Source organism: Plectropomus leopardus, chromosome 8, assembly GCF_008729295.1.
Source record: "Plectropomus leopardus isolate mb chromosome 8, YSFRI_Pleo_2.0, whole genome shotgun sequence".
In the NCBI taxonomy this organism is placed as follows: domain Eukaryota; kingdom Metazoa; phylum Chordata; class Actinopteri; order Perciformes; family Serranidae; genus Plectropomus; species Plectropomus leopardus.
Genome location: NC_056470.1, coordinates 7,782,914 through 7,906,194, shown reverse-complemented (window position 1 = coordinate 7,906,194; position 123,281 = coordinate 7,782,914). Strand labels below are relative to the sequence as shown.

General features: G+C 38.2%; 1 protein-coding gene across 1 annotated transcript; it reads left to right on the top strand.

Annotated features, from left to right (window-relative positions):
* Positions 1-17,193: 17,193 nt before the first annotated feature.
* On the top strand, positions 17,194-110,619 carry LOC121946809 (copine-9-like). The gene is made up of 21 exons (XM_042491570.1): positions 17,194-17,296; positions 18,892-18,932; positions 42,642-42,688; positions 47,150-47,253; positions 48,600-48,639; positions 48,887-48,889; positions 53,498-53,574; positions 78,040-78,103; positions 79,978-80,081; positions 81,348-81,452; positions 84,395-84,436; positions 84,693-84,768; positions 87,552-87,605; positions 87,870-87,931; positions 88,425-88,471; positions 91,270-91,451; positions 93,655-93,782; positions 96,657-96,759; positions 97,644-97,701; positions 101,128-101,201; positions 109,540-110,619. The coding sequence occupies exons 1-21, from the start codon at positions 17,217-17,219 to the stop codon at positions 109,720-109,722; spliced, it is 1,674 nt and encodes a 557-aa protein (XP_042347504.1). The 5' UTR covers positions 17,194-17,216; the 3' UTR covers positions 109,723-110,619.
* The last annotated feature ends 12,662 nt before the right edge of the window (positions 110,620-123,281 follow it).

Sequence of the window (123,281 nt, the reverse complement as noted above, 5' to 3'; positions counted from 1 at the left end):
AATATATTAGTGTATTAATTAAGTGATGCATTCATGTGTACGCAGCATTTTCACCTTATAGCTGGTGAGGGGAAGCTGTGGTTTTATCTATAGCAATGCAATGTCAAATGGTCAGTACAAAATACATCTGTAGAGTATCCACACTTGTCATATTAATGTTCCTAAAGTGACATAGTACAGGCAGTATATGAAATGACATCATTGGGTGGTAGATGACGTGACAACAAGGCAAGACGCCTGCCAAGCTGCAGACCATTGTCCAGAACCAACAAAGCATTCTATTGCTGTTTGCAGCAGCATTTTTAAAATAAATTCTCGAGCCTTTGTCTGCCAACAAACACACTGCAATTACAACTTATTGCCATGAATGCAACCAAAGAGACAAAAGTGGAGATCTTCAAGGTTGTAACTTTAAATAATCTTTGTTAGATATTGACAGCTTTTTAGCCACCAGACATGTTTTTGTTGGTTGGGATTTTTTTTTTCTTTTTAGCCGTCACTATTTCCACCAGGGATAGTGCAACCAAAGATTTTTTTACCAAGATGTTGTATTTTCAGTCAAGGTTGTGCCACCAAAACTGGGTATAACAAAGCATTATCTTTCCCTAACTATGTCCAATTGGTTTTTGTGCCTAAACTCATCAAGTTAACCAAATCTTCAACTTATCTCCAAGCCCAATTCCAGAAAAGTTAGGATGCTGTGTAAAATGTATATTTTAAATAGAATGCAATGATTTTCAAATCCTTTTTGACCTACAGTATATTAAATTGATTACAGTGCAAATACATTAATTAATGCAAATGTTGTTTGATTTGTAAACTTTATGTATTTATTTTGTAAATATACACTTATTCATCTCAATTTGATGCCTACAAGGCATCCCAAACCAGTAGGCACAGGGACACGTTAACCACTATGTTATATCTTGCTTGTTTGAACAACATTCAGTAAGTATTTGCAAAATAAGTGCTAAAGTTTCAAAGTGAAATTCTTTCTGATTCTTGCTTGATATATGACTGAAGTTGCTCAACAGTTCAAGGTCTTCCTTTTGCACTTTATAATGTGTGACATATTTTCAGTGGGAGACAGGTCCTGACCTCAGATAGGCAAGTTTAGTACCTGCACTCTTTTATTACGAAGCCACACTGTTGGAACAAGTGCAAAATGTGTCTCATTGTTTTGGTGGAATAAGCAGCGTCGTCCTTGAAAAAGACTTCGTCTGGATGGCATCAGATGTTGCAGAACATATGTATCTTGTATGTACCTTTCAGCCTTCATGGCGCCTGCACAGATGTGAAGTTACCCATGATGCCATGGATACTAACACACCCTCATACAATCACAGATGCTGTCTTTGAGTTTTGTGCTGGTAACAGTCTGGATGGTCCTTTTTCGCTTTATCCTGGAGGACATGATGTCCAGGATTTCCAAAAACAATTTGAAATGTGGACTCATCAGACCACAGCACACTTATAGACCAGAGCACACTTATAGACCAGAGCACACTTTTCCACTTTGGGTCTAGAGAAGTCAGTGGCATTTCCGGATGTTGTTGATATATGGCTTTCTCCTTTCATGATATTAAGAGAGATTTCAGCGACACTTTGTACCTTTGATATTATAGATTTTATATTCAGCTCACTTCAGCAATTAATCACTAAAACCATCCTGTTGCCATAGTATTTAGCATTTTGGTGCTTCCCTTATTGCCCTTCTACCTCACCACATTGTGATGTGAGAAAAGTTTTTCAATTCACATGTGCTTTCTTTGGGACCAGTGGGCCTAGTTTTTCAATATATTTTCCCACATAATGGCCAAAGAAGATTTACAATCAAGGCTAAACAAGCATGTGGTCCAAAGTGCATGGTGAAAGTGTTCAACTTAGAACACAATGGGGTCCCTAAGTAATCATAGATGTGTTTTTGGCAAAACATTTTGGTCGTGTCATCTCCTATTCTCTTTAAAAGACAGGCTCACCTGCACCTGGTGCACATGGTGGATTTGTCAAATTGGAGAAGTGAGCATTGTTCGACTGATTGTAATGCAACAAGAGCATGCTAACATGGTCATAATGTCAACACTAACCGGATCATGTTTAGCAGGTATAATGTTTATAAATAATATAATGTTTATAAAGCTCACAATAAAGTGAGCATGTCAACATTTGCTAAGTAGCATTAAATAAATAGTACAGCTGGGACTGATGAGATGTCATAAGATTTACAGATATTTAGTGGTAGACCAAAGTTGTGGACAGTATTTTCACCTGATGATGCTAAAGAAAAAGTTAGGGATTCATTTAAAATGCTACCTGTAAATACATAATATAATGAGCTGGGAGATCCCTGTAGGGCAGGAGGGGTGCTTGATGGGTTCAACAGAGCCTGTCCTTTCACCCGGGAGCCCTATGTTCACTTCCCATATGAATGTAGAGCCAAACTATGATGTTTTTTTTTTTCTAAACCTAACCATGTCCTTTTGTCGAGCATTGTTTGCGATGTCCCAGAATACCCAGAGCGTGATATGTTGAAGTTGAACATCCACTGAAGCGGTGATATGTGAGCATGTGTTGGTTTGTTAGCAGTCTGCCTATATTGTGATATGTAGTCCCATTTAGAGCACTGGTTATCCGGATTTAGAAATCTTGATAAGTTTATATCTGGATCATGGTAATCCAATCCAGTGTTGTATTGAAAAAAAAAAGAAAAAAAACCTGCACGAACGTAAAATGGATTAGCTGATCCTGAATAGCAAAACATGAGATTTCCAAATCCGGATCATTCTTATCCAGATTAAACTTTTTGAACAACTGGCATTTGGTGAACACAACAGATCATATCCTCGTGAATAGTGTAAAATGACTGCGCTGTAGCCAAGTGCATTACAGCGCTCACTTCTGATGTGTTCTGTGTTCTGTATTCAGCAGCTCTTTTCCTCTTCAGGGCCAGATGTTGCCTTAACTATTGAAGCCTTCATTCTCTGTCCATTAAGAGCTCTGTTACTCACTCTGGGGAGAAACGCATCTGCCCTCCAGCTAGCACATTCATGGAAAAGTAGGCCAAGACAGTGGCATGTGAGAGAGTGCACGCTTTAGAGGTGGAGCGTACAAACACTGTTGCATCTGATGATCACTATAGGGCCCAAATTTGATCTTCAAGCAAGCTGTATTTGACAAAATATACAGGCAGCAGAGATCTTAGAGGATCCAAAGCTCATCCTTTCATACATGTTTGACAGTTCATACAGAAATCTGATTAATAATGCACAGAGGAAATTCTTTCTGTTGTACCTTCTGGCCGCGCTGCTTGCTCAGAACACACGTAGCACATCTGGATGCTGTCTAAACAAACATGTATGTTTGCCCTCTACTTTCACAGCACTCAGACTATCTTTCTTCATCCCGAGGCCTCCTGTCATCTGCTAGCAGCAGCAGGGGAGTTGACAAGCTCTGTATGTGTGTGTGTATGTGTGTGTGTGTGTGTGTGTGTGTGTGTGTGTGTGTGTATTTTCACATGTGCATGTAGTGTGTGTGTAGGGATTTACGTGTGCCAGTGTTGTGTGGTAGCGTGTGTGTGTGCTAAAATTGGCAGAGTGAGAGCAAAAAGGTACAGCATGGCTGCTGAAGTGAGGACATGTCAGTGGAAGAAAATAGACTTGTACACAGCTAGGGGAGGCCTCCTGAGGAATGTGAGGTGTTTTCAGCGAGCGAGAGGGAGAAAGGAAAACAGGATGTGTGAGTTTTGTGTGCGAATGTCTGCATGGCTGCATTCAAAGACAGGCGTTGCCAGCTGATTTGAGGACATGTCAGCCCCATGCAGCTGTAAAACACCTCATGAGAGTAAGAGGTGCCTATGTGAGATTTTTTTTTTCCATTGTTACCATATTATATCAATCATATATTTTACATTTTTGCATACTGTGTGTTTAGCAATCAGTATTTCCAAGCCAGTTCCCATCACACGACTTGATGGTTGTTTACTTGATCTAGTCTTAGGTTGCCATCTGTTGGAATATTAGTGAATTACAAGTGTCTAATGGGAAAAGTCCCTGTTTCCCAGTTAGTTAGATAAAGGTCATGCATTAGTGGCAAAAGTATTCAGATCTTTTACTTGAGTAAAAATAGCAATACTGCATTTTAGAAACATTCTAATAATCTAATTTTACATACTGCAGGGTAGCTTAACACATAATATTAAATAAACAATATCATAAAACTTCAAAAGTCAGTTATATTTTGTATTTATAATCTAAATCTTCAAAGTAACCAGTAGATAAAGCTATCAAATAAATGTAGTGTAGCAGAATTATAAAGTAGCATAAAATGGAAGTAATCATGTTCATGGCAAGTATCTCAAATTTGTAAGTAAGAACAGAACTTGAACTTTTGCAAAAGCTCTCAGTAATTTCGTTAAACAGCTGTTCTCTGTAGTTTTTAGTAAAGCTCACTCAAATCGATTAAAAAAAAGGTGCTTTTGTTGGGGACCATTTTTAGCAACAGGAAGTGGAGAATTATTTCCAGCCTACTAACATAGACAGATAATAGTTGTTAATAGGGTCCATTTATTGTTGATTTTAGTTTTTAATGGGATTTGTTGAAAATAAGAAAAATATAAAATATTACAGACTTATCCTTTAAGGGCTCCTCAATTTGTGCTGTCTGTGGTGCTGAATTGTTTAACAAATCTGCTTTTCTGTAAATGATTGTGTTACAAATTACTGAGCAAATACGACTACTACTACTACTTCTTCTTTTTATAACAATAATACGTCGAATAATAATAATAATAATTAATAACAACAACGATGTTAACAATAAATAAATAGCGAACCATCATTCAAATGTTTATGTTTAAAGGAGCAGTGTGTGGGATTTAGGGGGATTTATTGGCAGAAATAGAATATAATAATTGTAAATGTTTTCATTAGTGTACATTCTTAAAACTAAGAATCATTGTGTCCGTGTTTGAAGGAGCCATTTGTATCTACTCAGGGAGCAGATATTTCCACAGAGCTCTCTTTGTCGCTACAATAGCCCAAAACAGACAAACTTCAGATGGAGCCATTGACATTTTAGTGTTAGCTTAAGGCCACCGTGATTTTGGTTGAAATCTGCAACCTCACCACTAGATGCCAATGGATCCTACTTGACAACAGTCCTTTAAAAAAATCAATTTGGTGTACTTTGATCGTTCTAGCTGCTCTAAATAGAATATGTTGCCATTAAGAACTAATTTACCTCAAGTTAAATAGTGATTATTTTTATTAAGTTTCTGAATGTGTGCATCATCAACACTTGTGTGTGATGCCATTCAGTCATTTAGAGAGAACTTCAGAGATCATGATCAAAGTAGGATGTGCTTTTTTTTTCTATACAGAGCATTCAAATATAAAACAGAATAAAGTATACAGCTTTACAAAAAAATGAGTAAAGAGAAAATATACAAAAGGTAAAATTAAATGCAAAATGAGTATTATTTTTTTAAATCACCATTAAAAAGTGGAGACCAGATGTGCAAAGATAAAAAAAGATTATTTGAAATTATTTAAAATAAAGTTTAAAACCAAAAACAAGTGTGCAGACATCACAGGGTTGAGTAGACAGTGGAAAAAGGGAGTGTTTTTACTTTTGACTTAAAAGAGGTCAGAGTCAGGGTGTGTAGTTTGTGGTGAATCAAACAGGTAATTCCCTGCTAATAATGATCTGACAGGAATACTCAAACCAAACTGCATACTACATTGTTGAGTTGCAATGTGGTGCTCTGACCACTAGAAGGGAGCATTTCATCAAAACTGGTACACACAGAGTACAGACCACTCTTCATTTCAGTGGGCCTTTTCCCTCATCAACTGTTATGACTTACTTTCTTCATAATTATTTATATTCATCCATAACTCAGCCTTTGAAAGCTAAACGGCTCATTTCATTCACTAAGCATATTTTCCAAAATCCTAAAATAGCTGAGATTTGCTGTGTGCGTGTTTTTCGCTCCAACTTGTTTGTTTTCAATGAAGAACACTGACATGTGGACCAAACTGTGCAGATCATCAAAATTCACATCACACTCTGACCCCTCAACCCTGAAACAATAACTGAGAATAAACCACGAGTTTACTGCCTCCTTTGTGGCTCAGACTGAGATGTTTGTCTCACAGCCTCAATATTTATTTCACGCCCCGTTTCAGATAGTTTATTGCTCTTAAAATGTGGTGAGCTGTTGTTCCACTTGTCTCTTCTGCAGAATTCTGTGTTCTGCTGATCACAGACTGTGTGTTGGCGGTGGCTTTGCTATGTTCGGGTCATTCGGACACAAGCCTTGTGAATCAAATATGCTGTCACATCATCAAAGGCATTTCAAACTGTGACTTGAGCCTGGGATTGGAAATGGTAACATGTTGCAGAGCTAGATGCATTCAGAAACACTGATCGTCTGGCCTTTCACAGAAAACATTTTGAGGAGCACCTTGTGGTTCATTCAGGGGTTACTGCCACAATTCCTGGATATGCTCTCAGGGATTTATTTTGACTTTCATTACTTTTCATATTAAGCAGCTACCTGCACCACTTCCTTAACTCGGCTTCTGCTTGCCTTGCTGTAATCAGCATCTGCTTGTGCGTATTTGTGGGGAGATCTGAGTGTTTGAAGCATGAAGCATCTCATTTAGCACACTCAGACTGGCTTATCATGTCCTAATCAGCGAGAATTGTTAAAGTGGCAGAAACCAGACGTGCTGCATTTTACAGGAGTCCTATGCAGGTCTGTAAAGTCTGCGCAGTGGTGAAATCAATATGAAAACGTTTATTGAAATAGCTCTCTTGAGCTCCATTGTGCAGAATGATGATGTACAAGTATGTATGAGCATGACTGGCAGCATTTTCCCATTGTTTTGACATATTGGCATTTTCTTTCACTGAAGGTTGCTCACTTCCGCCAAAGGTTGTTTGGTTTCTAGAGCTGCAAACCAGCTTTGCTTGAAACAGGCTGCCTGGGCCTCATAAACATAAAAGTTGCATTATGTATGATGTATGATACGTCAATATTTTAGAAATTTTACACACTGAAAAATTCCGTGGCCCCAAAACTTTCTAAATGTGCTTGCAACGAGAGAGCATTTATTACCTTGGAGGAATATGTGTTACAACATTTTGGTCCAGACTGAAATATCCTAACAACTGTTAGATGGATTGCCAGAAAGTTTTTTAAAGACATTCACAGTCCCTGAGGATGAATCCTGAGAACTTGGAGAGCCCCTGATTTTCACATCACCTCAGAAAATATTAAGCTTTCCAAGTCTCACCACTATAATCAACATGAAAATATAGTAGATTAAATAAGAGATAATACTTTATTGTCCGTTTTCATGGAAATTTGTCTTGCATCGTCAAGCTCTCAACAATCATCAAAATAGCATAACAAACAAGTTAAAAAAAACATAAAAAAACATGTAAGGCCACCTCCGGCAGTCATCAGACTTTAAGATAAGCAAGCATATGCTCCTCCGACAAACACTGTTTTGTGAGAAACACATTCACATTGTAGACATCATACAATCAGAGAAACCCCCTATCCAGTCACAGTATACGTCTGGGAAATCATTCCAATCTGTGCTGTGTTGCTGAATGCAAGACCATTTGAGCATTAGCATATTAGCATAGACTTACTATTTTAAGTTAGTTCAGGAGGCTGATTTATTCCTTAACAGAAGATAAATGTTGACTTTTGTCAGTCACAGCCAAGCTGTACAGAGGAGTGGCACTGGGACAGGCATTTAAACTCTTCCACACAACTCTTATATACCCCAAGGGCGAACCCCTCATCAGGCGCTGTGGAGACTTCTCTGCCACTGCTTAAGTAGCCATCAGCACTTGTGCTTGGTTGATTGTCGTCCACTTCACTTTCAACAGAGCTGCTTGAAATATTCTCGTCCTGCTGCACCTCTTAGTCATAGTTCCTGTTTGGAGCTACAGTTTCAGTGATTTAAATCATCCATTTTACCTTTGCCAGCTATCACCATCGCAGATTAGCTCCTAACTAATTATGGACGTATGTGCGCTCTACATTCATGCATGTGACTACACAACAGGCTCATATTAAAACAAGTATTAGTATTAGAGAAAATACATCTCAGAGCGACAGTTAGTGAGCAGAACTCAAGAATTTCTGCATAAACCATCAGAAACCATGTGAGATAAGCTCATCTGCATGCTCATCTTCCTCACCAGGGTCTTTGGCCTGACAACAATTCATCATCATAACTGACTTTTGCTGTTGTAAGGCTGGTTGGATGTAGTGTGAAATTCAGGGAAATGACAGTGAAGACATCTTTTGGCAGTGAAATGAACATTCAGTTGATGCACAACAGCTCTGGTGGATGTTCTTGTGTTCAGTCAATAGCATGTCAGTCAATGGCACACTCGCTAAAAGTCTGTGACACCTGAAACATTATGTTGTGTGATTAAACTGCAAATTTAGAGCAGTCTTTGGTTTACCACACCTGTCAGGTGGATGGATTATCTTGGAAAATGAAAAGTGCTCACTAACTTGGATTTGAACAAGCATGTGATTAAAATTTGAGATAAATGTATCTGTTGAGTGCATAAAAATCCCAAACCTGTGAAAAATGGGAGCAAACACAAAAGTGTTGCAATTCAATTTATGTTCAGTGTATTTTAATGTATGAAAATCTAGCCACTTTTATTATTATTATTCAGATTTTCAAGGGACCAATTTTATGCATTGGATGAGAAAATTAAAACCAAAAACCTTAAATAAGCTTGGGACAAACTGTTCACTAATGTTCTTGCTCTTACTCAACCAATAAATTGGACCAAAACTTTTTCACTACTCGGACTCATTATTTATCACTACTTCTCTCTGAGGAGGTTTCAGAGCACAGTGACCTCAGGTGGGACAGCAGATGTAATGAGGAATGGAAAAGAAAGTAAAAATACCTGAAGAGCATCACCAAATGAGAAAAATATCTATTTTTTTTTTTGTGCTGCAGGCTTTCGCTATTTGTCAGCCGCCTGCTTTGCTTGGCAGTGAAATGGAAACTAAACAGAATTTGTCCTCCTTGAATAATTAGCTGCCACTCCACAAACAGACACACAAACACGCACACACACTCTGAGCTGCTGACCCCTTTATCGTTCGACCGCTTTATTTATAGATCATTCTGAGACGGAAGAGTGGAAAATAATTAAATAACAAGACTTTCTTGACTGTCTTTTTGCTATACTCTCTCATTCTCTCTTTATTCCTCTCTCTTTTGCATTTTCTTCATCCGGCTCCTGTTCTGCATCTATTCTCGCTACATTTCTGCCTCACTCCCCACTTCTCTTGTTGTTGTTCTCTTCAGCCCATGAAAAATTTCAATTTCTGCCTGATCAGCTGCAAAATTGAGCAGATCTGCACATGCACAAACAGACACATAGCTGGGAATAACATCTATTTGTCACTGTTGTTATGTGACAAGGCCAAGGAAGAACTGAGACAGTCCCACTCACCGTCCATCACCCTGAACCAACCCACAAATGAGTCTATTTTAGACGATTAAACCTGTATGTTTTACAGGAGGGTCAAGCTGCATCACCTTTAGTCTTATACTAAATGTTAACATTGTCTTTGAATTCCTTTTTCCTATTGTTCTTGTACGTATTTACGCACTCCTCCCCCCGCTTGTCTGATTCTCCGAGACCTTTGCAGCTTTGTTTTCCAAAAATACAGTATTTCAAAACACAGCTATTTTTTGCAGAAGCTTTGAAATGTAATTCTGGTGATTAGGTCACAGTGGGAGGCTTTAAAGAGTGTGTCATGATGCTTTCAAGAGAACTGATTAATAGGAAATTACAGAGAAGGCCCTTCCAGATTTAGAAGCGCAGACATCTCATCAGAAGATGACAGCTTGTTTCTTCTGTTAAGCTAATTGTCCATGGGCGTGTGAGCCCGACTGTTCGATTACCTGCTCCGCTGATTATATTCAGTGTCATGTATCTGCCTTGTTTTTGCCATTACAAGGTAAGCTTGGGTAGGTGTTGGAAACCAGGGGGGAGGCATGAATTAGGAAGGGCACGTGTTTCCAGTTCAGCATGACCACAGGTGATTTTTTTTTTTCTTATTGAATGTAGGGTTTTAGTGCTTAGTTTTTTGTAATACGTAAATTTTGTTGTGCTCAAGTTACCCATATAATGCCCACTGAAAATGTTGTGTTCAAAGGTCTATTGACACAGCCAGATTAAACTGCTTTGGGGTAAAAAAGAAATAGCAGCTGGGCCCCTTGTGACCCCCCATCCCCACCTGCCACCCTTTATTTATTGCTCTGTCACTTGCTGGTTATTATTGAGTACATACAGTGCACAAAGCAGATTATACTGTACATGGCAGATTCATCATATGTCTAGAGATCCAGAGACCAACCAGCACATTACAGATTTAATAATTGCCCAGTTCCTCTGTGTGTCAGCATGTGATCATTTCATTAAACCAACAGTATGGTCAGAAAAGAGCATTGATTAAGTATTAGGTGGAAAAAAATAGAAGCTGTTGCAAATAAATTATAGTCAGGGAAAGGTCAAAGTTACGCTTAATAAAAGTTAATTGCAGGTCTATGACATGATATGAACTACATGGAACTCGGCAGACTGTTTTCAGTTAATAGGTATACTTATGCAAATTAATGGCGCCAATCCAAATAATCACGTGTCAGTAATTTGTGTATAACCCACATAATCCATGTGAACAGTGCACTTACAGGAGGGAGGAAGGAAAGATTTAAAGACTGAAAGTCTGTGTGAGGAAGCAGGTTTCCCTCATGAGACCAATGTTCGTGTCCCATGTGAAAGCAAGTGAACCCTGAGTTATTTTTAGGTATGTTGTCACAATGGTTCTTTTAACCCTAACCTATTTAACTTACCTTTAGGTATGAAATGTGCTGCACAGATAAATTTGCCTTGCCTTTGCCTAAACCTGACCGATGTAACGTCCTGTTATGTACAGAATTTTACATTTAGTATGTAATGCTATTTGTGCAATGCTGTTTTGTTAAATATCACATGAACCGTGGTATGTGGATCTTTGTAGGATATCATATGAACAATTGTATGAGGATACACTAAACTCACTCAGCTGTCAACTTTTATACCCTTGCTGTCAGATAGGGGCATGACATAGGCGTGGACATTTACAGTCACTTACACATCACCTCTGATAAATTTATGCTGGTATTTCTATTTTGCAAACTTTGAAGGTAGAAGAAGGTAGAAGGTAGCTTTATTAGTCATTTCTTTTAAAAACCAAAATTACATTCGTCCTTGATCCTGCTACATCTCTGGAGCTGAAGGATGAGTTGATTAAAATCAGCAGCTACTATTAAGATTCCACCCGGTTTCTCTGGCATGTTACTGCTGATGGCATCATTCAATTCCTGCAGTGCATTTTTTGAATTTGCATCAGAGTCTCGGGTCCGCTGTTTTCTGAGGTTGCCGTTGGACGATGGTTGAATGTGGCTGCGAGTCGTTTTTCAAAATAAGAAAATCTACTCAGCAGCCAGGTCGAGATTGTCAAATTTAAACATCAGTTAACATTAATGAAAGATGGAAAAGATGGCCGCAGCTGAAACTAGCATTCTGCAAGCCATTATGCAGATGGTGGAAAATAAAGTGGACGACCTCCGTACTGCTTCAGAATAATATCCTTTATTTTACCTAAACTTGGAACTCCTGGAAGGCCCCCTTTAACCATGTGACGCTTTTTCTATTTTGCCAACAGAGCAGTGGACTCAGGGGAGAGAATGAGAGGAGGTGTGTACCTTAGGGTGAATAAGGACTGTGTGAGATGAGGCAATGTGAGGTGCTGTCCTGTTACTGTTTGCCCTCCGCCTCAAAATGAAATAAACACTCTGGATGACAGATTGTGGTCTTGGTCAAATATTGAGAAATGTCAATCTTTCCCTTTTTTTTTAACCAAAGTGCTTTCATTTGCAAAACCTAACATACAGGAATCTGAAAGCGAATGCTGGTCCCTGATGTACTTTTGTGTGTGATTCTATATTGTAGCTCTTTCTTTACTCAAAAACACTGTCCCCGAACACAATCCAAGCAGCAGCTACTGTATCAAAATATATTTGTCAAAACAAAGAGCATATAGACAAAATTTCTGTGGGCTTAAGCTAGACTTACTGTAGTTTATATCATATTTTAGTGTTGCAAATTCCCAAACACATTTGCAATGACAACAACAATTGACTTGCAGTGAAATTTGCAATGTGGGGCTCGCTTTGTCTGGTTGGTTATCGACCCTGGCTCATAGTCAAAGCTATTAATCATCTCTTTTGGCTAGCAGTCATTTGTCTTATACAAAAAAATCTTCTCACCGGATTTCTCAAAACAAATTTGAATTCCAAATTTATATGAGTCATCATAACCGGTTTTGAATGTTCAAGGGCACAGCTGTGTTCTTTTGTTCCAAATGTGACTGCGGTGCGTCAGGGGTAGCATCAACAATGGCAACTCGCTCATTGTTCAACCAAACAGCTCATTTGTTGTAGGTTGACTACTTATGTGTTTGCCAGTTAGTCTTTGCTCTCTTTGACTCTGATGAAGACACAGTGGTGCTAACACATCTATTTGCAATATTAAAGGCTGTAAATTGATCGTCTGGCTCGCTCAGATCCTTTCTTCTCCCTGAAACAGTTTCCCCCCTTTGTCACTGCAATCAAATATAATAGAAAGACTATCTTGAAATGGGATCACTTCAGCCGCAATAAGCGATACAATTTAAAGGGTTTGTGGCCCAGGGGCATGAAAAGGAGGGGGGCATGGCTGCTTTCCTACTTCCTACCCTCCTACTTTCAGCCCCATCACTCAGACCACACTCATCTTTGACCTTAACTGTGATCAAAACAAGCCTCCCAAAGTTTTGTGACTGCGTCTTGCACAGTTGTGATGCTATTGTGTTGACAAAATGTGTTGACAGACAGACAGAAATACAGACTATTTTTTTATTTTTATTGGGGGGGGTTTGTCTTTATCATATAGGATAGCTTGAGCGTGAAAGGAGGGGAGAGAGGGGATGACATGCAGCAAAGGTTAGAGTTGAACGAGGCAAAGGACATTGCCTCTGTACATGGGGCTCTGCCAGGTGAGCACCTGCCTTAGAATATTAACAACTCCTGTGGTGGTTCCCATGACAATAGGTGTCTCCAGAACCACATAATCAAATCAAGCATAATTATGGTAGGGAATTCTATGCTAAAGCACACAAGAAGAAACAGACTTTGTGAACTTTTTTCTTATTTCTTTCATATTGTCCCTTCTGTGATTAATTAAGAACACCTTTGATGGATGAAACGTCTGCTCAACATCCTGAAATGTTTTAGAGTACCGATGATAACAGGTTGAAATGGTTGTTTACTTTTAATGCTTATAAGATGGCCACCTTTGTCGCTAAATCCTGAAAAAACATCAGGATGGTTTGTTTCGTCTGTATATTATTGCCAAGTGTTTACTCTGATTTCTGGTCTCTTTGTATTAATGATGGTCTTTGTCTCTCTTTGTATAATGTGGGCATATTGTTTATTCATGACACAATAATAAAATTAAATCGATCAGTCAATCAAATTAAATTACATTGCCATGATGACACACAATTTTTTATATACAAGCATAAGATGATGGTGATCAGAAAGATGGAATCCAAACATAAGTTATTTTGTATTTTCCAATACTTCCCCACTGTTGTGACATATTGGTATGACTACTCAGTGCCCATCTCGCTCTTTGGCAGAGGTGGACAACCTTACATGAAAGAAAATGTCACTAAAGGACATTTGCTGTCCAAAGTGGTACACCACCTTTTCCTGAAATGGGCTGCAACACCTTTTTAGAGTACCAGCCTGCAGCCTTTCCCCTCTACTTCAATGTTGTCTTTGCCTTTTCCAACCTGTAGAATTTGACAAGCCCACTGTCATGGTTTGCACTTCAGGTCTAGAAAAAAAAATGCTATTTTTGGTTCCAGTTGAGAACTAACTTTTCAGATTCTGAACCAATTTATTTTTGGTTCAAATGCTCTGAACAGTTCAAAATTAGGGTGAGGGAACTGGACTGGAACTGGTTCCATGTTGGTGGAAAAGGAGTTAATAGTTTTAGTGCATGATCCATTCTCAGTGTACAATGGCATTTAGACACTGAAATAAAGGACAATAAACTAGATATGTTTAACCTGCACAAAAACTATCTATCTAATCCATCTATTTCACTCTCTTTATATATAAAATGCTGTGTGTAATATGCTGAGCATAAGTTACCTCTAAATCAAAGACATTTCAGGGTTTGCAGTGAGTGTGCCCCTTACAGCAACCCCAAAGAGGCCCAGTATATATATTCTTTAAATATTTTTTAATAAGCTCGCATGTCCAAAATATATAAATTGTTTGATTCATTGTCCAAAAGTCGGTGAAGCAGTCAGAAATGTACCACCAACCATCACCAGTCAGTCATAAATGTGAGATGATTTTGAATTGAACAGCAGCTTACTAGAAACATCTTTTATGGGAACATTTTGCATTGACATCCCTGTACTATTGAGGTGAAATATTTACCTCATAAGATTAATATATTTCATTTTTCAAAGCAAATTACGGTGCAATGTTCATGAAAAATGTTTTTTACATACAAGGAAAAATGGCCCTTTGATATTTGCTATGATGAATTACAGGTACTCGACCATGAGCTATAGAGATTGCTTGGTTTACTGTCATGGGCTTTATTTGTTATGTGACTTTGGTAAGACTGAGGACAAGGTCCATTTCATGTTTTATTGTTCATTATGTGATGATTTCAGGGATATGTTTTTTTTGGAAAATATCCTTCATCTCTCATGACTTCTTCTGTTTGGATCACTGTGATAAAAACCTGAGCTATTATGGTTATGAATAGAATATTTTCTGTGGCAGATATTGTTTGTTGACCTTGGGATAAGGGACAAAGTTGTTTTTTAACTTAAGTTTCTGTGTAAAAAGTTTTGTCCTTGTCTGACACATTTTTCACCAGCACTAAGTGCAGTCCTCAGTTAGCTTTTCAGAACATTAAGCATTCTTTAACCCAAAGCGAAATGTAGTATCTTGACATATAGATAAAGTATTGGGGAATAGTTTTGTTTTTCTGTAAATATATATTTTAAACATTTTTAAACAACTTATCTTCATCTTACATGTGTAGATTTATGGAAGAGTTAAACTGCCAGGCAACAAACAAACAGTCAGGTAGAAACATGAGAGGTTTCTTGTTTTAACAAGATGTTTTCATATTAGAACAAGAGACTTTCATTTTATAAGAACAAGGTTCTTGTTATAACAGAATATTTTTCATGTTTTTCCCAAGATATTTGCATGTCATACAAGATGTTTTGTGTTTTAACAAGAAACTTTTGTTAAGTCAAAAAAGTTCTTATTTATAACAGGATATTATTCACATTTTTATAGATTCCCCTATGTTATAACAAGATATTTTCATATATAACACATTTTTTCATGTTTTTACAGGGTATGTTTGTGTTATGACAGGATTTTAAAAAAAATTGTAACAAGAAACTTCTGATGATATAACAAAAAGTGCTTATTATAACAAGATACTGTTCATGTTTTTACAAAAAATGTTCATGTTTGAACAAGATATTTTTTATGTTATAACAAGATGTTTTCACATTATAACAACAAACTGTGGCTGTTAAAACAAGGTATTACTAATTTTTACTCATATTTACTAAATATTTTATGTTATAACAAAATATCTTTATATTTTAAGGATATTTTTAAGAAAAGAAACTTTTGTTGACAAGAAAAAAATCTTGTTATAGCAATGTGTTTTTCATGAGGTATTTTTTCATCTCATAACTTGCTATACTGATCAGTTTTTTTCTGGTCTTGCAGTTCTACACTTTCATAGGTTTATGTTTGTGACACTCTAGATGTAAAAAATCAAAAGGTGACCATGCAGTCCAGATCTTTTCACCCCCATAATCACTCTTGTCATGCCTGATCATCTTTTTTCCTGTGAGTTACTGCAGCCTCACGATAAAATACTGATCACATTTTCTGGAGCTATTCTTTGCACTGTCATAAATTAACATCACACTGGCTGACACTGCACAGTTTATTGGCAATGCATCTGTGGCGACACTTTCTAATAAGGATATACATACACTTAAGTGATGCTCAGCTAAAGCATGACTCATTATGATTTAATGCTTGAAATCAACTGCAGGATGTATCATGACTTCCTGCTGCTCACCATCAATGCTCATTGATTTATGATCCCAGTATATTTAATTACCTGTTTATATCATGCACACAACACACACACACACACACACGTATATATATATATATATATATATATATATATATATATATATATAGGCCCTTGTGTTTAGATTAATACCAAAATACAAGTTTTTTTTCAGGGTTAGGAGTTACTTTACTTATTTAGTCAATTTAAGCCTTGGAAAAACCAATTCGATGAGCAATGGTGTTAATAATGAGTAAGAGGTGACTTAATTTAGGTGAATATATGACACAGACACGCACACACAGACACACACAAACACACAAACACACACACACACACACACACACACACACACACCAAACAAGTGTTTAGTGTTTTCTGACATGTTCTTGGTCTTTTTTGTTCATATATCCTTTTTTTATTCAATGCCTTGTGTTGTTGATTTTAATATATCATTACTGAATTTTATTATACCTGATGCTTTGGCAATATTAAGCAATTTTAATTAAAATTGCTTAATAGATAGAGAGAGAGAGAGAGAGAGAGAGAGAGAGAGAGAGAGAGAGAGAGAGCCTTGCTGTTGCCGGTGCCTCCGGTTGGCTGCGCTCTCCTCCTCCTCGGCACCGGACAGATACCGGGAGCGCACCGTGGACGGATGAAGGATGAATGAACTTTAAATCTGCCTCACAACTTTCGCTGCCTCTTCCTTCCTCTTTTTCTCTCTCTCACTCTCCTCACTCTCTCTCTTTCTGAGTCCGTCTCTCTCGCTCTCTATCTCTCCCTCCTCCGCTGCTCCACAAGCGAAACATCACAAGATCTTCGACAATGGATTTACTGCAATCACGATCCGATTGTGAATGATCAGATCTTTTTTTTTTTTTTCTACTTATTCTTTCTTTCTTTGCGGATGCTCATTAGCGACGTGAGTCGAGATGATGGCATCAATAGGGGAATTCGATCCGCTCAACACCAGAGTCCCTGCAACTAAAATAGAAGTTACCGTTTCGTGCCGGTAAGGTCAAACTCGCATATTCTTACATAGAAAAGCATATTTCTGTTGAGACCTTGATTAGAATCATGCGCCAGGTATAGAAGTCTGTGTGATATGGAAGTCAGATTTACAAGCAAGCGACATCAAAGTGATAGAAGTTAATTAGGTGTGTGTGTGTGTGTGTGTGTGTGTGTGGTGAATGTAATTTTTTTCTTCTGATCTAACGCTGATACCTCCTGCAGAGCTTATTCCCTAATGTGCAGCCACATCTCCAACACCTCTGAAAACAAGCCATCTATCTATCTATCTATCTATCTGTCTATCTATCAGTCTATGTATCTATCCATCTTTTTATCTATCTATCTATCTATCTATCTATCTGTCTACCATGACCTTTTACTCCCTGGTGCCCTTTGCTCTAAGGAAAAATGTTGAAAAAAAAAAAACAAAACTGTCTGCAATATGTATCAAAGTGATCTGCAATGTACATCAAAGTGATTTGAAATCCTCTGGATTTCTGCATGGGGTCCTGCCACTGGTCACCCAGACTAACACTGATATGCATGTTTGATTATTGATGTTGCAGACAAATTGTCAAACATCACATAAAAAAAAATACCAGCATGATGCAATGTCATAAATGTTGTGCAAAATGTAGAAATATTGTCAGTAAACACAGTAGTAATAATCCTCATAAAATACTGATTGTGTTATCCCGAAAATAAGCAGCATAGCTGAATTTACCATTGGTGGCAGGCTGCCTCAGGTGAACGGTCGGCTGCTCTGCTTACTGCCTGGTCAGCTGACTAACTGACAGAGCAGTTAAAAGTCAGTCAGTGTTTTGCAGCCTGTCAACCTGCCTGCCTGGCCGTGTGCTGACTGACTCCCCAGTCACTCCTGAATAATGAATGGTTGCTGCTCCTGTATAGTCCCTCCTGAGATCAGCCGGACTTGAAGTGGTCAGACACCTGAGTTAGACAGCCCAACCCTGGGAGAAGGAGGTGGCTCAGACTGGGAAATAGATAATGAAGTTTTTTGTATTTTCTTTCACCCATGGTATTGCACAGCAGTGCATTGTAAATTTATTGTGTTTTTCCATCCCTTAAATTATTTTGTGCATTTTTTATTTCCATAATGACAAATGCTACAGCCAGAAGCTGGTTATCCCAGCTTAATATAGGGGAAACAGCTAGTGTGGCTCCATCTGCAAATAACAAAATCTGCCTTCCAGCACCTTTACAGCTCACTAATTAAGATATACATTAATTTCTTCTTCATCTTCCTCTTCCTGAGGGTCTTCATCCACCTTTGACTGTAGTAACCTAGTGTACATTATTTTACTTTGCTTACTGTGCCTTGCATTTCATGGAAAGGGTTGACAGCCTGGTATTTTTAGATGTTACTTTCATAGAATAACTTGGGGAGCAATTTAAATCTGGCCATGACCTAACTTTTAGGGGCTTAGCTGAGACTCTCAGAAACACCCAAGGGAGCAGGAAACAAAAGAGATAAAAATGGAATTCAGGAAATGTTAATGAATGAATACATTGTCTGGAAACAATTTTAAAAGGGCTGAAAGAATACATTTTTTACCTGCACTTTTGCTGTTTCCACAGGAGTCTGCTGGATGTGGATACATTCTCCAAGTCAGATCCTGGTATGTATGAAGTCTTGATATTGCTGGCATTCATAGAATATAGTTTGCTTTGTTGGCCGTGCCAACTTTGAAAGACTAAGCTATTTTAGTGCCAATTTTGTATTGAACAGAATCATCTCAGAACTGTCGGCTGTAGTTTGCTTTTTTTTTTTTTTGTTTGAGATGCATGTGTTGCATTTTTATGACCTACCTCAGCCAGGTTATGTTTTCTATGTAGTTCACTTGTCCACTCTGGTCTTAATCCCAAGGCGTCAAAAAACAGATAGTGACAGACAATGTGCCCCTTAGCACCTGTATGAGACGCACCAGGCTTTCAATTAATTCCAATGTTCACCAGTCTGCATCATGATAAGATGTTCAGTGCAACTGATGTAGTACAAAGAGCAAGGAAGTCCACTTAGGGCAATTAGGAGAGTAGGTGTATGGGTCCAACAAGTACAGGACCTTACCCAGGAGACCAGTGTTTGCATCCTATGTGAAACTAAGTCAATGTTGAGTTATTCTGTCACATCTTTTGTTAGTTACTTGAGTTGACTGACATGGCTAACGTCTACCAAATGTTTTTTCCTTAATCTGACTAAGTAGTTTTGTTGCTGAAATTTTACAGGCCCATACTCAATCTGAAATTGTAAATTGCAGAGCTTTTGGTGTAACATCCTAAAACCAAAAGCCACCTTTCGCATCCGCATGATAGGCTGCTGGACGGCAGAAGCTGAGAAGGCGACCGGACAGAGCTGTTTGTGGTGTTATTATGTGCGGTCAGAAGTCACCTGTCGTGTCGTGCGTGATAATGTGGACGGTCCATGTCACTTGAGAACATAGTTGGGTGAAACCTATCGGGTCCACATTATACGTTGCTGGACGTTGTCATTTTGAAATGTTGCTGGTGATGATGTAATATGAGGAGCATGAAGGTCCCATGTAGGGCGGGCAGTAGGGTCTGTGGACTGGTCCAGCAAACCTGGACTTTCTTGCAGGAGTCAAGTATTCACCTCCCATCTGCAAGTGGTGTTGTTTTTCTACACCTAATTATGTGACCTTTTGTTATCCGTCAGTGCCAGCATGTGTGTTTGTTGACGTCCCGTCATTGGTTGCCATGTGCTTGTGTTGTTCAAACATCACTATGTTCACCCATCATCATCACCATCATACCAAAATGTTCATTTTTGTTGATATCATGTTAGCGCTATCCCGGAACATCAACAGCCGATGCAGAGATACCTAAAACATAATATGTAGACACAGTAGTCTACTGTAAAGTGGCAATGTGTGAAGACTTGGGATAAGAACATGTTGACCCAACCACTGATCCTCTGTGTCAAGATACAACTCAGTTTAGTCATTATAATGATGCTGGGAGATTTCACGTCAGCATGAAATTATGACGAGTAAGGATGACGTTGGTTTGTCTGTTGGTTTGTCAGCTGTATTAAGGAAAAAAAAACACTGGCTCAATTTCCTGAAACTTGGTGGAAGAGTGTAGCATGCGCCAAGGAAGAACCCATTAAATTTTGGAGCGTATCCGAATCATGGGGCGGATAAACAAATTATTTTTCACTTTCATTAACATTGCAAGATGGAGGTCTCGGAGAGGTCTGCCCTCTCAGAGTGCCCTCCTTGCTTCTGTGTTTTTTGTAGACCAGCATTCTTACCACAGCAAGAAAAGCAGTAAGAAATAATGAATGGTGTACTACTCTCCTCTGGCTCTGGCACTGGTAAATAACCCAGAAGGTCAGAGCTATCGACGGGTGACAACTGGAGAATAAAGAGCAAGGACAAGTATAAATACGGACAGAAAAGTCAAGGTTGAAGAAAGGTCAGAAAATGAGGTTGGCGGAGCTTCAGCATGTTCTGTCACAAAAAATTGACAGGGGAAGGAAATAGGGGAAGGAGGGTGTCAGTGCTAGAAGACAATGCAAGGGTTAACAAACCTGCCTCTGAAACAGTATATGCCCCTTCTATAGCGGCTAATCTGCCCTTGTTTACTGTTGTATTCTTGTGATATATAGTGATGAAGGATATTTCTCTTATGCAGTAATCTGGAGCTGCAGATGTTTACCAGGTATCTAAGCTATGCATGATGTGTATAATAATTTATTTTCTTCAGTTTAAACCCAGTAAGTAAATGAAGAGACCAGAATTATGTCTTCATGAAAATCAGACGGAAATATCAATTTGGAAACTTGAACTAAGACAATAATGTCAGAAAGAAACACCCTGATCTAACAGAAACACATGAAATGACCACAAACTCTTAACACAGTATTACGTGGTGGCATAGAAGGAAACAATTCAAATGGAAAGTTGATGAGGATGATTTGTTGTGGCTGACACACGAAATTCCAGGTTCAACAACATCCCACAATAGGCCATGGTTACTGTTACAACTCCACAGGTGGTATAAAGAGCAAGAATACTGCAAAGGGAGTCAGGTCGCTGTAATGCATTTCTTTGAGATCACAATGGAAAGAAAGGATTTTCATCATCATCCATCACACATTCATAGAATGTAGAAATTGGGAGGGTATCATTCAACAAAATATTTCACCATATGTGGTGAAATTAAAAATACCAATTTGTTTACTTTACAATGTACAACAACAGACAAAAGAGCTGATTTCTCCTACAAGATATTATTAAACCATCCTTCCAGTTTTAAAGCATAAACCACGAGTAGTTTAGCATTCTATTGCTGTCATGTTTTTTTTTTATTATTATGCTTGATTCTGGGTTGTGAATAGTCGACTGATGCTGTTGATGTTTCAAGGCCAGTCATCTCTCTGCAGGAAGTAGTCTAGTTGTCACTCTACCAATAACTCACAAGAAGCATCACGGCATAACTCTTAAATATTCATTTTATTTTCAAAGTACAAAATCTTTCTCAGTCAAAACAAATTGAATAAAACATACAGAGCACAGGAAGGTAGCTCAAAGACAAAAAGAGCTGGACGGCATTGAATAAACATAAAAAGTGTACGCTGCAGGCTATAAATGTGTAGAGGGTGAAAGTGAGACAGAGGATGTTAGTGCAGGGTTTCAGTCATTTTAAAGCATTACTAATCAAACTTAACTGCCAGTTACAAGGCATGAGTTGATGCACTTCTCAAGGATTTTCATAAAGAACTGTCTTCAGCTCCAGCTATGTTTAAATCTATAATAAAATAATCATTTTTAGCTTCACAGACGTCTCTGAACACAATGATCACAGTGAAAAGTGTGGCAGACAAGGCTGTAGAAGAATGCCAAGAAAGTGTTTTAGTTGGAAATGTGATGACAACAAGGCTGAGTGCATTTGTCTGTCCAAAAAGACTACAAACAGCCAAAGAGACCTATAAAGAAAATTACAGAGTGCATCTTCTCTTCACCTGGCAATCCAAACTGCGCTGTTACAAGTTTTAGGTGTTTATCCCTTTTTCCTTACTGATCCTGAAGCTTTTTACCAGTTTAAATTCCAGTAACCTCTGAACGAAAAAGCAGTGTTCTACCTTTGAAGACCTAACTTTTCCTAGACAAATGTTAAAAACGAAAATATATATCAGCACAACAGTTGGGCTTTTCAATGAGCTACACAAATCACAGCTGGAGAGCATAGCTGTCTAACTTCTTACCCAGGCTGGTCTCGAGGCTCGGGTGATGATGCCTGTTGACTGGCTGCAGATGTGAGGGCTGCCTGAGGAGCTACTGGGCTCCAACCAGTACAGACAGGGCAAAGTGGTGCAGCAGTTTTCCTGCAGTCCAGGCAATGTAAGCCAGTGTGGTGAGCAGTGCTCAGAGCTGTCTGTTGCTATGTGACCTACAGCCGGAAGACGTAATAAAAGAGACACTATTATCAATTGCAACCAAAGTAACATAGGCAGTACAGTCAAGAGAAGAGGCAGACATTCATTATGCAGAGCTTTTTTTGTTGCTTATATGCAACTTGAAAAAGTTGGCCTATTTAAGTTCCCTATGAAAAAAAAGGTAATTTAATTATCTTTTGAAAAAATAACTGTAGAATAAGTTTGGCATGAAACATTTGCATACATCTGCAGGTTAGGCCTGCAACATTAATACAATATTTGCACAGTACATTAGGCTGTGCAGTGGGTTGGATGTGCAGTATGAAAAGTGAATTGAATAGTGCACATAGAGTATTAAAAATTATATAAATCATCTTCATAAAAATACATATGCATACTTGATGTATTTTTCCATCCATATGCAAACTAATTAAACTTACAGTAGATAACTTCTTTAGTAACTAGATAAAAAGCTATTGAAAAGCTAATAATTGTCACTTAATCCTGACAGCAGTATATTAAGCAGATTGTCTGTAAAAAAAAAAAAAAGTTATGCTTCTCTGCATCCTCATAGTGCTTCTCATGGCATTTATAAGAATCCCCAAAAGCACCCAGTCAACATTTGTATCTAGGGTCAATGTGGGTAGTAAATGGGCTTAATAATGGGCCCATTATGGAATTTTTCTCATGCCAAATGCCCAAATTAATGAGTTTATCCATGGGCCCCTTTTAAAATGCCTGTTTTTCCCTTGGTACCCTAGCATAACCCACATGGGGCCCACTTGGGTGAACCCATTTTATACCCACATGGGCCCCACATTCAAATGTTGACTGGGAACCAGTGAGAGCTGAAAAGTCACTCATGCAACTGTCAATCATATCAATCACCACTCGTGAACTGCAGTCAGACAGAGCTGATGAAATATGAATTAAGACTCGGTTACTGCATTGGCTATTTCTCACTTAAAAGGTTTTTAACAACATTTTTTAGCAACATTTTTTAGCAACATATTTTAGCGTACTGTTGCTGTAAAATGTGAACGTTTGCTCTGGCTGATGGGCATTGCTTTGTTTTGGCTCGACTGTTTCTAACAGCTTAACAGTACACTAAAATATTTTTCTGAAAACATCTGAGGTGAGAAATAGGCATCACAGAATCTTGATCAGCACTGCCTAGTTTGACAGTTTGACTGCAGTTCAGGAGCAGTGATTGACTGATGATTAATAACTGCTCTCTCTGAAAATGATCTGTGATTGTCTCCCTTTGTAAGCTAGATTTCCCAAAGCCTAAAGACAATGCAAAGTGGAGATACAGAAGTCTTGTGTTCTCTCAGATGCCAGTGATGCCAAAATTAAACTCCCTGCCTCAGTTTAAAGGCAAAATTGAATTATTATTACTATTAGTATTCTAGTGAATGCTTTTACATTGGTGATCTGAGCCAAGATAATTCACAGGCAGACAGTATGGCAACTGCAGCACTGATCTTACCCTCTTCCTTTGACTCACACATTAGCAATGTGTGAGTCAAAGGAAGAGGGGCAAAAATGCACCGTGCCACCTTTAATTTTTTATTTTTTTTATATTTATTTTTTAAGTGAGGCCACTGGGTTGGCATAGCAGAGGCAGCAAAAAGAATGCAAGGTCACTTTGAAGCTGGCAGAAATTCTGCCACAGTATAACTTGAGCTTGGGCACCCACAGGTAATTGTGTGATACCAGCTGGGAAGTCATACAGAGGGGACCATATCAGGAGAACAGGGCATGGCAGAAAATAGGCAGAGTGGAGGTTAAACTGTGAACTTAAGCAAGGTCCATTCCTAAATCAAACTCTCTTGGGGTCCAGATAATCCCCCTTTGAGGTTTTGACCAATCTGAGGTTTCATACAGTGTAATGATATAAAGTGTGACATTTTGCAGCACTCGCTATCTGATCTAATTGGCAATAACAAGTGCACAGTAACGCTCAAACTGAGCCCATCATTGGAAGCTGAAATGACTGACAGGCTTAACAACCTGCTATCTGACAACATGTTCACTAACCTCCTGGAAATTGCAGTAGCTGAGCTGCAACAGACCATCTATCCCTAAGGTCTTTATCCGAATGAACGTTTCTGAACACAGTCATAATCATATCAGAAACTCTGTACTTCATTTATGTCAATCACAGAATGCTGAGAGATGTCATTGCATCCACTTTGTAGGGTGTATGTATCTGAATACACTTGTCCAAAGTGTTTTTTTAGAAGTTTGGCCACAAACCCTTAAACCTTAGTTAACTGACATGTTTACAATCACAGCTGCTCCCTGCTGTTTGTGTTCAGCCTTTACGACTGTCTCAGCTGTTGGATATTTGGCAGCAAAGTTACACGGGAGCAAATGCCACGGCAGTAATGTGACTGCAGTGTATGACAGGAAGGAAGTAATTAACAGCGTGGGTGCCATACAGGAGAGGAAAGATTGACCTAATCAATCAGTCCTTCTTTTTTTTTCCACTTCTCATATAGACCATTTAATCAAATTATATATGTTTAATCAGAGCAACTTGTATGGCAGGAATTGCTGGAGACTGCAAAAATGCTAAATATAGTAACTTTACAGGACAGGGAGCACAAAAAATACACAATATAAAATCAGGCCAAAAAGAGTTCACGGAGCTTGAGGTAAGTTAATCACTCTATTCTGATGTTAATGTTATTCAGAACCAATAGACAGCACTCAGAAAATGGGTCAGCTGTGCAGGAAGACCCCAAGTTGGTCTAGGAGAGAGAGGAGTAAAATAAAACTAGATGATGAATATGAGGGACCAGCCAGAGGTGGAAATAAAAATGCAATATGAAACTTAGAAATCTGCATGTGTAATCGCTATATATAAAAAACTTTTAGAAATATAGTTGAACTTCTGAAGCCTCATCATCTCAGCGGTGCATTTATTATGTACTTCTAAGTTGGTAATATTTCAGACACAACATTAATTTGAATACAAACATTTCATAACTTCAGAATTTATTTGAATAATTAATCTGTGTAAAACTTTGTCATAAAGCGCATTAGTTACAAGTTTTGTGTTTTGTGAGATAACAGTGTTTTTTTTTTTTTACCTTTGACTTTTATCACCAAATTCTAAATACTTCATTCCTCGGTCCAAGTGGACGTTTGTGCCAAAATTTTAGGAAATCCTCTCAAGGACTTCTTTAGATATTGTATTCATGAAAATTAGATGGATGCAAGGTCAGAGTGACCGTGACCTATGGCCATCAAATTCTGATCAGTTCATTTTTGAGGCCAAGTGGATGTTTGTACCAAATTTCCCTCAAGGCTCTCTTGAGATATTATGCTCATTAGAGTGAAACAGGCAAGGTCACACTGACCTCAAACTATTACCACCAAAATCTCATCAATTCATTTTTGAGTTCAAGTGGACCTTTGTGCCAAATTTAAAGACATCTCCTCAAGTTGTTCTTGAGACATCCCGTTCATAAGTATGGGCCAGATGGACGGACAACCCAAAAAACATAATGCCTCAGGCCATGGCTGTCGCTGGCACAGAGGCATTGAAACAGGCAGAAAGGAAATGTGAAAAAGATTCCAGCTCAACCTTATACAGCTGGGAGAGGAGTAGAAGTTCATAGTTAAGACACAAAAACATCATCATAATTAACTAATTAACTGAACTTGAAACTGCATGCATCAACACACACATCACACCCTGTTGTTTTCAGCAATACCAAGGCCCTTTAAGTGCCTAAGCTGCTAAACACGTCAAGTTATGGAGGATGACAAATTAGTTCTTTAACACACCTCGGATGGTGTTTTTTAGAAAGATGTTAATCAGTGAAACGTGATAAATATATCATTTAGTCAGCAGTGTTTTACCTCAGTTCTTTGAGGAAAACGTTTTTTCTTGCATGCCTCTATGATGACCAGAGATCCCAGAGATTCCAAGACATCAGGGTCAGCATTTAACAACAGCAGAACTATATCAACACACAACACATAACACACATTCCAAGTCATATTTAGTTGTTTTTTTTTTTTTTTTTTGTTGTTGTTTTTTTTTTTTATATCATAACAGTTTAGTGAAAATGCATGTATTCAGGAAGCAGTGAGCATATGATTGGATAAATGAGACTTGGATTATACTGCACGAGTTGTGTGCGTTTGTAAACAGATGTTTTAATTTAGTTCATCTGTTGTTAAAAGCTGTCACTGATTACTTCAGTTTATAAGGAATGCTTGCCTTTTGGGGATTTCCTGTGCACAAAGGAGGCATCACAAAATCAAGGTAGCACAGGGTGTGTAAATGACACACAATGGTAATTTTGTGGGTGAAATTTAATGGGTTTTTTTTTTGCTAAGAATGACTCATTCACACACTTACTCATTCATTCATCAAGATAAAACAAATTCAGTCCAAATTGAGTCCATGGAGATGAAGAACAATATTTTTCTTGAGGCCTTGCAAAATGATTTCATTCCCACACCTGTGAAACCATGGACTTAACCAAGACTTAATGATCTTTTTTTCATTATTAATTCACGGCCATGATATATATATTTTACAAATGGCACCAGGCAGTGTCCACAGAAAGCAGAACACAAGATTGTTTAAATTTTTTGCAGCTTTTTGTGGTTCACAAGGTTATGATAAAGTAAAAGTTTTCAGCCCCACTGAAGCATGTGATGTGGGTGCAGATCATCTGCTCAATCGGTGAAAGTGAAAGCAGGTGTTTATCATTATGTCCCCTCAGCAGTGAGTGACCGAGCTTTGTCAAGTTGTTTTAGGAAGAGTGAAACTTGCAATGGCCGAAACAAGTCTGGATTTTGATGAGAAGGGTCCACTGACTAACTTTTTTGTGGAGCTTTCAATCTAAGTCTTAATCTGCGCAAGTCTGTCCCTGAGCTCAAGAAGGAGCTGTCACATTAAAAACCAGAATTTGAGAGAAAACCTGATCTCCTGAGAAGTATACTGCAAGCAAAGAGAGACTAATTCCTGTATGCACAAAAAGACTTAAAAAAAAAACTTTTTAAAGACTAAAGTCTGACACCCTCTTACCTCTGAAGTCAGTGAGGGATTTAGTCACAGACTATAAGATTTTGCAGGGACGATTATCTTGTCTTTGACTTATCAAAAATAAATCGGCATCTTATTTGGAGATTACTAAATCCCCCCTGAGAAGAAATAAGGAGTAAGTATGACTGGTCATTTACATGGCAACTGATCTTGCATGATTTGGCCGTTTGTCCACATCACAACAGCATTTTAGAGGTCAAAATGCAACCCCTTTTTGGTGTTCTTCTGGTGTGTCATTACGAAGTTACATCACCAACTACTGGCCTGACATACATACTACAGCATTTTCAGTTGTGTTTGTGGATCCATCTACAGGAGGATTTCTCTCAGAATATTATATGGATGCAGAATTTTTAAAAACTCAAAGGAAAGACTTTGCCGTTTTTTAGCAGAGCTGTTTTTATCTAAACATAGTCTGAATCAGCTGTTGTGCTCATTGGCTTCTCAGAATTTTCTCAGCTCTGAGAACAGATAAAATACAAAGTTAAGTTGAAATTGATTACTGAGACAAATTTCTGAAATTGAGCAGACTTATCTATAAGCCAGTCAAGTTTTCTTTCAGACTTTACTGTTTTCTAACAATTACTGCAGTAACAGAGGAAACAAGCATTTTAAGATCTTGATTTAGGGGCTGGTTTAGACAAGAGGAGACTTTTTAAGAAATATGAGAAAATGTTCAAAATCTCACATTGATGTTATTTTGAGCTCAGATATGTCCAGGAGAAATTAACTAGACAAAGAAGAGATCTTATTCTGAATATTCTACCCTTCTCGGGTGTCACTATTTACATAACTAAGACTAGATTCCTTTTTGAGATTATTTTCCATCCTGTGTCTAGTGGAAGCTATTATTAGGCCAAATTCCCTTGAAGAAATATGACATATTAACAACTTCTTATGTGTCCACTAAAACACATAGCTCTAGAAACACAAGATAAAAGGTGCCATATGTCAACAATATATGTCAACAATATTTAAATTTGGCATCAGTATAAAACATTAAAAAATACTGTATCTGTGTACAAACTTTGCATTTGGACTTTTGGACCACCATTTTGAAAAACAATTTCCTTTTTTCCACAATACAACAGAACCAGGACTTGTTCACAGTCTCTTGCCCCTCTGGACTCCTTTCCATGCTTACTGTCTAACGAGTTTATTGCCTTGTCTTTGGTCTCTGGGAGGGCTCTCTTATTCTTTTCTATTTGCAGACTGGCTTAAAACTGGATCGGACTGAGTTTAATTTCCACCAACTGACTTGGACTGAGTTTAATTGCCCCCTCAATCCAAATGATCAAGATCACGGGAGCATGCCTTGTGAAGTAAACTGTCATGATTTCATTCCGACATTGGAGATTTGTCTGTGCCAGTGGAATCGCTTGAAAAGTTGTTCAGTGTAAGGCCGACATTAGTCAAAAAGCCTGCGAGAGCATCTGGAGCTGTGATGATGAGAGTGCATGTTATCATGTGAAGTTCTCGGGGATCAAAGTTAGTGATCAGTGACAGATCCACAGTGCAGAGACCACGAGAGAGATAACAACAGCCACATGAAAGATGGAGGCACATGATTGCACATTTGGGACGCCTGCAAAAAACAGAATGACCAAATTAGAGACAGAACCCGAAAGCTTTTACACTTTGATAGTACTTCATATCAGGTGATCCTCACTTAGATATCCTTACTTTTATTTCAGTGCAGTATTGAATGATTTTTGTTTGTTACACCTGAGGTAGCTGTAGCCTTGGCTCTGATTAGATTTTCTTCAAGAATGTGATGGGAAAAAAATGATACACACTTTTTAAAACATTTTTTATTAGGCTGTGTTCCCCTCTTTAGAGTTTCAGTCATCAATCCTTTTGAGCTTAAGGTGTGTGTGTTTGTGTGTCTGCTGTAGCATGCGTTTGTGTGTTGCGGCTCTGTACAAGAATGTGCCAAGACACCAAAGCAAAGACTCTGAAGCACTGCTTCTTATCTAATTTATTGATGACTCAGTGTTTGTCCTTGGGGATGTTGTATCACGTTGCCTGGTCATTGTGTAAATTAAATTTATTTCTTTTACTCCACCATCAAATTACCTGAAGCCTCTGTATCCAGCCCATACGTGTAGGATGTAGAACTTTGCGATCGATGTGTGTCTGAAGTGAAGAACCTGGAAGCTGGCTCACAGTGATTTCTTATTGATGTTTCAGATGGACACAATGAGAGATGACATTCGGTATTTCCAGTTCATTGCTCTTCCACTTTGCCAAAAAGGAAGCTTTTCACTTTTCTTTTTCTTAATACTTTTATTTCTATGCTGGGTAAAAGTACAAGTCCTCTTTTAATACACTTTTGACAATGAAAGTTGTCTTTTTATCCTCAATGTAATATACTCTACATTGACCTTGAACTCCAGGTATGCAGTATTTTTTATTTTTATTTAGCTTTTCTAACTTTGCCAGGAGTTTCCATAGAAACACAAATGTTTTTTAAGATTAATTAATCTGTAATTTTACAAAACAGTGACTCAAATCCGTATAATGTGAGTGAGTTCTCTTGTAGTTAGACGCCTACCTGGATGTATCACCAAGAGTTTGAATATCTTTCAGTTCATTGTTTTAGTTTTACAGCTGCAACTGTGGTTTATGTTGAGTCTCACAACTCGGCCCCTTGACTCTCGAGTACTGGCTTTAGCCTCTTGGGCAACGTAGAAGCATAAAAGCTGCCCCACTGTATTTAAAGGGTTTTAAGGAGCATATGTAACCTAGAGATACTTCTTTTTTTTTTAACAAGTTATAAAGAAAAGTGTATTCTATGATTTTATTGTCAACTTATATTCTCCTACAAACACCAGGACACTATTTAAACGATCTGTAGCACATAGTCTAATGTGCATGCTACAAAAGCTTTCTGGGCATGGCCAATTTCCCAGGCAATGCATAATCTGGATGCAAACTGAAGCACAAATGGCAAAAGTATTGTATTTATATAGTTTCTTAAATAATCATAGGTGTTTTCGGTGTAATATGACTTCAACCAACCAATGTGTCTTCTCCCATTTTCTTTAAAAGCCAGGTGTGCCCACATACTTGCATCCAGCAAATTAGAGTTGTTTTTTTGAAGAGAGTAATGCAGTAAGAGCATTAATGTCATGGGACATATATGCAGCTAAAGCAAAAAATGTAGTTATAACATTGTTGGATTATGGTGATCTTTTATGAACGCACCTGATCATTGCCAAAAGAAATTAGACACTGTTTACCATTGTGCTTTACACTGTATTACTGGCTGTGGGTACCACGTACACCACTGTACATTGTATGCTGCTGCTAATTGGCCTTCTCTGTCTGTCCGCAGGCTCTCACACAGGTTGGTTTTTATATACAAAAGTCCACTTGGGATGGTTCCCTCTTATTTATGTACTTATATGTATACAAACCAGAATCAATATGGCCTGTGCTCTCACAGTACTGATGTCGGTCCCCAAAGTTCACACAGAACTTGCCAAAAAAGCTTTTAAATTTGCTGCCCCCTCCACTTAACTTACAGAAGGACTTAAAGCTGTCTGAACTGATCACTCTGGGGGAATTTAAGTCACTTTTAAAAGGTCGAGAAAATAGCACTATTGGTCAATATGACTGCTACTCCAATGATAACTGAAATTTGATGATTGTACTTTTCGCATTTTAACTCGAGATTGTGCTCGCTCTTTGTACTGTGTGATAGTTGTATTTATTTGATAGTTGTATTTGTCTGACTGTATTTATTGTTGTAACTTTGTTTTAAGCTGCCCTCTTGGCCAGGTCACTCTTGGAAAAGAGATTACAAATCTCAAGGAGTCTTTTACCTGGTTATATAAAAGACGTATATATTGAGGAATTAAAAATTTTATCCTCTAAAATAAAGTTATGCTGCTCCTCATGAGCAACGGACACATTGTCTGTCTTAACAGAGGGTCAGACAGCAGCTCTACAGCTCTGCCCTGATCTCTGCTATGTTAACATTTAAGAGAATGTCATAAATATTTTCTGGATTAATTATGTCTTATTTCACCCACCTGCAGTCCATCCACCTGTTCCTGTGTGTGTAAAAAGCATGTCATGAATCCGCCCATGTAGGCACATCTTACTATGTGAATACTGCACACTTTTAAGAGATAAGGCAGGATAATTCTCAGCATGAACGTACAACATTATCTAGAATCATAAGGTCAATATTAATCCATTCAAACCTGAGTGAATTGGCTTAATTTCTTTCAAAAACATGGAAAGAAGCTGACAAGCAGCTTAACAAGAAATTACCCCCAAATGTCTAATATGTTACAAGAAAATTATCTAAAAATAGCAAAAAACAAAGAAGGAAAGGTAAAAAACAACAACAAAAAAAACAACAGAAAGTCCCTGAAGTAAATTAATTAATTAATCCCTGAAGTAATTAAAAGATTTTTTTTTCAATTCTTTGTTTTCCTTAATGATTCTCTCTCTCTCTCTCTCTCTTTTTATTAAATTTTAAATGACCTAATTATTTTAATAAACTTTCTTCTTTTTTTTTAATTTCATGCTTAGATGGTTATTGCCTTTTTTTCCAATGAACGAATCAAATAAATTTGCTCACGTTTCAAAGGTTTAAATGCCTGAACACAGCCCAATGTTGATCCAGGTTTCAAAGGGTTAAGGGAAGTAAACTTGATTTTAGGTTTTGCTTTTTTTGCCATAGCATGTTATTATTGATTATTCTGTTGTTCAAAAAACTTTACTTTTTTGTTTATTTATTTAATTTTTCTATATTGTGCCCCTCAGTTCTGAAACCAAATCTACACTCTTTCATGCTAACATTTGTTTTCAGTAAAAAAAGCTTTGATAAACCCACTGTAAACCACCTGCCCTGCACCAAACAACACACAGACAAAGTTAACGACTTCGCTGGTGAACACAGCGGAGTATTTAACGACTAAAGAGTGAAATAATTCCTCAGGAGCTGAGACCAAAAAACAGCTTAAAGGAGAGTGAATACTGGACTTAACATATCTCAAACATGAATGTTAATGCTGCTCTGTGACTGCAGGGTGGTTAAATGTTTGTAACTAATTATACAACATAGTTTTGTAACCTGACTAAATAGATCTTGGCAGCAGCCTCAACATCAACACATAGTATAATAATCGAATCAATCAATCATGATGATTTTACACTGATATTTTGTTCACCGAGCATTGGAGTTATGTAAGCCCTTTGGAAAGTACTCATGCATGCTGTGTACCAATTTTGGCTGTCAGTCAGCTTTGTAAAGTAGGTGTCACTTTTTTAAATGATCGATGTTTCATTTTGAAACAAAGTGCTTTTCATACACAAAGCTCTGCCTTGCTGTTAGTCCGCTGGATACTCCTCCTGGTCCTTTGTCTTATTCGGTCCAGTCTTGACTGGGTTTTTAACATATTCTAGGCATGCGTGACCTCGACCACACTGATGTCGCCCTTGGAGAGAAGAAAACGGCTCTCATGCATTTCCCCAAGCGGGTGAAATTCCTCTTTATTTGAGCTGAACTAGCAAAGAAGAATTGAAATCCCCGAAGAGATTATAGGCTGCAAAGGGGAAAAAAATAAGTTCTGTCATTCGGTCCGAGACTCATCTGTACGATACATTCTTTTGGACCAGATTAAAATAATGGAATTCATGAGATATTTTTCATCTCATTTCCAAGAGCTATACCTCTTTGTTTCTCTGTCACAGAAGTGACCCTTTGCACTTCAAAAAGTGCAATTTCCGGCTCCAATTACTATTCAAATTTGATATTACACTGATATCGTTTCAGTTCTAAAGTAATAAGAAAATCAGCGATGACATTGGCTCATTAAAACTGAAAGTTTAAGAGAGAACACTTACAAAAATGGAGGCAGTCTTTTTTAGCTGCTTCATGTTCTCACTGTGCAGCTCCTGAAGCCACACACCACTTACACTTGTATTTCTATCCACCACCATCTAAACTGCTATCAGGCTCCCATATGAAACATCCCACTTCTCTTATGTAACATCATTTGCCAGTGGAGTGCTGACAGTTTCCATCCACATGCATGAGTGTCTCACTCCATTAAAAATCTGTAGGAGAGACGGCCTTCCCCGCTCCCACACGTCCAGGAGTATTTAAAATGAAATACAATCATGTGCATTGAATCAATTATGATTATTATTCTCCCATTAGGAAGTTAGTGAGTCATGTTGATTACATTTCATAATCTATGGGATACTTTCTGTACATTCATTTTGTTGTATTTGCTTATAACAGATTCTGACTCACTGGCAAGTAGGAGTTAATGTTTTGTTATAGCACAGCAGGTGTGGTTTTTGAGTTTTGTTCCTTGTCCTGTTATAAAAATCTGCTTTAGTGCCTGCTGGGGTTTGAAAATGACTCATCTGGAAGACTATACTCTGATGTATGAACTATATGATTTAGGCTGCTTTTATGTGATTCAGAATGAAGTGTTTTTTATTACTTTTCCAGTACTGCTGCAATTTTCTCTCCATGCGGGTTGCCGCTGTAAGTATTTGAGCATAAACTGTGGGAGAATTGGAAGATGCAAAGCAGAATTTCTGCTATGGCACAACAAAAATGACAGACTTTTTTTTTTTTTTTTTAAAGTAAGGCAAGGAATTTTATTTCGTAACGTTTTTCCCATCCATTGTATACACATGATCTTGACAAGTTCCACTTAAAAAAGTGAGTCAATTATAATTCAATAAAGGTTCAGCAGTGGAGGTGAATACAGGCAAGGCTTGAGTCATACCATCTAAATAAAGGTCACTGGTCTCTAATTACCCCTGAGGTCTCCTGATGAGTTCTGAGGAAAGAGTGTGGAGCCCCTGTTGATTCAGACATTAACGGTCATCCATCTCATACTCATGGCTTTTAATTCATTTTAAATCATATTCCTTCTAAGTTAGTTATGTGTTGATATACACATGACGAAGTCACAGTCCATTGTTAGGTGTTTAGCTTTCAGCGTCCATTATGAACAGGGGTGCATATATTTTAAAGAGCAGCTTAACAACCTGTTTCAACCACAATGTCTTACTCCCAGCTTCTCAAATGTTGATGTTAAATCAGTGATCTTTGGTGTCAAATATCAATGCACCAGAGGCACCCTTGAGCAGCAATATTTTTTAAGGCTCAGAGCAACTGCATGAGCGTAGTGAACAAGAAAGTCTTCATAGGGCGGATGGAAGGGGAGGTGGCAGGGTCAAACAAACTCTGGACTTTCACACAGGGGAGCCTGCTGTCTTGTGTGAAACCAAAAGTCAATCAAGTGTGCTGGTATGTGTAGCATGTTACGTTATGTCAAGTTATGTATGTGCATATGTCACTCAACGTTACATTACGCCACTAACAGCCAACAGACTTATTCTAATCCAAACCATGATGTTTCTTTCTAAACAAAACCACATACTTTTGTTGCCTACACCTGAAGAAATAACCGTAAAAACTTTTTTTTTTACCTTCATTTAAAGTTTATTTTGAAAAGAGGATATTTACAAGTAACAGGCATATATTGACACTCCATCCCTGAGTGTCCAAAACTGATGCTACAGGGGTAGGGGGTAGCTAGTTTAATGTTTAGGGCCACTGACCAAGTGTCGGTGTTTGAAGAGTTGGGAATGAGAATATGTTAGGAATAGCTTGAACACAGCCCATTCACAAATAACCAAATGATGATAAACAATTAATGAATTGAATGTATGAAATATAACCGGATGCTGCAGTTTCCCATTTGCTGTTTTGTTTGTTTATTTTCAGTTACCATGTCTGTCTGTTAAATACAAAGATGGCAATGCATGATGGCAATTAGCCAAGTAAAGACTTTAAATAGTTACATTTTTGTTTTGTTTATCTGAAGATTAAAAAAAATATAAAACAAAGTGTTACTTTGATTTTTGACAATTGGAGAGAGCCAGGCTAGCAGTCTTTATGCTAAGCTAGGCTAATTGCCACCAGCTTTATACTTAAAAGGATACTTTGCCAACTTGAATCAGTTTTTTATTGTAACAATGTGGGTAGTATGCGAAAAAGAACTGTGGTAAACCATGTCATTTTAACAGCACCCAGATCTCCTTGCTCATCTCTTAGTTTATGTGTTTCATGTCATCGAGAGGGTCTGGGTTAGGGGTCCCGCTCCTTTCTCTCTCAGTTCAGACTCTAAAACCAGTCAGTGTTGATAAATTTTGAATTATGATCCTGTTACTGAGCTGCCTATGTCTTGCCTAAAACATTTTCAGAAACATATTTAGGCATAACTAGTAACTGTAATTTTTAGATTGTTTACTACCAGCTGGAAGCCATATTTTTTGTTGTTGAAAAACATACAAGCTTGCATTACATCACCCATCAGTGTCAGCATTTATTGGTGCGGTGCAGCAGAAATCATTCTGGTAGTTGTAAGTTTTTTATTATGGTATTCTAGTATTCTAGTATTTTTGTCTTTCTGCATAGACAGCCCAATTTTATGAAAAGACCGTCTTTCCAGGAGTGAAACACTTCTTTAACAGACACCCTTGAGACTGGTATTGCTCTTATTTCTAACTCTTGAAAGTGAAAATATTGCCCTTATTCATGTTTTTAACTTAACAATGGACAGACATAGAAATATGTCTTAACCCTGAAGTTTTTTCCTTGCTTGTCAGTATCTTTAATCTCTTTTTTTGATCTTTTTTTTTTTTGGCCTGCAAAACTTATATTGTCAATTTTATTATTATTTTTGGGAGAAGAGACATCAACACCCAACACAAGAACATGAATTTTGAAAATCAGGATCGGGGTGATATTTGCTATTGCAGCATAGCTTTGGGATGTAGGCTACTATGAAGGTTGGATTTTCACAGGAAGGAAAAAAAAAACGCCTGGTGCAGGCTATCTCCCCATATTGGCTCCCAGTTGGGCAGCTTTGTTATTGCTGCTCCGCTGAGGTTTAAGAATTGGCCTCCAAAGGTTTGGGGCTCTCTCGCCTTATCCCTCTCTTGGCAGCAGATCAATAGATTAGAAGGGATGTGTGCCGACCCTTTTCCACCTAAATTGCTGTGTGAAAGGTGTATCTGTGAGGGATTTCTGACAGCCAGGCCCTTCTTCTCCAGCTGAAATCCGCCACAGCCTGACACTGGACTTCCGCTTGGCTTCTGTTTCCCAAACAGTCGTCTATCCAGCTCATCTCTTTACCTTCATGTCTTCATCTTTCATGCCACCTTTACCTATTTCCCTGCTCTTTCTCCCACCCAACTATCTCATCCTTATTCCACCTTCCCTCCCTGTCCTTCACTTTTATATTACATTTTATTCCTCCTTGTCCAGCTTCACCACCCCACAGTCCTGCCATCCAACCACCCTTTCTGTTTCACCTCACAGCAAGCAGCTTGTGCCCCCAGCCTGTACGTAAGCCCATGGCATCCTGTCTACATCTGCCTACTCTCTGATTATATTCTCCTGCAGTGCAAATCCAAGAGGCGGGCGGCAAGAAATCCCCAGTTGAAAAAACCTTTCACACTAGTGACTGTTGCTGTCAGCTCGCTCGGCATTAGCTGGATGAGTCCGAAAGTACACTATGCCATTTTCAATTATACTCAACACACTGACAGAATGGACATTTTAATACAGAAGGGATGGAAATGTCTCTTACTGTACTTGCACATACAATATGTACATGCTGGAGATTATATGTTCTTTACGTCCAGGAGATATCTGGTAAAAAGATAAATTAGAGGTGCATTGCAATGAAATATTTCCTTTTAAGAATGTCCTCACAAAGTAGTTTAAGTGGTTAGACCACAGTCTCATAATCCTCTTTCGCTGAGGTTTCACTCTGGTCCAAGTTGTAACCTACAGATCTAAAAAATGCAGCAATGGGGAGTGCCAAAAACTGCAGTTCCTTGTTTGGCCACTTGAGGCTGGCTTCAAAAAAAGGTCTTTACAGCAGCTAATGACTTTGTTATTTTTCCAGTGCAGGTTAACAGTTATTTGATAATTACTTCAAATGCAAGTTGACAGTTTTTGCAAATTATGTAATGAGAGAGAGAGCTGTGTGTAGTTCGTATATACTTTGTCTCCATTACAGTATGTTTCTCCAGGCCATTCTCATTCCCAGGTTGTCAGATACTAACCCTTTCTTATGCCCCTCGCAGTGTGATATCGACTCCCTTTAGCATCTTTATGAGATGCACCAGGCTTTCACTTACTCCAACGTAAACCTAAACAATGCTATACTTGATGCTGAGAGCAACTGATACAGTATAAAGAGTGAGTAAATTAGCAAAGGGGGGAAGGGAGCTTAATGGGTCAAAGTAAACCAGACTTTCACCCAGAAGAATGCCATTTTTGTGAAATCAAGTTAATGTTGCTTTAACAGAAAATTATGTAACTTACAGTAGTCATGCATTGATGTCACTCACATAACATATTTACATCTCATTACATTAAGTTAAAAACTTTTTTATTTTAACTTAAAACATGACCTTTCTTCTAAATCTAACCAAGTAGTTTTGTTGCCTAAACCTTAACATGACTGTTTCACAACATAAATCACGGGTTACAATGTGCTTTACGTCACATAAATACATTAAAAAGCTCCCTGTGCATAGCTATCAGTCACTAAGGGGCATGACAAAGTGTCAAAGGCTGTTTTCAAAAACAATTTGCATGTTTTCCTACAAAAATGAAAGCAACTAAATTTGTATCCAAGTACTCCTGCGTTGATCTCTCACAAAATACTGGATTTTCCCATGGAGAGGCATGTTCGTAATTGTGTGAACTTTGTGTCATTTTTGGGTATGTCTTCATCATGTTCCTTTTCCTAAACCTTACCCCAATGACTTTACTTACTTAAGCCTAGAGACACACAACTGTGTTTCTTTTCCACAACCTAACCTTTGTAACTAAACATAAATTGCATGACTGTACATTAGGGTCATGACGTCATTTGTGGGATGTTAATTTGTAGGATATTCTATGAACTGTTGTGCATACATTTTTGTAGGATTGGGACAGTACAGTAGGGGTGCGGATGCAACCCTTGTTTTTTAAATAATTGCCCCCACTGACCCTCAAAATATCTGTGCACACCCCTGTTCGTAAGTGATCGTCTTTTTTCTGTGCCACTGGAGCACTCTCTTTACTATATACTGTGAGGATGTGGATCAATGTAAGAACTTAACATGATTTGTGCTCAGTCCTGATTCATTCGTGTTCAGAGTCACCTGGGTACTCCATCCTGCAGTCAGACTATTGTCAGGAGTTGTAGTTGGAGTAAGGATAGGAGAGACAACGAATTGCCTGATTTGGCCGCTCTGTGGCTGACCAGATGGGCTCTTTCCCTTCTAAGTCACTTTCCATAAAGTATGCAATCAGTCAGGTTCTTAGGACATGACCGACACTGATGTAGCCCCGACGCGGATTAGTCTGAGCCCACTGTTGGGCTATGGCGCTGTCTCTGCAACCTTGGGGAAACATCAAGGTCCTGTGACTTTGATGTTTGATAAAGAGACATACTCTGCATTATTTTAGTTGATGGGCCAGAGAGAGCATTGGGCTACAACTTAAAGACCAGCAGATTTAATCCCTGGAGTGTATTTTGCTTTTTTATTTTCTGCTCTGTAATCTAATTGAAGGCTAACATGTTATTCACAAACTGATTATCTCGTAATACGCTTTTAAGCAGAGCTGTATGTGTACCGTATGGTTAACAATCAGACAAAGAAAAGATTGTTTTCTTCTAAAGACACAATGCCCAAAAGGTTTGCTGCCTGCTGCCCTTTCTCTGTTATCTCCCCTCTGTTAATTGCTCATTAGAAGGGAAAATCTGGTTTTAATTGTCTGACGGTCAAGACACTCTGAAGTTCATTAGTGCTAATGTCCAAACTTCACAGAGGCACACTGTGGATTATGGTGCCCGTCTAGACACAAACAACAGCACTAGGCCAATTATTAATACATCCCATAAGAGCCTTTAGTGAGTGTTTGTTTGCTTTTGCAAGAGCTTCTATGTTTGATCCTAATATGACAACATGATGAATTTGTGGGGTATAATTGCACTGCCTCTGGTTTATTGCATATTTTTGCAACTGTACTCAAAATGTTCGCCTCAGAAAACAAATGTAAGGTTTGCTGAACAAACCACGGTAGGTAAAGCACAAATAATTGCTCGTCAGGGGGCTTATACTTTAACTCATGCCCATTGAGGCTGCTTTTATTTCAATAATACTAAGAGTCTATAGCCATGCTAATGACTTTGTGAGGCTGTAATGTTCAGTGTAAAGAGGGTGATGGCAGAATAATTATTTTTAAAAGTCAGCAAATGCTCGACACAAATAATCTACAAATAATGGCACATTCTTTCTGGCAGTATAGGACTCACTCAAGTCTCATGCATCTTGAATAAGTCTTGTACACAAAGTCCTTGGTTGTATTGTTTGTTGTTAAATGAAAAATGTGTGGGATTTATTTATCTGTTCTTTGTTTATATATTTAATAATCTATTTAACAGTACCTTTAGTTTAGTGTATTAGTGTGTTAATATGCAAAGTAAGTTTTCGTGGTTGCAGCAGGCTAAGCAAAGTGGTCCCTCTCCCAAGAAAAATTTCCAGCTACTCCTGGAGGGGTTCCCAGGCATTCCCTGGCCAAATGAGATATATGATCCCTCCAATGTGTTCTACGTCTAGCCCAGGGTTTCTAAAGGTCATAAACCAAAATGTAAGTTGATAACCAAAGCCATTGGGATTTATCCTCTGGGGTACATGAATATCTCTATCAAAATTTAGTGCCAGTCTATAATGTAGATTTAGATTTATTTCACTGATAAGGTGACATTTTGACCTGCTGACAGCACTGGATGAAAAAAGTCATGGCATCAATATCATCATTAGGTTCATCTTCTGGACACCAGGAATAGCTATAGCTACCAGATTTCCCTATTAATTACATAAATATAGAGTAGCTGTCAAGATGTTTCACTCCGAACCACAAAGGTCAACCTCTTTGTGGAGCTGGAAAAGTCACGGGATGATCACAGTTAGCAAGATTCATCTCCAGGGGACCATGAGTGTCCATTAAATGCAATAAAATGTAGTGAGAATTAAGACATTTCACTCTGAACCAAACAGGTCAGCTTCTTTATGGAGATTTAGGAAAAGTCAGGAGATCACCAACATCAGAGAGATTCATCCCCAGGGGACTATGAAAAATTGTACAGCAATTCACCAAAGTGGTGGTTTGACCATTAGACTGAAATAGCCATTAGTATTAAAAGAAGTCTTCTGAATTAAACATCAAAATGCAGTTTTGTAACTGGCCATAAGAACTGCTGAAAAATGTAAATTTGATCAAGGTCTGGTTATTTTCATTAGGCACAGTGGCTAAGTATAGGAAATGATCATGGTCTCCTCATAGAAAGGGAACGAATCACCCTGTTCTCATGTTCCAAACTCATAAAATAGCACCGCCCTGTCAGTGGTTTTGGTGTTATAGCTTTGACAGATGGCCACATGGCACTTGGTGCATCCTCTCAATATATGTGCATGAGTGGTCCCACTTAAGAATGCAGTTGGATGGAACGGGTCCCATGCCCATTAAATGCAGCAGGACAGCATCATGTTAAAATGCTGCTGGTAACAAAAGTTACATAAGGAGCTCAAAGGAAACTATAGGGTGGGTGGATGGGAGGGGTGGTCCCACAAACAACGGACTCTCATACGGGAGTCTGGTGTTTGCTTCTGGTGTGAATCTAATGTGTTTTCTACACCGTACCATGTGCCTCCTTCCCCTAAATCTAACCACCCATGTCAGCATGTGCATTTGTTGACATTCCAGCGTTGGTTGCCATGTGCTCTCATTGCCTAAACACTACCATGTGCAGTGTCATCCCACTGTGTGCGTTTGTTGACATCAGGGTTCCGGCATCCCAGAATATGAATAGCACACAGAAGGACATCTAGAGCATAATTTGTAGATGCTGAAGTCCACTGACAAAGTAGCAACATGTGACAAGTTGGGGTGAGAACTGTGTTGAAAGAGTTAGAGAAAGATTTAGGACACCCATGTTGACTGTCGTAGGCAACAGGGAGTAAACACTGCTTGCTCATGTTAAAGTTTGGCATTTGGGGAAATAACATTACCTGAAGACCTCGTTCTCTTCCAAGCACAGGAGTCACAATTACTCCAGCTGCTAGGGGGCTTTGTCACCTAAAACTGAAACATGTCATTTTGGGGCACTTTCTGAGACGACCGGTACTGTTGTTACCCTTTAGAGGACAATTAGCAACGAGAACCAGACTGTATATTTCATTTAGTTTGAAAAATAATGCCCTATACACAGTAATTCTGCCCTTTTCTAATATAGATATTGATATCCAGGGAGAGGTCTGGCTGAAGGTGGTGACAGCATATCTCCAAGGCAGGAAATGTAAAGATTGATTATGCCTTTGTTGTTATGCAGGTATACCGAGCAGAAAAGTGAAAAGGAGCCCAAGAAAAATTACATTAAAATGTTTTCATAATAAAAAGTTCAGCTGAACTCCTATTTTGCCATATTAAGGGTGACTTTTTTCATCATAGATGAAAAATCCCTCAAGTGCCTTGATTGTCCAGATTCTTTAATTCTAACAATGAAATGTAATGGTTTTTATTGAGGAATTATTGACTTTGCTTCAAGCTATGCAGGATTTAATGAAAATGGATTTGAGTCGCATAGATTTTCTTACCTGAGTGTTTTAATATCTGTTTGGTGCTGCAGGTGCCAATATGTTAAAAAAAAACTATCGGGCTGATCACTAAAACTGAATAGCTTCTTCTTTTTCTTTCTTTTTGTCATCTTTCTCCATCGGTGTCTTCCCCTCCTCTGTTTCTTCCAGTGGTGGTGTTATATTTGCAGGCCGTGGGAACCAAAGAATGGCGGGAGGTAAGTTAAACAACCTTTTGCTCTCCAATATCAGTATCCAATATTTGTGTCTACCTGTCTGCCAGATACGTGTTTTTTTCTTTTTAGGAATGCTAAATTATTAACTTCAAGAGTTTTCTTTGATGCTGGTGACTTTCAGTTAGAGCAGGGGTTATTAGGAGTCCAGAGGCAACTCACTGCAAACCCCAAAAACATTGTTGTAGAAAATTGAAAGTGTCAACCTCTTCACTTACCCACAGAGGTGTAAAAACTGTCTAAAATGGACTCAAGTAGAAAAAAAAACTTCATACACTTGACCCAAACTGATGGATTAATAGTACAGGTTAAGGAATAAATAAATAAAAACGATCTCATTATATCGGGTTTCTGATGTAAGACAAAGGAATTCATATCACGACTAAGGGCCGGGACACGAAGAAGGGAGATTCCTTTTGGGTCTCATCAAATATGCACAGTCTGCTCCTCACGACTCCGTGCTGTCTTGCCCTCTGTCACTTTTTTTTACAGTGGGGTTATGTGATTTTCCATTCATTACCACTTCTTTGAATTTCTACCCTTTTTCTTTTTTTTCCATCTCTCTGACACACAGACACATTTTCTTGTCATTTCGTAGCCCTATTTTGCCTCGTGTTATTTGCCTATGACATTCTGTCCTTAATCGGTATATTTACCCATTTGCAAATTCAAAGTCAACACTGATGTGTCAGTGAAGGCTTTGCCACTTCTGATCCCTTCACTTCAAGATATCTCACACCTTTTTTACGCCGCGCGGAAGGGCTTAATCAAAAACACGGCATGAATTGCACAGCAATCAGTAGAGTAAACATCCTGCTGCAGCCTTACACACCTTGAGCAGAATATTGTGCTTGAATAGAAAATTGAAAGATCCTTTGTTTTCTTTTGCCATCATGTTTTTCATTATAGCATGATTTGAATTTGTAGATTTTTCCTCTAAAGGAGACATACTGTGCATTTGCATCTCTTTTCAGCAAGCTAAAGAAAAAAAAATCAGTGCAAAAAGCATTTGTTTTATCATATCGCTATATCCTGAAGGTGTTATGTGATGTCCCCAACTAGTCCATCATCCACTCTGGAGGATGGAGTGTTGTTGTTTTTTTTCTTGCTTTAGTGGTTCGTGTAAGGTCAGGATTATTTTGGCTGTTTGCTGTTCCTGCTGCATCAGGCTGTGCACTAAATTGTTTTCTGATCACAAGAGATCCGATTTTTCTCCAGCCAATGCACTTACAGGCTCCCACAAATCATCTACAATGGCCCATGGTTGACTACAGACAACTTTTTCTGTAAATAAAAAAAGTCTTGCATTAATTCATTTTAATAAAATAAGGATAATTAACCCATTTGCTCATGGAGGTAGGTAAACCTATGCAAAATTTACCTTTGGTGAACTTCAACAGATAGATTCAAAACCTTTACCAGTAGCAAACCATCCTAAAAGCGCTGAACCTTTGAGAGAAAGGAAAGCTGTAGAGTCCAAAATTTGGGAAGCATTCACAGCTTATTACAGCCATTGCAACATTAACTTATATAGCCTTTTCTGTCAGAGTATAAAGTGCTCAGTGAAATCAAATAATTTGCAAACAATACTAAGACAGGAGTTGAAGGTACAAATATGTCATTGATTTAACTGTTAAACTTTTTGCTAAATGAAATGCCCACTGTTAGTTGGCAAACTTTATTGAATTAAACAATTTACAATCCTCAGAGCAAAATGCAAGTAGGGAGTAAACAGCACAGTACAGAAGAAAAAGAAAGAAAGGGTCTGATCAGGTGAATGGATCCAACAATTCTGAATATTTTAATTTGTAATTATTGTAGTACATTTAGTTATGATGACTATTCAGTAGTTGCACAAAAAGTTGCATTTAAGTACAGATGACAAATTATCAGAATAATTAGAAAAGCTAATGAATCATACAGCTGAGCCTGATTACATCTTAATCTGGGCTCTTTTCAGAAATTGAGGTCTATGAAGTTTGTGCTGTAGTACACAAAGCGCAAAGTTCAGTGTCAGTTTATTAATTCTGCAGCTCAAGGATAAATAGCTTACTGACCCTAATTACGTTTTGAAATTGGCCCAACCATAAGGCAAAAGAGAAGTGCTATCCAATTACTATACCATACAAAATAATAATGATAGGACGGCTGTACTTCAGCACTTTTACTGTAATACCCAGTAAAGCAGCTCGAGACCGTCAGATTTCCTCTTCAACCAATCTCTGTAAAACCTCTACAATGAACCAGTTCAAAAATGCTTTTTACTAATGCAGCTATTGTGCTGTGGTCTGCATGAGCTCTATTTTAGTTATCTGAACACAATGAATGTAAATCTTTTACAAGTCAACACACAACAACCGTGCACATTCACACAGGGGAAACAACTTTAAGCATAACTTTGCTAATTTAACCTGGACAGCTGTAGGCATACATTATTCCACTTATTAAATGGCTACATATGTAAGAAACCAACAATTTGACAAAAATATTGATTACATTTTTTGTATTGGTTTAACATTGATTTTAATTCTTCCCTTTAGCATCTATTATCCAAACTTGGTTTTGTTTGTTATCCACAGTAACAATCTGCTCTTCAGAAATAACAAATTGTGAAATACTTTTATTGTACTGTATTGTACTTTTACTTTAATAAGAAGCGGGAAGTTCATATTCATATTAAACATGCCTAAGTTTCACATAATGAGGTAAATTTATATAAGGCAAAAACCTTAAGCATTCATTTTAAATACTATGCTACGAAAAAATATTTTTTTGTTGTTTTTTTTCTACTTTTGAGACAAGATGAAGTCAGCTTGTGACAGATTTCAGTATATCTGTGCAAGGCACACTACTGCTGGCAGGTGCATAACGTTGCCTGCACTGCTACATGTAGCTACATGCTTACAGCAGGGAAAAATGTATTCTTGGTTTCTGATGTTATGGATTTCTTACAGATTTCGGATCATATTCCTGCTGGAAATGGTCTGTTGTGTTGAAAATCTTTTTCTTAGAATTTTCACAGTAGACGGTGCCGGCACTCCATCACAGTCATAGCTGCTAGTACATTGCTACATGTAGCTACATGCTAACTTTAGAAAAATGTCTTTATTATTTATGTCTTTATTTATGTCTTTATTGCAGAAGTTGTTAATTTCTCCCCAGTTTAAGATCATAGTGTTGCTGAAACATGTTCAGTTGTGAGAAATTTGGTTTAAAAGAATTTTTGGTGATTTTAATTTTTCTTTATGGGTAGAAAGTGCAGCTATATGGCTGAAATGACAGTGCAAAGATGTGGAGAGTGTAGATATGAAAGCAGACCACTCAGGTCATTATGGGCCATTTTGAAGGGGGGCTTACAGAGACAAAGGCTACAATGGAGCATTTCAGACACAGGATACAGATGTTCCAGCAAAGACAATGTATGGAAAATAAGGTTTTTTGTTTTGTTGTTTAACATTAGTGAAACATGATGTAACATGATGATGAACATGATCTAGCAAAAACCCAAAGTGCAAGCATTAACCTGAAAGGGAGCGTAATAGACCCCCTTTAAGGACAGTGAATCAAATTAATAAGTTATAAATAGTTGCAAGAAATACATGGTTTCTGTAACACATGCATTTGATGGTCTGATGTACAACCTAGCCTTGCCTAGCATATAACCAGCATTGTCTTTCCAAGTGCTCTGCTTTGGATACTCTAGGACTCTAGGACAATGAACATTTTTACCAGTTATAAAGCAATTCCATAACCTTCATGCATGCCCCAACACCTATTAACCAATCATGCCTGAGTGAGATTGTAAAGCAAAGGCCTGCAGCCCCAAAAACAGAAACAGTACAAGGAAATGTCGTGGGAATTTCCCTTTGGGTCAATATGCCAGGTAGATTCTGAGGTCTACTACACTCCCCTGCGTGGCCTCGGTAATGGCCAGGCTGGGGACGCATTTGATAGCACGGATTATGTGCACTGGGCACTAAAGACATGAATCGAGGTATTGAGGCAGCGGTGAGGCAGTGCCAAGATCAATAGCTCATTACATGGTGCTGTCGGGCCAAGCCACAGAGGCGAGGCTGGGAGTCCACCGGGGGGATTACTGGTGTGATTGTCAGGGTGATGGAGAGACATTCTGGCCCAGTAGGGAGGCTGGACCTGGGACTCTGTGGGTTTGCAGGTTTGAGAGCTGGCTCAAATGTAACTCTAATATGGCTGTGTGATTTCTCTGGGGACACAACGTTCAGCACAATGAATTTCAGTACAATACAGTGTGGTCATATTTTTGGAAAGGATATTTGTATTTATGGATTCCGGTCCTGTGTGAAATGTTACAGCAATAATGTGTGTCGCTGCTGAATCTCATCAATTTTATACACATGTATTTTCCTTGATGTGATCTTAATAACATGTATTGAATCATAAATCAATGTTCACTTTCTGTGTTCATAGTTTGGCAGGACAGAGGTAATCGACAACACTCGGAATCCAGATTTTGTCAGGAAGTTCGTCCTGGACTTCTTCTTTGAAGAGAAACAAAATCTAAGGTTTGATGTGTAAGTAGTCTGACACTTTTTATAAATGAATCTGAATTCATTTCACTCTAAACTTGGATAAATTCTGATGGAAATGCATCAGTCGGGGTTCAGGGTAACCTACTAAAAATAGCAAAGCCTTTGATTACATTTGAATGATTTTGCTCCCCAGGTCTTCAGTTCGGTGAAAAGCTAATTTTCCAGATTAGGCTAAATGAACAGGCTAATCAATGCTAAGATTAAATGCTGGGATGGCCAATCATGGAAGGAGATTTAAGAGACAAGAAAAAAAAAAAGAAAAAGGATAGAAGGTCACTTGCTAAGGTTGCTTGATAGCCCCACTGATTAAATTAGTGTCTTTATACCCACTTGGCTATTCTGTTCGGTTCACCTACCTGTTATCCTTAATCAATAACAGGGAAAGATCACTTACATGTCTCTGTACCTTTAATCAAGGCACAGAAATGTTTTTCATTGCTAAGTGAGGTCTGTAGGGCAGAGGCTGACAGACTTTGAACATGAAAATGGAACAAACATTTTTTGTGATGATACTGTTCCCATTGTGCATAATTCATACCTCAAGAGCATCCCTCCTGCTTTGCAAGGTAATTTTCTATGTTCAATGCCCAAATAATAAGCTTTGGGAAACAACCTAGATATTAGGTTACAGTAGCCTAGATAACAGCACTTTCAGATGTTCTTTTATTCTAGATTCTTTTAATTCAGATAGCCTAGTTTCTAAAATTAAAAATGTGAAAAGGTTTATAAATAATATTGCTGGGCAAGTTAGTTTAAACAGTGTTGCAAAAGTTGGATAAGAGGAAGAATACAGTTGTCTTGTTTGGAGAACATTGGATTTAATTAGCTTAGCTTAGCATATAGAGTGGAAGTTGGAACCAGCTGGTGTGCCTAAGTCCAAAAATATGTCTACTGTATCTCTAAGCTAGTCATTTGCATGATAAAAAGGACAAGTTGTCTTTTCATGGGTAGTCAAAGTCCTGGATCTTTCTCTCTACAAGATAAGCAAAGGACGATTCTATGAATGTTAAAGTAGCCTATGTGTGAACTGATTTTAGAATCTGAAATATTGAGCTACACATTTCATGACTTTTTTTTTTTTTTTTTTTTGCTGATAATAGTTTTGCAAACTTGCCTTTCAACAAACTCTAAGCTCGCATTTCTTTACTGTATGTACAGAAATGAATGTAGATATTGTAGACACAGAAATTGTTGCTTTTGGAAGTAAGCTCTTAAATCCATTTTTCAAGAATAGCAGTGGATCTGTAGTCATAGTTTCACTACATCTCTTTAAATGCAAATGCATAGTTCTTCCAATCTTATCTCATATATTTTTTTTTTTCTCACAGGTACAATGTGGACTCCAGAAGCTGTAACATTTCCAAACATGTAAGTACAGTATGTCCATCTCAAATGACAGTTGTGGTTCAGCGCTGACAACTTCCATCGAGCCTCAAATATATCGCATTGTATTCAGCATTACTCACACTGTTAAAGCTAATTTACAGTGAATGAGGTCAGCCGCTGATGATGATTTGGCATGAATCAATCTATTTAGTGCTTAGTTTACTTTAAATCCATCTTGTGACTAAGTCTTTTTTTTTTCCTTAACAAATCAACCCCCATGGGAGAGCAGAAGGTGAGTGTCGAATATGCAGATATCCACTGATTTCTGTTATTATATCCTTCAATCATCTCACCTTTTATTTTCCAATATATTTCACTGTCCCCAGAAGAGACTTGTGATTTTTCTGTGTTTCATCCACTTTGATTTTATTGTATTTTCCTCCCATTCTTTTATCTCATTTCATCAAGGACAAACACCAACAGCTCTCACCAGGAACGCTTCCCACGTAGTCTGTGTTCTTCATTTTATCCGTCTGCATTTTATCATTCACTCAGGTAAAGCAACTTTCAGAACTCCACTTCAAAGTGAAAGCAGCTGTTGTTGTTTGAGACGGTGTACTACAGCAGATTGTGCACGTCAGGACATTTACAAGAGATACACACATATTCAGTTTTGTGGGACTCGCACCTACACTTGCTCGCCCACACACGACAAACATCAACACATAGTGCTCTGCCCTTGTTGCTGTGCAGGAGTTTTATTGTGTCGTGTCATGTCTTTGCTTTTTTATGTTGCCATATGTTGTTCTCTGTAGTGTGGCTGGCTCCAAACTTCAAACTCTGTTGTTCAATGAAAATGCTGATTGAAGGGGAAAACTCTTTCTTTTATACCATGAGGACATTTGCCTTATGCACAGTGTGGTCCTTTTTAAGAATAATCAGTCAACAACGGCTAAATAATGCACCCCATAAGGACTGCCTGGGCTTGACCTAGTTAGATTAATGCATGCTTGTGTAATAGGTGGAATTAAACCCTAAATTTAATATTTAATTTAAAGTGACACTTCACTAAGACAAGATTAAACTGTAATGGGACTTTAATAACTTTAATATCTCTAATACTATCCCTATTGATTTTATGGTCTTTCATAATTGCTATTGGGCCTGTTATAACTCTGTTTATGAAAGCACACAAGGTCCAAAAATGTGTGGAGTGATTATGTTCAGTAATGAGCTGGTTCCCCTGTGCTAACTAATAAACTCATATGTTGAAAAAGGTGCAGAGCTTCGTAAATACATGGGAATCTGTAACATATAGAGCACACTGTGCTTTCTCAGAGGTATTAAATTAAGAATCACTCTACGGCTGTATCAAGAAGGGTATTATTAAAAGACACAGGCTGACACAGGTTAACTCGCTGTAACTGTACCTCCTGTCCAAACTGGCCATTAAGAAATACGTTTGGAATTTTGATGTAAATGATGGGAGATTGAATCCACAGTCCTCACTCTTTACAAAAACCCCTCCCAAGGTCAAGCAGAATACCAAGAACAATAACCAAAATATAGTTAATTCAATAGCCATAATCACTTATTAAGGGTCACGGGGGCTGGAGCCTATCCCTGCTGTCTTTGCTGAGAGGCGGGGTACACCCTGGACAGGTAGCCAGACTATCACAGGGCTGACACATAGAGACAGACAACCATTAAGGCACACATTCACAACTTTAGCCAAATATAAAGTTACCAATGAACCTGACCTTCATGTCTTTGGACCGGAAGAAAACCCTAACACAATACCTGCAAAATCAACACAAAAGGGTCCCCCCCACCTAAGGTCTGAACCTCACTCCAATCCAGGTTCCCACCTGGGACCCTCTTGCTGTGAAGCGACAGTGCTAACCACAACACCACCGCCTAAAATATAATAACTACAATAATGACAATTTAACTCTAACAGTAACTACAACAAGAATGATAACTGTGATTATATGATAACTGAACATACAGTGATACCTATAACTGTAATGATAGCAATAACTTTAGCCATACAGCGATAGCTGTAATGATCATTATAACTGTAACAATAACAATAACTTTAACTATGTATTGGTAACCATGAAGATAATTGTGATGATAAATATAATTGTAGCAATAACTGTAATGATATAACAATAACTACGATATACCAATACTTATAACATAATGATAACTGTAATGATTGCCATAACTGTAACAATAACTATAATGATAATGATAACTGTAACATTAATGTTAACAATAAATATAATGATAAGCATAATGATACAACAAAAATGATAACTAATTATAACAAAAATGATGTGAGCATCTACACCAATGAACGTTCAGTGAAAAGTGGTGCTAAGCTTAAATGTTCAAGGACTCTGATTGGCTGTCAGTATTTTTTGGTTCATCAGATTGTTCTGAAATGGATCCTAATAATATAATATGCCACTGTTGTTGTTGTTGTTATATCCATGGTGTGGACTCTACCGTTCACTTGAATATGGACATCAAGTCACACAAAGATATGCAGGCAACATATTCTCATGCAACGGTTAGTGTGATGTCCTACAAATTAACACTCCATGAATGATGTTATGTACTTAATATAAAGCTACATAATATATTTTAAATTACAGAGGTCAGGTTTGGGCAAGTAAAGTTACTGTGGTTAGGTTCAGGTAAAGAAACGTGGTGACAATTTGCCTTAAAACAAACCAAAGTTTCCATCATTTGGAACACTGGTCTCCTGGGGAAACCCCTTCATCAACCCCTCAACCTACCTCCTGAAGGGACTGCTTCCTAACTTACTCCCGTCAGCGAATTATGTACAATTAGTGGTTAATAATTACGTAGCATACACTGGAGATCAATATTAGAGAACAACCTAGAATTTCCTAAATATCAAGGTCACTGCATAGTTCTGTTTAAAATTATCCAAACGGGTGTAAAAGAGCAGTATTTTAAGCATATTTCATGAGTTACATATATTCGGAAACACAGTATAAAAAACTTAAATGAGATATTTGAAGAAGAGCAGTGATCTAAACTAGAGAACACTTTCAGATACCTCCCGATTATTGGCATTAATCTGGCACCTGGTGCTAATTTCCTTAATTATCTGACAAACCCTATTTCACTGGCAGCCTAACTTTCCAGTCTTCACTGACTTTGCAAGATGGTGAGTGAGAAACCCTCCGGCAGCTGCAATTGTAATTGCAGTTTAGCGCTGAACAGGGTAAGGAACTGTCTCGTCATACAGTGTCTTGACGTTTAAGAGCATTTGGACTGAAAGCCCGCTCTGCAGTGACCAAACCTCTCATGGGCAGAAAAAAATTAAAAGGCTAGACTAACCTTTGCTGAGGAGCATATTGTGTGGACAGTGGAGAACTGGTCCAAAGTTCACTTTAGTGATGAAAGCAAGTTTAATTTATTAGGAAACATTATGTTCGTCATTAATCTGGGGAAAGACTGAACACAAAGTGTGTAAAGAAGTCAGTGAAAGGTGGAGGAGGAAGTGTCATGGTTTTGGGAATGTTCTCTGCAGCACAAGTTGGGCCTCTTATACAGCTACACAGTGGAGTGAATGCAATGCCTTTTTCAACAACATGTGGTTCCTCTCCTGTGTTCATCACCCAGTCAGCCAGCAATATTCATGCAGGACAATGCACATAGCAAAAGGGGTAAAGCTGTTCCTTGAAACTGAAAACACTGAAATAATGAAATAGCCAGCCCAGAATCCAGATCTAAACCCAAAAGAAAACCTCTGAAAAAACCTTGGCGACAAAGTTATGGCCAAGAAACCCACTACAGTCACCGAAACTGTGGAAGAGATTGGAAAAAGAGTGGACTAAAGTCACACCAGAGCAGTGTGAGAGACTAGTGATGTCCTGTGGCAGCAGATGTGCTGAAGTCATTCAGAGCAACAGCCTGTACACTTACTAATTGTTGAATGTTGTAACCCTCAGAAAATTTACTGTGCTACAGTCATTGCTGTTATCTAATTTTGATCACAGTGTTTTTCCCAAAAAAAGTTTTTTTGTTGAAGTGCTTTGGTTATTTTGTAAAACACTGTTCTAGTAGCATGGAATAGACACAACAAATATTCCTTCAAATATTGAGCAATGAAGATTACATTATGAATATGAAAAAATCAAGTGTTCATAACTTGTTATTTAATTTTGATCTCCAGTGTATATAAGAATCTTGGTGCATTACTTTTCATAGAAAAACAAACAGTGCATGAGAACAACCTAGTGCACCATAACATTGTTTGCTGACTGACTTAAAAATGGAAAAGAATCTAGAAAAAGAAGCATAAAGGTGATCCCACAACAGTTAGCTCCTACATTTCTTGGCTTTTGGCTAAACAACAAGATAAACACAAAAAGAGAAAATATGATGTGAGACAACTTAATGAGAATCGGACCATGAAACATAACACCGGCGCAAGTAATGAGATCATCAGTGTATGAGTACAGTCCGCAGGGTCGCTAATTTTGGGCTGTGTCCGGGACGTCAATATAGTGTTCCACCCAGACCCTTGCAGACATGGGCGAATGACAACAACTATGCTACATGCACCAATGAGGACTCTCATGGATACGCAGGTGCTGGAAGTCCGAATTTTCCTTTTACTGGAAGATATCCTCGTTATGTGACTAAAACAGACTGCTGGACTATCATATTAGCCTCAGTTAAAGGACTATGGATTTTGTCTCATTCAGCCAGGATACCTTAAGGGTCATAATGAACATTAAAAATGATTATAGCAACAGTAAACTGTTCTTAGTCATATTTACAGAACTTCTCTGCTGGCTGGACTATATCTTTACCCTTTCATGCAATTCTTTCTTTTATCTTTTCCCCCCCTAAGGACTTTCTGGGCCAAACCTTCTGTACTCTCGGAGAAATTATTGGCTCCACAGGAGGGAGGCTGGAGAGGATCCTCTCGTAAGTTCCCCAACATCCTCAAATCTTTGCACTTTATCATTGACATATCTCTGCCGTCTTTTGTTGTTGAGGTAGTTAAATCATACTCATGATAGATATTATGCACATAAATAATTGCTTGAGATCAAATGAGAATGAAATGAGTCGCCCTCCGTCTCTCATTCCATATTTATTGATGGCTGCTGTGGAAAACAACACTGTATGAGTCATCTCACTAATGCATTGTGTATAGACTCACCAAGTTTAAATAGCCTCATCTATTACTCATCTATTATATTGTTAGATCAGAGTGCAAGAGGTTAGATCAGTCTGCTGCATCACTGCACATTAAGCTGGGTTAGGGCTGAAGTGATATTGAGTTTTTGTGTCACACAAAAGTGACGGAAACATCAGTATTTTTTCTTTTTTATCATCTTCTTGGTTTATGTGAATAGTAGAAATTGATGTCTTTTCGCAATAAAAGGTTAATATGAATTCATCTTGAAGACAAAAAAAATCTACTTTGCACGCATCTCTGCTGTGTTGGATATCAGTGTTTTGAAAAGTGAAAAGAATGCTGGAAAACAGCGAGATTTGAGGTCAGAGCAGTCACAAGCCAGATTTGAACCCATTTAATTGCAGTGACAAGGTACCCCCCCCCCCCCCCATGTCTGCCTCTCCTCTGTAGAGCTCATCATGCACGGAAACAATTCACAGTAACACTCGTAGAGCAGCATATGTATGAGACGCTATGTAACTGCTGCACAGGCACATGATAGGCTGATGAATAAAGTCACATAAGATTTGATTCATTTATTTTTTTCTGTTTAGTTTGTAGCTTTGTAGCTGGAGAAAATAGAAACTGATCAAAATTATTCCCGATACCCCTTTTGTCAGAAGGAGCAACTTTGTTAAAAAACAAGTTATTTTAGCGGGCTTTGATTTCCTCTTGCTACATTTGTTCCCAAGCTCTTTTTATTTATATTCTAATTGGGTATATGTATGTATAATGTATAATAACTGAAATACAAGGTTAAACGTACTGATATATATAATATCGTTATATAATATAGCAATAACTTTTCAATTACGTGTAGTAAATGAAAAGACTAGTTGGTAAAACCAAAGTCCTAGTCCTTTTTTTTTGTTTTTAATCTTATTGCCACCATTTTTTATCTGTAATCATAATTTTATTTCCTAGCATGCCTTGTGCTTGACGAGTGTGTACTACTAAAGCATTTGTTCAGTTTGTTCATTTGTTACTGTTTACTGTTTTTTGTTCCAAAATGCAGATGTTACTATTTGTTAGTGTTTGTAATGCAACATATCCTCATACAACGGTTGGTTTGATATCCTGCAAATTAGTGCCCCATGAATTCCGTTGCATGCTGAAGGTAAAGTTACAGAGGTTATGTATATAAAGTTGCCATGGTTAGGTTTAGTAAAATAAACATTGTGACGACGTACCTTTAAATAACTCGGTTGCAAACCCAGGTCTCCTGGAGGACAGTCCTTTGATGACATATCTACCTCTCCAACCTTCCTTCTTATGGGGACTGGTTCCTCACTTACTCACATCAATGCACTGGTCATAATTGCAGGTTTCCCAAATATGTGGGTTATACAGGAATTACTGGCTACAGGACACATACAAATTGTAGTGGATTATTTTCTGTAGGAAAAAGTACAAATGGTGCATGAGAACAACCTGTGTTTGTATGGAACATGGTGGTTTTTGTTGGTTAGTGTCATTTTTGTGCCGGTTTATAGTTTTAAGCATTATTGAGGTGGCTGAATTTCTTGATCCCAGCTGGGTTTTTTTATGGCTATGTGTTCTGAAGTCTTTTCCCATTGTGTTAAATGCCATTAAGAGGTTACATTGGTGAGAGCTACTTCCTTTCTGTCCTTCCATTTTACTTGTTAAAATCATAGTTTCATAATAATAACTAGATACCAGATACCAAGATGGCACCTTTTTATTCCAATAGAGTTGCGCAAATGCCTAAAAAGGTTTCTAACTTGGTTGTACTTCAGCGGTATGCGGCCCATTGAATATTCTTAGTCATATTTGTCCAGCCAAAATAAAACCATCATGGCTCAAAAATGTATAAGCTTTTAGCAAACCCCAGGGGATTTTTTTTGCTGCAATTCTGCAAGTGACAACTGAAAAAATAAAAAATAAAAATAAATAAATAAAAATTGGGAGCAAGGCTGAGCAGCTCTCCTGGGGGGGGGATTTGCAAATCATAGGATGGTGAAGGAATGGCCTGCCTTTTGTCTGCCTTACTCTGCCTCTGATTGGTTACCCTGACATCCTTACCCAAACCCTAACCAGTCCCACTCCTTTTGCCTGAACCTAACCAATCCAGCCCACAAAGACAATGACTACCAGCCACTCACTGGGGAAATAGGGTGGGACATTCCTTCACTATCCTAGAATTTGCAAATTTGCCTACTTTGGCCTGATTAAAATATGATTGATTTGAAGAAACTGACATGTGAATCATAGAATATTAACAAGCAACTTTGGGTGGAATAAGTATCTCTTTCCGTCTCAGTATTTGTACTTTCCAAAAGAACATATTCAGATTTAGGTAAATCCCTAATGACAACTGACCAAACTACCTCTGAGTTAGTCCCTTGGATGCAGTTGAAAGCTTTGAAAAAAACTAGTAAGTGGACCTGGATTTAAGATTTGCTTACCTCCTACAACTACTGCTTCCAAGGTCAGGAGTTAATTTTCAAACTAATTGACATTTTATACTGTATTCATATTTTATCCAGTTGCTGTCTGAGTTTGCCAATCAGCTAATTTGAATTGCTAAAGCTTCTATGGAGCGTTGCTCATGGAGGTTTAGCTCAACCAACAGCAACAGCTCTGCTTATTCTTGTATAATTAAAACTCCAATCTGTCAGCAGCAAATCCATGTGGGTTTGTAGAGTTTTGTGACTGGAATGGTAGTATAGTAAATGAATCACTGCCACTGGCTTCAGCTGGACTTGATGAGTCCAGTCGGCTAGGGGCCAGTTTATGGCTCCTGCAGCTGTCCCCTGCCAGTAGCACTATTGACATGTTTTAGGGAGCTTATCATGCTCTGACAGACCAAACAATCAGCCGGTTATGGTCCGACGGCCCAAATGCCACAGAGCTAGGGGAGCAGGGGGCAGAGAGAACAACAAAATGGCACTGAGAAAGAGTGGGGGAGCAATGAGGTATTTTACAATTTGGCATCATCGGAATGTAAAGTGAAGATGATGCCACTCTCTGCAGACACATACATATATGTGACAAAAATAGCCACTAAACCTGACATCAAAATGATGAAGAAATTAATGGAGGTAGACATCCAAGCTAAAACTCTGCTAACGTTCCTTTTCAAGCCTGCACTAAGTCAACTTTTAACCCTGCAAACGCTTCCAGACACACACAAATGTTGGCAGCATAAAGAACATTTATAGATCTGTGTCCCCCTTATTTTTAATTAAATGGACTTGTAAAGACTGGGACAATTACTCACAATCATCACAAACCTGCCATAAGTTCCATGTGATTAATTATCTTTTCACTGTATCCATTAATGGAATTCACCTTGAGGAGAGAAATGAGAAAAGTGACCTGAGTGAAAGGTAACATACAATAAGACCTCTGTCTGAAGGATTTTTATAATGACTTATTCTGTGATTAATGGGGGACAATGGAGCTTAAAGGCATTGACAAGGGGGATTCTCATACATCCTACAGACAACAGCCTGATCTATCCATCAAATGAACGTATGCCTGTTGGAAACTAATTGGCAGCATACTTGAATTTAAACTCACCAAATTTTAAAGCGCAGGTAAAAATTGGAAAATATTTGAAGGATGTGCGAAATTTTAATTGCTCCTTTTTCTTAAATGCATTCCTTTAAATCAGTGATTCCCAACTGATCCAGCCACAGGGTCCAGATTTTTCCTTAGTCATTAGTTCAAGGTCAACATATGAGAGGAATGGCCAAATGATTAAATTTGTCACAAAATGTAAACAACACATTCGCTTAGAACACATTGAAATAAAGTGTTTTGAAACAAAGACGTCACTTTAAAATAAAAGCTCTGTGCCAGAAATTTACCATACTTCGATGAGTGTTTTGTTATAAACTTGACACATTCACAAGTCATTTTCAAATTTTACCTGTGAGCCACTTCTGGACCGTGAACCACTGTTTTCAATAACGAGTTTGTGATTGTAAAATCATCAGTTTCACCATCTTAGTCTTTGATGTCTGGGAAGAAGTAAACAGATTTATAGAGACACTTCAGGGAGACAACAAAGTGTGTGCATGTGCCACAGTTCTTGTTGTACCAATTGTACCAACAATGAGCTAAAACTCAACCTAATAATTTAAGTATCCTGTATGTTTCCTTGCAAACATAAATATTTGTTAAGTACCTTCAAGTGTCATTAGATATGAAAGCTAGATGAAGAAACTAGAACACTTTGTTCTTATCAGACTACATGAACATGAAAACACACCAACTCCTGGATTAAAAATATAGCTTAATTGCTACTATGCGCTCCACAGTTATGCTAGTCGCTAACTAAATGCCATTTGTTTGTGGGTAGGGAGCACACCCTGGGATGTATCAGAGCTCTTTTACTGAAAACAGCAGACTGCTATGGCTGGAAACAACATTGATGAAAACAGTGAGTGTGAATCAAGACAGTAAATAAGTATTGAGTTGTTTTTTTTTTTTTTCCAAGGGTGGTGAAGGCATGACTCACCCTTCTCTGCCTTACTTCGATTGTCTTACCCTGATTGTCTTACACTAACCTTAAAGAATCTCACACATCCTGCCTAAACCTCACTAAAGACTATATAGAGTAATCGACGTAGCCACAGTGACGTCACCTATTAGTTTGTGGACTCTCATTTCCCATCTTGGATTTTTTTGAGCCAGAAGTGACCATATTTGGAAGAGAGGGTTGAACTAAACCTAGCTGCTATATTGGTTGGCACAGTAAATTTACAGATATGATTAGCGTAACTTTGATAATGCTAACACTAATTTTCACTTGCAAAAAACAAAGACTTAAAACTATTTTGTGCTGTGGGTCCACAGGACAGATGATCAGTCTTGCAGACATTTTTTTTCCAGTGGCCACAATTCCCCTGTGGCACAGAGAGCATTTCCCCTGTAGGCCAATATAAGATAATAATAAAAGAGACATCTGTAAGACTGTTGACAGGAAACCACAAACTTCAAACAAAGTCAATAAGCAATGAGTCGAGAAAAGCAATTTAAAAATCAGTGACGTCATCACAATGTTAAGTCTATCACCCGAGCGAGAACTCACAGGCACAGCCAGTGGGAGAAACACTGCTGCACATGTTTAGAGGGCCACATACCAGGGAAGTAACCTGGAGGCTAGCTTAGAGTTGGCGTATGCCAGGTGAGCATTTACATAGGAATAATTAGACACCATTTGTTCCGTTGTCTAAGTATTATAAAAGTCCATGTGAATATTTTTACCCCTTTAGTAATACCAAATGCTGACTTTATTAGGTGACCAAAACTTCAGTTACCTTTCATGAACTGAAAACATATTGAAATAGTGCATTTAGGGTAACACCATGGTTACGTTACCTTAACAATCTTAACAACAGACAGCTTTCACATGTAGCTCAAAGTATGCATAACTTTAAGCCTTATTAACTTTTACATGGGTGAGTTATATAAAAATTCACACCCTTTACAGTTGTCATGAGCAGGGAAATCAGTTACAGAGACCAAATAAATGGGTTTTAACAAGGGTGTCCATGGGGATTTATCGCATTTGGGATCCAGCATCAAGTGGCCATCAGAGAAAGTGCAGTTTTTGGCGCTTCAGTGTTGGTTTCACTTTTAAACCCCAGAAGGTGTGGCTTGAAGGAGGGTAAAAGTATGTAGGGTCATGCTGTTGCAGTCTCTGGGGAAAAATGGATAGGAGAGGAAGTGCAGAGTCGGGTGATAATCAATTTCACACCATACATGTCATTTGATCCTTAAGTTTAGTCCTTTTAATGTAACTTTAACATTATATCTGCAATAAACACAAAGAAAGAAAGAAATGTTAATACACTCTGGCATATTCTATACAAGTGTTGTACTGTGCTGCAATGTACAATGACAAATATCAAACTGAAGCTGACATTTATTATTCCACATAATCCCAACAAAATGTTTTTTTTCCTTTTTTATCTCAAATGTTCTCTGCCATGCATACAAAAATCCTAAAATACCTGCGACAAAAATACCTGGTGGCCTCAATTCCTTTTAAAGACAAGTGTTTTGAATTTAAAAACACAGCCCAAACAAGCCAAACAACGCAGTACAGGTACGTAACTGTCACATTATTCCCTAATGATCCCTCAATACACCTTGTGTCCGTGGCTTTGTCACAAAAATACCCACTTCCCCTCCATCCCCCTCCACCTCCCCTTTTCACTGCAAGCAGCTCGGCTCTTGGCGGCCCAAAAGATTTAGTGAGAAGCAAATTGAAAGGAAGCAAAAGAAACGGCTATACAAGAAGCATTTCAGGAAACTGCTAAAAATGAAAAGGGAAACAACACAATAAGAGACCAACAGAACGCAATCACTATTCCCCCCATATGGTCAGTGTCTCTGATGGCTGCCTGCAGGGAATAGACAGCTGTCTGCAGCTTCTGATAGATCAGACATAGCAAAGCCCGGGGGGAGAAACAAGGGAGGATGAAGGGAAAGAAGGAGGTAAAGGGGAGATAAAAAGTGAAAAGGAGGTACTTGAAGGGTGACAGACAACTCTGGAGACAAAGAAAAGAGGGAGGATGGAGAGGAAGAAAGGGAAGAGTAATTCACCAAAGAGGGAACAAAATATGTGAGGGAGAAAGATATAAAAGATAGAGGAGAAGAGAGGGTGATGAAGTTGGGAAGAGGGAGTAGGTGCAGTACAAAAAAGGAAGATGGATGCAGGGGAGGACAAATTTCCTGAGAGAGACAGAAAAAGACAGATTTGTGTTTACTTCCCAAACTGCAAAGTCCTACGGTATGTGCTGTCATTTAGAAGACTCTGCACTTGTAGAGAAAGCTGTAAGACACACACACACACACAGTCAAACACACACGTAAATACAAAAAAACCCCAAAAAAACTCTTTGACAAAGACAACACAGACCCTGAAAATATAAAAAAACTCGAGTTATTGATTTTTCCTGCATTTGCTGTCTTCAAACAAACACATACACACACATACACACACACAGTCTGAAACATATATGGTTCTGGTAGCCTCCTCATGTTGGTGGGTGTATGTTTTTATAGGTCAACAGTTTTAGAAATGGGCTTCATGCTGCGTGGCGAACTAAGCACTCCTTTCCACTTACCTGTGTGTTGCTATGGTTACTGAGGGGGGCTATTAGCCGAGGCGGTAAATGTATAACAATGATCCAAAATACACCCTTTTGAAAAATAAATGGGGAGCTCGGCGGGATGTATTATATGGCCAACCATATGGCCACATACCAAAGACATTTTTAAACGTGAATTGATTTTAATCAAGAGAATAGTAACCATTTAAACACACACACAAACAGTGTGCTGTATACATAATATATAAATTCATCTATGAAGGAAAAGGGAAATACTGAGCATGAGTTACAACTTTTTACCTTTACCACATCATCACCACTTGACAAGCGAGGCAAAAACCAGACAAATCACCCGTTTGTCAATGCAATCAGAAAAAAAAGAACCTGATCTATTAACAATCCCACATGCTGCCAGTCGCCCAGATGTAGATTGATGAGGTGGATGGTGCACTAAATAAGCTGTCCTCAGGGATGGTTGCTGGTTGTGTGACGGCAAACCAGCCCGTGCCATGAAATTATACCTGTCTAGATTTCGCAGCGAGACATTGGTCAGTCTGTCGGCGCAGTGTGTCAGAGGGCAGGGTGTATAATTGGGGGCAGTTGGTGGGATGCTTTCTGCTCTCTGGCTGATGCCACACGGCAAAATCCAGCACACACATATTGTAACCTAAAGTTTGGGGGGGGGGGGGGATTTGTCAGCCACACACAAAATCAGATATTTTCTGCTCTGTGAGAGGTAACAAACAGTAGCAGATTGCAGGCAGTGTTACTGTTACTGAGCCGGAGGAGGCATCTGCAGATGTCGTCTTATTCTGTTGCACCACACTCTAATACAGACAGACAGGTTGGAACACATTGTTAGTAAGTGGCTTCTGTTGTATTTGAAGAAATTTTCTTACTTCATTCAAGAACTGTATTTGATGTGGTTGTATGATAATGTATACCATGGTCAGAAATGTTGCCACATCCTTTTAATATAAGGTTGAATGAGGTTATTGTGAGCAATGTGGCAAATCAGTGACAGTATTAGATTTTGATTGGCATGGTCCAAGGGTGGCAATATCAGTCCATCACTATGTTGGCCCATCACTTTGACCCAGACCGTTGGTTGAAATGTGGTACAAAGTGTCATGGTGGAAGTGATAAACCCTAATGATGCTGGTGATTTCCTGACTTTTTCTGTAGCACCACCAGCAGTTTAAAGTTGTCAAGCAAAATATCTCAAAGTCTATGTGATGGATTGACATCATAGACATCCAGACTCCCCAGAGAATAAATTACTTTAATGATACTCTGAGCTTTCCTCTATGGTGGAACCATGAGGTTGACATTTGTGATTGCCAACTAACTGTCTTGACAACTATTGAATGAATGTCTGTGGAATTAGGTATGGACAGTCATGTCCCCCTCAGCATGAATTGTAATAACTTTGGTGATCCCTTAAACTTTCCTCCAGCATCCTCATCGGGTCGAAATTTTAATTTGGCCAATGCTTCTATTCAGGCTCAAATACCTGCAAAACTAATAACATTTCTGTCATTCTCAGTTGTAGTTTGTGTATAAGGCTAATTAGTATGCCAACAACTAAGCTTAGATGTGTTTCCAGTAAGCATAAAGCACAGCTGTGCCTAAGTACAGCCTCACAGCAACACTAGCATGACTGTAGAGGCTAAGCCTCATTATATGATTTTCGCATCAGGGTGATACCTTGATTAGTCAGGCATTTAATTTGCTGGTTTAGTCAGAAACAGACATTCCTGTCTGGTTATTTTATCCTGAAACAGTTTCTCAGTTGTTTTCCAGAAACGTCACTGCTTCACTGTGGTACTTCACCACATATTACAATTAAACGTTGCCTTCTAGAGCCAATAGTGGCAATTATTTTTTAATCTTGCAGTTGAGTAATATTTTTGAACTTTTTTGACAATGCCCCAAACCAACAGCAGGACAGTTTAAAGGTGTTTAAAGCTCTGTCCAGTAGAAAAATACTCTCTTCCAGGTCATGTTATCTAGGAAACCCTTGACAAACAGAGCAAAATAATCACAAGTATTATTCGATGCAAATTCTAAGTTGTTGTAAGTATAATGCAACACAAAATGTCAACTTCTTTTACCTGATCCCTAAGCATGCCCAGTGCAATTAAACTATACCCCAAGGTCTTTTCAATCAGCTGGCCTGGAATACCTTCCTTTTTGCCAGGAGGCATCCCAATAGGTGGCCAAAAACCTCATCTGTCTCCTCACAAGGTGTTAATGGTGAGATGAGTCACACTGCTAAGAAAGCTCATCCCAGCTGCTTCGATCGACACTGTCATTCCCTTGGTCACTGGCCAAAGCTTTGAATTAATGACCAGTCAGTCAAGAATGCCCAAAATTATCCAAATGTGTGTGCGGTTATCCCAGTTTGATTAATCATATCTTGTGCCTCTCAAGCGCTGGCTGCTTGCTTTAAGTGGGAGTTTGACTGATGGGAATAACTATAAACACTTACCTTCAGACAAAGTCAGACAATTTCGCGCCCTCAGCAATAAAAATCAGAGTACCAGTATCCCTTTAAGGACTGGGTACCTAACTCTACTTCTGTACATCCAAACTACTTAGTACCAATTCAAGTTAAATCAATGAGTGCTAAACTTCTTTAACTGAGAGTGCATCTCGGTGCAAACCCTTGGTTCAGACAAGACGAAGCTGGTCCAGCCTGTCATTGGCCAGCTATTCTGGAAAAAGCTGTTCCGTTATCTGTGTGTTACCATTTTCAAAATCCCCTTCACTAAGGGAAACAACAAGAACAACCGTGAAGCTAATAAAAGATTTGGATTGTGCAATAAGGCAAGCCTGCTTTGTTGTTTCAGTCAATAGATTTTAAGATCAACAGTGAATGAAACAACTTCAAGTCATTTCAGTTGAGGCAAAATTGTTAAAAACTAAGTTTGGTGTCATAGTGGCGTATTAACAGTCTTTACAATGGCCTCTGTTTGATTTTAAAGTAGGAGAAGTTATGGTGTGATGATGAACAGGTATTTCTCAGTGTTATGCAGTTTTCACCTTTTACTTTTATTTGCAGTGTGTGTGTGTGTGTGTGTGTATGTATGTGTGGTGACATGATAGTGTAGAATAGTGCAGGAATCTATTAATTTCAAGTGATCTGGTCAGCTTGCTTTGAAATGTTGCAGTTGGTCATGTTTAGGTTTTATTTTGGTGCCAATCTAAATCACAGCCCTTTTTAGTTTAGTGAAAAGCAGCTATGACAGCTACCTATCATATAAAGCGCTCAGCAAACTTACTGATCTTTAAAGGTCATGAATTTATTGGTAACACTTTTACTGTCTGTTTAATTTAGATAATTAAGTTTTTGTCCGTTGCCATTAGGGTTTGCCATATTCCCTATTAAAGAGTCAATGAGACTTATTTTATTTTTATGTAGTTTAGTTTATTTTTAAAAACTTGTATTCTAATCTCAGCCATAACAGTCATGCTCAACTCTCTCTCTCTTTCCTATTTATTTATCTGCCTCTCTCCCTTACACTTTCACAAACACACACACACTCACACACACACACACACACACCAGTGTCGTCATTGTTTGTCCCCTGTGGTCTGTGTCCCACAGAACCGACACCTGCCATCTGGCGTGGCGGTTCAGGTCTCATCTGGTCTGCTCTGCCGTGACAGGCACGAAGACAAAACACTTCTGCCGCCGCTGCTGCTCTTCTGTAGGGAACGTTAAACCTTATCAGCCTGAAAATCAAATATGTGACATTTAATCTTGCCCCAGCTGCAAATGTGATTTAAAAAGTATAACTATCCTTGTCCTTGTCGACGTGCTATACTTCCAAGGCACTTTTTTTGAGTTTACTTTTAGTAGGAATCACTGGTTCAAGGTGATATTTGCTCTGTGTAAACGTGTAAAGAAAATATATACAAAAGGAAGCTATTCTTTGTTTTATCCTTTCCAGTGTTCCACTGAAAAATTTAACCTCCACTGCAGAGCCAATGAATCTGCACAGATATTTACAACAGTGTATCTTCCAAATGCCATGCATTAGTTGTTACTTTATCTTGTAAACCAAAGATACAGTATGTTTGCAATTGGCTCTGTTTGAGCAAGGAAATTAGCTCACAGCCACTTTCATATTTGCCAGCTTTGAGCATCTTGGCAAATAATGTGACAGTGTTGTTCTGTAACAGTCACGGATACAGACGACACCCCCAATCTGTTAGTAATACTTGTTGAAGCAACAAAGGATTTGGTGTAAAAAAGTACAGTTTTTGGATAGTATTATTAATCATAAAAAATGAATGAGAACTTACAAAAACATGCTGATGATGTCATGTATTTTGCTGTTTTATTGAAGATGATCTTTTATCTTTTTTTTTTTTTAATGTTTGCGTCCTAACATCCTTTATATGGTTACGTCATGTTACATGACCTACATAGCCTTTGTCACTTTATGAAATATTCAGGTCCCATATGTGACAAGGTAGTTATAAAACACATTCTTTTTCTAGGTAGTTTTGGTGCCTAAACCCAAGTGTGCCATCACCACAAAATACAGTGTTAATAGGTTGTGGTCTTTTCATGTATTTAGTTACAAGATTACAACACAAAAAAACTTTCTCCAGGGAGCACTAAAAAGGGATGCACATGGCCAGGTCACGTGCTTGTTGTTGCCATGTTGCCAAGTTTAACAGCAGTTATTCACAGTAAAATCTGAATCATGCCAGGACAATGTTAAAAAAAAAAAAAATAATAATAATACTTTTTAGCATCTCCTGAAAACAGTCTCCATTGTGTTGGAAGAGCCAGATGAAATACACGAGTGCCAATCTTCCAATTAGGAGACAATAATTATAATGTATGACGTATAATAAATAAACTGAATTATAGTGGAAGCAGTAATATTAAGCTTGAAGTCATCAGTGATCGTGGCCTACAAAATCATCACCATTACTGAAACTTTATCTACAGACCGACTAATAACACCAATAGCAAGTTAACTCTTTTAGAATGAAGAGGACATATGTAATTCAAAAATGACAGAGACGATGCACCAATGTGTTGATGCCTTGGTCAAAAAATTCTCAACTTCGTGTTATCCTGTTGTTTTCAGCAATTGTTTTGGATTTTTTGAAAACAAAAAAACAAACACTTTTACATCAAAAGGAGACTGCATCCTGTAGCGCCACATTACAGACATGTTCCAGCCCAACTCAGTTTCAGTGTTGCAGAGAAACAGACTTTTTTTTAATTAGAAGCATAAGCTAATTTGCAGCTCATTTCAATGTGGAAACTTCTGGCTTCATTGAATATGACAACCTCTTGTTGCTCCTAAGTTTCTCTGCCATCACTCATTTAAAATGTCACTACAGCTGATCCCAGCTGCTGTCATTAACCTGCATTTTTATTTAATTTGTCTGACAATGTTGTAATCATTTAATAATGACTTTATCTGCAGCTCAGCGGCTTGGGAATGACTGCTGGTCAACATATTATTTATGAGCTGCAATTAAATTTAATTCCTGTTCTGTTGTCTGACAACAGAAACAGAAAAAAAAAAATGTAATGAGCACGACTGTATTGTAAATTTGGCTACGTTAAAATACAGTGGTGGTCAGGAGGGAAGTAAATGTAGTTTCTTTACACCCACTTTGTGGTGTATGTGTGAAGACAAAATCAGAAACAATGTCATATACAGTAGCTCACATCTTCTATATATAAAGTGATGATGTTTGTCTCACCAGATATGTCAGGTTCAGGTTAAGGTGATGTTTCCCCCCCTCCTGGCTTCTCTGTCACAGCTTGTTCCAAATCACGTGTTGTCATGCCAAGACATGAAACGCAACACTGCTTAGTGATCAGAGCTCCATGTGTGGTGACTGGTGTTAGGTGCTCTCAGATACACACTGGCAGGCAATATGGACAAACTTGGCCGCATTTAATTGAGATATGCTATGACATTTTACACCAAACCTATTTGGTTTGGTTGAGACAAACTTAAGTCAGTTTGCCCGGTTGGAACAGTGCATTTCGGCTGGTAGGTCCCGCAAACCCTGGTGCAGACCAAACAAACAAATTGAGACTGTTGGAAAAGGTGGGTCTGTTGTTAGGCAGACTCCGAATTTACAACACAAACACACCAACCCCAGGGTTTTGTTATAGCATATATTGATGTAGCATGAACCTAAAAGCTAAGCTGTAAATAAACCCATCTGTTGACAGAGAAGTTTGTTCAGGAAGCAATCTTATAATTGGGTTGTAAATCTGTATATCTGTGAGTCGTGTATATGCTTATGCAAGTCATTTAGTAACCATGGTAACATAGATATGCAGCACAGGTATTTTCCCAGATTATTAGGTCAAAAGCTGTTAAAACTGCTGTGCTTGTATCTGACTCTGTGTGCTTTTTCAGTTCACTGAGTCCATTACAATGTGTGTGTCAGCGAGTCCACAGTAATAAGCCCCCAATCATTACTGTGCAAGATGTTGTCCTTCTGTCTCTACATGTTAATCATTATTCATAACATGCAGTAGGTCTGCAGTCTGATAATACTAATACTGTTTATAATCAGTTATTTCATGAGCTCTTTCCAGCACCAAAGAACATAAATCAGAAAAATTTAATTGCTCCATAAACTTAATTATTAGGATTTGATTATTCCTTTTGTGTTCTGATGATGCAGGTTGATAGATCAATGATAGATCAATAAGTTACCTGTCAATTCAAGTAACCAAAGCAGCAACCTCGAGGACTGGAAACTGAGTTCCTGCACTTCCTCCAATGGCCACTCGAGGCTCGCTCCAAAACTAACTCAGCCTTCATGCTAAACTGTCCAACTTTACAGGTATAACAGGAAGTAATAGTAACAACTATAAGGCTGTAATTTGTTATTGGGACCATACATGTCATATATTTTCTTGCATGAGCAATTGGATTTTTCATCCAACTAAGAATAGTTGTGTTTTCCATTGGATCCATTGGAGATAGATTTAGTCACAAGCTTTTTTAAATACATTTCATTGGTTAAGAAATGCTTAAACCCACTGATAGACATAGAGAGGGACCAATAAAAATGTATTTATGAAAAAGAAAATTAAAATAGTGAAATGTGGAGATATGAGGTTTGCACTAGACAATGACAATATGCATACACCTTTTAAGCTCCGTGTAACAAAAACAAAGAAACAAAGAAACAAAAACATTGATTATACAGGATAATTTAGTGCCAACCCAAGTGCTTTTTCAAACATTTTATATTTAATGATTAAGTGATGCTGCAGATGAAGATGAATAGTGATTTACATATGTTGCAATGTGCTAACAAAGGCAGTGAAGAAGAAGACTGTGAGCTTGTGACATGGATGCAAAAAATACAGAATTTGCAGTATTTCAAAGCACATTTTAGAAATTTTGCATCAGGAAAGGCATAATGGAAAGTTTATAAGTGAGTAACCCTGAATGAAAACATGTCTGTTTATCACCACTATGGGACTACTATGGGAACATTGAAGGCTTGGGACTTTAGTGTGAGGGAGGGGAACTATTGCAATCTGATAATGAGAATATGGTGTTTATAATTTCTGACAAAGAGTTTATAATCAGCTCAGGAGGGGCCTTGAAAAAAGAGAGGAACAAACAGATAGGTTAACTGATTTGGGAGTAATAGAGATAGAGGGAATTGCACTGTCTGAATAAAATGCATAAGAAATTAGTTTAGTGGTTAGGGGCTAAGCACAGGGAGGATGTGGAATAAACTGATTTAAAGGGGAAATCCAAGGTGAGCTGACCTTCCCAGTTGATCTTTTGCTAAAACTTCATTAGCGGGAGTGGTAGTAGGACTAAGTTCATCCATCCATCCATTTTTATAACTCGAAGCAGGAGGTGTTTGCTGAATATTGAGTGGAGGAAATTAACTTCACACCTTTACTCTAGTGTCCTGTCAGTTTTAAAATTCTGCTGATTATTTTTAAAGGTGCAATGTTAAAGATACGGCCAGAATTTTAGGTGAGGCTCTAGGAACTAATGCAATGAGCAAACAGCATATGGCCAACATTAGCAACATGTTTATCTTAATGACCGTTTTAAAAAAAAAAAAACCACAACATCCAAAGCAGTGGCAGCAGCATCTAGAATAAGATTGGCATGGCTGCTGTTACAAGTTTCAAAACGTACCATTTGTTGATTGGAAGTTACTTTAAATTGAAATCCTGGAATTAAAAAAGCCTTGGTTACTACAAAATAAACATGGTTCAGGGGTCCATGGGGCTCATTCATGAATCATGAGTAGAGTTAATTTGTGTGTAAACTGTTACATGTATTACGGCATTCATCAATATGATATTAGCTCTGATTTTTCCATCACTACTAGCAAAACCTATGCCTGCCCCTGACTGCTTGTAGTACTTGTGTAAATAAGGAATGTGCATAAATATTGCTTGTCCTGAGCACAATTAAAAACCTGAATTTTTACTCTAAAAATAGGATGATATATTGCATTTTATATATTATAAAATAAATACATTATAATAGTAAAATGAATCACAAGCTCAGGGCTGGCATGTTTTCTTCCACCACATCTCGTTGTTTCCCTTCCCTCTGTTAGTCTGTCATTTCATGCATGACAGGTTTGGTAAAGTAGCTGTGCTCCTTTAATTAATTTACAATTGATTGGCATTCATGACCATACACATGTGCCTATGATCAAATCAGAGTTTCCCACAGTGCTCATGAATCTGGTGTAGGTTTTTAGTACCAAGTTGTTGTTTTTTTTTTTATTTGCAAATCACAACTTACAGATTTACCAAGAGTTTATAATGAGACCCAAGATACGGGACCTACTATTGTCATGCATGTGTTTAATAGGTGGTCAAAGTGGGGGTACAATAAGTCTAAGGATGGGTGGGAGATGAGAGACAGATGGACTATTATATACAGTGAAAACATGTGGGGAAAACAGTTATGTATATATAAATCTAACTACAATTAAAGGAGTCTGTCTGTATGTCCTTATAATTTCTTAACAATCACTTAACAGATCAACCCAAGGAAGTGCAGTATCGAGTGGGAGCTCTATGGGACATATTATTTATGTCTTATGTCTGCACTGTGTAGTATTTGACAGGGGACCCCTATTAAATAAAAATTATATTCTGCTGAACTGTATGCTGGGTACAGCTCGCTCCCTGTCTCTTGCCTGTCAGAGTTCTGCATTACTGGTCACCTGCTCACTTCTGCCTGCCCAGTCACCCAGCTCCCACTCAGTAGTTTTTAATTCACCCTGATTTCTGACCTCAGCATCAGTCACACCCACCTCATCAAGGCAACTCTGCTCACCTGTGCCTGATGACACACAGCCAGTACTCCATTCTTACACTCTTTGCCAGATTACTCCTCACCACTCAAGCAAGACTCTCCAGCACTTTTTTCAAACCAATGTTGAAGGAGCGATTGGAGATGTTTCATTGTAGCAAACTCAAAGATTTCAAGCATCAGTGATGTAACTACCACAATGAATGTTTTGGTTCTTTGAAACAGCCTAATCACAAATAGCGACTTGTTGGCAAATGACGCTTATACTTTAGCATTCATTGGTAGGGGATGCAACCATGTCACGGCAGGTGTATTGGTCAGGACCCAAAGAAGTGCAAGGTTCAGTGTGAAGTTCTTTGGATCAGCGGATTAAGCAATTGGCTTGTTCTGAACAGGTATCTTTTGAACAGGCACTGCACTAGCATGTATTTAATATATATATAAAGCAGCTATGACCAATAATTTAAAAGTTAATGTACAAGTCAAAAGTTTCTGTTAATTGTAAATTACATAAATAGTGCAAATAAATAAACATTAAATGAATGGTTATGTACATGAACTCACAAACATTATGTGATAGACTTATCGTATGATATAAAAACATTATCATTTCACTGACCTTGATATTGCCCTGATATAATATGCATGCCTAAATAAATGGCAAGGTTTTCCCAACCATTATAGGACTTGGGACCAGCGAGTCTTCCTTTATTTTTTAATTTTTTTCTCCAACTCACCAACATTTCAAAGAACACAGTGTAGCGTACCTGTAGCTTGCACTTTTGGAGTGGAAGAGGCACAGTCCTGATAGCAGCTATCTTGTAACACCCTGACAATGAGAAAAAAAGTTCATAATATGTTGTTTAATCCTCAAATAACTTCATCCTACACTCCCTAAATGCACCAGCAAACAGACAGGCTCTCAGGCAGTCCTTCCTCGGGAGCCGACTGCAGCACACCAACTAGTTTGTGGAAGTAACTGTGGTATTTCCCGAGTTTGACTAGGCTTGTCTGTTAGTCAAGAGCCATCACTTGGTTTTATTTTTGTTGGCCAAATTTTGTATTAAGTCTTAAACTGAGCCATTGTGGCCTACTCCTGTAAAGGTATGATTTTTAGTACATTAACAGGTGTTAGTTACTTTAAAAAAATATGTTGAAGTATTTTTGTGTATTAATTCCAGTGCTATTATATTATAATCATATTAGTGCCACAAAATGGTTTCAAAATTGCAGCAATATCATTTACTGCATTTTATTTTATCTGGGACAACAGAGTGTTATCATGAGAGGCCTACATGCATTATATTTATGTGTACATGTCCACATAAAGTATTTACAGCATGTAGGATTTAAATAGACTGTGACAGTGCATGATGATATGTACATGTTTAAAACTGTATACATTTTATCTGTAAAACTATTATTTATAATGGCAGCAAGTGGATGTATTAATGTATGACTGATTGCAAGTGTTCATCAGTGTGATGGCCTGTGAAGAGAAATATGTGGAAAACTGGCTATTTTTGTGTAACTTGGTTAGGAGATTCCGAATACTACGAGACCACCATCCGCAAACAAACTGAGAAAATAATCTCTGACGCTTAATCATGGAAATCACATTCTGCATTGTTTGGTCAGAATGCAAAATTTGCATACTGAGCCTTCCATGTTTGATCGTGCCTGAGTCAGAGAGCCTGGTCTGAGCCAGAAAAAAATTATCATTGGGCAGATTCCCAGAAAACAAGAGGCCAGTACACCCATGCACGGCACTCAATGAAACTTTTAAATGATAGCTAAGACCCCAAGGTTAACCCGTGTTCAGTCAGGAGACTGTTCTTTATTGCACTTCATTAATAGCAGATGGCAGCTCAGCCTGTTGTGTTTTCTGTGAACTGTTTACAGCATATAAAATAGTTCACAGCTGCGTCACTTTGATGGTACTTTGCATAGGTATTTGTGGAAGATTTCTGCAAAAATTCAAAACCAATACATATAAAGTAGGCCCTGCTTCGTGGCTTCATATAATTCAAGCTTACAGCGATACAAAGACATCTTGTAAACAGAATAACAAGTCTCTGTGGCCTGAAATGCATCTCGTGATGAGAAACAGAACAGCCTAAATACTTTTAATATTTATTAGAGAAACAACGTGTCATTATTATTCTGTTGTATGCAAGCAGTCAAGCCTTTGACAGATACTCCGGAGTCCAGGCAGTTCTTGTATCCGGTGGGCTGGCTGGCGGGTGCACAGTTGGACACAGTGTGTAGATAAATTCATAAATAATTCTCTCACTGTAGCTGGCTGCTACAGCTGGCAAGCAGCATGAGCAAGGGAATCCATTGACTTTAAAACTACGTCATGGAAGACGAGGTGAGAGCGGCTATTCTTTCTCCCCCTTCCCCCCTCGTTCCTTTGTGTCCATAAAGAAATCTCACTTATATGGTCATTTCTTTTCATTTCTCTCTCATCCTCTGTCAGTCATCTCGCTCTTTCTTCTCTTTCTTTAGTATCAAAGCTAAATACGTCAGTGTCAGCGGTCCTTTGATGGGGCCGTTATTTTGCATTCTGCTTTATCGTGACACTGAACTGGGACACAGCTGAAATATTCAGGGTCAGCGAACAGTAGCTGTGCCTCCTGGCTTTGCCTCAGGCTCCTCGTTTCCAAAAGTTGAATTCGGACACCGCTGTGGCACAAGGCGGCAGATGAAAATGTAACAAAATGACTCCTCAAAAAAAGTACAGAAAGGGCAGCTATGAAAGAGAATAATTACTTGTAATGAAAATTGCATAGGCTGAGACTTTCATTCGTTCTTACTTTCATGACATTATTCAAATCAAGCTGAACTGAATTACAAATTAACATCGGGATGGCATTTTCTGCATCATTTTTAATGTGTTTGTTTTGTGTGCGATATCAGTAAACTTATAAAAAGTATTCATACTTTAGAGAGACACACAAGTGCTTTTATTTGGTGTGTGTGCATCTGTGTTTAAGAAGGACGAGGAGTCTGGATATCAATGCCAGACACATTGTGACCGTGCCACACAATTTGACTTGGCTGTCACTGGAGCTGTCAGCTGAGGAAACAATGGATGTCTCTCAATATATTTTTCAAATGCACAAATGATTCTAGGTTTTTTTTTCTGTTGTTTGAGCTTAAAGGGATAGTTTGGAGTTCTTGTAAGGGGGTTGTATGAGATACTTTTACAACTTTTACAACTTTTACATTTTTTGTTTTTTTAGTCTGCAGTCTGTTAATAAACTTATTAACAGACTGCAGACTAAAAAAACAAAAAAACAAAAAACAAAAATGAAAGCATCCAGTGTCTAACATTATCAAGAGTACATTTTTTTAATAGCCTATATTTATTTATTCTGCTCTTGTAAGAAATTCTAATATGCCAAATATCCAAAGTATTCAAAGAATTTAATCTGACCTAACAGAAATATTTCATAAAGGCAGAAAAGCCACTGAAATTATTATCATTTGTAATTATGGTCAGTTCCTGGTGCTGTATTTTTTGCTTCACTGCACTGTTTATATTTGCGTTTAGTAAAGAAAGAGTGAAACATAAGAATGTAAATATGTTCCAAGTGATACATTGCAAATAGAATGGCAAGAAATATCAGTTACCAATCATGTCAGTTTTTTCTTACTTCAGTAACAAAGGGAATATTCACAATTTAAAATAAAATAAAAAATATATTGTTGTTATTAGTAGTTAGAACTTAACTTAATGTCTTGTCAAGAGTGACATGGTCCATAAGTGTGCAGGTGGGTTCAGGTTGGACAGTAAAAAGAATCAAGAATACAGAGCAAATTTCTATTCCTACATTTTCAACAGCAAGAAAACTGGCTGATTTTTTTAGATTAAATGTTAGGATAAGCTGATGGAGAGTGGCTGTGAGTGTGTCCCTCTCATTTGAGCACATTTAAACTCTCAGGTGCCTTCTTCTCAAATTTGTCCCAGAAGCTTTGCTGATCCGTGTTGTTTGGAAATGAAAATAGAAAGCCTTCCTGCACGGTGAAAAGATGCAAAGCAATAGAATCTGCATACAGTATAAGCTTTTTAATTAAATTATGTTCAGATGTAACCCTCTTTGTACTCAGCACTTAACTGTAATTTTATTACATATTTTTCTCAATAACAGTAATGAATTACAATAACATTTATTTCAACTTGAATGATGTAATGTCATGTAATGTCTCTATTTTTATTCCAGTCTATGTTATGGAAACCCATCTGTGTGTTTACTGTGACATAAACAAAAGTTTTGTTACAGTGTGTTTGTGAGTGTGTGTGTGTGTGTGTCTGTTGACTATATATATCTGTGAATATCTTTACTCCCATTTCCTTCTCCCAATGCTTCCGGGCATTCATTCATTTCTTCATCATCTGGTATTTCTTCGTCTTCCCTCTCATTCTCTTTCTCGTCTTCCTCCTCCTTTAGACCTCGTCTTGTGATTCAGGAAAGTATGATGAAGCAGCAGCCAAGCTTGGCCCTTTTGCGCCCCAATTGTCACAAAGTTACCCCTCATTTTTCTTCTCTCAATTCCAATCTCTTCCTCCTTTCCTTTTCGCTCAGCCTACTCTACAGACATCCACTGTATTTCTTTGTCCAATTTCTCCTTCTTTTGTGACGGTTCAGTGAATTGTTCTTTCACCGCAGTCATTTCAGTCTCAAGACTTCAAATTTAGTTTGAGTCTGAATGAGAGAGAAACAAAAAGAAAAGGAAAAAACAGGCTGTAGCTACAAGGTTTAACCTTGAATACATCATAGAAAAGAAACGACTGAGGATGTTTTGGAAGGGAAGCATGTGTGCGTGTGTGTGCACGAGTGTGTGCACATGTGTTTGCGCATGTTCTCCCAAACCCTCAGATTTCGAACATTATATGCTAAAAAATTATTTAAAGTTATATACCAAAGTTATGTGTTTTTAAAGCCCTGATGAAGACCAGTAGCGGTCAAAACATGTTGGCTTTTTAATGATTTAGCCGCCATAAAGGGTTTTTAAAGTAATTAATTACTCCTCGTTTTTAACATTTTTCACATTTTTGGAGGGCTTGGATTACCAAAATTATGTGGTTGAATACTATTAAAATAAATTATTTTACAAGGATGCACAAGCACGCAGGTGACACAAAAGATTTAATGCGATTTAAACACATCATTTCACAACAGATACCTTGTCGAACATTCGTTTATGCTCAACATTACACAAACAGAGCCTTCTGTCCATGCTCTGCGTTAGTTCATCTGTATTTATGCACGCATTCTAAAAGCGTACGGATACAGATGAACCCGAGCAGTATCATCGGGTTCATCCATTAGAGACGCCGAAGAAATTTAAATAATGATAGACCCTTTTCGAAGGTAAAAAAGTTGTTTGTTTTTTTTAAGGTGTATTGTAAAAAACAAAAAAATGCAACAGATGTCCATTAGAGCAGGATTAGTGAATTAATTGTGACTAACATGAAGCAAGTGACTTAAACATTTACTGAGGAGAGAAAAAAATCAGATTGGTGCAGAGCAATGACACTATGCTTTTGTCCAATGAAAATGAAACAAAAATAAGCTTCACATTTCTATCATGATTTCCATTTGTTTAGGGTTTGAAATGAGTGTCAGTCTTTTATTTAATCATCTCGTTGAACCCAAGCAGCAACCTCCGAGGCTGAAATAGCTAATGAGTGATGCCATGGTTAGCTACTTCCATTATTTTTACAGTCTTACATTGTCATCTCTGCAGAGAATTATCACTACCAAATCATTACATTGATATGCCGAACTTCTAATTTTTAACTAACAATAATGATGTACATGTGCACCCATTTGCTTTTTCTTTTGCAGATTTTCCAGAAATTTGTTTAAAAAATTGCACTATATTTGGATAGTAACTGGCAAGTACATCTGCATGCACAATACCAGAACCCTGGAACCAAAGCTGTTAAATGGAATTCAGTTATCCACTTTTCTTTTTTTTTATTCACACCTGTGCTTTTTCTGCTTTGACATGTCAAATGTCCTCTGTGAAAAACATCTATTCCACTGATTGATAGTAGGAGGCTGTGATGTGCAAGAAACCTGGGAGTGTGCCAGGAAAGACAGGGAGGAAGAAACCTGCAGTTAGCACATATGGATGCAGAAAGTGTAGGATTTCTAATAGCAAAGTGGTGCCTTTAAAGACTTTGTGATGAAGGTAATGCATTAAACATTTTTGGCCTAAAGGACAAACACAGTGCATTAGGGTGAGAAACAATTGCAAACTTAACTTTGTTTACAAGCAAGATGATGTAAGTTTTGATCAAAAGAATACCCTAATCTCCATCTTAGAAACAAAAAGTTACATTTAAAAGCAATTACATGTTTTTTTCTCTGTTTCTTTCACTGCACTGAGATATTTTAAAGGGACAGCGCTTCTTGTTTTTGTGTGACCAGTAGCTAATATACCCATTTTCCACCAAAATGTGTGCTGTTTTTTAGCAGATGAGTATGCCTTTCTGTGTAGTTTTTTTGTTGTTGTATTTTTGATGTGTCACATTTGACATCATGGACAGGCCCAAAAACAAATAAGTAAACAGCAGAAAGCAGCATGGAGACCAGTGGAAACTTTACGGTGGTAATTTCTTTTTCTATATTTCTCACTTATTAAGTTTCTGTTATAAACTTGGTGCAGACTAAATTGGATTGATGTTTAAGTGTGGCTTAGAAGGAGACAGGTGGTATTTTGTGGTGTCACTCCATCTTGCCGGTCAGGAGGCTAAAATTGCCGCATTCACCTGGGTGTTGTTTTTCTATCAATGCTGATCAGAAGTGGAGCCGCTAAATGCCTGTAACTACTATACAGTGACCCGAAATTGACTACTAATTAACCTTTCACATTATTTCAAAAAGCAAGATGTTTGGGGTGGAGTGAAAAAGGGGCTTTAGCGTGGCTAACATTAGTGAATGCAAGCAAACCAAAGACAGTATTGTTGTGTAGCTGACCCTGTGCAGAAGATATTTCATTGGGTTGCTCTAAACCAATGAAAGGAATGAGTTTGATCACTTTAGAGTCTAAAGTGATCAAACTCATTCCTTTATACTAAAATATGCTATTTCAAACAAGATTCAGTCTGTATACTTTCTATCTTTGCTTTTGGTTTGCTAATCTGGATTGGAAGGATAAATCTGTACAGGAGGTTTCCATCCATTGTTAAAGTCTCTGAGGCACCCTTAAGCAAGGCACTTTAGCTCCAACTGCTCCGGCGGTGCTCTTCTGTTGCCAAATTAGATTTTTGTAATGGATTGCTGACAGCATTTGTACTCATTACTGAGTCATTTTATCAGATAACTATTGCTTTACAGGTTGTTACGGTAGAAGAGGAGACATTAAATTCTTATTATATGTCAGCAATTAAAGAAACAGACACCAAAATCACTTTCAGACCACCATCTGAGTGGACCTGATATGTGCTCAGAAGGGTGTGTCCAAAATGTGCTTAAGATCCACAGACTTTAGGTACCTGCGTTGGTTTTTCTTTAAGTTAAATATTCATGTAAAGTTAGGTAATAGAAGCTTTGGATAAAATAGATATCACTTTGTCCAAAAGTCACCACTCTTCAGGAAAGTAAGCTCAGGACTGCAAATGTCAGCTTCTTTTTTTTTTATAAATGTGACAATCTAAATGTTGGCTGCCACCTATCACAATAACAGTGTCAGCTTGTCGATTTGAATGATATCTGCCATGCAATTTTATTATTTATGTCATGCCACAATTACCCTCTTACTCAATCTTACTCAATCTGTCTCTCTGTCTCTCTCTCAGTGGGATTCCAGGGAAGAAGTGTGGAGTCATTATCTTTACTGCAGAGGAGCTCAGTAACTGCAGGGTCAGTACACACACACACACACAAACACACACAAACAAGCATAGCCTAAATGTTGGAATATTTTTATAATGTCTGCATTCCTTATTTGCCCCAATACTGTTGGTGTAATACCTTGCAATCCTCTCCCCCTCACACACAGCTAAACACAAATACACAGACAGTGTTTAATGGTGGGTCAATCTTTCAAAAATCATAGTGATGAAATGCAACACGTGCACAAGTTAAACCCGTAAATTACCCTCACACACAAACATGCATAAACACTCAAGTTAATTTTCTCACTGTTCAGCGCTGATAAATGCTCGATGTTGTGTTACCCAGACTCTCTAAATATGTGTAAAATTCACAGTCAAGATGGTTCCCTGCTATAAACTAAGTGATTTTTCTCTTCCAATTTTGCCATTCCCCAGCCACAATAATACATCAGTACCAACCGAGCAGTCAGATACTAACAGAGTTTCCTCTGTGTGCGTGTGTGTGTGTGTGTGTGTGTGTGTGTGTGTGTGCGTGTGTGCTGCAGAGACCATTATGTGAACAGGCTTATCCTAGTTGTGTTTACCATCGTTACTCTGGGAGGTTTTGCTCTTGACAAGATCCAAATGCTCTTCGGAAATTTAGATAAGTGTGTTTGTGTGTGTGCGTGTGTGTGTGCGTGTGTGCGTGTGTGTGTGTGTGTGTGTGTGTGTGTTTGTGTGTGCGGTCTGTCAATGACAGGCTTAGGTTTCCAATGATGACTTCCTACTAGAGGCAATGACTAAAGGGCCTCATCATTCACTGTATACATCCATCCATCCACAGCCCAGTCACCAGGAGACAATGTTGCCATTGTACATTTAGTTAAGAGGGGGTGGCTGGGGCGAAACCTGCTAAGCTGCAGACGATTGTTGGAGACCAACAAAAGACAAAATTGGTTGTTTCTGGCAAGTTGCGTTTTAAAAAAAAGTAAAGTGTTAAAGAAAAGTACCTGGAAAATAGAGATAAATAAAAGCAAAACAAACAAATAACTCAAAAAGAAGGTGCCCAAAAATGATAAAACATTCTTTAAAATATTTTGAAATATATAATTATGATGATTGTAATTATAGATTTGGATATTTTTATCCCCAGGTATTTAATAACTCTTTTTTTTTACAAATGTGCTGTGCCTGCAATTTGTGGACAACTTCATGTCAAGTTTTCAATCACTATATTTGCCATGTTTCCAAAAGAAAACAAACCAATTTGATCATGGTTTGAATACTTGTGAAGGTATCTGAATACAGCACAAGGAAACTAATGTCACTCCTGTTAAAGGGTTGTTGTCCAGATGTTTTAATATGTCCACTACTACAGTAAATAATAACGTTCAAATGGAATGTATCCTTGATTTGCATAAATATGTGCTTCCACCCATCCATCCATCCATCCATCCATCCATCTCACCACAGAAAAAGGAATAACAGTTTCTCATTAACTGCTGTAACCAGTCATCCATATGTATGAAGCCATTCCCTGTGCCTCTCTGACTATATTACAGACAGCCCATAATAAAATCAGCCTCTCCCACCAGTAAAGTGTGCAATTTAAAAGAAATGCTGGATTGCAATCACTGTAATCTATGTGTGCATCACCTATTAAGCCGTTCCGACCGCTGGTGTTTGGGATCCTGATCCACATTTGCATTGCCAATATGCATCACTTTTTACATTGCCAATTACTTTGCATTCAGAGGGATGTTCAGCACCACGATTGTTGTGGCCGTGTCCCGTGAAAATCTAGTACCTCGACTAGCAAGAAATGGGTTCCATGAGAAAACAAATTGCTGACTTAGAAATGAAATTGCGTCAGAATGACTATATTGATATTCAAATAAAACTGCTCATCTTCTCTCTCAGGATATTGCTACCATGCAGCTGTGTGCCAACAAGCTGGACAAAAAAGACTTTTTTGGCAAGTCGGACCCCTTCTTGGTTTTCTACCGGAGTAATGAGGATGGAACGTGAGTTTGAGCATTTTACCACCTACTTTTGCTCCCAGGATATGATTGCAATATTAAGAACTTACTCATGATCGGCTCTTGAAGATCTAAACAAAGTCAATTAAATGATACAGATATAAGCAGAGTAGTGCACTATAAACAGAGATGAACAGATTTAAGTTTTCCAACACTACAAATGGGAGAGCTTTTCTCATTTTTTGTCAAATAAATATCATGCTTTCTGGCTAAATATGTTCTTATCAATATCTCCTTATTCTTAAAATATCTTGTTCTATTTTCATTATTCATTTACAGTCACTAGCACTTTATATGTTTAAACCCACTTTTCTGTTTATTAAAGGTATGGTTCAAATACAAATCATGCTTTGGGTGGAAAAGGTAGTGCTTTCTAGATCCCAAAAAGAAATTGCAACTGGAAAAATACACCATCCATCGATATAATTTGTCCTTGAAAACTCAATGTCCAAATGCCCAAAGAAAAGTTTTTGCATCATTACCTTTGAATCTGGGTATAAGCCATGGTTACTTTACCTAACCAACATTGTCACCATGGTAGCAACTTTTCAACAGATGCCACCTCATTTTAACATGGCGATGTAAGAGGACTGACCCACTCTTGGAGCCAGCCTCAAGTGGCCATTCGAGGAACTGCAGTGCAGTTCTGTTTTTGTCACTTCCGTTTTGGCTTTATTTTTTAACCCCGGTGATTGCCAGCTGGATACAGCTGGTCAAAGCAACGCAGCTGAGATTTATTGTTACCAATCAGTGGAAAGCAGCTTCAGCAGGTGTTGTCTCACTGGGCAGTCCCATTGAGTGTAAAGTGGGATGCTGCCAAACAGTCTGCAAACAATGAATTGGATCAAGAAAGGAAAGTGTTTCATGAACATTTTGGAAGGAAAAACCACATATGCATGCATATAATCTTGTTCTCACTTGATTTCTTTTCAAATCAACCTTTTTGTGTAATCCTGAGTCATAAGACACCACCCAGGCTTTCTCAACTTTTAAGATTATTACCTTCTTCCACTGTTTTGCCTTGGAGAGATTTTGTAGCAATTCTCAAAAACTCAATCTGCAATCCTGCCATGTCCCCCAGATATACTTAAGCAGATATAAAAAAAAATGACAAAACAACCTGCAAAGCATTTTGTGGTGATGCAGATGAAGCTGCAGATAAGTGATGTGGGCTTATCTTCACAGGTACAATGTGAGCAATATCAACGTGCTTTCGCTTTAGTGGCCATGTGTCTGTTGTTTATCTGGCAGGTTTACCATCTGCCACAAGACAGAGGTGATCAAGAACACACTGAATCCGGTGTGGCAGTCCTTCACCATCCCTGTTAGAGCTCTCTGCAATGGTGACTACGACAGGTCAGAAAACATTTTGTACTATTCTATTATGTGTCCAAATATCCTTGTGAGATATTTAATTACTATTGAGACGCTGAGGTAGTGTGTGAAACAGCAGAGATATTATGGGCCACCTGATGTTCATTTCTGTTGACTTTGTCCTGGAAAGAGACACACAATTTTTATATCGCCAGAGACAATATGTTTTCGGGTTGTCCATGCATCTGTATGTATGTCTGTCCCATTTTTGTAAACATGATATCTTAAGAACAGCTTGAAGGAATTTCTTTAACTTTGGCACAAATGTCCACTTTGTCTGAATAATAAACTGATTACACTTTGTTAGTCAAAGGTCAAGGTCACTGTAACCTTGCGTCCATCTCATTTTCATTAACATGATATCTCAAGAGCACCTTAAGGGAATTTCTTCAAATATGGTGTAAACGCTCACCGTGGCTCAAAGATGAGCTGATAAGAATTTGGTGGTCAAAGGTCAAGGTCACAGTAACCCCCATCCATTGTATTCTCGGGAACCCAATACCTCAAGAACACCTTGAGGGAATTTCTTTAAATTTCGCACACTCGGAGTCAATATGGACCTAATAAGACTTTGTTTGTCAATAGTCAAGGTCACTGTGACCTCACAAAACATGTTTTGGCCATAACTCAAGAATCCAAGTGCTAATTATGACAAGTGTCTAAAAGGATAAAATAATTAAGTGACTTTTTATATCCAAAAGGTCTAAGCTCAGTTTTAGTGTGACATCATCATTTTCAGCAAAACCACTTTTCTGGCCATTACTCAACGTTGTAAGTCAGAAACAGAAGGGGAGACAACTGGTCAGATACTGAAGTGGTGACACTTACTTGGGCACTTACCTTGAAAATTTGCTAATTGTATCGATCTTTGTGCTGCTGGGGTAAAATGTGTGTGAAGCATTCATGTTTTTTGCAGACGTGGATTTGAACTGAAAGTGCACTTTAGGTGGTTTGCGGAGGCACACAATGGTGAGGTAGTAATTCTGGTCTATGACTGATGGAAATATGTTCTGTGGTGAAATGTAAAGAAGTACATTTACTATACAATACCATGGTACCATACAATTTTTGAGACATATGTATACTTCACTCGACTATTTACATTTTATGCTATCTACCTCTACTACATTACAGTGGCAAATGTTGAAAGTTTTACTGCACTACATTTATTTTAAAGCTTTATTTACAGTTTACTTTGGAAATGTAGATTATTGGTTATTCAATAAACTAATAGATTAGATATAGGTTATTATAGAATTAGACCCACCTTTACCAGAAGCAATATTAAAGTGATATACATAGGAATGCATTTATAATTATAATTCAATAATATGATGAATGGGATTTTGAAATGAGCCATTCTGCTTTAATGAGCATCTGTATTTTTGGTACTTTAACTATGTTGTATGCCACTATTTTTCTACTTTCACGGAAGTAAGATTTTGAATACAGGACTTTTACTTTTTCCATTTTAATACAATTTTAAGTACGAAATACTTCTACAACAACCGAACAGGAACACTTACGGCACAGGCAGACTCTTATGTGGATGACATCACCTGTTGCTGGGGCGGTCAGAATAATGCCAGCAGTCGGTCATGGTGTCCCAGGGACCAGCACTGGTGTTATTGAGACTGACTCAGTTTTCACACAGCACTCAGAGGCAGGTTGGATTGTGCTGAGCAGCTGTGATAGCCCTTTGCTGCTGGATACAGTATGCATGCATGCATGTGTGCATACAGTGCCACTTTTGCAAAAATAGAACCAATAATCCTCCATTTCTCCTTATGCTATTTTAAAAGGTTTTGTGACTTATCATCTCTTAGGTTATCTGAATAAGGAGCCTTTACAAAAAAAATCACTTTTTTTTGTCATTTTTCCTTATGAGATCGAAAAGACACACGCATGCACAAAAAAAGAATACAAATGTGATATAAGACCCCAAAGAGTTGCTTATCTTGTTAAAGGATAAGGCTGGTATTATTATGCTTAAATTCCATGAAAAGACCAAAACTACACTGCATTATACCTGCTTTCAGTAGTTCATTATCATTATTTCTTCATTATTTTGTATCATTATTATCATTAATTTTGTTGTTGTTATTGTTATTGTTATTATTATTATGTATGGATGGGTTGTACTCAAAGAGAATATTATACAGTATCATTATTATATTATTATTTCATTATTTATTTTTTTAGCTGAAGGTTATTAACTTCTTGGTGCACTAGTGAGTATTTGGTGTATATGTCATGGTGTTGTACATTGAAATACATTACTGCAACTAAAGCTTTACATACACAGATAACACTTGTTATTAGGATGACTTTATTGTTGGTTACAGAGGCAGGTAGTGCATGTTGCATCGGTAGAAGTGTAACAAAACATGGGGTGAATTTTGTGTGCAAATTTTAACTTTGCATGCAAAATCAATACAAAGATGTGAGCGGGCGCAGATAAACCAAAGCTCGCTCAGTGTTGTGAAAAGTGAAGCACCTGTGTGAGATGGAAATGTTTCACTTTGAGCCAAAAATTGAAGAGATTGGAGGAAAATAGCAGAAAGACAAGGAGACTCTTCACAATGGTTGGAATTATATGTACATGGTACTGCATGCAAACTTGCAAAGCTATAATACATTTTCTCTCCTAGATGTGGAATTGATGATGTTTGCTGTCTGGAAGTGGTAAACATAGAGTGGTCTTGTAATTCAGAGTTCACATCAGGACCTGTGCTTGCTGCGCCACTAATTCTCTTCAGCACGACATTAATGAATCAGGGATTGTGTAGTTGCTGTGTTCCCAGTATGATGGAGTAAAAAAAGGGTTTTTCTTTTATTCAGTAGAACCTGAGTCTCTCATTTTATTGACGGTAGATGATCTGGTAAAGAGACTTAATAAATGAGATATTCTCTGTTTATTTCAGGACTGTGAAGGTAGATGTCTACGACTGGGATCGAGATGGAAGGTAAAATCATCTGTGAATAACCACACACTGTGGCCTTGTGATTTACAATAATGTCTACCAAATGTCAAAAGAAAATGAAATGCCTTGTCTGCATTCTGTGGTTTTGGAGTGTGTGCTGGGAGAGATATGGGACAGATACTGAGAGACTGACAGAAACAAAGATGGAGAAAGAGATGTGGATGGAGACAAAGACATGGCAATTTCTCTCTAAAATCGGTGTTCATGCTTGCCTGTCTTTGTTGGTGTTTGTCCGCAGCCATGACTTTATTGGAGAGTTCACCACCAGCTACAGAGAGCTGTCTCGGGGACAGAACCAGTTCAATGTCTATGAGGTGAGAAGTTTTTTTTTGTTTGTTTGTTTCTAACCACTTTTGTCATTATGTGTAAACCGTGAAACTCCAGTGTAGATGATTTTGATATTTTAACCTTTGGTGCTTGGCTCTCCAGCACCTGAAAACCTCTACAACTCTCTGAAAGACCAAAAACAACCTTTTATGAGGTAAACTCATTGTAGACAATACAATAGATGCTCTCAAAGTAAAAAGAATGAAATTACTTTGTAGATGTAATTATTTTCCCCTGACACCAAAATCAACTTTCAGAGGACTCGATAGTTTCACAGTTACACAGATGGATACAAAAAACACACAGATGAGAGATTATGTAACGTACATTTTTAAATGATTATTATTTTTTCTGATGATGATAAAGAATGAAATCATTTCAAAGTTTAATTTGATTGAATACAATTCAAGACTAAAACTAGAGACCATTTTGCAGTGGGATCACCCCAGCCATGATACGGCAATTCATGACTTAACCCTCCTGTTATGTTGCTGGTCAAATTGACCTCTTTGAAAGTTTAACACATACACAAACAAAAGTGTTTTCTCATTTTTTCAGATTTCCTGTTGTAAAACTATAAACACTGTTAAAAGATTTAATGTAGTTTTAAGATTTAAATATGAACTTGAATTTGATGCCTAACAAAAGATATGTGTTGTTTGAATTAATCAGCACGGTCCCATAAAATAACCTCAAATCATCAAAAATGTTCAAAAGAATGTGTTGACGTAAATGTGGTGAATGTCTTTTCTTTATTGAAGAAGAAAAAAAAACAGTTTGAAAATTATTTTTAATGGAAAACGAGTGGATTAATAATTGGTAAACCAGGATCTGTAAGAGGTGAAAAACTTGATTACACTTATTATTAATAAAATTGCTGTTAATTGAGCTCAAGATAGTGTTTATGGAGAAAATATATATACTACTTTCAGATGGTTACACATGCACCAAGTCAGTTTTATCCAGCAACATTATTGCTGTACCTTAAAGTTAAACATAACAGGAGGGTTATAAACAAATGTTGTAAGTTTTGTACCATATCTGGTGTAGTTGTGCCACCGTGGCACTGATAAAATGTGTCCACAGACAGATGGACAGACATAAAAATATCTAGCAAAATACTCAAAACAGCTTCTGTCCACAAGTGTCTCTAGGACCACATTTTGCCATGATGAAGCAGACACACACACACACACACACAATGTGAAAACAATACGAGCCATCACAGCATTGTCACGGTTTGTAATAAGGTCAGCCTGTGGCCTGCCTGTTTGAAAGGCTCTCAATCATTCTTTAAAGTCAAACTGTCATTTTCTGTCTTTACTTTTTGTTAAAGGAAACATAAACTTAAATGACACTGCAGCTTTTCTGCAGATATTTTCCATTTGTCAAAAGAGTGATACATTTGTTTTGAATGTATCTGTTGGGATACACCCCACCTATCCAGGTCCCTGTCACCAGCAAACACAAAAACTTTATTTCTCACTGGGTTGCTCACTAAGGGGAGCAGCACCTGTGCACATCCCACAGAAAATATGTTTATGGAAAAAAGTTACTTAGCAACCCTTACCAGTTTAAGCTTTCAACATACATATACAACATTTTATATGAAACCCTATGAATTAGAACTCCATGATTGGCGTTACATCCTTAACATAAAGTTATGTTAAGGATAAAAAGTTACATCTTTTAGTTTGGGGAAGCAAAGTCACTATGGTTGAGTTTAGGAAAAGAGCATTTGTTCAAATGACTCAAAATTCTCTCAAAGTTTATATGTCTGAACACCAGTTTCCTGGGGAGAGTCCTTTGTTTTGTGACTCATCCACCACACCAACCAAACTCCTATCTGGACTGCATTAGTCGCATGATTACAACCTTACAAAACATATGGATTATGCACAGATTTGTGTCCTATCATTACTAGGGGTACATACAAATTTTGGTGCACTACTTTTCATTAAAAAAAAGTACAAACAGTGCATTAGAACAATCTGCCCAACAAGCACAACATGCAGCATCAGGGAGGACACATCCCACTCTTAAGTTACCAAGCTTCCAAGCTTTGTAGCATTAGCGGTTTCCCAGATAATTTTTTTTTTCCCTCAATGTAAACAGCAGCTCCCATACACTTGTGTTGTGTTTGTCCAGCATTAGAGAGGAGAAGGTCAGGCTGGTATTTGCTGTCAAATTTGCCTATTGAACATTGTCTAAACCGAACATTCATCACTGCAGAGAAAGATTTTTAAAAAAGAACTTAAGTGTCTTTTTTTGTACAGTTTTAACCAGATAAGTACACAAGTCAATAAAAAACAAGAATATATACAGGATACATGATAAAATCATTAATTGACAAGAATTTTTTATCAGATGTGCTGTGAATGAAACCCATTAATGTGCACGTCTTATTAAAAAAGTGCTCAATGGAGGAATACTATGATCCAAGCAAACTAACTGATAATCAACTTGAAGCATAATGAATAAAGAAATCATCAAAGTCTATAATAATGATCTGTACTCATCTGTAATGACCATGGATAAGTGGATGAATGGCTGTATGAATGGATTAATCTCTTCACCTCTTCATTTTTATCTGCCCTGCTCTGCATATACGCACAGTTAAACACAATATCAGTTTCAATTCTTTGCCTTCCACCACTATCAGGAATCTGTTGAATTATTCATGTTCATTATTAAACATCATTCCAGGGTATGAAGTGGTTTTACAAGTACCTACTCAATACCTAACTTGCTTTTCCCCATCCCCCGGCAGGTTTTAAATCCCAAGAAGAAAGGCAAAAAGAAGAAATACATCAATTCTGGAACTGTGAGTACACCCACCTCTCCTGTGTCCTCTGTATTGGTATTTTATGTTTTATATATTTATATAGGTATCATCACCTCTTACATCTGCTTCTGTCTCACTGACTGAGACTGGCCACCTGTTTGTCTTTTTCCTTCCCTTCTACCCGGCCCTGGTCCCTCTTCCTCTCTCCTTCTCTGTTTATCACCCTGTATGTGTGTCTGTATGTGTGCGTGCATGTCTGTGCCTGTGCGCGTGTGTGTGTGCATGTGTTTGTGTGTTTGCCAGGTAACTCTGCTGTCCTTCAAAGTGGAGTCCGAGCATACCTTTGTGGATTTCATCCGAGGAGGGTGAGTGGAATAATAATTAGCCTGCTCGCACAGTGAGTGTCAATAGCCACCATTTTGTGTCTGTGTGTGTGTGTCTGTGTGTGTGTGTGTGTGTGTGTGTGTGTGTGTGTGTGTGTGTGTTTGTGTGTGTGTGTGTGTGCGTGTATGTGTGTGTGTGAAGTTATTCAAAGATACTAGATTGAATTTTGTGAGCATCACAATGAATGCATATTGGACAAAGTGTTTTTCAGGAGGAAGTTTGCATTGTTAAATCTCATTGGTAAATAGCTAATTTATTCAGTTCATTCACTTTTAATTACTGGTTCCATTTGTTTTACCTAATTAGGCCTCCAAGATGGTGGAAGGAATATTGGCCTGCCATACTAATTAGCCAGTGAACCAGTAAACTGATTAGATTGCACTTATTTGTGTTGGTGTGTATATGCATTGGAGATGCAGTGTGTATTAAGTTGTTTTCCTTTTTTCCTCTTTAATTCCTTTTTATTTGCAACAGAACACAACTGAACTTTACAGTGGCAATTGACTTCACAGCATCCAATGGTAAGTCACTGACAAGTGTGTTTTAGAAACATGGCTTTGCCTTGCATGTATGTTTTATTGTGGTGTTCATGTGTTTGATAACTCCTTCCTGCCTCCCTGCACTTGGATCCAAAATACAATTAGACCAGATGTGATCTCCCAACTATTACAGATTTACTCAAAAAAGGGTCTTCATAAATGACCTTCCTGTAATTAATGAGTTGTCTTATATATCCAATATGGCATAAAGGTTAGTCATTATTAAAACTCAGTGTCGCAATTGTCGGTTTTGCATATCTGTTTGTATGTGGATTAAAAAAAACAAGACATCTTAATTAGTAAGCTTTAGATGTGTTTACAGGGATATTTTTAAGCTTTATTGGGCACCACAGGGATAGCAGTTTCCTCCGCTTCCAAGCATTATGCTAAGCCAAAATAATCGCCTGTTGGCTCCATCTTTATATTAGTATCAATCTATCTATTCTTGTAGCTCCAGGAAAGAAAGCAAATGAGCATTTTTCTCAACATCTTGAACTATTCCTTTTTCACCAAATACAGATTTTTAATATTCCTAGTGTGTACCTGCCCAAACACTGCAGATGTAATGTAGTGCACAGCTAAATCTGAAATTAATCACTTTTTTTGTGCAGGATCCTACACAAATGTAATAACATAATCAAATGATACACTCAATAGCTATGACACATTATAAAACAAGCATACATGAAAAAAACTTAGATTTGATGTTGGTCAGTTCAGTTATACAGCTTATTTGCTCATGAGAAATGTTTTTGACACTGTGAGTGGTGGATGACTACATTGTGGTGTGCCACAGGGTAACTAATTGGACCCACTTAAGTTTTCTATTTTTTCAAAAATCAAAAAAAATTTAGACAATATATCATTTATAATATGCAGATTATATAACATTACATATGCTGCAGTCAGTGGTGGTCCTAGTATCTGGGGGACCAATCCAGCCCCCTGGTTTGACTAACCCTAACAGTGCCCCCCCACCCCAACCCTAACAGTGCCCCCCACCCCCCAGTCTGATAGATCCAAATCCAGAGCTATGATGCTAAATACCACACGCTAAAGAAAAAGGTTGAAAGAAAAGATGATTCACTTAAACAATTTTACAGTCATTGGTGGATTTGCTAAGCAGTAGCATTTTTCAAAATACTCGACTGACTATAAGGTACTATTGTCTCATGTTGGGGAAATTATTAGTTGCCAGTCCAATGCAGTGGCACAGAGGAACGCAATTCATCTAATATTGTTTCCAATTGTTTTTCAAAAGATAAGAACCTCTGACATGACTACCAGAGAGTCTGTAATGCACCCTTACTCTACTTTGTTAGAGTGCCTTCCAATTATATCATTTGCTCTTTAAAAAAAAACTGTATTTTTCTCTGTCTGAAATTGTTAAAATGACACAACTTGAGTTTTGTGTTTTTAATTATCACACAGTACAGAGTATATTTTTAAAATACAACACTTCAGTTTGAAAAGCACTTGTCCCTTTTCCCATTTGTAATGTAACATGACCTTTCTTCATTTTTCATGGGAGATACACCACTGGCTATCAGCACACCACTGTCTTACATAGATTGTTACATTTAGCCTCTTATTTTCGCATGATAGAAAGTGCAGTCGACCATGCAAGGTGCACAGGGCGTGGTGAATGTGAATGTGTGGTATTTTCATGGCCAGAGGCGCGGGGTACACCTGCAGCGCAGTTGGAAGCTAGATGGGATTAGGAGGAATACATTATCGGTAGGTGTGTTAGGAGCTGGCATCTATCCTGGCTAATCAAATCATCCCCCTCCTTTCATTCCCTTTAAAGCAGGCCACTTGTTTCATTACAGAGGAGACACTCCAGACCTGCTTTTATCCCAAGGAGAGAAGTCAGAGCTGGCGTTCAGTTGTTGTTAACATGTGTGTAATAATTCTAATTGTGTAAGACATTTGCATGATTGCCTTAACTGATAACTCTCCATAATAATCCTGTTTACATGACTCTTTGATTTTGATTTGTCCTTCTCTGCAAATATCAAATTTGACTGTTAAAGCCATGTCTCCAAATAGAGTACATCAAAGCCACAGCTTGTCTCTAATGTAATTAACCTAAATATATATATTTTTTTAAAAAACCTAAATTAATTTGTATGATTTCTTTCAAAAACTTGGGTAGAAGGAAATGAGCAACTTAACAAAAAAATGGCAGAAGAAATTAGTAGAAATACGTAAATTAGTAAAAAGTTACAAGAAAATTATCTGGGAAAAGCTTAAAAAAAAGAGAATGACCTGAAAAAAGTGCTGAAAATTCTAAATATACAATGAAAATAATTCTGAATATAGTTTTGTTGTGATTTTTCCTCATTTCTCGATAATTTTCTCATAATCCCCCTTTTTAAACAAATTTTCTGGTCATTTTCATGGCACCTTTTACTAATTTCTTGCCATCCGTGTGACATCGCTCATTGCTTTTATACCCCATGTTTTTGAAAGGAATCAAAGCAATTAGCTCATCTTTCAAAGAGTAATATAGCTTGTAAAAGGCATCTGAAAACTGATGTTTATCTGTGTTTCAAAAGGTCAAAATGGAAATGCTAGACACTACTTTCGTCTAAACTGTTTGAAAGAAGGAGATGAAACATAAATATTTTCACAGCATGAATCATCTCCTGTCACCGCTGGGGACACGTTGCACTTTATATTTCACAGGTCAAACCACACAAAGAGAAGGAAGGAGACTTATTATGGTTCATTTCTTTGTGTTGTTTGTGTGTGTGTGTGTGTGTGTGTCATCCTCCAAGGTAATCCCTCTCAGCCCACTTCCCTCCACTATATGAGCCCCTACCAGATGAATGCATATGCCATGGCCCTGAAAGCAGTGGGCGAGATTATCCAGGACTACGACAGTGACAAGCTCTTTCCTGCCTATGGTTTCGGAGCTAAGCTGCCCCCTGATGGCAAAATCTCCCACAGCTTCCCGCTGGTAAGTCACACACATGTAAACCCACACACAAAACATATGAATTAACACATATAAGGGGCACACAGTCTGCCCGTAGCAGGGTGTGGTTTGGACTAGGAGCTGTCACTGCAGCAACAGCTGGTCACACAAATTGAGAAGTTGGCTCAGTCTGCCTGCCAGCAGGAATCTCCCAGCATCCCCTCCAATTCCTCCTTGCATCCTCCTGAGGGATCAGGGCAGTTAGAAACCACTGGTTGCTAAGCTGAAGTAAAGCCAAATCCGACCTTGAGTCACAAATGTGGCCTCTGCTGCTTTAATATTTACCACTCCTTTTTGATACTTCTCTCATGAGTCTGTGTATGAAACAGCAATACTAAATCACTCAAATGTCTTTTTGAAAACGCCTTTAAACTTTATTACTGTAATATTATCTAGTAATTGAGTCTTAAATGTCTGTCAGTACCCCCTTGAGTTTACACTGCTTTTTACTACTTGAGGAACTTTGAACTGACATGAACTTACTATACTTATGTGAACTTACCAGTAGCTTGAGACTTTAACCAGTTCTCATCCCAAATCATCACATTTTTCCACTTTGCAGTGGACCTCTGCATCACCATATTACACTCTAGGTATCCTTCTGCATCTGCTGTTGACTTCACGGAATGGCGTTAAAATAATGGCAACAAATACACATGGTGGGATGATGCTGTATGTGGTGATGTGTGTATGTTTACACAGCACAAGTACATGGCAATCATTGCAGAGAAGTCAACAGAAGCACATGCGGGCATGGATGGTTATAATTAGGCAAAAGGGCACATGGTAAGGTATAGAAAATAAACATCACATCCAGACAGGAGGTGAACACTGGACTCCTGCGTGTAAGTCAGGGTTTTGTTGGACCCATCCACTGCTCCTTCCACCTTCCCCATAGGGACCTTAATGTTTCTTTTATTACGTTGTTTTTGGCAATGTGTCACCATGACATCCTCCAGTGGCATATCATGCAGACTAGACTGGTTCCATCCAATCGCGTTCTAAACTGATGTTTATTGTCCATGTATCTTGTGCACTTAGCAAGTGCAGTCCAGCAGTCTGCCAGTGTATAATAACACTACAACCAATTCTTTCAGGCCACATTCTCAGCTGAAGTCACTCAAGTCACTCAGGTGGATCATGGAAACACAATAGGTGGCTTTTGGTGTTGGGATCTTATGCCAAAAGCACTGCAAAAGCAACAATATTTAATGAATTCAGAATGAGAATGGGCTGATGTTTCTGCACAGGCATTTTCCATGCACTGTTCATACGTTCTCTTATGAAAAATAGTGCACCAAAATTCATACCCATACCATGTAATCATAAGCCAACAAAGAGACCATAGACTGTACAAGTAATGGACATAGCTACTGTGATATCACCCATTGATTGGTGGAATACAGTTTTGAAACCACAAGTTTAACATTTCAGCCTTTGCCATATTGTTGTTTTCATATTGCAGAAGTGACCATATTTGTACCAAAAGGCTTATGCGGTGGAGGAGCGAGGGGTGGATTTGACTGGACGCTGAGGATACTATTGGCAGACAGTCTGTCACTCAAGTGGCCCCGTCCTTCAAGCATAATGTTGGGCTGTAATAAAATGTACATAGGATGAGTTGTTAAAACAAATTTAAAATAAATAAATAAAAAAATCACCCTATCCCAGTTGTCAGTAAAATTGAAATTAGTTATTGAGATCAAAATCTTTTTTTCCAGGCTGTAAAAACGTGTATTGCTGTTGTGAATCTGGACATTTTAACATGGAGTTCTTTTAGGACTGACTCTGTTTTGTAACCAACCTCAAGTGTCAGATTGATGAATTGCAGTTTTTGGCACTTCCACTTTGGCTTAATTTTTCCGCCTCAGAGGTTGCCGCTTGGAAGAGACACATTTAATTGGGAGTAGCCTCTTGAGTTTGCCTGATATGTTGTGGATTTCTTTTGTTGTCACCATCTGTTGTATCACATGGGTACTATTTCCATATACAGATTGTATCAGATAGTGGTAAATTAATTGCATATACAATTGAAGGCTGCATATTTAAGATATGTGTATTTATCTTTATGTGCTCTGCATAGATAGATGTTCCTTGTTTATTGCACTGCCGTGTTAATTATACTGTTGTACCCTGGGTGTGTGGAGGCGCACGGTGTCGTTCATTAGTGTGCACTCTGTTGCAGAGTGGTGACGCTGAGAATCCAAACTGTGTGGGCATAGAGGGGGTTCTGGAGGCCTATTTCCAGAGCCTGAGGACAGTGCAGCTGTATGGACCCACCAACTTTGCACCTGTCATCAACAAAGTGGCAAAGTAAGTTTTTAAAGCGTGCATATGTTAGAGTTTTAAGCCATGGTTATACCTTTTAAATTAAGGGGGTGTAATTCTGACATTTTGTTTTCTTTCAACTAAATCTGAGGAGTTCTTATTTATTTTTATATTTAAAAGCCTTGATCAGAGCTCATTAGTGACATGACTCACGACAAGCTTTTCATCCAGATTAGAGACTTTGTTTTATTTATAAACGTGAACACTGGGGGGGTTGAGTCAACATGTGCTGGATTAAGGATGTTACAGCTTCCCATCAGCTAATAATCACTTTTTTATGCCTCAGAGTGTGGCATAAGGAAAAAAGGGAAAAGGGGCTTGATTTAAGATTTTTTTCATTTGTATACATAATTTCACACATAAAAAAGAAAATAATTTTATGTATCTATGATGTATGAAACTCCAAATCCAACTGCAATCAATGACTGTTAACTGCTCCCTGTATGGTTCAGAAATGTGTATGCATTTAGTTTTGAATTGAATTTTTTGAGAGACTAGTTCAAAAAACAGCTGAAACAGCTGAAATGGGACATTTACACAGTAACTCATTTACGTCTGTAGATCACAGAAATGTACTCAGCTGCCTTAAGTCTTTAGTGCTCATGCCTCATGGGCCTGTAGATCCAGGTATTCAATATCCAGAAAAAAACCCCCTTTTTTTTTGTTTGTTTTTGCTTCATGCACCAGTGAGCAGCTCTCATACAAATGAATGGGGCCCTGCCCCCATGGCTGTATCCAGACTTTTCCTATTACATCCATGATGAGCAGGTGCTAATAAAGAGCATTGCTGTACAGTTTTTGTGATCTGTTTTTCGACCTGGGATGTACAATAATCAACACTGACACATTGTCTTCAGTCTGCTGCTTTTATTGTACTGTTTCATGACCTAAAACAAAATTGTGCATTATTGAGAGCATTGTTTTCAGTCAGAAACATGATTATTCAAGTACTTTGGTCAAAACTGATCATTTTCTAATGGTATAATGGTCACTAATTTTTGATGGTGATCTTCCCCCACTGATTTGAGCACTTTTACAAGAGGTTCTGTTTAAACAGTTGAGGTTGTTTTAGCCACTCAGCATTGGAGCCAGTGGCCAGTTAATAGAATGCACTGACTAATCTCTCTCTTATTTTTTGCACCTTAAAAGCTAAGACCTATGATATGTGACGGGTTAAATGTTCAGTAAAAGGTTAATAAAAAGTTGTCCACGCTATTGTTGTGGAAAAAGCATGGATTAACCTGGCTGTTAGACTAGAACTGTGTTGGACATTTTACCCTACGTGTCAGTGCACTGAATCTGTTCTCAGGTTTTTATCCCACCGTGTTTGACAGCAAAGTATCAAGCCGCAAGAGGCATAGAGGTGACATAAATCCCCCCACTGAAAAATAACTCACACAAGAAGGAATTGGTGCTATTGCTCACAGAGGCTCATCCTCGCATGAGGCTAAAAGTTCATTCACATACTGTACATACACACGTAGAGGGAAACATAGACTCAGCAATCAATGACCTGTTCAGCCAGGTGGAACGGCTGTGTCGCTGCTATTGGATTCTGTCTCCTTGCAATAAATACACAAACAGCAGGTGAAGGACACACACATACAGACGCGCACACACACCTACGTGTTGAAACACTCCGCCAGATATCAGCTCCAGCTTGATGCAATGCCAGATGAGTTTGGAGATGTGGATATATTCATTTGTTTTTCTCATCGAACCCTGTGTTTCAAAGGGAATGGAGAGCAGTGGAAGCATAAGAAGCAGGGTCACATGGTTTTCTTCATGCCGTGTTTTTGCTGCTTGTTATTTTTGAAGGGTCTCTCTGTTGCTGAAGGTTATGGTTTTAGGTAGTAAACAACTCTGTGGTCTGCTATGAAAATAGCATTCTAGAACAAAGGGGTTGCCATGGTGTGCGCAAGGAGACCAAATCCATTTTAATTGAGTTTGTATTTTACATCAAATGAATCAAATAGATCCCTGAGTGAAATGTGCATATTATTTTATCAGAATTTTTGTCACATGATTCTTTTTCCACATTTTACTATGATTCCCTATCAATATATGACTGGAAACATGGATATGCTTTTTTCACATTTGCAAGTAATGATAATAACTTTATTTATATAACATCTCTAAAAGCAGAGTTTACAAAGTGTTTTGACAATAAAGCAAAGCAGAAGCAAAAAAATACCCTAAGGTGATATAACTCCAACGATGGAAATGGTTGTCGCATAGCCAGTAAATTCAATTGTGAGCTTTTGCATATGAATTGTGGAACAGCATGTTAACCCTATTGTTGTGGGGCAGTATAATAATAATAATAATAATAATAATGATAATGATGATGATGATGATGATGATGATGATAATAATAATAATAATAATGTACTATTTTACAGCATTAACAGGAAATTTAAGCTACTTCAGGTAACAAGTTTGGCTGAGGCTGTTGGACTTTGAACATCCCTGTATCAAAAAAAAATAGCAGGATAGAGCAGCTGATGTTATTTTCCCAAAGTCATTTATAATTCAGCATCTTAAGGGTAGGAAAGAGAAAAGAAAAGAACGTGCAAGTGACTTAGTATGGTAAGCATCACTTCAGGAAGGTCAGAGAATAAGTTTCTATAAATTGGACACTTGACTCAACCTTGTGTTGGAATCCTGAGCTACAGACAGATAGAATCATGTTTGAGACCAACATGCAGGTACTCTTTGTGTTTTCATCACTAGGCAGAATGTTGGCTCTAACCCAGCTACCTTTGTGTGTGTGTGTGTGTGTGTGTGTGTGTGTGTGTGTGTGTGTGTGTGCGTGTGTGTGTGTGTGTGTGTGTGTGTGTGTATGTGCACATCCCCCAGCTGTGCAGCAGAGATTACAGATGGCTCTCAGTACTTTGTCCTACTGATGATCACAGATGGAGTGATATCTGACATGGTCCAAACCAAAGAGGCTGTGGTCAATGTGAGTCAACAAACACACACGCACACACTGACACACACACACACACACACACACACACAAACACACACACACAGACACATGCATGTATGTATAAACCAGCACTCAGAGAGACTGCTGAATAGCAGTGCTGTTCCCTCAGTTACTCTCCTGTCACCAGTGTTCATCTCAGCCTCATGTTTTCTTTTGTGTAGGCGGCTAAAGCTCTATTATATTTCTCAAGAATAATGCATTCTATGATGTTTGGATAAAAACAGCTCGACGTGTCTCAGCATTCTGTGATAAGCAACCCCTCAGAAAGAGAGCAGAAATACCAAACACAAATTTTCACTTCAAGTTTCAAGTCAAAGAGAGGAAAATTATTTTCTTCCTCTAATTGTGGCTGACTCTTACTTTTATGGAGAGGTCAATAGTTGTTTCAGTAACCTGTCAGATTCATGTTTGAGAGGCGTCTGATCCAATTACGTCGGTTCTGATTGATTTCTCTCGTGGCAGGCAGTGTAGAATATTGAAAGCAAATTATTTTATTTTTCCGCCTATCTAATTATCTTCCATGTGTAAAGGTGTAAAATAGGTGAAGTCTCAGATATTTGTTTTCTCTCGGTGCACAATTTTTGAGTTTGCATTAAGGAGAGTTGAGGTTTGGGAAATAAAGTTAACTGCTGTGAATGTAGTAGAATATTGCAACAGGTTAATAACCCCACCTCTCATCTTAAAAGAATGAATAAATCATTTTTGGAAGACCATGCTCACTACACTAAAATGACTGAACTCTTTGGGAAGCTCTGGTGTTCATCCAAAGCTTATAGATGCCTCAAAACATTCTTAGGATCTAATGAATCAACTGACTTGAACGTTCATTGTCTCTCCTTTTTTCTCCTGTACAGGCGGCAGCGCTCCCTCTCTCCATTATAATCGTTGGTGTTGGACCTGCTGAGTTTGATGGTGAGTGCTCCATTTTAGAAACAGGTTGATAATTTTTCATGTCACCATGAGTAAACATGACAGAGGAGAGGACAAGAAGTCACTTCATCAACTAGAAGATCAAATGTTCAATCAGTGTCACAGTGATGCAGCAGAGTGGCCTCTTGAATAACAGTCAGAGTGAGCACTGCATGTTAGACTGACTAATACGTCACGATTTTCTCAGATCAAATGGTAGTATACACTCCTATAAATAGACACTGAACAGTTAAAGAAGTTAAATTAAGTTTTTACATTGTGATATAAAAAAAGAAAGGACTTGTGCCATATATACAAGTTTGTGTAAGGATACACTGTGGACACCAGGCAAGGAAGCATTCATGACACCGTTAACAACTAAAGTCCAAAGACAAAAATTACAGAAAGAACCACTGGACTGTATTCCTTATCCAGGCTCCTATGGTGTTAAGTTTTTCATTAGAGCTATCGAATGATTTTTTTTAAATTGTGATCATTCACAAAATCTCAGTAATAAATTGAAACTAATCACATTTTTTAATCGTGCTTTCAATTTCATTATTTTGCTATACAGGACAGTTTTGAAGTCCTTATTGACAGGGTAAAGCAATTCTTATAAGATTTTGTAGAAATCTAATGACAGCAAAAAACTGCATTCGACTAGCATAAAGTGGGCCAGTCTGTAAAAGGGAGACTCATGGGTACCCATAGAGCCCGTCAAGGGACCCCTGTGAAATGACCATGCCGTTTTCCCATTGCCAAAATTAAGCATAATTTTGGAGTGTTATGTAGCCTCCTTCCTGAGAAGCAAGCATGACATATTGAAACCACTAGATTCCTCAGGTCTTCTAGTTTAATATGATACCAGTACCATCACTAGTTTTAAAACTCAGCCTGGTACAGCCTCTTAAAGACAGGAATGTCGTCCGGTGATTAACGTGATTTAAAAAAAATAAAATAAAGCATGTATGTAAGGACCTTAACACATCAAGGTATGTGCTATGATTTGATGTTACTGTTTTGAGAGGAGCCTGGATAATGATTTAATTAAAGGTTTCCAGGTTTCCTGTTCACCAGTATACATTGCATGTATATTTACAAAAATGCTAAATGTTTTTTTTTTTCTATCATATAATATTAAGTGCCACTAGTGGTCAAATTCCCCATTGTGCACTTTTTAATAAGGCATATAGGTGAGCATTATTTAATCACAACTGGAAGCAAAGTCCTCGTGCACTGAATACATTTGAAATGTAAGCTTAATTAAATACACCAACCTTGATATTGGGAAGACACAAATGTGTGAAGTGTTTTTTGAACAGCAGCATTCGACCTAGACCATGGCTTTTACCTGATTTGATAGCACTCTTTTGAGCAAACAGGAAGCCACTATAGCAGCTGTGTCGTAATTGGTTCTTCTTCCCCCAGTACGCTGCTATACTTCCTGGGGGAGTTGGGCCAAAAGTCAATGGAGTCAAGTGTGCAGGCATTTCACAGTCCACAGATCAATGACTTTTCAGTGGGGACTGTGTGTGGGTGTGTGTGTGTGTGTGTGTGTGTGTGTGTGTGTGTGTGTGTGTGGGGATGAGTGTGTGTTTGTGTGTGTGTGTGCAGGCAGTCTGTGCTCGGCAGGGTGTGACCACTTAACACCTCATCATTGTGTTGGATGGCCCATCATTTTCTACCTGTTTTTAGGAAACAACAACAGTCATGTTTGAGGGTCACAAGGTCAAACTGGTTTAATAGCACTGTTTCTGTGTGTGTCAACACTTTGTTACCAGGCCTAATTGCCACCCAAATTAGCAAGTGTACGTGGGTCTTTTAAACATAGGAAAACCCACCAGAGATAGGTGACAGACTCTTTTCCCATTGCCAGTAGATCAGAGCTGTGTACACAGTTCAGCAGACTAGCATGCCTTTCTGCTTATTTTTACTCATGGGTGACATGTGGCACTTGGTTTTCATACCTTTTACTTCTTCAGCCTCTCTCTCAATCTCGATGTAGACTAATTTGGAATGATTTTTGATGTTTGGGGCGGAGACGAACATTATTTTGTGGTGGCACTTAATTGCATCTTACCAGTAAAGGGGCCAACATTTACCTGGGTTTTGTATTTCTTAGGTTTTTTAATTTAGGTGGAGGTTGTGGAGGTTTCATGCAGTGGAAAAGAGGCTTAAAGTTACATCCACAGGGATACAATTTTGTTTTAGAATGCATTATAACTATTACTGCATTTATGCCTTGCATCCACACTAATCCTGCATTTTGAAACCCCTGAATAGCAGACCTCTGAAAGCTCTGCTCAGATGGCTATGTTTGCTTCCCAAGTTTATCTTATCACAATGTGTTAAGCCAAAACATTAGCCTACATACTATTATGATTGTATCCCTCTATTGTGAGTACTCCTTTCCAATTACAATGGCTTTCTTTCTGGATAATACTCCTGGCATCGCTCTGATATATGACTCCCAATATGTTTTCTGCAGTTTTGAATGTCATACCCTGGTTACTTTCATCAATAGTCAAACTTCATCGTCAGTCCAACCAAAGAAATCTTTGATCTGTCTTCTCATTATCTCCATGGTATTTTCTGTAATTAAGCGAGCAACTGCAGAGCAGACCATCTGCTTCATATCTGCATGTGGATGCCCATTGTACTTGAATGGCTATACTATATACATTTTCAGGCATGTTAGCATGTACAAAGACTAACTCTGAAGCTGTGCCATGTTATGTCTCCAGGGGTCATAATAGCTACAAGGCTTAATTTCAAGAGTTTGGATGTGGCCTCAGTCTGTGTACTTCATTTCTGAACATGAGTATTTATTTTTCTAATCTCTTACTATGTCTCTTTCAGTTTGATGCTGTCAGATCTAAAGTCACTCATACTTTATGGTTCCATGTGTGTCCATTTGCTGATTTGACCTCACATCGTGCTCAGCCACCTTTCTGTAGCAGTGCTGCACATCCAGGCTGTTTTGTATCTCTGCCAGAGCAACTCCAGATGCAGGGTGCACGCATTTGTGCAGTTGCTGTTTTTGAAGGCCTCTCATAATGACATCTCCATCAGAGCGCAATCAGAGCAAGCACCTCTTTGTATTTTGGGCCATAGTTGAAATGGCTGTATAAAAGTGCCCCTGTAGCTACACATATATGCCTTTGAGCTTTCATCATAAGGGGCCTGAGTTATTTTCATTTTCTGACCTGTAGTGTAATTGCATGTCATTTTTTCTTAAGAAATGGCATTCTTGGTGCACAAATTGTTCCAACCATTCTCCGCTGAATACCTGCTCTTACTCCCCATGCTGTGTTCCACCTCAGCAATTATGTTATGAAAATACAAAAGAGCATCCTGTCCCTTTTTTACTTCTCCCTCGGTGGTTTCAGTATTGAGTCATGTTCTCTCTGTTGCTTTCTCTCCTTTTAGCGATGGAGGAGCTGGATGGAGATGAGGTGAGAGTGTCCTCCAGAGGACGTCTTGCTGAGAGAGACATTGTACAGGTACTCATCGTAATTCTGGTTAATGTTGCAAGTTGAACTTGTTTCTGTCAATAGCAGCTGCATGGGGGAGTTTTTTTTTCCCCAAAGGAGGATGTTTTACATTTATAACACACACTCAAACACACACTGGGATCTGCCTCATGCAATAAACAATACCTCTCTATGATGGGCCACTGAACAAGCTCAATGTCTTGCTCAAGGGTATAATACCATGATTCATGGTTGGACAGAACTATTTGCAGTAGTATTATCAACACGTTCTCATCCCAACTCATCAAGTGTCGCTGCTGTCAGTGACCTTCTGCATCTACTTATGACGTTTTAGGTATCCTTCAGCATCAGCTGTTTACGCTCCGGGATGCCGTTTTAGTGATATCAACAAAATGCGCATGGTGGAATGAAGTCACGGTGGGATGACGCAACCGTGATGTTAACAAATGCACAAGGTGGAATGAAGCAGCATGGTCCATATGTTTACACAACAGCGTGGATTGTCACGATGGTTGGGATTAGGTACATGTATCGACACTGGAAGCGAACTCTAAACACCTGCACAAAAGTCAGTTGTTTGTAGGACCCATCCACCTCCCAACCCAACTGCCCAATAAGGACATTTACACTCCACATATTACATGGTTACCGGCAGGGTTATTACCTGATGCCGTCCTTCAGCATTTCATGCGCACACGTCAGGTTGAGAATATTGAGAATGGGCTGGTATTATTTGCTGCCGGACAGTACCTGCCATGGCAGCATGATACTCGGACGGCCAGCATCAGATAAGAATGCGGCCAGCCACAATGAAATATAAGGAGCACAAAGGTAGGACATGCGGGAGGGCTGATGAATGGATCCAACAAACCCTGGACTTTCATAGGGGAAGTCCGGTGTCGCCTCCTTTCTGAATGTGATGTTTTTTTCCCACACTTCACTTTGTGCCTCTTTTGCCTTAATCAGACCATCCATGCCAACACATGCTTTTGTTGATGTCCCAGCATTGGTTGCCTAAACATAACCTTGTGCAGTGTAATTACTTGTGCTGACATCACAGTAGTGGCATCCCAGAACGTAAATAGCAGATGCCTTGATACCTACAGCTTAATATGTAGACGCCCAAGTCAACTGCAAAGCAGCAATATGTGATGACTTAGGATGAGAACATGTTGTTTGGACTTAGTGGCATCAAGTGGTGACATTGTAGATTGCAACAAACTGAAACTACTGAGAACTGCAGTGGCCAACCTGAAAATGTGAATAACCTTACTTGAGCCAGAGTCTGGTTTGTTCATTCTGGGCTACTGCAGAAAGAACACAGTGTACTCTGTAGATGATGACCTGCTCCACATGTAGATATTAACAGCTCATTCTACGATAACAACAGCTTATGAATATTATATTCCATTTCGACCAATACACTCCCTTATATTTCACACTGGACCTTTAATTTAACAGGAAAGTTCATGGAAAAGGCTGTTAGAGTGCCTTAACCAAAAAATGTAAAAAAATACAAATGTGTTGCAAATATTTTCCGTTATCCACAACTCTGTACCAATGCTGATCTTTCTAATTAAACATACTAGACAAGTAGGATTGAGATATTGTCTTTAACTGACCAGAGTTGACTGAAAGTGTTGCATTTGGTGTTGGTGGTCAGCTTGTTTGTTAATGCTGGAGTTAACATAAGTCCCTGGTGAAGGCATGATAAGGTACTTTACCATTGTCATTAACAATGTATTTTTTTACTTTTGAATTGATAAAGATTTATTGAAAATAAGATTTGTGATTCTTATTTGAATCTTAGTTTTCCTCCCACGCCTGCAGTGGTCTCCAGTGCAAAGTCACAAACTGCCAATCCCATTTTAGTTTGAAAAGTCCAGGGTTGCATTTTAGTGTGAAAATGCTATTCTTCTTAGTTTAGCCTTGCCATGTTGCCGTGACGTAAGATATGTTTACGTCAACAAACTTTAGCAAGATGAATCTTACCAGAGTTTCCGACTTGGAATTCCAACTTGAATGACTGTTCAATTGCATTTTTCAGATTTCTGAGTACAATAAATTGCAGCCTTTTTGCTGAAACAGTGCTAAAACTCTTATGCATGGATATCGTTTTTATTTTAAAATACTGTTTAAAACAAGAACGTATTGATGTAAATGTGTCTTTTGTTGTATGCCACCTCAGCTTTTGCTTCTGACAGTATTTTAAAAAGCAACCAATGTGTTACACCACCATACAATCTCAGAAGAGTGACCCATAATGCCACAGTGCCAAGATAAAAGCCAAGGAACTGGCTTTACAGGCAATCTAAATGATTGGCGAGAAATCATTTATGGGATAGGTAAATGGATTCATTTTCCCTTAGGGTGCCTATATTGTACTTCATGTGATGCACAACATGGACCACATTTTATTATGTGAAAATGATTAATCAATTCCATTCAAAACTGTATCTGCCAGAAAAAGATGAAATAGATCAAAGTTAAAATGCTTAAAAGCTCAACACTTTTACCAGCTTTGTAACCCAAATCAGCTGTTGCAAGACATATTATAGATGGCAGTCACTTTATTACAAATCTTGCATTCTGTAGCATTGACATGATTATTCCAAATCATAATAGTGGAAATGCAGATCAAAGGCTATCCAATGTGAATTCAGATATATCCTCTCTTCTATCTATCAGTATGCACATGAGAATATGTCAATGCTATGGATTTATATTTAATTTCATTTGTATTTGTTCTGGTCATGTAAATGCACAACAATCCGATTTAGATTAAAAACCACTCTAATACACATTCCACACATGACCAAAAAAGAGCACGAAGAAAGAAAAAAAACAACAAAATTATTAGATGGTCAGTCAATTACTGTTACTTTACAAACAATACTTACAGTAAATCAGAGAGAAAAAAAATACATATAAAAACCCAGAGCCGTACACCAAGTCACCTTCAACAAGGGGAGAGATTTTGCCCAATAGCGTCATATAGTCTAATTATTTTGTATTCATACATCTTCTTAAACTGAAAAATATTTTTACAACACTCATCATTTGGTAAAGAATGCCACAGTTTGACATCGACCACAGAAATACACATCTGCTTTAATTTAGTCTGTGCAAACTGGTGTTAAAAATTACATTTCCTTCTGTGGTCCTCATCCTCTGACATAAAAACAAACAACTTCTGCAAGTTTTCTGGTTTTACTCTGCTTTTCACCTTGTGCATAAAAGCTGGTGAGTCTTTGTTAAGTTTGTGCTGACTTGATTGGCTTCATGTGTGCTCAATCAAGTCCTGATGACTGACCAGGTGCACCTGGAAAGGAACCTACTTAACGGGTGACTCATCATGCACGCCTCATTTTGCACTGAGGAGCATCCAACATGTGCTGAAGCGTTTGCACTTTTACAAAGATTTTTACTGTCTGTACAGCCTCAGCATTATAATAGAAGCATTTAAAAATCCTAACTTTTATTTCTTTTATTCTCTGTGTGCAGGTCCTCCCTTGCTTTACTATCCCTTTTCCCTGACTAATGCACCAGAGAAGAAGATTAACAAACCCTTGTAAAAACATTGCATCTAACTAATAGCATCCTGTAGGCTGGAATTCTTATGCTGTGACCTTTAATGACTCCATCCTCTCATCAAAGTGAACCCAAGATGTTAATACCTGTGGTCATGTATTAATTTTTGCTAAATAGTCGGCACTCTCTGCAACATAAGCTAATACTAATTATACATTGTACTCAGTAAAGCTAAAATATGCATTCAGAGCTTGACAAAAAAAGGTTTTATTGGTCGCTATTAAAAATGGCAACACATTTCCTTACTGACTCTGCCCTGAAAGACCCTTCATCCATCATTACTCTCATAGCCAACAAGAGAGAGCACCTCCTCCTTTAAACTGTTTTACAGTGAGTTTTATAAAGAGCAGTGAGCAGTAACCCCACCAGGGACTGATAAAACAGGATCTGGCAACAGTAAATAGTGATTTTAGAGAGCCCGATATGAGAACACAAATAGGAAGAAAATACAATGGCCTCAGATAACAATGTACTGTAGAAATTTGGTGTAATAGAGAAGAAGACTGGTCAGTCAGCTGGAAGTCAGTAAAGGCTGGAGTGATAAATGAACACCCACAATGATAAATGTACAGTATAGTGCCTAGATGTTAAAAGGAGGCATTTGAGTATATTAGATAAGATAGCAAAAATGTAAGTGTAGCAAAGTGGAAGTGGCTATTTACTGGATGAGGAGGAGGAGGAAGTCACATTAGTGTAGATTTGGGTTGTATGATGAGATTATTGTTTAATACAGTATTGGTTGGCCATGATAATGGTCATACAAACAGTGCATACAAACAACCTGTTCTGCAAGTGTCTTCCTTCACAGCATGGGCTATTTAATGTAAAAGATGCATCTAGCTTTAATTTTAACATTAGTATGATATTGTATGAGCTAAAGTGGTCGCAGTAATTTTCGCAAATATATTCTGGCATATTTAAAAGGTTTGACTTAATTGCCTTGTTGTGCTGCTATCAGTGAACACAGAAACAGTTTGTAAAACATTATGCATGACAATGATAAAAATAAGACGTGAAATATTCTGACCCCACACAAGGTTAATAACTGTTTTTCATTCTATATTGCTATCATATTTTCACAGTCCTGTCCCTCCACTTAGTTTCACTAACAGCAATAATTATATTTTCGTGCTCACAGTAATCCTTTTTAACCTTATTATTATGACAATAATTCAACAGGATGTTTGCACTTATAGCTGAGAGAACGAAGGTCATTCACTTTACATTTCAGTGCAGTCTTGTCATTATTGATTCAACATGAAGGCTGTCTACATTGCAGTTATATTATTTTTTTTATTCTTGGTGTAAATTAAAGTCATTTTTCTCTCCTTAGACCTCCACGCATGTACTGTGAACTGATGTACAGTTGTCTTAATATATTTCCTTGTATTCAGTATCTACCTGCCTGGTACCAGTTAAAAAGCTTTGTATGTATTCAGTGTACACTTCATTCACCTGTGAGCTGTTTGTGCAGGGGGAGATTTATGTCTGAGTACAGAGGTGTGTTAATTATAGGGTTCTTGCAATGCAGTTAGCACCAAAATACATATATATTATTACTGAGAACTATGTCTTGATTGCAGTTGAAGTATCTAAATTTACATGTACAGAGTTTTAATAGTCCTCCTTTTGTGAGTGTGTTGCACTAGAGACAGATCAAGGTCCATAGGATTTAGGGTCCTCTTCATGGCAGAAATGGTCAGAACCACCTGAAAGTAAAAGTAGTTTGTGTTTTCCTTACCTCAGTATGAGCTTTTAATTTCTATATATGGAGCAGGTCTGCATGGAGTTATCCACATGGTTTTGCAGTAGCCCAGAATCTATAATTAAACAGTGGCTCTAGATAAGACAATATGAGTTTTCTTTTATTTATTTTATTTCATTTTTAGTTTTATTTTTTGCTCTGTCTTTTTTTTCTTTCTTTTTCATTTTTGTATCGACCACCATAGTTCTCCCACACGCTTGGCATGTATCAAGTCAGCAAACTCATCGCTAGATGCCACACACTGGATCTTTAAATAAAGGTCTTGTTCTGCAACTGAGACAATTTTAAGATTTGCGTTTTTAAGAGAGAGAACTTCACTGATTTTACACATCAAATTCTGTTTGACACTTTAAAACCTGAAGCGACTTGGTGTCTTTTTGTTTTCACAAATTGCAAGGAATTACTAGATTTAGAAAATTAATTTTTCAAAAGGTAAGGAAAATGTCTAGGAAAATCAGATAAAAGCTAAGGAAAAGGGTATTTGATTACTACGTCATGTAAAAAATAAAAAAGCTATATAAAGCCTTTTGTAGCTTTAGAGGAAGCTGCATAATGTCTGATAAATTGCCTCAAGCAATGCCATTTTAGTCAGAGACATTTACTTTATTGGCCATTACTTGAATAATAACTCTGTATCTTCAACTGAACTGCTGGCAGTTGTAGAAATGAGGCACTGGTTTTTGACATTTAAGAAGAATGCATTGGGAAAAAAAATAAAACAATGTTACTTTTTCAGCAAAAAATCCCAAGACTGTACAAATTACAGCTTGTCAAACATGAATATTTCCTGTTTTCTGTGGTAAATTGAATTATTATATCTGGATATCTGAATGTCAGACAAAACAACTAATTTTAATATGTCAGCTTGTTCCCAGGGAAATGTGGATGGCCATTCTGAAAAGGTTATAGACTTAAGAAAATAAAATAAAATAGTTGGTAGCAGCCCTTGAATTTATGATTTAACAATTATGACTCATGTTTAATACATACAAAAATCAAAAGTTGTTAAAGAGCTTCGCCATGTAACAGGTCAGTCTGTAAAAGAAATCTTGTCCAATTTTTGGTGCAATGCGGTTTCAGCTGCATGGATGAGCTGGGAATATCCAGAATAACTTTTTTTTATACAACATGTAAGCAAGTAACAAATGAGTGACAATGCAATGTCCTGTCATTCTCTGGTTGTGCACTGTTTGACATTGTACAGTAGACAGCTCAAAGTGCCACCACTAAAAGATGAAATTGATGGGAAAATGATTGAGGGGGTTCAGTGTGAGAGGAGGGATGCAAGCGTCCCTCATGCTCATGATGGTCATAAATTAAAGCTTCAACGTTGAGATAAGTTTTAAATCCATCACCGGTGCAGCCGCTGAGAGATCATGAAACACTTTTCTTCCTTGAGGTCATTACTTTCTAACTCTGCCTCTCGAACACCAGGTGCCAATTACCATTTGAGCATTGTGCTATCTATTTTGCAGCCCGTTCTCACTTTGAACCTGTCAAATACGTCAACTCTGTCAGTGCTTTAGTGTCAAATGAGAACGTGCTTGGACAGAATCGGTGGTGCTGCTATTATACGCCACCAGCTAGCAGCTAATGGTGTTAAATTCTTAACCTGGGGAGAAACGGGAGGCTTCCTCAATAAAGCATAGAGTCAAGACAGTGGTGGTGTTATCAGTGGTAACCACCTAAGGAGAGCAGTACAGAACTGTGGTGAATGGCTAGCCAGTTAGATATGCACATACATACGGACTTGAATGCATATATGGGTGTTAACTTCATTCAGCACTGGGTCAGCTAATATAAAATTTTGGGGTTTGACATCCTCTCGCTGGAAATTTTAACCACCATACTCACTATAATATAAATACGTAATCAAAGCTGGGTTTAATCATCTGAGAAATATTGCTGAGGTACAGAGCTTTTCATCTCAGGATGACACTGAAAAACTCGTTCATGCTTTTATTTGTAGTCAGATGGACTACTATAATGAGCTGCTTACAGGAATACCTAAAAAACTAATTAACTGACTGCAGTTCCTCCATAATGCACAACAAAGAAATCTGACAACACCTGTGCTGAAGTCACAAGCCTGGCTTCCAGTCATTTTTAGAATTGATTTTAAATTTTTATTGCTTGTTTTTAAGGATTTACATGGTCAGGCCTTCCATTATTTCTCTGATGTGCTTGTGAGCTATGAGCCAGCTCGACCGCTTAGTCCCCAGGTCACCACGAATATGAGTGACAGTGTGTTTTGCTGTTATGTTCCAACTCTGATGATATTAAAAGTGTCCCAACAGTATGATCTTTTTAAGTTAAGTTGAAGACATTCCTTGCATGCCATGCATTTCAGAAGTCTGGTTGGACTATTTTAACTATTACTTTATTTTATTTCTTTTATTGGTTTTAACTTATGTATGTTTTCACTTTTATTGGCTTATTGGTTTATCTATCTTTTTTTTCTTCTTTGTTTGACTTGTGTGTTATCTTTTATTGGTCTGTCTTATTTCATTGTATTTTTAGTTCTTTTATTCGTTTGAATTCGTATGTATTATCCTCTTTTAATAGTCTACTTTAAGAAATATTTATTTATTCTAAGTTTTTTTTTTTCTTTTCTGACTCGCATGCCTTTTTTATCTTTTACTGGTTTATTCTTCATCTTAATTATTACTTTGTAAGTTTTTAATTTTATTTTTAATGGATTTCATACGCTTTTATGGCTTTGTTTTGTGTATGCAACTTGTACTTCACACTTTGTGCAGCACATTGTGCTTCCACCTGGAATGATATGTGCTATATAAATAAAGCCTTGCTTGTTGCTTACTCTGAATGTCATTTACAGGTCCATTAAGCGACAGACGATAATTTTATGTATTTCGTGTCTGAAAAGGGCTTTTTGAATTTTAACATTATGAGAGCAAAGTCTAGATTTTATGCCTCCAAAGAAATGTTAAATGTTTTATAATCTTAACTCTTATTTACCACTGCTTCCAGTTTGTTCCATTCAGAGACTACATCGACAGATCTGGTAACCAGGTCCTCAGCATGGCCCGGCTGGCTAAGGATGTCCTCGCTGAGATCCCCGACCAGCTGCTGTCTTTTATGAAGAGCCGAGGAATTGAACCGCGACCGGCCCTCTCTTCCTCCCCGCTACCGGAGCTACACCGGCATGTCTGACCCCCGACACTGCCACAGCCACTCTTCTCTGCCTTTCCGCCCTGACTCATCCCCCACCCCCGCTTATCTACGTTCACCTCCCGTACAGTCATTTGTCACTTTAAAAGGAGCAGAAGGATCGACCCGTGACTTGCCCTCTTCCTCTCTTATCACCGGTGAAGCCAAACACGCACATCACACCGACACAGTGGGCACTCATCCCTGACTGACCTGCTGCTGTTCTTCATCTTTTCTCTAACTCACCCTGTTATATAGCTTTACTTTTCATTTAGAGTATGACAGAGCTGCCGAGTGAGCGATGGCCGTCCCTCCCCTCCCCACTGACTATCATTCCAAGCTCAACTTTTTAAATTTCTCTGTTTACTCCCATCACCAGACACATTTTTGAGTTAAAAGTTTTTACTTTTGCCCTTGTCCTCAGTGTGTTGACACTGTTAACATTTGGCAGGAGTCCAAGGAAGTGCAAGACACTAAATTAAATTGAAGCTAGTCCCCGAATGAAAGCAGAGTTCTTGATGAGCAATAGATGCCAGCTTGTATCAGGTGCTTTGAGGATATTTTTGGCAAAGCCTCGACTGTAATCCATTGGAGTAATTGGTCACCGTGAGGACAGGTGTTAGTGATTTATACTTAACCATCATCATTATCATCTAGCTGTGACTAATCTCTTGAAGCTGAAATAGAGGCTGCTAACAATTAGTTCAATCCAAGGATTTCTCAAACTGCAAGGCTTTCCTCCCCATGGGGTGCAGGGGAGTTGAAGGGGGCGAGGACATGGGGCAATGAGACAGGTGCATGTTGATGTTCTAAAAGCGATGTTTAAAGTTTTTGTCGTCGGCTTGTTGATATGGTCTGGTTATCATCACAGTCCGCAGTCAGCTGCCACAGTGACTGTAACACACGGCTCATGTAGGCAATTACGTTTCCTTAATGGTCCTATATTGTAAAAAAAAAAAAAAAAAAAATCTGATTTCTAATCTTTTTTTTTTATTTAAAAGCAGACATAAAGTAAGTAAATACTTTTAAATAACATACGGGGATGCACACTGTCTGTATTCAGAAACTATGGCTTTTAAACGAGCCGTTAAAACTTCTGCAAATTTGTGATGTCACAATCACACTTTATAGACCTTTTCAGACTTAACAGCATAAACAATTTAAATGAGACCAAGTGTATTTCTTGTTGGAAAATTTGTTAATGTAATAGCTGACAGGATGTACACAGGGACCAAAGCTGTTGCCCTTGCAACATAATAGTAATGAAACTGTCTATAGACTAAATTACAATGTTTTTTACAATAACTTCCTGGAAGAAAGCCCTCACATCACAGACATTCAATAAAATGGCGCTAAGAAAAGTTGCCTTAATTTTTTGTTTGTTAGCCACTTAAAAGGGCCAACCTAAAACAATTTTTTTATACGGTACGGAATGACGATGTTTTCGGCCCATCACTGCCTCTATCAGCTATTGTGTTTGGAAAAGTGGAGAAATATTCCAGATAGCATACACTGACAGTGATATTGGGGTTTTGGGGGGGTTGTTCTGTTTTTTAGGTGGCTAGATACGTTTTGTTGTGGCCCTATCCACAGCATTACATTGCTAAGCTTAAGCAGATTTGGTTTATCAAAGTCACTAGCAAAGCAACACATTACATAAAATAGACAACTGTGTTTAACTATAAATCTTCAAACACTACGGTTACAGCTAAAAATGACAACAGAAATAAAGGAATTTGACAATTTCTCATCTCTGCAATTCAAAACAGTTGCCAGAGCGACATCATGGTGATTTGGTCTATAAAGCTAGCAAGTGCCAGCACAGTGTTACACTGTTGAAGTGCCATGAGGAGAGATGTGGAAGACCAGGAAACACTGACCAATCACAGCAGGCTGGGCTCTTCCTGGAGGTGGGCTTAAAGAGACAGGCAGTAGAGCAGAGTGTTTAAGACAGAGGGTGGATGCAGATATATTCAAGCAGGCAGTATGACAAAAAAGTGTAGTTTGGACATTAAAACATGTAAAAATGTCCTAGTATAAATCCAAAGTACAAGTATGAAGCTGATAATAAGCATAATATGGGACATTTAAACATTTGATTGCTTTAATTTGCATCAAACATTATAATCCTCTGAGTCATGACTCAAATCTGAACACACAGACACAATAGACCTACATTTAAATTCAGTGTGGCTTACACTTTCTGGGGATGTTTTTATCTATTTGTCCATCGTGGAAAAGAAAACTGCTCTTTAATCATAGAAAAAGGCACTCCTGCAGAACTTGCCTGAGATTGATCACATTTTTAAGTTTTCTTCAATAACAAAGTACTGCAATAATAGTTGCACCTAGTATTTAGTATAGTATAGTTGTTGTAAACCTAGGGGTGAATTGCAAACAAGACCTGTTAATAGCTGATTTGGCATACTTTTAACGGTGTGACTTTGTAAAAATGTGAACAAATATAGGCAAAATAATAGGGCTCAAGTTGTTTAATTATATTAAAAGCTAAGCATGTGTGTCACTGACTCTGTGACATAAGTATACTTCTGGGACCTCATTACAGAAAAATATCCTAATTTTTTGTCCTGTCATAGCTGAAGTTATTGATCTAGAGGCGATTCCAAAACTCAGGTCTGTCTGTCTCAGACCTCCTGTCTTATCTCAACTATCTTGACTGATGTTATCCTAACTATAACTGCATCCACAATGCTGCTTCTGTTAAAAAGTACATTATTACAACACCCTCCATCATCACCTCGTTTGCTGTGTGAAAACCTTGTCTTTCTCTGCCGACATAAAGGATGCATCTGCAAATGAATCTTCTTGGCAGCTGATATAAAAACTGGTTAACATTTTTTCCTATATATATATATATAAATATATATATATATATATATATATATATATATATATATATATATATATATATATATATATATATATATATATATATATATATATATATATATATATATATATATATATATATATATATATATATATATATATATATATATATGCTGCCTTTTTGGCAGATATTTTTAATTTAGGACATGGTCTTACTTTGGGTTCCTAACTTAGGAAGTACTAAAGTTAAGACTGTTATGTAATATCTAAAGACCTATCCTTAGATAAGATAGGACCCCCCACCCCCCAAAGGCAGTTGGGAAACAGGCCCCTGGTTTACAGCCATCAGGTTCCAAAAATTAGAGCCTGAATATCCCTTAAAATTAAAGGCCTAAATGGAAGTGGGACAAAGACTCAAAATAGGAGAGACGAAATCAATTTATATCATAACTTCAAACTATTTTAAATTACAGGCAGGTTTGGAGGGCGCTGCAGTGTAAACCCCTAGTTTAATCCAACCAGATGAATTAGTGACGAGAGGAGCATTCATAAAGACCCTCTGAGCCTCTGATGTGGACGTCATACAGAGTGGTAGCAGACAAATGTTGGTCGTTGGAGTGTGGGGGTTCTGGTCACATGTTCATTATTGCCAGTCAAAGACCAACACATAGGTTCATACACACACACACACACACACACACACACACACACACACACACACACACACACACACAGACACCTCTGTCTGCCATGCCACACCCACTCTCTCTTTGCACAGCGTGTGCTGGGGCTGGGTGCAGATTCCTCTCCTGCTGTTAGAGAAATGCCAGTCTCTCCGGCTGCCCTGCAGAGAGGAGGAGGAAGGACGGAAGGAAGGAAGAGAGATAGAGGGAGGAGGTGGGAGTAGAGGGAATAGAGATCCTTGAGAAGGTGTAGGATAGTGACAAATAAATGGAGAGAAATTAAAGACAAGGTCACAAGAGAGAAGGACGATCCAGAGATTGGTTTGTTTGATGGCAGCAGTGAGAGAAAAATGGAAGAAAGCAGATAGGAAGCTGAGTTGGAGATAGTAACTGAGAGGACTATAGCTCAGTCTTCAAGTTTTTGTCAAGTCTTTGTGTGCATATTTTTTGGGAAAAAATTCTTGATGAATCACAAATGCACATTTTCCGAAAAGCAATATACCTGACTCCCAGTGTAATATTTCCCCTATGCATGTCCCTCCCTCTCCTCGCCATGACTTGACATTTTATTCCGAGGCAGACTGGAGCTGTGTACAAAGTGGGCAAAGTCTGCCACCGAGTGTTCATTGCCTGTATAGCAGGGTATCTTTATTATGCATGATTACTGTACATTCCTATACTCACTCACACAGTGCATGACCAGATGCAACTGCCCTTATTACCTTCACTGAGTGTAGGCGCAGTGAATTTGGGTATTATAAAGGACTGCAAACTCCCAACACCTGTATGTTCTCATGTGAAATGTCACTTTTTGATGATTTGTTAATGTCAATGTGTCAATGGTGGCTTAGAGGGGTGTTTACGCTGTTCTATGTGTTGTGTAAGTATATTGATTTTCATAAACTTTTACAATAATTAGTTTAATTGTTGAGTTTTTGCATGTTGAGGAATAATTGCCTTCCAGTGTTCAAGTGGTCGTTGTCATTGCAACAACAAAAAAAGAGGTGTATCTCGAAGTAATATGCATTTTTCTTGTGTCACTGTATATTTTCATTTGTAGATTTCAGAACTGACTTGCTGTGTGCAGTGTCTTGCAGAAACCTGGTTTAATCACTGAGTGAAACTTGTGAATTTTCGCATCGAGACATGTATTTTTGATATTTTGCAATGATATGGAATGCTCGCAGGGTCATAAAAATAGACATGTAAGGTGTCAACAAGATGATGACAAAAAAAGTATTCTGATGGCACTGAAAGCCTGTAGTGAGATTTTTGTACAACAAGAGCATTTTTGTCTGTCTCTTATCTTTGTCTTATGGCTGTATGAATTTGTGTATATTCAGCCCATTGATCATAGTGTTTACAAAATGATAATTAACATTGTATATACGGTATGATGAAATACCCCGATTAGCCACAACATTAAAACCTCTGACAACTGAAGTGAATAACATTGATCACCTTGTTACAATGCAATGTTTTGCCGTGAAAACCTGGCATTCATGTGAAAGCCACTTGCCATTCTCCTTCCACCCAAACAGTGTTGCAAACCATGTGCCCTTCCACTTCCAACATGGCAACAGCACTCCCTCAGGAGGACCACAAACCATTCCACACTCAAAAAACTGTCAAGAATCACCTGAGGAGCCTCTGGGCTACTGGCAATAAGAGGTACTTTATTAATTAAGTACCCTGAGCTCTTTGTCACATTCCTTCGACCATTCCTGAACAGTTTTTGACATGAGCTATGGTGCACTGTGCTGCCAGGGGGGCCACTGCCATCACGGAGTGCCGTTACCAAGAGGGCATTGTGGGTACCTTTAGGGTACCGGCACATCCTACGAATGCTTGATCAGTTGTGATCTGGGGTGTGTGGTCAAGTCAACACCTTTAGCTCTATGTCACATCTCTTCGGCCATTCCTTCAAAGTTTTTGATGTGTGGCATAGTGCACTGTCCTGCTGGGGGGCCGCTGCCATCAGGAGGTGCCGTTGCCATGAGGGGGTGCACTTGGTCTGTAACAGTTTTTGGGTGGGTGCTGCGTGTCAAGTGGCATCTACATGAATGCCAGGAGCAAAGGTTTCACAGCAGAACATGGCATTGCAACAAGGTGATCAATGTCATTCACTTATCTGCCGGTTGTTATAATGTTTTGGCTGATCGGTGTATGTTCCCCACTCGTTTGCTTACATTAGAGCTAAAAAAGCCTTTTACATTTGTGTCTCTAATAATAAATCTATATTGTATGTTGATGTTTTTATGAATGTCCAATAAGAAGAATCTAGAAGAGCTAGAAATCCTTTACTGTTTTGACAAATTTTGATATGAGGTTTGACTATGTTTGTGTTCACCCATATCTTCTGAGGTTGATGAACTGCATCACAGTAATACCAAACATAAAGCGACACAATCTGATTATTGTATGTTGTTGTTTGTCTGCAGAATGACGATTTAAGGTGGCCGATTAATTCTATTCCTGGTGGTAACTCATAAGACTACACAGAGTGCTAAGCCTCCTCCCATGAAAATGAGTTCTGCCTTCAAATGGTTGATTTAGTAAACAGATTAAAGTACTTGAACACACAGAACTATACATAATGTTTGCCTCATACCTGGATTAACCACTGTCCCCTGTATCTGTTTACATCTTGTGTTGAAAATAAATAGAAAACCTGACAGAGTTGTGACATAAATGTAAATGTAATACCAAGTCTGAAGTTGTAATAGTGGCATTATCTGTCTGTGCCAGCAGGACTGATATAAGCAGCAATGTAGTGGAAACCTTCATAACATTTTTTTTTATGTTTGCTATGGATTTATAGTGGGAAAGCTCAATGAGGGTTAAAATGAGGTAGATGTCATCGAAGCTATCAAAGTAAAAGATAGTTTTACAGGGTTTTGCAATGTGCCTCATCACAAGTCTCGGACATTTCCAAGTTCCTGAGTGTTGTGAGTTATTCTGTATTTGTTAGGGGCTGTTATAATGTCAGGTCAAAACTTTCCAAGTCACCAACATTATTCTACTAGTTGAATGAACCACAGATCTAAACAATCAGCACAGTTTCAAGGTGGGCACCCGAGATTATAGTCATGAATTCAGTATTTGACCAAATGTCTCCCCTTTTGTCCTTGAGTGATGTTGAATAATGTCTAGAAAAGTGTGAAGAATATTACCATGTCATTGTGAAGCTGACCCTTAACCATTTGGACATAAAGTGTTAATACTTCTAATACTACTAATACTTGATTCGTTTCACCTGTTAGACATTTGTGTGAAATTTTGTCATACTTAGCATTAGATAAAAATATTGATCAGTCATCTCAGCCAAATCACAAAAAAACATATACTGTTTACATGTGGTATAGTTTTGGTTTGGTGCTCAAAAGGTTGAGGAATTCTATTGTGACACTCGACAGTGATTAATCTAACCAGCATAATGTTCTGGTTAATTTAGTTCCTGGATAATCCACAGATGTTGCTGTGACCATGAAGTCACTCTGCCCTTAGATGCTCCAACAAGGACAATTTTCATAATAATCCTTCCTCACATTGCTGTGATAATGACATGATAATGACATTATCAGTGATGGATTACCAGCCAAATTAGACAGTTTTGCAAATTGATTTTCTGCCAATACTGAATTACATTAAAAGCTAAGGCTGTCTGGAGGGTAGGAAACTAATCAAAGAATGTCTATTTAAATTGGAAATTATAAGTAATACAATATATATATGTGTTTTAATTTCTGCTCAAGATCCATGCACAGAGAATCTTTGAACAGGGTGTTTATTATTGTCTTAGTATGCTGTTATGTAGACGCTAGCAAAGGGGAGAAAAAGTGACTAAACAGATTCCTGCAAATGCTCAGAGGAACAGTTGGTGCTGAACGACCCATTAAACATAATGACTTTAAGAGGCAGAGGAGTAGCTCTGCCTGGATGTAAACACGCTATTAAATGAGGTGTTTTGAAGGAAGCAGGAGTCAAGGACAGACAGGAGGACAGTTCATTCAGAGAGAAGCAGGAAGTGAACGGCCGCATTGTAGAAACTTTAAACAAGGTGGAATGAGACCGCAGAAAGACTGATCTGCTTTTCACTGAGGTGCACTCACCACAAATTATTTCATTTTCGTATACCCACTAAATCACATCACTCTCTCTCAGCTCTGGACAACAACAAGCAGATCCTGATGTCATCACAACGTTCCTTTTTTTCTTTCTAAACATAATTTTTTATGAGTGTGTGGAAAGAAACAAGGAACAACATCTGGCAAAAACGTGTGTTTTTTAAAGGTACTTGAACAAACCCAGTTTTGTGGGACTTTGGGTAATAGGTCAGGGAGGCTTAGCTCAGGGAAACTTTGGGCAAACAGAAATGAGCACTTGAAAAAAAAGGAAGAAAAAAGAGGCACACTTGAAGTTTGCAGGGAGTTGCTTGAGGGCTACTGAAGTTGGACAGGCTACAGTAAGACTGGACCCAACACTTTTCATTAAAACTCCTTCAACTCAAACAAAGTATATTAAGATTTTTGTGCAAGTTTCAAAGTGATTTCCTAAAACATTTACTGGAACCAAGTCTAAATTTAGCTCAGCAAAACTATGTGATCAGTTACGAGCGTATAGAATGACGGTGCCTAATTCAAAGTGACAGATTCCGCTGTACACGCTGCAAATTAATGCTGAGTAAATAATCGAGGAGACGTAACTGTGTCAAATTTTAAAAGACTCAATAAAAGTACCAGTAGTATTACCAATAACAACAATGTAGCCTTTCTGTTTTTCCACTTACCTCACCACTGAGCTGCTTTATAAAACAGCTTTTTGTTGTTGTTATGCTGTCACAGCTGCGAGGTGCTGTGGACAGAGTTAAACCAAAGAGAAACATGGCCAAAGTCTGCACAATCATGGGCTGTGTTAATCCATGTAATGTCTCTCTTGAGGGGCTGAGTCAATTCCTTTTAAAGGAGTAGTTTTGAAATTTTATAAAATACAGTTCACTTATTTTATTTATATAGCCTACAGTATATGAAGCTATAGTTAGCAGCCTGTTAGCTTATCTGGGCATAGACTGGCAGCAGGGGAAACGGCGAGCCTGGCTCTGTCTGAAGAAAGAAAGATCCACCAGCATCTCTAAACTCAAAAGTTCTGTGTGCAACATTCTGAGCATTAATATAGCACCAAACCACCATTTGCTATGTAAAGATATAGTGGAGTAATGGCGTCCTGAGCACAGAATGAAGTAATGCTTCCCCTGTGTGTGCTGAATTCCGAGCTCCTCTGTGGTTTGTTGTGGCCCCTGTGTGTGTTTCAATCCCAGCTTCTCTGTTGTTTGTTGTGGTAAAGCTGGTCTGTCTGCATGTTCATGTTAGCGTAATATATGTCCCACTGACAAGCTCATTGTTGCCACTTTTGACTGCAAATTCAAAGAAGTATTGGGCCATTAGCTGTCCAGATAACTCACACAATCTGCATTTAGCATAAAGCCCCTTCAATTCGCGCAGAAACCGAGACAAAAAAAAAGGTAGTCCCTGAGCCTCACCAAGAAACCGCCCTTTGGAAAATGTCTGCTTGCCTCTACAATGACTTTTGCACAGTTCTGGATGGCTCAAAATTCCGAAGCCCCAATAGTCCAAAAACTGCCTCCTTGGAAAGACAAACCAGTATTCCAAAAAACAAACCTGCATTGCTCCAAAGGGCTGTTTGTACGAAGAATAGGTTATCAGTTGTCTTCTCTAACTTTTGTCAAAAAAACAATAAATGCACATCCTAAAAAGTGGAACTAATCTTTTTACTGTCTACATTTTATACAAACATCATGAATTGTTTACCACTGAAGACAATGCACTGGTTTATAGTTTTTGGTAGGACTATGACACAGCATGACAAATTAAGCTCCCACTGCACCTTCTCGCTATAAAGGTATTAACTTACTGTTATGTGAGCTGTTAGTCTGGATAAGATCATCCACTAAATGGCTGGTATGCTAAGCCACCAGCTGCAATTATGCTAACAGCATACTTGGATGACATTGTATCTTACATATTGTACTTTTCTCATTTCTGTTAATTCCCTTTAAATCTATTTTGATTATTTGAATGTGAGCAGGCAGCCCAGTGTTTGACAATACATTTCTCCCTCATCACATAATCTCTGTCTCTTCCCATCACTGGGATCTGTGAATAGGCAGAGACATAACTTAATGTCATTAAATCACAAGTTGGCCACCATCATGTACATACTGAAGCAAACCATTTTTAGCTCAGAACAGACAGGAGGAAGGGGATATATAATACCCCTGTTTTGGAGTTTGAATAAAGGCAAAGCTTTGTTCTCTGTGTCTGTAAACGGTTTGGATTAGGACTACAGATCCAGGACTTGGAGGCATAATATTCTCTGCGGAGCATGGCAATAGCCATGACAGTAATGCTAAACACTGCAGCCTCTGTCCTGAAACAGCAGTATCTGGGATCTGGATAGTTTTGGAAAACAATGGTGTGAATACTGAATGTATTATTACTTTTTCACAGTGTAGCAGATCCCAGCAGCAAAAGGTCACACCTTTAAAGGTACAATCCTTTAAGTTTAAAACAAAGCAACATTATGAATCCTCTCAGCCCATTGCCTCTCAAGGAGGGCTGTCAACAATATGTACAATTTGCTCTGCTGTTGAATCTACCTTTACCAAAGGTGTCGCAGTATGAACTAAACTGGAATTTTAAGGATCACAACTGTAACAGTTCAACAGCAACGGAGGCCTGAATAATGAAGTGTCCTCATGATGGCAGGTAAACTAAAACCTCAATGAGGCAAATGAAAGCTGTGTCATCTGCGGACAGCAGGGGTTAAACAGACAGTATTTTTACATCATGTTACCTCATGGAGCAAGTGAACCTATATTACCCCGAATCATGTTCTTTTTTCCTAAATCTAACCTTTTAGATTTGTTGCCCAAACCTAACGGAACGATTTTACAACACTTACTTACTTTTTTTCACTAAACACCCAATTTTTTTCAGCTATGGATCATATACATACACTCAAGTCCGTGTCGCCCTGAGACGCCAAGGGGCATGTCAATTTTTTCAGAATGTGTTGAGAGCCTGAAGGAAATTTCTGTCTTTTTAGCTCCTAAATGCTCCAAGAGGTTCACAAGGTAGTTGTTAACATGATAAAAACACGATTATTATGTTGGTTTTTCAGCCCAGTTGCCAGAAGCAAATGTTGGTATTGTACATTTCTGCACATATGTTTGTTCCATACCAATCATATGTGCAATCATGTGTGCATATGTGCAGCATTTCATATGTGATGTCATATATGAGCTGACTTTGTCAGTGGGAGGGATAGGACATGGTAAATTGCATGGCATCTAGGCAGGATGCATACCAAACTATGAACCACTGTTGAAGACGAACACACAACAAAATGGTTGTTTTTTAGCAACGCAATGCTGGGGATAGTGCCACAAAAAGTGGCTATTTTGAGTCAAAACATTATCTTTTCCTTACCGTAACAAAGAGGTTTTTGTCTTTAAACCTAAGGACAAATTTACCACACTGTTGTTGAAACAGCTAGATAACAGCTACATAATAATGTGCAAATGTAACATATTCATGGTCTGCAGAAATTAACAATGTCAGCCTTTGTTTTAGAAATTGGGTTTGGTTTTTAACGAATGCAACATTTGACTTATTATAGCTGAAACGAACAAGTATACTAAACTACCTGTTTGGTACTCTAAAGTATTTTTCTCCATTAATAAACCGTTGACTGAGAAATTCAGTCAAATGAAAGGCAAACAAGACCATCTTTTATGCACCTGATCCACTTGGCCACCAGCCAGTAGAGAGCATTAGCAGAGACAACAAAGCAGGGACATTAATCTCACAGCAGGCAATATGGGGATTTTGCTTATTTTGGTGCCATCCGTGGGGTTTGGGTCTGAGTAAACTGCCTTTCTTCCACATTAACATCAGGTATTTATCAAACACCCACTTACAGAGAGAGGGACAACACTGCTGCATTTGTTTATTTAAATGAAATATCTGGTTTCACATATCAAGTTGAATAGTGACTAACCTATTTGCACAGGCCCCATGTTGTTAAATATTCACACAAAAAATCCACAGTGAGAGAGAATTCTTCTGTGGAAGAGGTAGGATCATTAAGAGATGTTAAAAAAAAAAAAAGACAATATCAGTAATGTTTGGGAAAATTGCCTCCCACAAACAAGTGTGTGTGTAAGCATATGTAGGCAGGCAGCAGTAAAAAAGTAACCCCTTAGGTTTGTTGACAACAAAATTGGTTCATGACCTTGAAAGGCAGGCGGTGAACTCTGGCCTGGCTGTGTTTTTATAGGTTTAGCAAATGAAAAGGGAAGAAGAGTAAATATGAGCAGGATGTATGGACATATAGTAACAGAGCGGAAGCACCAGCGCTGACAAAAACAGTTAAAAATGCAAAATGAATGTGGTGTGGAACAGTGAACTCTGTCACACATCATGTGCGTCAGTATGTCTGAAGTCTCGGTTCATTAACCTGTCTCTCTCTCTTTCTCTCCCACTCTTTAACCTTGAATCATATCTGGACTTCTGACCAAAGTGTCATGTTTGGCTTCACTGCAATCTCGCACCAAGAGCCACACATCACTGCAACACTCACACATAATAACACTCATATTTCCATTCCATTTGACAAAGTCTGGTATCATGGAAAGAAATTAGAGAGTGAGGTTGTGGTGTAAAAAAAAAAAAAAGCTCAATGGATGCTTGATTTTTTCATCTGATACCTATGCAGAAGGATTGTTTTACAATGGAATAGCAATGAGATGTTTTTCCTGAACGCTCAGAAACACCAAACACTTATCAGAGAACTCACAATGACGAGCCTGTTGTGTAATCTCATGTCAGAAAGAACAAAGCATACTTACACCAGTGAAAAATAACACAAACCATCAGGAAATGTTTCTGCTAAAAAGCTCCATGGTTGAAAAAAAACAGTGTTACCTTACATAATAAATTTGTTTTGATCTCACACCCTCTTGATTAAATCTTGAAAGACTTTTAAACCAACCCACAAGTTAATAAACTAGCTAAAAAGAACTGATAAAATCTTTTATTTTAGCCTGCCACTCACCAAATGGAATTACAACCCAGTCTCACTCCCAATTTGTCAAATACCAACACTTGTTCAGTGGACCTCAGCATCAGGTATCGACGCACTGAGGCACCCTTTACCGCCGGCTGAGGCGGCAGCCTTTTTCGTATAACTCAGAGCAAAAAGCAAAAAGCTCTGGGGGGGGGGTGCTGCATATTGAGGTGTATGGGCCAAAGAAATTTTGGACTTTCACTCGGGAGCCCGGTGTTTGTTTTCTGTGTGAAACCAAGAGGTAACCAAGTTATTTTAATTAACAATTTAGTGTGCTAGTGCCATATGTCACGTGATTTATGTGACTTATGTCATCCCCACAAAGTTACAGTGGGGGCAAGTTGGGAGTGATAATATGCTGGGAGATGTTAAGTCTGCTCTTTGACCCGTTGCACCAAAAACTACTAGGAATTTGAACAGTAAATCTGCCACTGTAATCATCGCACACTCTCTACGCTAGAATGGAAAGTTTCACTGGGTTAGTTTAGATGGCTCAGCATCTAATTGTGATGCCCCCTAGACTCCTCCAAGCACAGGCAGCCATTTTTGGAGCAGACGGCATGGCATAACACTCTGGCTGGAAATCCCATCTGGCCTGGGAACAATTCAAAATCCCCCAGGGGGAGCTGGAGGATGGAGAAGAATGTCTGCGCTACCTCGATTAACCTGCAACTCAGAAACTGGATAAGCAGTTGCAGCAGTTACAGTTGCAGAAAATAGCACTGCAATTCTTCAGACTTATTGGCCAATAATCATGTATCTGTAGCTAGCCTATCAGACTTTAATTTGAAGTAAGCAGATTTATGCCTTGCAAAGTTTAAACACCCACAAACATCATCATGTACAATTCAGAGTCAATAAGATTCTACAATGGTTATTTGC

Coding starts and splice junctions, on each gene's coding strand:
- LOC121946809 (XM_042491570.1), top strand. CDS start 17,217: ATGATGGCATCAATAGGGGAATTCGATCCGCTCAACACCAGAGTCCCT. Junction 17,297..18,891: donor GAAGTTACCGTTTCGTGCCG/GTAAGGTCAAAC, acceptor CTGTTTCCACAG/GAGTCTGCTGGATGTGGATA. Junction 88,472..91,269: donor TGACTTCACAGCATCCAATG/GTAAGTCACTGA, acceptor TCATCCTCCAAG/GTAATCCCTCTCAGCCCACT.